We start from the raw sequence: 138,782 nt of genomic DNA, 5'->3' as shown, positions 1-138,782 counted from the left end.
TGACCAATTGTTGGGAAAGTTCTGGTTACAATTGGAAAAATAAAATTGAAACCAAGAGAGGATTGTCCAACTCAGCTGGAAAACAAGGGAGAAACAAAAGCCGAGGTTAGTGTGGTCAAAAGTTTCAAGGATGATAAGGGATAGTGTACCACAGTCACAGTGAATGTCATTTATTTGGACAGGGTATTATTGCTGTGGTGGGGTGGATACCTAAATAAAAACAAAACAACTTTTCCCACATGTTGACATAAAATTAAAATGTAGGTAAATAATTTGAATTTACTAGGAAATCTGTTATGTTGCTGCTCATTGTGGGAGGATATACACTGGGATTTCTCCTTGAATTACCCAAGGTTCCAGGATTAACTGGGACACATTTTATGGGAATTGTAAACAGCAGTGATGATTTGCTAATTTCATGCTCATCCTTGCCGTTTCCAGGATTTCCTTTCACAAATTACATAGAATTGCAATATACAGCACAAACAGACATTTGGTGCAACCAATTCATGCCAGTGGTTTATGTTCCTTATGAACCTCCATTATTTTTTCCCTCTTATGGACTTATCTAGCTTCCCATCAAATGCATCTATACAGTTCTGCTTAACTACTCCCTCTGGTAGAGAGTTCCACATTCTCACCACTCTAGGTAAAGAAATTTCTTCTGAATTCCCCAGTTAATTTCTTGGTGACTATCTCATACTGATAGCATGTCATTTTCTCTTACCCACAAGTGGAAACCTTCTTTATGTGTCTACTCTATCAAGACCACTGTTAGGTCACCCCTCAGCCATCTCTTTTTAAGAGAAAAACTAACGCAGCCTGTTATCGTTTCCTGATGGGTATAACTTTGCAGACTGGTATCATCCTTGTAAGTATTCCCATGCCTCTATATCATTGTTATAAATGACGGATCAGTATTGAGGCCATTGTTGGAAAGAGGCATGAGAATTTGCAAGCAGATTTTAGGGACCTAAACTAGAAATTAATAAGCAGGACCTCAAAGGTTGTAATCTCAGGGGGTGAGAATAGCTAAATTGCTCTTGCAGAGAACCAATATGGGCTCCACAAGCCAAATGGCCTCTTTCAGTGCTGTAACCACCCTATGATTCTGTAAGACAAACAATACAGCCACCTCTTCCATGCAACTAATGGAAATAGGCTTTTGGACTTTTAAAGAAAAGGCATTAGGGATAGGCCAGAAAAAGTACCCCCGCCATACTAACCTGCTTCAGCCTCCTACAGGAATTTGTCTTTGGACTACTACTGGCAAGACACAATTGACACAAAATGCTAATGAGGCCTGAAACTCGAGGTTCTCAAACTTGATTGGTTAAATGACCCCTTTTCAAATGGGTTGGTAATCGCAGACCTCCCATCTAAACTATAATCCTATGTGATATTTGTTATCCAAGAGTGCTGCATGTAAGGAGTGCACTAACAATGCTTTTAAGAAATTTTTTGTGCTGTTCTCTGTGCTCCTCTGTGTGTGCTCGCCTCCTGGGTGAGACAGCCAACCCACACTGTGCTACACATGTGGCCATCACAATCCGTTCTGGTCTCCCTACTTGTACTTGCACATTCAATTGCAGACTCCCTGGAAAGTCTTTATGGAGCCCAATTTGAGAACCCACTGCTCTCTAGCCCATTGGCTTCATTTCCAACTTTCTCAATAACATTACTGTGGACATCCAGCAAATTAGGTGCTTCGCACCAGGAAGGGAGAGAGGATCAACAGGCAAATCTTAAGAATTATCTAGCAGTCAACAAGAGAACAGAACCAGCCAAAACCAAGGATGAAAACTGCAGAAGACCCAATGGGATTGCAAAGCAGAGAGCTAGGATCATCACTTGCCCAGTTTCAAGTAGTGTTGTGTAGGAATTTCCAATGTAAACCAGGCCTCTAATTTAGGTTTGGAAGTTTCAATGGAACATTTCATGGATCCTTCTGCTAACCTATATCAATTCCATTTTCAGTCACTAAATATTGCCGACTAAAATAAAACATACAAAATGGTCAATACTTAATGAATTCTTCTTTGAGAAAGCAGTACAATACAACAATTTACATTCTTATTGCACCTTTAATGGTTTATTATGTCCCAGGTGGTACAGAGAAGCATTACCAAACACAATTTGACACAGCCACCATAAGCATTTTAGGACAGATAACCAAAAACTTGATCAAAGAGGCAGGTGTTCAGGAGCATCTTAAAGGAAAAGAGGGGGGGGGCACAGAAGTTTAGCGGGGGATGGGTGCTTAGAGGCCACACACCTTAAAGCATAGCACCAATAGTGAAGCGATTAAAATAGAGGACGTGCAAGGGTCTAAAAGTAGAATTTAGTTGCAAACAGCACCAACAGGAAGTCCACAAAGTGCAACCAACTCTGGGGCTTAAAGTTGCCCAGAGCGGAACATGAAAGAAATACTTGGATATCTGAGGAACTTTCTTTTGAACTTTGTGTTTTGATCATTCTGATTTAAAGAATTTTATTACATTCATGAAGAGCCTTAACCAATTAGGGAAACAACAAAAACAACATGAAAATAGGATAAAAATAAAAATGGGAGGCAGCCCTGTTTTGTTCATGCCACCTGGTAGCGGGAAACCTACATCTGCAGTGTGACTGAACAATAGGATTATCCTAACGTAAAATGGCGACTTGCTTTTCTATTTCTATTATAAATACTGGCATAAAAAAGGTTACAGAGAAATTGCAATGAATTAGAAGCAAGACTGAGGCCAGGATTTATGGCCCCATTGCGGGCGGGACCTACCGCGGGCAAGGCGGCACCCAGCTAGATGTCCACTGACGTGCGGCGGGACTGGAAGATCGCAGTGGTGGGCAGGTGTGGAAAATCCTGCCCTGGATCTGGACAGGAAATACAGACCATACATGAGAAACATTTAATATATTAACATTTAGTATATAATTGGTGCAAAAACCGAGATGATTTAATCATGTATCACAGATTAAGTAAAGCAATTAAGAGACTTCCAACTTGCTACACCAGTGCTTCTCAAACTTTTCCCTAATGTGGCCCAGTTTTTTTGCCTCAGACTTTTTGTGACTCTAGAGTGTTAAATGCAGGATGAAGGGGCCTGGGGGAGGGTTGTGTGGTAGTGGTGGGGGGTGGGGGGGTGTTGGTGCGGGGGTGGGTAGTTTCACATGTGTTCAGGATCTAGATAGGATTCTTTGGGACTTGTCCATTCTCCAAGGTAAACTGAGACTGTAATTTGTTAAAACCATTATTCTTTCTTTACAGCTATTATGTACATATTGTAACTCTGCATGAGGTTAGAACTTCTCCCTCCAGATCTCTGTTACTCAATCATGTGATGTTACATCAACATCATGTGCTTCTGATGTTAATGTGGGAGTGTAGGGAAGGCGCAACCCACAGTTTGGGAACCCCAATGAATGGCAGCATGGAGTCCATGCTGATTCTCTGAACAATAAACTCAGGTGTGTCCGGCTGATGCTTTGTGCCCAACATTGCTCATTGAATGTGTACTGACTTGATGGATCAGACAGGTTTTAACAAAAAACAGATAAACTTTATTACAGAGAGCTTCTCAGATACTACATGTTCAATCAGGACTCTTGTCAGGAAGCTCCACCACCCGAATTACCCACGCTAAGGCCTCATTGGTCAGAGCCTCCAAGAACATCATATGACCCTTCATAGACAGCAGGAAAAGCAATACCTTCAGTACTACATTTCCTCCCCCTTTAGTCTTTTACAGTTTCTATTTACAGAGAACATTTGAATATCCAACAACATATACATATATACAACTTCAGGTGATGAAAGATTAATTTTCCAAGATGTTTTTCTTATTCGGTTAGAGCGCCATAGCTCTACCATTTGAGGCTCCTCCACAGGATCGACATGATCAGGAATTGCAACATGAGATACATCATTAGAAAGTGGCAGTTCTGTGCTAGGCAACTCTACAGAGACATCGGGCATGTCTATTCTATGTCAATCTGTCACCTCAGGGATTGATGGTTCAACGTTAATCACCAGTAGAATAGTTGGTTGTTGGAATGTCTCTCTATCACGAATATGGTCCACATGTTTCCATTTGGGAGGATTAGGGACTAGTCTCTGAGATAATGGTTCCAGGAACCCAACAGGGTCCACTTCTGAAATTCGGCATGAATACTTTGCCTTTGTGCAAGCTTTGCTATGAATATTGTGATTTAATTTTTAATTACTCTGATTCATCTTTGCCTTTCCCTCTAAGTTTGGAAACACCGGATTTAAACTTGTACATAGGCGGCATTTCATCAATAATTCAGATGGTGTTGTAGTTAAATGTGGCGTTGTATGATAACTGAGAAGAAAGCGGGAAAGTTGAGTTTCTGGAGTACCTTCTGATAACCTCTGTTGGCGATTTGACACATCCATCCATTTAGAATGTGCATCTATGATCAACAAAAACATGGTACCTAAGAATGGTCCTACATAATCAATGTATAACCCAGGGTTGACCAGGCCAGTCCCACAGATGCAATGGAGCTGAAACAGGCAACTTCAGTTGTTACTGACAATGGAGACAGTGCTTTACCATAATTTCAATGTCACTGTCAATGCCTGGCCACCAGACATAGCTTTGTGCATGCACTTTGACTTTTGTTATGCCTGGATGTGCACTGTGAAGAACTGTCAAGAGTGGCCCTCTTCCTCGCAAAGGATGACAATTCTTGATCCCCACAACAAAATTCCACCTTGATATTTTAACTCTGCTTTATGGACATGGAATGGTCTCATCTCTTCAGACACTGGTGAATTTGACCACCTTTGCAAAACGAGGTCTCTAATTTTCGACAAACTTGGATCTCTGTCCAGTTTCTAATTTGCCTCATGCACACAGGTGAAGAATCCAAGAAATTCAGTACTGGCACAACTTGTAGCACTGGAGCATGTACAATGCTATCTGGTAACGAAAGACGACTGAGTGCATCCGCATTTGCAATATGTAAGCCAGGACGGTACATAAAGGTATACTCATACGCAGATAATATCAAAGCCTATCATTGTATTCTTGCAGTTGATGGAATGGCCTTATCCTCACCGAATAAACCCATAAAAGGTTTATGATATGTTTGCAGCATCCAATGTTTGTCATTCTAGCTCCTCAAGCTCTAGTGTTGGGTTAGCCTTTTCTAATCTGATTCTTGTCTTTACTTTTTCTGTTTGCCACAGTGTTTTGCTTTGTCCTTCATTTTGATTTCACAGTCGGCCAATTTCCTCTCTGGTGAAATCTTAACTTGGTTTAGTTCAGTAGTTGAGCTACCCTTGGCTTCATTATCCACTCACATCTTGGAAAGTTCTACGACTTTTCCTTCTAATGTCTCTTTTGTTTCATTCAGCGGATTCTTCAACTCTTCAGTCTCTTTCTTGTATCTCTTGGCTTCCTTCTGGAATATTGAACATTGTTGAGTCTTCTCTGCCAACTGTTTCATTTAGGTATTTAAATGTGTGCTCTCCCACCACTGTGGTTGAGGCTTCCGTAACCACCTCCATTACTAGTGGCTTCCCATTAACTTGGATCGTGACAGTGACAGGTTCGGTTTTTACAGCTGTGATGTTATACAGGGAATAAATGTCAGTATTGGCAGCTTCAAGTTCTCTATTTTTCAATTCAATGATGTTGGTTTGCTGCTTTGTGGGCTGTTTGACTTCCCCCTGCATTGCTTTGACCTTTCTTATGGTAGTAATGACATTCTGTCTCATTGAATCTGGAGGTGCCCGGTCCGTTGTCACCCCCACATCTGTAACCGATTAACAACAGAGTAGCTGCTGAAGTGTTTCTACAAGGCCTTTTCATATTTCTAGTGGCAGACATTTTCTCTTGCTTCGCTGCTGTGTCTCTTGTTTTCGTGCCACGTCCGACAGTAGGTTCATGCCCCACATGAAGAACAGCGCATTGTTGTATGTGCTGCAAAAGCTGCGAGTCTCTCACGGCACCTTCCATGGTGAGAGATATTTCCGGGGTGCGCTTCAAATCAACGTTGACCTCCATGAGTAAACGGCGCTGAGAGGCATCATCCTGAACTCCAGAAACTAACCAGTCCTGCAGCATATCATTTAGTGTGTCCCCGAAGTCGCAGTGTTCTGTCAACTGTCTCAGCTTCACTACGTAGGTTGCGGTGAATTCTCCTGGGCCCTAACTCCGGAATTAAACTTAAACCGCTGCATTATTACGATGATTTCGGCTGGAAATGTTTTTTCATGAGGTCCGCTAATTAATTAAAGGACTTAGATTTAGACGGGCGAGTGGGGGGATTCAAACATGGAATTCCAGAAAAATTGGGAACAGATTTGGGAAGCAACAACATGTTCAAGGACTTTGAAGAGGAAAGAGATAGGACAGAAGTTTGGGGGGAGATGGTGGCTTGGTGGTAATGGTGCTGGACTAGTAACCTAGAGACCAGGTAATTCTTTGGGGACATGGGTTCAAATAAATCCCACCATGGCAGCTGGTGAAATTTGAATTCAGTCAATACATCTGGAAAATAAAGTTAGTCTCAGTAATGGTGACTATAAAACCCCATCTGGTTCACTAATGTCCTTTAGGGAAGAGAAATCTGCCATCCTTACCTGGCCTGGCCTACATGTGACTCCAGACCCACAGCAATGTGGTTGACTCCTAACTGCCCTCTGAAATGCCCTGGCAAGCCACTTAGTTTAAGGGCAATGAGGGATGGACAACAATGCTGGCGATGTCCACATCCCATGAAAGAATAAAAAAAAGTTTGCAAGGTCAGTGGGGTCAAGTGTTGGACTTTTGAGGAGTGATGTGGGCAGATTTAAAGGAGAGAGGGACAAAACCTGAAGAATGAGGACTGTTAACAATATTGGCTAACATGGGACCAAGGTGAGGAAGTTGGGTGATCAGCAGTTTAGTGGGAATAGGTTCAAGGGAGTGGGAGGTGGGCCTCATGGGCGAGATGGGCTTGAAGAGGGCATGAGGGGAGATAGGAGAGAAACTGGATAAAGATGTGAGTTCAGGGCTGGAGCAGGAGGAGCATCAGAGGATTTGGCCAGGTCGAATAGGGAAAGGGAGGGTCATAGCAGAGGCAGTTGATAGGATTGTCTTGATCTTTTTGACAAAAAAGTCCATGAGCTCCTTACACATTTTGTTGAAGGTAAGGTACTAGGTATCTGACTGAAAGAAACAATGAAGGCATTGGGAATTAAATGCCAGATGATGCTAGCTTGTCTTCAATCGAACAAATTTAGAAAATCAACTGAAAAATCAATATTGCCTCAAGGACAAAGATGGAGACAAATGCCTTTTATTATTAATCAGGTCTTAGCAACACGTTTTGTGGCTTTTGCTATATAGCACTGTTGGTTTGTCTTATCTTGGCAGATCCCTGCATTAGTTTTTAGACATTACAGATATAGTGTTTAGTTTAGCCACCACTTCTTGCCAGTCATGGTAGCCTCCTGTTCTTGGCGGAGAGAGCCCTTAAGTACCAATCAGTTCAAGACTCCTTGCAATTTCCCATTGCACCAGTGGGTTAATTTTCACCTACTATCAAAATTGGGATTTGTGGGTGCAGTGCTCTCCGAGTTACCCTTTGAATCCACTTTGGAATCATAGCCCCCTTAACTTCAGGTGGAGTGGCAAATGAGTCAGATTACCAGTCTGCTCGTAATTATTTACCCTGGAATCCAAACTTCCAACTCAGGTCGGGCAAGATCTGGGTAGTGTAGCATGCTCCTGGGGTCTACAGTCAAGGGAAGCTTAGCTGCAGTTAAATAAACCACTGTTACTTTTTATGGCACTCGTTCCCTTACTGATTAAAAATCTGTCTATCTCAGCCTTGAATATATTTAACGACCCAGCCTCTACAGCCCTCTGCGATAAAGAATTCCACAGATTGACTACCCTCTGAGAGAAGAAATCCCTCCTCATCTCTGTCTTAAATGGGTGACTCCTTACTCTGAGATTATGCCCTCCAGTCCTAGGCTCTCCCACAAGGGGAAATAACCTCTCAGCATCTACCCTGTCAAGCCTCCTAAGAATCTTATATGTTTCAATAAGGTCGCCTCTCATTCTTCTAAACTCCAATGAGTACAGGCCCAACCGACTCAACCTCGCCTCATAAGAAAATCCCTCCATACCTGGGATCAACCTAGTGAACCTTCTCTGGACTGTCTTCAATGCCAGTATATCTTTCCTTAGATAAGGGAACCAAAACTGTTTACAGTATTCTAGATGTGGTCTAACTAGTGCCTTGTATAGTTTTAGCAAGACTTCCCTATATTTATACTCCATTCCCTTTGAAATAAAGGCCAACATTCCATTTGCCTTCTCTGTTACCTGCTGAACTTGTATGTTGGCTTTTTGTGATTCATGCAGCAGGACTCCCAAATCCCTTTGTACTGCAGCCTTCTGCAGTCTTTCTCCATTTAAATAATATTCAGCTCCTCTATTCTTCCTGCCAAAGTGCATAACCTCACATATTCCCACCTTATATTCCCTCTGCCAAGCTTTTTGCCCACTCACTTAACTTGTCTATACCCCTCTGTAGACTCCTTGTATCATCCTCTCCACTTGCCTTTCCACCTATTTTTGTATCATCCGCAAACTTGGTGATAGTACATTCATTTCCCTCATCTAAGTCATTAACATATATTGTAAATAAATGCACTGATCATTGTGGCACTCCACTAGCTATAGGTTGCCAACCCAAAAATGCCCCCCTTATCCCAACTCTCTGTCTTCTTCTGGTTAGCCAATCCTCCATCCATGCTAATATACTACCCCCAACTCAATGGGCTCATCTTATTAAATAGCCCTATGTGCGGTACCTTATTGAACGCCTTTTGGAAATCCAAATATATTACGTCTGATGGTTCCCCTTTATCTATCCTGCTTGTTACCTCCTCAAAGAATTCTAATAAATTTGTTAGGCATGATTTCCCCTTCATGAAGCCAAGCTGAGTCTGCTTGATTAGATTATACATTTCTAAATGTTCTACTATTACATCATTTAGAATAGATTATCTGTTGATTACCACGTACCGCCCTCCCTCAGCTGATGAATCAATGCTCCTCCATGTTGAACACCACTTAGAGGAAGCACTGAGGGTGGCGAGGGTGCAGAATGTACTCTGGGTGGGGGACTTCAATTTCCATCACCAAGAGTGGCTCGGTAGCACCACTACTGACCGAGCTGGCCAAGTCTTAAAGAACATAGCTGCTAGACTAGGTCTGTGGCAGGTGGTAAGGAAACCAACAAGAGGGAAAAACATACTTGACCTCATCCTCACCAACCTACCTGCTGCAGGTGCATCTGTCCATGACAGTATCGGTAGGAGTGACCACCGCACAGTTGTTGTGGAGACGAAGTCCTGCCTTCACATTGAGGATACCCTCCATCGTGCTGTGTGCCACTACCACCGTGCTAAATGGGATAGATTTCGAACAGATCTAGCAACTCAAAACTAGGCATCCATGAGGTGTTCTGGGCCATCAGCAGCAGCAGAATTGTACTCAAACACAATCTGTAACCTCATGGCCCGGAATATCCCCCACTCTACCATTACCATCAAGCCAGGGGATCAACCCTGGTTCAATGAAGAGTGCAGGAGGGCATGCCAGGAGCAGCACCAGGCATACTTAAAAATGAAGTGTCAACCTGGTGAAGCTATAACACAGGACTACTAGCAAGTGATAGACAGAGCAAAGTGATCCCACAACCAACAGATCAGATCTAAGCCCTGCAGTCCTGCCACATCCAGTCGTGAATGATGGTGGATAATTAAACAACTCACTGGAGGAAGAGGCTCCACAAATATCCCTGTTTTTAATGATGGGGGAGCCCAGCACATCAGTGCAAAAGATAAGGCTGAAGCATTTGTTACAATCTTCAGCCAGAAGTGCTGAGTGGATGATCCATCTTGGCCTCCTCTGGAGGTTCCCAGCATCACAGATATCACAGATGCCAGTCTTCAGCCAATTCTATTCATTCTATGTGATATCAAGAAATGGCTGTAGGCACTGGATACTGCAAAGGCTACGGGCTCTGACAATATTCCAGCAATAATACTGAAGACTTGTGCTCCAGAACTTGCTACCCTCCTAGCCAAGCTGTTCCAATACACCTACAACACTGGCATCTACCCAGTGGAAAATTGCCCAGGTATGCCCTGTACACAAAAAGCAGGACAAATCCAACCCGGCTAATTACTGCCCCATCAGTTTACTTTCCATCATCAGTAAAGTATTGGAAGGGGTCATCAACAGTTTGCTGAGCAATAACCTGCTCACTGACAACAAGTCTGGGTTCTGCCATGGCCACTCAGCTCCTGACCTCATTACAGCCTTGGTTCAAACATGGACAAAAGAGCTGAAATCCTAAGGTGAGGTGAGAGTGACTGCCCTTGACATCAAGGCAGCATTTGACCAAGTGTGACATCAAGGAGCTCTTGCAGATCTGGAGTCAATGGGAATCAGGGGGAAAACTCTCCGCTGGTTGGAGTCATACCTAGCACAAAGGAAGATAGTTGTGGTGGTTGGAGATCAGTCATCTCAGCTCCAGGACATCACTGCAGGAGTTCCTCAGAGTAGTGTCCTCAGCCCAACCATCTTCAGCTGCTTCATCAATGATCTTGCTTCCATCATAAGGTCAGAAGTGGGGATGTTCGCTGATGATTGCACAATGTTCAGCACCATTCGCGACTCCTCAGATCCTAAGCAGTCCATGTCCAAATGCAGCAAGACCTGGACAATATCCAGGCTTGGGCTGACAAGTGACAAGTAATATTCGCACCACACAAGTGTCAGGCAATGACCATCTCCAACAAGAGAGAATCCAACCATCACCCCTTGATGTTCAATGGCATTACCATCACTGAATACCCCACTATCAACATCCTGGGCGTTGCCATTGACCAGAAACTGAAGTGGACTAGCCATATAAATACTGTGGCTACAAGAGCAGGTCAGAGGCTAGGAATCATGCAATGAGTAACTCACCTCCTGACTCCCCAAAGCCTGTCCATCGCTTACAAGGCACAAGTCAGGAGTGTGATGGAATACTCTCCACTTGCCCGGATGAGTGCAGCTCTCACAACACTCAAGAAGCTTGGCACCATTCAGGGCAAAGCAGCCCACTTGATTGGCATCACATCCACAAACATTCACTCCCTCCACCACCGACGCACAGTAGCAGCAGTGTGTACCATCTACAAAGTGCACTGCAGGAATTCACCAAGGCTTCTTAAACAGCACCTTGCAAATCCATGACTGCTACAATCTAGAAGGACAAGGGCATTAGATAGATGGGAACACCACCACCTGGAAGTTCCCCTCCAATATCACTTACCATCCTGATTTGGAAATATATCGCTGTTCCTTCACTGTTGCTGGATCAAAATCCTGGAACTCGCTTCCTAACAGCACTTTTACCTACACTACATGGACTGCAGCAGTTTAAGAAGGCAGCTCACCACCACCTTCTCAAGGGCAACTGGGATGCCCTCGCCAGTGAAGCTCACAGCTCGTGAATGAATAAAAAAAAATAGACTCCAACATTTCCCCAAAGCTAATTGGCTTTTAGTTATCTGTTTTTTGTCTCCCTCCCTTTTTTAATATGGATGTTACATTGGCTGTTCTCCAAGCCTCTGGGACTTTTCCAGAATCTAAGGATTCATGGAAGATTACTATCAGTGTATCTGCTTTCTCTGCAGTTACTTCCTTTAATACCCTAGGATGTAACCCATCAGGTCCAGGGGACTTATTGGCCTTTAGCCCCATTAGTTTCCCTAGTACTTTTTCTCTAGTGATAATTGTTGATTTATTTCCTTCCCCCACCGTTTTTGCCCCATGATTATTTAGTATTTTTGGTATGCTATTAGTTCCTTCTTACTGTGAAGACTGAAGCAAAGAATTTATTTAACTCCTCTGCCATTTCCTGGTTTTCCATAATTATTTCCCCAGCCTCACTCTCTAAGAGGCCAATGCTCACTTTGGCCTCTCTCTTCCTTTTCATATATTTGAAGAAGCTCTTACAGTCCATTTTTCTCTTACTTGCTGGTTTACACTCAAAGTTTATTTTCTCCTTTTTTTTGGGTCATCTTTTCCAATCCTCTGGTTTACCACTAATCTTTGCCACATTGTATGTTTTTTCTTTGATACTGTCCTTAACTTCCTTAGTTAACAATGGTTGGTTTATCCCCTTCATTGAATCCTTCCTTCTCACTGGGAACCTCAACCTTTGTTGAGAGTCATGGACTATTTTCTTAAACGTCTGCCATTGTTCATCAACCGTCTTTTCTGCTAAACTCCTTTCCCAATCCACTCCAGCCAACTCTGCTCTCATTCCTTTGTAAATACCCTTATTTAAGTTTAGCACAGTCGTTTCCGACCCAAGTTTCTCACTCTCAAACTGAATGCTAAACTCTACCATATTATGGTCATTTTTTCCCCAGGGGATCCTTTACTGTGAGATTTATTAAACCTGCCTCATTACACATTACCAGATCCAAAATAGCCTGATCCCTGGTTGGATTCACAACATATTGTTCTAAGAAACTGTCCCAAATGCATTCTATGAACTCTTACTCATGTCTACCTCTGCCAGTTTGCTCTTCCCAATCTACATGAAGATTAAAGTCACCCATGATTAAAATATTGCCTTTTTTACATGCCCTCATTATCTCTGTCCTACAGTATAGCTGTTAGGGGGCCTATACACTACACCTACCAGTGTCTTCTTCCCCTTGTTATTTCTTACCTCCACCCATATGGATTCTATATCTTCCAATCCAAGATCATTTCTTGCTATCGTATTTATTCCATCTTGTACTAACAAAGCTACCCCACCACTCTTTCCTTCCTGCCTGTTTTTTCGAAAATTCACATACCCCTGAATATTTAGTTCCTAGCTTTGATCTCCTTGTAACTACGCCTCCATAATGGCTATAAGATCATACCCATTAACCTCTATTTGTGCTGTTAATTCATTTATTTTGTTCTGAATACTACGTGTGTTTAAGTCAAGAGCCAATTAGTTTTGCCTTTTTACCATTTTTTCCCCTTTTGACCCTTTTTGCTGCTCTTTTTTATGTTTGTACACTCTGTCCCTTCCTGTCACTCTCTGGGTATCATTACCTAAGTAGCTGCACTGCAAGGCTGCCATATCCTTTTGCTTTGTCAGCCTATGTATCCCCTCTCCCTCACACTATTTAGTTTAAAACCCTCTCTACAGCCCTAGTTATTCGGTTCGCCAGTTCACTGGTCCCAGCACAGTTCAAGTGAAGCCCGTCCCACCGGAACAGCTCCCTTCTACCCCAGTACTGGTGTCAGTGCCCCATGAACTGAAACCCATTCCTCCCACACCATTCTTTGAGCCACGCATTTAACTCCTCGACTTTATTTACCCTTTAAGGGTTTAAAGGTCCAGCCAAGTTTAAAGATTTTTGAGAAGCCAGGGAGAAGGTAAGTGTATATAAGGTTAGTGGGTAGGATTTGGAGGGGCTGGGTCGGGTCAGGCCTAGGGTTGGCGGGTCGGGTGGGTGGTGATGGTCAGGCCTGGCCGGGAGGGGGTGGGGGTGGTGTCAGAAGTCAGGTTGGTGGTGGGGATGGAGTCAGAAGAGGGTACTGGGGAGTCCTGTGGGAGGTCGGGGGGGAGGTCTGGGGGTGGTAGTGAGGGGGTTGGGGGTGTCGCATGGGTGGGTAGTTGGTGGGGTAATGGGGGCAGGGGAATCCCATGGGGGGGGTTGAGGAAGTAGGGGGAATCCCTTGGAGGGAAATAGTCAGTGGGGGGTGGGGGTAATGGGGAACCTGGGGGAGGTTAGTTGGGGTGGGTCAGTACTATAGTAACCCAGAAGCTAGAAGTGGTTTTAATTCTTCTAACTGTTTCTGGTAACTATCCCTGTAAGTCAGCCAGAACCATCCAAAGATTACGATTTAAATCACATTTTCAGATGGTTCCCAGTGCAGGGCAATTACCCATCGGAAGTTTGAACTTCCTGGGCAATTGCTGAGTAAACTTTACCTGGGAACCTCTGGGGGTGGTTCCCCAGTGGATCTTTGGGATATTCCAAAGATACACTGCCTTGGAGCTCAGGAGTTATGGCCCATGGAATCATATAGCGCTGAAGGAGCTCTTTGGCCCATCATGTGCCAGATCTTTTGAAGAGCAACCTAGTTCATTCTAATCCCCCGCTCTCCCCTTTTCCCTGCAATTTTTCTCCTTCAATTATTTATCCAACTAACTTTTAAATGTTACAACTGAATCTGCAAAACACCAAAAACACAACATTCCAAATTACAGGACAAATATGCTGTAACCATTTTATGATTCCTAACCATTTGTTGCGTAAACAGATTTTTCTCCATGTTGCCCCTGATTCTTTTCCCTTAAACCTGTACCTTCTGGTTACTGACTCTTCACTCATTGGAGACAGTTTCTTTTTACTCCATCCATACCCTTCATGATTTTAAATGCCTCTATCATTTATTTCTCTTCCCCATGTAAAGCCTTTGATAAGGCTGTTAAATGCTTCAATATTATTTCTGCCTCTCTGAGAAAATTTTTTCCCCTCTCATGTGGTCACACCTTTACGTGGCTACATTTCTTTTCACTTGAAGCAGCAGTCCTTGATCCTAAACAAAAACAGAATTACCTGGAAAAACTCAGCAGGTCTGGCAGCATCGGCAGAGAAGAAAAGAGTTGACGTTTCAAGTCCTCATGACCCTTCAATCCTAGTTCATCAAGTATTCAGCCCTCTGCAGACCAGTGGCGTGAATACTCGAGGACTGTAGGCTGACTCCAGTGAATCAGCTGTGGTCTGTGGGCTACTCCAACAGCGCAGTTTGAAGAATCATCTCTTATATTGCCTTCCAAAGATGCATAGTTTGCCAATTTTGCCAAAATGACAGCTTGAGGCAGAAGTAATCCGGGGTCACTATCATACAGTTATACCATAACGCTGCAAATTTCAAGAGTGTTAATTAATGAAGAGAAGTTATAAGGAAAATTGGGGGAAGATACTGCTTAAGAACGTGCCAGATTATGGTTCACAAGCGTGCACCTTTTGAATGGTGATTCACTGATATTAGATACTGGGTGGGGGGGGGGGGTGGGGGGGAAATCTTTCAACTGCTGACCACTGTTACAACCAAGTGAGGAGGAATAAGCTGGCTCCCCTCTTTTCCAACCTCCTCGGATGGTCGCCACAAAGGTTCATTTAAAATTCTTTCCCCGTAGGTACCTTTTCCCAATCCAAATGTATTTACTTTTTATAAGCAGCCAGTTTAACTGGGCTTTCTTGAGTCAGTATCAGTCCTTGGTTTGTCCGTAAGGTGTAGCTGGTGGTGCGTTGCGGCTGTTAAGTTGGGTGATTTTGGTAGAGCTGGTAGTCTGTTGCTGGTTTGTTCCCAGAGTGAGAGGTGAGCTGGTTGCCTCTGCAGGGGTAACTGAGGAGGCTGTCCTGTTTCTTTCTGCTGGCTGCCTGCCAGACAACTTGCCTCCAGCAAGAGGGAGAGAGAGAGAGAGAGAGAGGCCCTATTGTTGTTCTTCTTGCTTCTGTCACTGTCACTCACTGGTCTCCGGTCAGTTTTTAACCCATTTTCTCTGTGTATTATGGGAATGGGAGAGTGGGAAATAGGCAGGACTTGCATTCACAGCCCGTTTTACTTTTAATTCAGAGCTTTTTTACGCATTCTGAGATATAAATCAACAGTAGATGGGTTTTTGGATTTTCTGATGATATGTAGGAAACAGTTTCCATAGTCTTCACAGACACAGGAGATTAAAATCCAGCCTTTTGAATTTTCCATACCTTTCTTTCAAGTGTCTCTGTTTGAACTGGGCCTTGACACCTCTTCAGGTGTGAAATTCCATGTCCTCAAGACTGGTCTGTCAGTATAATCCACATAGGAATTTTCCGGAAAGAGGTCACTTTACAGTAGCAGCCATCTTTTGAAGTCTTTACTTGTATTTCTTTCCTTAAAAAGTTCAAGATGCCCATAGGCAGTTGGGAAAGCTGTAGTTTCTTAATTGTGACACCACCTTCTCACTTGAAAAACAGAAGACTGGAAATTGAAAGTCTGTTGGGTATCTTTTACAGGGTTACCAACCGTCCCATAATTTTGTCCATGGTTCCATATTGCCCCATATTGTTTCTTTCTGGGATGGCATCTGTCCAGTATTTCCAAAGCTATGATTTTTGCCAGAGCCCTGGGAGTCTCATCTTGCAGCTCTCTGTGCCCCCTTGCTATTTGCACCATTGGCCACAAGGTGGCTTTGGAGCCCCTGGAGAAGCAGATGAACCTGAAGATTGCAGGATTGAATTCTTAGGCTTCTTGTTAACCAACCTCTGCCTCCCATCCCACCCCCACCAACCTCACATTCACCAGCGTCCCTGAGTCTCCACCCTCGCCCTCCCCCACTGCTCTCCCAGTCGTCACCAACTTCCACCACACCCCCAACACCGCTCTGAAGGTCAACGTGTCCCTTATTTTATTTCATAAAAGTTGGTCACCTTAGTCTTTTGCACCCATTTGATTGACTGAATCAACTTTTAACTGGGATTTTATGCCTTGGGTAAATGAGTTCGTTGGCCAACTGAACTCTAACTGCACGCTCATCAATTGCTGCTTGCAATCAATAATGGGGAGAGACTGATGTAAGAATAAACAGTGATGGTTATTGAGACATAGGGCAGAGCACCAGATCATACGTACTCACTCAGAAACCTCCAGAACTAGATTTACAATTTCCAGTTGCCCGCGCTTTACAGTGATTTGTCGGTGCTGTCACCCGATCAGTACACTTGCATTCTCTTAAAGGGACAGGGTACCTCACTTTACAACATTCCTCCCCCTCTACTTAAAAGTACAGCTAACAAGCTTAAAATACATTTAACTATTTACACAATAAAAACAGAATTACCTGGAAAAATTCTGTTTTTGTTTTGGATTTCCAGCATCCGCAGTTTTTTTGTTTTTATATTTACACAATAACTATTTACAAGTTTGTCAGGAGGCCTTCTTTGGCAGGTTGAGTGTCTTAGCCCAATAACCTTGGCTAGTGTTTCCAAGACCTCCTTTTCAGGGGACAGTTGTCAATTAGGTTCCTCAGTGGAAATTGGCAGGTTTGTCCCCCTAACCCCCTGGGGTCCCACAGGCCCCACCGGTGCTTCCAAATTGTGTGACCTGTCCTCTACATGCAGCACAAACTTAAACGTAGACAAAGACTGCATTTCTTCTTGTGGGACTGGCATTCTTTTGTGGAGTTGATCCATGTGTGGTCTAATTATTTGGCTGTTTACCGATATATTATAGGAGAGGGGTCCAGTTACTACACTCACCACGCTGAACAGCCAATAGGGCCCATCTCCAAAGTTCTTCGTGAGGATCTCATCTCCCATCGAGAAAGTTATTTCGCGACAATGACCATCATACCTGGTCTTCTGCACCTATTGGCTTTTCTCCACCTTCCCCTCTAAATTTGGTCAGATAAGGGTCAGGCGGGAGTGGAGACAGCTCTTCATTAATAGTTCTGCAGGGGCAATGTCAATCGTCGTGTGTGGCACGGTCTGGTATGCGAACAAGAACTGGGAAAATCTCGTGCTGATGGAATCCCCTTCCATCCTTTCCATCCCAGATTTAAAGGTTTGGACTGCCCGCTCAGCCATGTCATTCAATGCTGGGGTGGTAGGGTGAGGTTTTGATATGGGTAATGCTGTTAAGGGTCGTGAACCTGTGGAATGTCCCACTGGTAAAACTGGTCCCGTTGGCGGACATGAGAACCTCCAGCAACCCATGCACTGCAAAACTCTGCTGCAAACGGTCTATGGTGGCAGCCAACATGGGCGACCAGACTTCATAGATGTCCATTCATCTGGAGTGGCGGTCAATCAGTAAAAGGAACGTTGTGCCAAAGAAGGGTCCCACATAACTGACATGGAGGCACACCCATGGCCGCCCCAGCCATTCCCATGGGTGCAATGGAGCTAAGGGCAGTGGGGGGGAGCTTTTGCGCCTGCTGGCATTGCGGACAGCTTTGGACCAAAGTTTCCATTTCCAAGGTCCAAATAGTTGCATGTGAGCATCATCATTCTGCTAATGCCTGGGTGAGCGCTATGTAGCTCGGCTAATAACAGTCTTCTCCCCCTCGGGGGCATGATAACCCTTGCTCCTCAGAGTAATATGCCATCCTGGCAGGAGAGTTTATATTTGCAATCAGACTAGGGTCTCATCTCCTCGGAGTTAGGTCCACCTGACCAACCATTCAAGACCTGCTCCCGGATGTTAGACAATAGTGGGTCCCGGCTTGCCCACTCACGGATTTGTCTGGTCTGAACAGGGGAGGAATCCAGGAAATTTAGCACTAAGACTAGTTCCTGGGGAATCGGGACCTCCCCATTATTAGCTGGCAGGGAAAGGCTGCTTAGTGCATCGGCATGTGTGATTTGAGTTCCTGAACAGTAAACAAAAGCGTAAGCGTAATATTAGTGCCCATCTCTGGATGCCAGCTGATGCGATAGGTGGTATTGCTTTATCTTCTCCAAATAATCCCAGTGGGGGCTTGTAGTTGGTTATAATATAGAAATGGTGAACATGGAGATATTGATGAAACCTCCGGACGCTGCACACAATAGATAAGCCCTCCTTTTCAACCTGGGAATATCGTCACTCTGCAACACTGAGCGTGTGCGATGTGTAACCAATGGGTCATTCGGAGACATCCGCCATCCAATGTGAAAGGACAGCCCCTATTCCATTAGGGGATGTGTCACATGTTAAAATTAATTCCTTCTTTGGGTCAAAGTGGACCAACAAGGCCAATGATCTTAACAATTGCTTCACTTTCAGGAAGGTATCCTGGTGCGGGGCTTGCCAAGTCCATTTCTTGTTCTTCTTAAGCAGGCCATACAATGGGGCCAGCGCAGCCGAGAGGTTTGAGAGGAATCGGCCATAGCAGTTTACCATGCCTAAGAAGGCCTTAAGCTCTGTGGGGCAGATGCTTCGTGAATGGCCTGGACTTTTTCTTCCACAGGATGCAGGCCCTGCGCATCAACCTTGTGGACCAAGTAAACTACCTCCTTAGCTTGGAACAGACACTTCTCTCATTTTAAGCGTACCCCCGCTTGTGAGAAGCATTTGAGCACCTCTTCTAGATTTGCTAAGTGTTCATCGTTGGTCAGTCCAGTGACGAATATGTCATCCAAGTAAACAATAACATGGGGCAATCCTTGGTGCAAGTTTTCCATCGTTCTTTGGAAAATAGCACATGTCGAGGAGACCCCAAAGGGTAGATGTGTGTATTGATACAATCCTCGTTGCGTATTAATGGTGACAAATTCCCTAGAGTCCTTTTCCAACTCTACCCGCTGGTAGGCATGGCTCATGTCTAATTTCAAATATGTGGTGCCCCCTGCCAACTTCGGATACAATTCCTCAAACTTGGGTATCGGGTGTCTATCAAGTTTGGCCACCTTATTGACAGTTTATAGTCACCATGTAAACACAAGCTTTGGTCCGACTTCAGTACAGGTACGACAGGTGCCACCCGCCCAGAAAATTGCACTGGTTGTAGGATGCCCGATTTTTCCAGTCTGTTCAGTTCAGTTCCAACTTTGTCCTGTAGAGCTTAAGGGACAGGCCTGGCTCTTATAAATCTGGGGATTGCGTTTGGGTCTACATGGCAACGAGGATAAAGAACAAATGAAAATAAATTTTAAGATGGGTGAGCGAAGCATTGGAAAGGGCATCTGTACAAATCTTGTAAAATAGGCAGCAGCTGGCAAATGGAGCAGAAAGCAGTGCTGCAGTTTAAAATAAAAAAACTCTGAAGAATCACAATCACAGAGATCCTGCCAAAACCCGAAAAGAGCACGAAACCCAACAGAGAAAAGCCAACAGTTGCAGAGACAGTTAAAAAAAATTGTGACTGCTCTTAAAGCGGCAATACATTTAAAAAGGTAAATACATGAAAAATGGCTATGGACAGAAAAGTATAAGAGACCCCAGAGCGAGGGTGACTCTGTGGTACGCCAAGCACCTAAATTCATCATTATCTGGAAAGCTTATCGAAGTGCAGTCCCCTTGCAGTCATTCATGCTGCCGCAGTTCGGACGTGTCGATCCATTCAACCCCATTTCAGATGGCTGGTCTCAGTGTATCGAATGTCTAGCGTTCTTTGTTACCACTAACGACATTGCTGTGGGGGGGGGGGGGGAAGAAGCGGGCGGTTCCTTTGCGGGAGCAAAGCGTATGGGCTGATCTGCAGCCTTACATCACCTAGTGCCCCAGACTTAAAGACTTTCGATGAGTTAATAAAAATTGTACAGAGCCACTTGAGACCAAAGTCCTCAGTTACTAAGCAGTTCAAGTTAATTCAAGAAACAGGCTTGCAGAGGAGACAATAGCTGACTATGTGGCCATTTTAAAGGCATTAACTGAGCATTGTGAATTCCTTAGTGATGTATTGAGAGACCAGCTGATATGCGGCATTGGGGATGATACTATCCAAAGGCATTTGCTAGCTGAACTTGGTCTAGACTTCAGTAAGGCATTAGAATTAGCTACCGCGAAGGAGAGTGCTGTTAGAAATTCCAACGTTATAAGAGTCACAAAATGGTGCCATCCATTTGGTTGAGTGGGAAAATCCAGCAACAAAAGGCGCGAAAACTTCAGACTTCACGGAAAGGCGGGAAACTCTCTCCATCACCAGGCCATTGAAAAACAATGGCACTGCAGTGAAAACCCACAAAATGAATGAGAGAAATACATCCTGGCCTCCAGTGAGCGAACAACTCAAACAAATCGAGTGTTTTTTTCTGTCACCGCTATGGCCACATATGGCGGCACTGCAGAGAAAGGCTAAAACAACACAATGAAGGCAGAAGGAAAAATCCTGAAATATGTCTCACGGAAGAGCCAAAAGAAATAGAATCAGACATCCATTTGTTATATAACCTCAATGTGGGTTGAACCGAGCCAATCCAAGTAGTCATTACAGTTAACAGACAACCCATTAAAATGAAGTTGATATGGGAGCATCGATGTCCGTTATTGGAGACCATACATTTAGATATCTGAGTAAAGGATCCCATCCTCGTCGCCACTTTTAGGTCTTGGGAAAATGAGTTTGTTGGCCAACCGAACTCTTCCTATATTTTCCTCAATTGCTGCTTGTAATCAATAATGGGGAGAGACTGAGGTAAGAATAAACAGTGATGGTTTACTGAAGCATACGGCAGAGCACCAGATCGTACGTGCTCACTCAGAAACCTCCAGAACTAGACTTACAGTTCCCCATTGCCTGTGCTGTACAGTGTTTCATCAGTTCTGTCACCTGATCATTACACTTGCGTTCTCCTAAAGGGACAGGGTACCTCACTTTACCACACTGGGCACAGCATTCTCACCCAAACCAGGTGAGAGGCTCTTTAACTGTGCAAATTGGGATCCTGAGCCCGTTTGCAATTTTCAAAGGGGATAGGACGAACGTGCATTTCTCCAACCATTGAAAGGCTTAACTTCCTGTCCTTAAAAGGATCACTGCAGGCCTCTCCCAAAAGGCAAGCTTAAGATTTTTCTGGGGCCGGGAGGTGCAGGTGTGCTGCCGTGGGCTCCACAAGATTCTTTCAACCTACTGCTGCCCACTTGTTCTCATCAGCACTCTCCCCATCCTTCCCACAGCATCAACTCCCAGCCTCAACATGCCTTGCTTTCCAGATGGTTGGGCGCCACACCTGACCAGGTTTTTCACCTCGGAAGACCAGCAAGCTATTTGGTGCCTGCAACTCACTGCCACTGACAAAAATTTAATGATGCCCGCAATCTGAAAGTGGTTCAGTAGGTTGGCTGAGGGGTGGCAGGAAATACCAAAATCACACCCATTCCATGTGTAAATCAATAAAAAACCTCCCCCTCAGATTACCAGCTGGTCACATGCAGAGCTCAGCTATCAAGTGGGACCCTATTCCACTCGAGGGCATTGCAGTTCTGCTCTGAATGGTGGGTTTGTAGGATTGCTGCAATTTACAAATGTGTGCTGAAGTGACCTTTCCTGCAGCTCACTTTCAGTTATAGATGATAATAGGTGAATGAATGCAAGCTTTGCAGCCAGGGCATATTAAAGGGAGGCCTTATTTTTTCCACAGGGGCCATCAATGCAAGTGGTGGATTGACCTTTCTGAAACTTAGTGCAACAGCCTGCGTATTGAGTTGACTGACAGCAACTGTGTCACGCGATGTTCCTCTGCATTAATCGTGGGCTTCAACCCCAAGATACACAATCATTCTTGAGCAAGTGAGTTTCTTTGGGCTGGTTTTTCCCACACACTTTGAATTGATAGAATTCATTGCTTGCACCAGTTGGACAAAAATAGAATGACTTGCATTATACCATCAGAGGGGAGGTGGTGGTGGTGGTGGTGTTGTCGCTGGACTGGTAATCCAGGGACCCAGGGTAATGCTCTGGGGGCCTGGGTTCGAATCCCACCACGGCAGATGGTGGATTTGAATTCAATAAAAATCTGGAATTGAAAGTCTGATGATGACCATGAAACCATTGTCGACTGTTGTAAAAACCCATCTGGTTCACTAATGTCCTTTTGGGAAGGAAATCTGCTGTCTTTACCTGGTCTGACCTACATGTGACTCCAGACCCACAGCAATGCGGTTGACTCTTAAATGCCCTCTTAAGATGGGCAACAAATGTTGTGTTATAAACACCCCACATCCCATGAATGAATTAAAAAAAAAACAGGGCACTCCAAAGCATTTTACATGAAGTATAATGAAAAAACGAGATTAAGGGCTAGGGTCCATAAATTGTGGGGATAATCTTAACATAACTTGCCTGGGGGGGATGCTGACAGGATCAGGTCAGTCACCTGCTGGATTTAATTTCTTTGAACATCTGCAGTCTGTATGGCAAAGGTGCTTTAGCGATGATGTTAGATAGTGAATTCAACAATTGGTTGAGGATGGACCGTACTAGATATAGTATATATACTAATCAGGCAAATAGCTATGGCTAGCATGTTGTTGAGCTTTATGAGTATTATTGCAACTGCACCCATCCAAGTGAGTGAAAAATATTGTATCACACTCCTGACTTGAATTTTGAGTGGTCAAGAAATGCGCACCTTGTGCAGAGTACCCAACCTCTCACCTTAACTAGTAGCCAAGGTGTTGATCCAGTCAAACTCCTGGTAACCTCAATGATGGTTGGTGGTTGTATGTTGTAAATGTTAGCTGCCACTTTTAGATGCTGCCGGACCTGCTGAGTTTTTCCAGGTAATTCTGTTTTTGTTTCACTTTTAGGCTCATGCCTGGATGGTTTCAAGGTTCTGATATCAGCCGACATGAGTTCCTTCATTATGGAGGTTATTGATGAAGTAGCGAAAGACAGTTAGGCCAATGACACTTCTTTGATAAACTCCTGCAGTAGTGTCCTGAGGCTTCGTGACCAACCTAACTGTTCTCGAATCATTTGAGTTTGATTAGTAGTTGCTTATTTCCTTGCACAAGCTTTTAATCTAGATAACACTAAGAGATTGAAAGCACCTTGCCTGCTATCCCATTCAATTTGAAAAGCCTTTGTTTCAAAATACAAGAGAGTTTGATTATTAAACCTTGACTCTCCAGGGCTTTCAAGATCTGAGAAACCAAGGGTATCAATTATGGTTTATTTTTTCCAGTACATCCATAACACAAACTATTCATTCCAAATCACCTCCCTCTAATCACTTGACTGATTTACTATATCTTCTCATGTAAGTTTAATGAGATAAGTTCTCCACTGGTTTAAGGCCTGGCCTCACAAAGTAGCTGCAACATAAATACTGCAATGTGTATATTTTTTTCTATATATTTAAGAAACATATGTCTATCCGACCTAGTATGCCTATTGTTACACTAGTGACCATTTTCGACTGCATCCTGCTGATTTTCTTTCCTTTAATTTAAATGGAACTAAAACTGAGCAGGCTGTGTTACAGGTTCATGATTCTTCCCATCCAGCTTTCCTCTCAGCTCTACACAGGTGGTAATTTGTGCCCAGTTAGTACAAACCGATCAAATCCTCTTCCATGTGTCCTGGACCAAGTTCTGCAGTGACGACAGGAATTCTAGCTCAGGCCTTCACCATTGAGAGCTTCAATTATATTTACTTTCCATAATGCTCCCTGGAATGCTAACACCACTTGTGCTGTGTAGCTGTGCTCAGAAAATCATGGAACTTAGTTGGCTGCCCAACTCTCAACTACATATCTTATTTTTAGCTCAGGAAAAATATACATTTTTATGTTTAATGAACAGTCATACCATACACATGTCTGTGCATGACAGTATTCATGGAAAATCAGGAGGCTGAATGCTGAGCACAACCTGGTTCCATAGGTTCTTTCCGTTGACACGTTGCAGTGCAAATGATACAAAACTTGGAAATGTACTGAACAGTGCGAAGGTAGTAACAGGCTTCAGGAGAATCTAGACAGTCTGGTGGAGTGGACAAACACATGGCAAATGAAATTAAATGAAGAGAGGTGTGAAGTTATGCATTTTGATAGGGAGAATGAAGAAAGGCAATATGAATTAAATGGTACAATTTTAAAGGAGGTGCAGAAGTAGAGACCTGGGGTTGTACACACTCGAACCTTTGAAAATGGCAGGACAAGTTGAAAAGATTTGAAAAAAGCATATGGGATGCCTGGTTTTAGAAACAGAGTAATCAAGCACAAAACCAAGAAAGTGATGATCTATGAAAATCCAGATGCGTTCCAGCTGGAATATTGTGACCAATTCTGCACATCATGCTTTAGTAAAGATGTCAAGTCCTTAGTGAGGATGCAGAGGAGATTTAAAATCAGAAGATCATAAGAAATGGGAGCAGTAGGCCATTCGGCCCCTCAAGCCTGCTCCTCCATTCAATAAGATCATGGCTGATCTGATTGTGGCATCAACTCCACTTTCCTGTTGCTCCCCCTAACCTTTGACTCCCTGGTAGATCGAAAATCTATCTGCTTCAGCCTTGAATATGTTCAATGACACAGCCTCCATTGCTCTGGGGAAGAGAATTCCAAAGACTAACAAACCTCTGAGAGAAAAAATTTCTCTTCACTCTGTCTTAAGTGGGGGGCCCCTTATTTTAAAACTGTGCCCCACTAGTTCTAGATTCCCCTATGAGGGAAAATGTCCTCTCAGTATTTACTAGGATGCTATAGGGATGTAACACTTCAGTTATCTGGAGAGACTAGAGAAGTTGGCATTGTTATTCTGAGAGCAGAGAAAGTTAAGGAGAGATTCAACACAGGTGTTCAAAATCATGAAGGGTTTTGATTGAGTAAATAGAGACTATTTTCACTGACAGAAATGTTCATAATGTTCATAACCAGAGGACAGAGATTCATGGTAATTGGCAAAAGAAGCAGAGAATAGATGAGGAGAAATATTTTTAGTCGTTATGATCTGGCACTTTTCTTGATTTGTTCATGGGATGTGGGCGTCACCGGCTAGGCCATAAAATGTTTGGTGTGGGCAGTCAGGCGGAAGCAGGCAGACTAATTTTTAAAGAAAGTTCTTAAAAAGGTGGGAAGGAAGGGGTGTCCGATCATCGACAGCTGCCCTTTGCCAATAGCGGGGTGCACCTCCACCTAAGATAGAGCCCCCCATTCCTTCATACCTGCCCACAGCCTTAAAGCCACCCCCTCCCCTGACCTATCCAAACCCTCCCTGCCGAAGACCCTGGATGTCCCTGCTCCGGGGATCCATGGGCCTTCTTCCTTCCTCTCCAGCAATTGCATTGGCGGGCAGCTCCAGATGGCGGGACTTCCTCCCCAGTGAGGGCCGAAAGTCCCACTTGGCCCTCCTTTAGCCACACCACAGCGCTTTTGGCTGCAAGCTGTCTGCTCCACACCCCCCGCCCCCATATCATTCAGCCCTACAATTCTATGCTTCAGACAGAATCTCTCAATATCAGTTCTATTCTGAGATTATCAGAAACATCGTGCAGCATATTCATTCCAAATCACCTCAGTAACCTGTAATCTGTGCCATTACAGGATATTTTCATTTGCTAAAACTTAGCAATGCAGTACATTCATTATTGTATCCTTTATATCCGCACCTATAGAAACTAGGAGCAGGAGTAGGCCATTCGGCCCTTCGAGACTGCTCCGCCATTCAATGTGATCTTGGCTGGTCCTCTATCTCAACGCCATATTCCTGCTTTCTCTCCATACCTCTTGATGCTCCTAATATCCTAATATTTATCAATTTCTTTCTTGAATATACTCAGTGACCTGGCCTCCACAGCCTTCTGTGGTAGAGAATTCCACAGGTTGACTACCCTCTGAGCAAAGAAATCTTTCCTCATCCCAGTCCTAAATGACCTGCCCCGTGTCCTGAGACTGTGGCTCCTGGTTCTAGACTCCACAGCCAGGGGAAACATCACATTTCCCAATTTAGTCTGTCTGGCCCTTTTAGAATTTTATATGTTTCAATCAGATTTCCTCTCATTCTTCTAAATTCTAGTGAATACAGGCCCAGTCGAACCAATCCCTCCTCATACGACAGTCCTGCCATCCCCAGTGTCAGCCTGGTCAACCTTCGCTGCAATCCCTCTAAGGCAAGTATATCCTTTCTTAGGTAGGGAGACCAAAACTGTATGCAATACTCTAGGTGAGGTCTCACCAAGGCCCTGTATAGCTGCAGTAAAACATCCCTATTTCTGAACTCAAATCCACTTGAAATGAAGACTAACATACCATTTGCCTTCCCAATTGCTTGCTGCATCTGACTGTTTACTTTCACTGACTGGTGTACAAGGACACCCAGATCCCTTTGTACATCCACATTTCCCAATATATCACTATTTAAATAATACTCTGCCTTTTCGTTTTTCTGACGCGTATACCTGCACATTTATCCAGGATTTACTGCATCAGCCATGTGTTTGCCCACACTCACAACTTGTTTAAATTGCCCTGAAGCCTCTTTGCATCCTCCTCACAACTCACAACCCTGCCCAGTTTTGTGTCATCAGCAAACTTGGAAATATTGCATTTGGTTCCCTCATCCAAGTCATTTATATATATCGTAAATAGCTGGGGCCCAAGCACTGATCCCTGTGGTATCCCATTAGTCACCACCTGCCACCTGGAAAAAGACCCATTTATTCCCACTCTCTGTTTCTGGTCTGTCAACCAATTCTCAATCCATGCCAATATATTACCCTCAATCCCATGTGCTTTAATTTTGCCCACTAGCCTCTTATGTGGGACCTTATCAAAAGTCTTCTTGAAATCCAAATACACCACATCCACTGGTTCTCCCTTATCTATTCTATTTGTTACATCCTCAAAAAACTCCAGTAGATTAGTTAAGCATGATTTCCCTTTAATAAACCCGAGCTGAATTTGTCTCATCACGTTAATGCTTTCCAAGTGTTCTGTTACCACATCTTTTATAACAGACTGTAGCATTTTCCCCACTACTAATGTTAGGCCAACTGGTCTGTAATTCTCTGTTTTTTCTCTCCCTACTTTTTTAAGTAATGGGGATACATTTGCAACCCTTCAATCTGTAGGAACTGCTCTAGCGTCTATAGAATTTTGGAAGTTGACCACCAATGCATCCAATATTTCCAGGGCCACTTCCTTTACATGGTGCATTTTAAAACAACAGAATATTGTGGAAAATCCAAGTAGTGGAGACAGGAAGTACCATCTGAAATCTTTATTATATTCTGTTTTGGCAATCATATAACTCATACTGCTTCCTCTGTTAATTTCATCTAAGTGTATCCTTTTCATCAGCCACACAAGCAGCTTATGACCCACAATGGATTCATTAATAAAGCTATTTGATACGTTTCTACTGCTTCTTTGCAGCTCACTGCCCTATATTTTGCTAAGTACACCCTCCATCTGTAGACTCATAAGCAGCTTCTAGGTCAGATTATTTTCATGGTTGCAGGATAAATAATGCTAGACACCCTATCCCTCCTCTGTTTTTGATGAAAAGGAGGAACTTGCATTTATATCCTGTCACAACAATGTGTCATGTGCAATAGGGAACATTAATCATTAGTTTCATCTGATGGTGTAATACCTTGGATTGTTTTTAAAAGAGAAGAAAAAGAGCTAGAACTACAAAGATATTGGGCCGTAACTTCCAACTAGTGTCAGAAAGAGATGGCCCCCCCACAAAAATTAGAAGAAATAAATACCTACTTACCTGCCCTTGAAAATTACGCTGACATTTCCATTCGCCGGACCTACTTGGGGTCTGTGTTGAAAGACTCCTCACAGGCCCTAGCGAAGTGTAGCTCCAGCGAATACAAGAAAGCAACGCTCCCTTTTTTATAGCACTTGCTGCTGTAAAGCAGGTAAGTTTAAAGGGCCAGGGAAATTGATAGGCCAGGGAGAAGGTAAGTGTCTGAGGTAAGTGAATAGGATTTGGGAGTTCAGAGGGCAGGAGAGGTGGGTGGGGTCAAAGGTCCAGGGGTGCGAATGGGGTGGGTAGGAGGGGTGAGGGTGTCTGAGGTCCAGGGGATCGGAGGTCAGTGGTGGTGGGGATGGGAGGTCGGGTGGATAGGGTTCATAGGTCCGGGGGATGAGGGGTTGGACAGGTTGGGGGTGGAGGACGGTGGAGAGTCTGAGGCTGGGGGGTGAGGGCTGTTGGAGGGATGGGGGTGTCTGAGGTCAGGGGGTGGGGGAGCAGAGGTTGGGAGGAATCGGATGTCGGGGAGACTTGGGGTGGGGAGGTTAAGACCATAAGATGTGGGAGCAGAAGTAGCCATTTGACCCATCGAGTCTGCTCCACCATTCAATGAGATCATGGTTGATCTGATAATCCTCAACTCCACTTTCTTGCCTTTTCCCCATCACCCTTGATTCCCTTAATGATTAAAAATCTGTCTATCTCAGCTTTGAATATACTTAACAACCCAGCCTCCACAGGCCTCTGCGGTAAAGAATTCCACAGATTCACTACCCTCTGAGAGAAGAAATTCCTCCTCATCTCTGTTTTAAATGGGCAACCCCTTACTCTGAGATTATGCCCTCTGGTCCTAGACTCTCCCACAAGGGAAAACAACCTCTCAGCATCTACCCTGTCAAGCCCCCTAAGAAACTTATATGTTTCTCTCATTCTTTTGAACTCCAATGAGTACAGGCCCAATCTACTCAACCTCTCCTCATAAGAAAATACCTCCATACCTGGGATCAACCTAGTGAACCTTCTCTGGACTGCCTCCAATGCCAGTAACTTTCCTTAGATAAAGGGACCAAAATTGTTCATAGTATTTTAGGTCGAATTAGTACCTTGTTTAGTTTAGCAAGACTTCCCTATTTTTATACTCCAGTCCCTTTGAAATAAAGGCCAACATTCCATTTGCCTTCTCTGTTAACTGTTGAACTTGTATGTTAGCTTTTTGTGATTCATGCACAAGGATTCCCAAATCCCTCTGTGCTGCAGCTTTCTGCAGTCTCTCTCCATTTAAATAATATTCAGCTCCTCTATTCTTCCTGCCAAAGTGCATAACTTCACATTTTCCCACCTTATATTCCATCTGCCAAGTTTTTGCGCACTCATTTAACCTGTCTATATCCCTCTGTAGGCTCCTTGTGGGTCATCCTCACCATTTGCCTTCCCACCTATTTTTGTGTCATTCACAAACTTGGCGAAAGTACATTCACTTCCCTCATCTAAGTCATTGATCTATATTGTAAATAATTGAAGCCCCAGCACTGACCCCTGTGGCACTCCACTAGTTACAGGTTGCCATCCCAAAAATGCCCTCCTTATCCCAACTCTGTCTTCCATTAGTTAGCCAATCCTCTATCCATGCTAGTATACTAGCCCCACACCATGGACTCATCTTATTAAGCAGCCTTATGTGTGGTAACTTATTGAATGCCTTTTGGAAACCCAAATATATTACAGCTACTGGTTCCCCTTTATCTATCCTGCTTGTTACCTCCTCAAAGAATTCTAATAAATTTGTTAGGCATGATTTCCCATTCATGAAGCCATGCTGACTCTGCTTGATTAGATTATATATTTCTAAACGCTCTGCTATTACATCCTTTATGATGGACTCCAACATTTTCCCAATGACAGATATTAAGCTAGCTGGCATATAGTTACCTGTTTTTTGTCTCCCTCCCTTTTTGAATAAGGATGTTACATTGGCCATTCTCCAATCCTCTGGGACTTTTCCAGAATCTAAGGATTCTTGGAAGATTACTACCAGTGCATCCACTATCTCTGTAGCTACTTCCTTTTGCGGGGTGGGTGTGTTGGAGTTTGAGTGGTGGGGAATTTGGAAGGGTGGGGGGGTCGGAGGTCAGGGGGTTGCAATTCGGGTGTTGGGGGATGGGAGGCTGGGGTGGCTGGGGAAGTGTGGGCTTGGAGGGGTAGGTAATGTCAGAGGTTGGGTTGTGAGGTTTGGGGGGTTGGAAGTTGGTGGGGATGGAGGTTGGAGGCTGGGGGCGTCAGAGGTCATAAGGTGGGAGGTCAGGAGGTGGGGGTTTCAAGGTGGGGATGTGGGGGGAATCCCATGGGGTATGTGGGGACTGGGGTGTGGGGAGAGTCATGTGGGGTTGGTCTGGGTCTTTACAATAGTTACCCAGAAGTTAGAAGAAGTTTTAGTTCTTCTAACTTTTTCAGTGCAGGGCACTTGCCCAGAGGAAGTGTGCACTTCTGGGCAATTGCCGTGCAAACCTTTACCTGGGAACTTCTGAGAGGGATTCCCTAGCACATCTTTGGGGTACCCCTCAAATCCAATGCTGAGGAGCTCGGAGGTTACAGCCCACTGTGTTTTAAAGTTGTTGCAGAAGTCAACTGACTTCTAAATTGGCCAGTTCTAGTAGCCTCTGAAAGCGGATTACGCATGTCTAGGCAGTTCCTTGATGGACTCACACCTGCCATTGTCTGAACTCTCTGCAAAAATAAGGAAAATTGGCCTCTAGACTTCATGACTCCAGAAACTGCCAAAAACAAAGACTAATGAAACTCATTATGAAAGAAGGGTGCTAAGAACCCGATATCTGTTTTGATGGCATCTAGATAGCTTTGAGAATGGGAGTTCAAAGCTCCTTCGTTAATATGGAGTGCCCTCCATTGTGTTCCAATGGCCGGCTGTCGCATGACCAGAACCCCATTGGTGAAAAGCTAGGATTATAAGCTTGTCTGTTTGTTATAGCAGAAGGCACCTGTAACAGCAAGAAGACGACCGCAGCATGTAACATCACCTCATTCTCCTTCTGCTATTCTCAAGTTTGGGACCCTATCTCTGTTAAATTTTGGAATCCATCACAGAAATAGAAAATTTTAAGCAAAAGGAACTTCAAGTGTCATAGCATCCACTTTGGAAAAAGACAGATTATAGCTTAAAAGAGACTGTCTCAGAAAAACAACCAGCTCACATTGGCTGCAGCACCCCTGGAATTTCAAGACCACCAAAGGGAAATTCGGAACATTTTTTTTTTATGGACTTTAACTATTATCAATTCCAGCTCCTCCACCCTGTAACTTGTTCTGTTTTGCACACTGGTGTGTGTATGTGTGTTGTGGGATTTGAGTCATGTTTTCACCTTTTGATAAGTTATATACTTTTACCTGAGTGAGTTTTTAACAATAATACTAAATCCTTACTTGTTAACTCAAGAGATTTGGCTGGCTTATTTTTTCATACAGCTTTACATATGGTCAGTACCTACTGAGTTGAAAAAGGTCACAACTTTTCCCTAAGGTGAAATCTTCTCATTGGGCTTGTTACATGTTGGCTAAAAAAGTTTTCTTGAATGCAGTTCAAGAATTTTGTGTCTTCTGTGCACTTCACACTGTTCGCATCCCAATTGATATTAGGGTAGCTGAAGCCCCCAACTATTACCGCTCTATTGTTTTTGCACTCAGAAATTTGCCTACATATTTGCTCTTCTAACTCCATTCAACTATTTGGATATCTATTGTGCGCTCCTAGCTGTGTGGCTGCCCCTTTTTTTATTTCTGAGCTCAACCCAAAGGCCTCATTTAATGCTTCATTGAGTATATCATCCCTCCTCACAGCTGTAATTGATTCTTTAACCAATAATGCTACCCACAGCTTTATTATCCCCCTCTCTATCCTGCCTGAAAATGCTATATCCATTTTTTTTCCCCTCTTAAAGACTAGTTTCCGTTCTGGCGATGATATCACGCTGCAATGTGTCTATCTGTGCCCTCAGCTCATCAGCTTTATTTGCTATACTCCTTGCAGTTACAAATACATCTTTTAACACTGCCAAATTCCTGCGCTGTACACTTTTTATCCTGTGCTTCTCCTGTCTTTCAGAGTCACTCATTAATTCTCCATTTCCCGTTCCCTGCTCTGAATTTGCCCTCAGGTCCCCATCCCCTGCCAATCTAGTTTAAAACCCCCCAACAGCACAGGCAAATCTCTCTGTGAGGATATTCGCTCCAGTTCTGTTCAGATGTAAACCGTCCAGCTTGTACAGGTTCCACCTTCCCCAGAACTGGTTCCAATGCCTCAGAAATCTAATGCCCTCCCTCCTACATCAGCTTTCTTTTTTTTTATTCATTCATGGGATTTGGGCTTCGCTGGCTGAGCCAGAATTTATTGCCCATCACTAGTTGCCCTTGAGAAGGTGCTGAGGAGCTGCCTTCCTGAACTGCTGCAGTTCATGTGGTGTAGGTACACCCACAGTGCTGTTAGGGAGGATGTTGCAGGATTTTGACCTAGCGACAGTGAAGGAACAGCAATATATTTCCAAGTCAGGATGGTGAATGGCTTGGAGGGGAACTTCCAGGTGATGGTGTTTCCATCTATCTGCTTCCCTTGTCTGTCTAGATGGTAGTGGTCGTGGGTTTGGAATGTGCTGTCTAAGGAGCCTTGGTGAATTCCTGCTGTGCATCTTGTTAATGGTACACACTGCTGCTACTGTGTGTCAATGTTGGAGGGAATGAATATTTGTGGATGTGATGCCAATCAAATGGGCTGCTTTGTCCTGGATGGTATCAAGCCTCTTGAGTGTTGTAGGAGTTGTACTTATCCAGGCAAGTGGGGGGTATTCCATCACACTCCTGACTTGTGCTTGTAGATGGTAGACAGGTTTTGGGGAATCAGGAGGTGAGTTACTCGCTGCACAATTCCTAGCCTCTGACCTGCTCTTGTAGCCACAGTATTTATATGGCTAGTCCAGTTCAGTTTCTGGTCAATGTAACCCCCAGGATGTTGATGGTGGGGAATTCAGTGATGGTAATGTCATTGTAGGTCAAGGGGAGATGTTTGGGTTCTCTCTTGTTGGAGATGGTCATTGCCTGGTACTTTTGTGGCACGAATGTTACTTGCCACATATCAACCCAAGCCTGGAATGGTACAGGTCTTGCTGCATTTGGAAATGGACTGCTTCAGTATCTGAGGAGTCGCGAATGGTGCGGAACATTGTGCAATCATCAGCGAACATCTCCACTTCTGACCTTATGATGGAAGGAAGGTCATTGATGAAGCAGCTGTAGATGGTTGGGCCTAGGACACTACCCTGAGGAACTCCTGCAGTGATGTCCTGGAACTGAGATGATTGACCTCCAACAACCACAACCATCTTCCTTTGTGCTATGTATAACTCCAACCAGCAGTGAGTTATCCCCCAATTCCCATTGACTCCAGTTTTGCTAGGGCTCCTTGATGGCACACTCAGTCAAATGCAGCCTTGATGTCAAGGGCAGTCATTCTTTCTTCTCCTCGGGAGTTCAGCTCTTTGGTCCATGTTTGAACCAAGGCCGTAATGAGGTCAGGAGCTGAGTGGCCCTGGTGGAACCCAAACTGGGCGTCAGTGAGCAGGTTATTGATAAGAAAGTACTGCTTGATCGTACTGTTGATGACCCCTTCCATTACTTTACTGATGATCGAGAGAAGACTGATGGGGTTGTAATTGGCCGGGTTGGATTTGTCCTGTTTTTTGTGTACAGGACATACCTGGACAATTTTCCACATAGCTGGGTAGATGCCAGTGTTGTAGCTGTACTGGAACAGCTTGGCTAGGGGCGCAGCAAGTTCTGGAACACAAGTCTTCAGTAGTATTGTTGGAATATTGTCAGGGCTCATAGCCTTTTCACTATCCAGTACCTTCAGCAATCTCTTGATGTCACGTGGAGTGAATCGAAATGGCTGAAGACTGGCATCTGTGATGTTGGGGACCTCTGGAGGAGGCTGAAGTGGATCAGCCTTACCTTTTGCACTGATGTTCTGAGCCCCCCATCATAGAGGATGGGGATATTTGTGGAACCTCCTCCTCTAGTTATTTAATTGTCCACCACCATTCACAACTGGATATGGCAGGACTGCAGAGCTTTAATGTGATCCATTGGTTATGGGATTGCTTAGCTATGTTTATCACTTGCTGCTTTTGCTGTTTGGCACACAAGTAGTCTTGTGTTGTAGCTTCACCAGGTTGACACCTTATTTTTAGATTTGCCTGGTGCTGCTCCTGTCAAGCCCTCCTGCACTCTTTATTGAACCTGGGCTGATCCCCTGGCCTGATGGTAATAGTAGAGTGGGGGATATGCTGGGCCATGAGGTTACAGATTGTGTTTGAATTCAATTCAGCTGCTGCTGATAGCCCACAGTGCCTCATCAATGCCCAGTCTTGAGTTGCTAGATCTGTTCGAAACCTATCCCATTTACGGTAGTGCCACACAACACAATGGAGGGTATCCTCAATGTGAAGACGGGACTTCATCTCCGCAATGACTGTGTGGTGGTCACTCCTATCAATACTGTCGTGGACAGGTTGGTGAGGATGAAATCAAGTATGTCTTTCCCCCTTGTTGGTCCCCTCGCCACTTGCTGCAGGCCCAGTCTAGCAGCTATGTCATTTAGGACTCGACCAGCTCCAATCAGCATTGGTGCTACCGAGCCACTTGGTGATGGACATTTAAGTCCCTCACCCAGAGTACAGTCTGTGCTCTTGCCACCCTCAGTGCTTCCTCCAAGTGGTGTTCAACATGAAGAAGCACTGATTCATCAGCTGAGGGTGGATGGTATATAGTAATCAGCAGGAGGTTTCCTTGCCCATGTTTGACCTGCTGCCATGAGACTTCATGGGGTCTGGAGTCAATGTTGAGGACTCCCAGAGCAACTCACTCCCGACTGTATACCACTGTGCTGCCACTTCTGTTGGGTCTGTCCTGCCCATGGGACAGGACATACCTAGGGATGGTGATGGTGGTGTCTGGGACATTATCTGTAAGGTATGATTCCATGTCAGGCTGTTGCTTGACTAGTCTGTGAGAGAGCTCTCCCAACTTTGGCACTAGCCCCCAGATGTTAGTAAGGGGGAATTTGCAGGGTTGATTGGGCCGTTGTTGTTGTTTCGATGCCTCGGTCAATGCCGGGTGGTCCATCCAGTTTCATTCCTTTTTTGAGGTTTTGTAACAGTTTGATACAGCTGAGTGGCTTGCTAAGCCATTTCAGAGGGCACTTAAGAATCAACCACATTACTGTGGGTCTGGAGTCACATGTAGACCAGACCAGGTAAGGATGGAAAATTTCCTTCCCTAAAGGACATTAGTGAACCAGATGGGTTTTTACAACAATCGACAATGGGTTCATGGTCATCATTAGACTTTTTATTCTAGAATTTTATTGAATTCAAACTCTACCATCTGCCGTGGCAGGATTTGAACTCAGGTCCTCAGAGCATTACCCTGGTTCTCTGGATTATTAGTTCAGCGACAATACCACTATACCACTGCCTTTCCTGTAGCCAGCCATGTGTTTAATTGCTCAATTCTCCTATTTCTATATTCACTAACACGTGGGACTGGAAGCAAACCTGAGATTACTATTTTAGAGGTGCTGCTTTTCGATATCCTTCCTAGCTCCCTAAAATCTGCTTTCAGTACCTCATCCCCTTTCCTACCTAAGCCATTGGTACCAATGTGGATCACGACCTCTGGCTGATCACTCTCCTGGAGAAGAATGTCCTGCAGCTGCTCTGTGACATCCTCGACCCTGGCACCCAAGAGGCAAAATACCTTCCTCTCTGTTCCCCTAACAAATCCCCTATCGCTACTGCTGTTCCATAGAAACATCAAAAATAGGAGCAGGAGTAGGCCTTTCGGCCCTTCGACTCAATATGATTATTGCTGATCCTCTATCTCAACGCCATGCTCCTTGACACTTGTAGTGTCTAGAAGTTTATTTATTTCCTTCTTAAATTCGGTGACTTAGCCTCTGCAGCCTTCTGTGGTAGAGAATTCCACAGGTTCACCTGGGTGAAGAAATTTCTCCTCATCTCAGACCTAAATGGTCTACCCTGTATCCTGAGACTGTGATCCCTTGATCTAGACCGCAACCCCCCGCCAAAGGAAGCATCATCCCTGCTACCAGTCTGCGCAGCCCTGTCAGAATTTTATATATTTCAATGAGATCCTCTCTCGTTCTTCTAAACTCCAGTGAATACAGGCCCAGTCAACCCAATTTTTCCTCATCAATCCTGCCATCACAGGAATCAGTCCAGTTAAACTTCCCTGCAGTCCCTCTATGGCAAGTATGTCCTTTCTTAGCTAAGGAGACCAAAACTGCACACAATACTCCAGGTGTGGTCTCAGCAAGGCCCTGTGTAGCTGCAGTAAGACATCCTTGCTCCTTTCTTCTTCCTTCCCTCCTGTACAGCACAGCCACCCATGACGCCACAAACTTGGCTCTGACCGCATTCCTCCACCAGTATCCAAAGCAGAAAACCAATTGGCAAGCAGGACCCCAGGGGACTCCTGCACTATATGCTTAGTTGTCTTGGACTGCCTAGCAGTCACCCATTCCCTTTCTGCCTCCAGACTCCTAAGCTGTGATGTGACCACTTCTCTAAACATGCTATCCATGTAGCTCTCAGCCTTGTGGATGCGCCACAGTGATTCCAGCCACTGCTTGAGCACCAAAACCTGGAGCTTAAGTTTCTGGTGACACTTCCTGCACATGTAGAGGTCTAGGACACCAGTAGCATCCATGACTTCCCATTTATTACTGGACACACATTCCACATGACCAAGCTGTCTTGCCATGGCTTCAATTTACCTCCCTTATGTTAACTTTATGTTACTTTGTTTTACTAGTTTTACCAACTTTATGTTGCCTGGCCTTGAATTAACTTTACTTTCCTTTTGCTGGTATTGCTTACTTAAATCCAAGTAGCTACTCTATTAAAAAAGAATACATTTTTCAAATTTGCAGGTACTTGAAGATCCTCCCTAACTACAGTTTCTCACCAACTAAGGAACTTACATTTCTCCTGTGATGCTACTCTTGAATTTTTTCAAACTCAGCCCTCTTGTGCAGCTTTTCAACTCCTGGTCTCCTGGAGGCTGAGAAAGAGAGAGAAAGAAGAAGAGAAGAGCAAGAAGAGGGCACCTTCCTCCCCTCCTCACTGAACTCACATACTCACCAAACTCGCAGTAATTCCACCCTGTATCAATTGCACTCCCTATATGTGGTTTCAGTCCCAGACCAATGTGATTGTCTCTTAACTACCCTCTGAGGAAGGAATCAAGGGTACAGGAGGTTTGTCTATTGAAAGAGGTGAACTCGATGAGGAAGGAAGGAGTTGGGAGGAGGGGGTGGGCTACAGTGTAAATTAAGGAATAAGTGAGGTACAGTGAGAGCTGGAAGTTGGCCACTGATGGGGAAGGATGAAGCCAAAGCAGCCACATTGATGGTCTTGGTTCTCTATATCTACGTTAATCATAATAAGCAAACAAGTGATAGATGTCTACATTCTACAAGTATGCAATCCTTTGGCTTTGGCTTGGACACCCTTGGATTGATCTGCTAATGTGCAATGAGACAGGATTAATTAATGACTTCATAGCGAAGGCGCCCCTAGGTAGCAGTGATCATAATATGATTGAATTTAACATTCAGAGAGGAGTGGATCTAAGACTAGTGTTTTAAACTTAAATGAGGGCAATTATGAGGGCATAAAGACAGAGCTGGCTAAAGTAAGCTGGGAAAATAGGTTAAGGGATAGGTCAGTAGAGATGCAGTGGCAGACATTTAAGGAGAGATTTCAGAATACTCAGAAACAATACATTCCAGTGAGAAAGAAAGAGTCCAAGGGAAGGATGCAACACTGTAGCTATTTAAGGAAGTTAAAGATAGTATCAAATTGAAAGAAGAAGTGTTTATTTCCAAAAAGATGAATGGCAGGTTAGGAGATTGGACAGAATTTAAAGAACAGCAAGGAATGACTAAAAGATTACTCAGGAGGGAAAAATTAGAATACAAGGGAAAGCTAGCTAGAAACATAAGAACAGATAGTAATAGGTATTTACAAAGGAAAATAGTAAGTAAAGTGAGCACTGGTCCTCTACAGAGTGAGTCTGGGGAATTAATAATGGAAAATGAGGAAATGGCAGATGAATTGAACAAATATTTCACATCTGTCTTCAATGTAGAGGATACAAGTAACATCCCAGAAAAAAATGTGAATCAGGAGGTGAAAGAGAGGGAGGAGCTTAAAACAATTACAATCACACAGGAAAGGGTACTAAGAAAATTATTAGAACTAAAAACTGACAAATCCCCATCCTAGAGTCTAAAAAGAAGTGGCTGTGGAGATAGTAGATGCACGGGTTTCAATTTTCCAAAATTCCCTAGATTCTGGAATGATCCAGTCAGATCGGAAAATAGTGAATGTGACTTCTCTATTCAAGAAAGGAGAGAGACAGAGAGCAGGAAACTACCAACCACTTATCTTAACATCTGTCATATTCTGCTGGAATCCATTATTAAGGAAGCTATAACAGGGCACTTAGTCTCATGAATCTATTAATGTATATAAATTTACTGCAAGATATTTTTCTTTTAAAATAGAGGTTTAGTCTGTCGGTGTGTCCTAATTGGATTAAAGCCAGCTACTCTGGGTGCTTTGATATGTATTAGTTTTGAGATGTAAACAGAGGTAGAGTGCATTTGCATTTTTTGAACAGTGTTCAAGAAGTGGGGTGAATTCTGGCATCTAGCTAGCAGAGACCAAGCAACATGTATATATTACAATAAAATTGGTATTGTGAAAGGGGTTTTATTATTAGAGAGGTGGAGTTCAAAGCGGCTGGTGATCCAATGAGAATTTACATTCAATGGGCTGTGCTAGGTATGGAGCAGAGGCAATGTGAGATCAAAAGCAGCTATAAGCCTCCAACTGTCTCCACAGGAATCAAAGTGAAACGAACCTTACTTTGAATTTGTAAGGTGAAAATGCTTTGCCTGGTGTTTGGTTGAGTCAATGGGTTGCTGTTGCCTTAATGGAGATTAGTTTGGTAATTTGTTAAAAGTTTTGATTGTGGTAATTTGTAGCCATGTGTATATATGAAACTTGTGTAAATTAATAAAATGTTTCATTTAAGCTTAATATAAAACCTCTCAAGAACTGATGATATGATTCCTGAACCTAGAGTTGCATCTCAAACGTAATACTATAGGTAATGACAGTTGTTTAAAGTTTCCCTCTGGGATTTAAAAAAAAATAACTCAGCTTTACCAACTGCTCGGTCATAACACTTAGAATCAGCCAGTGTCAACATAATTTTGTGAAAGGGAAATCATGTTTGACTAATTTCTTGGAGTCCTTTGAGGAAGTAACAAGAAATGTGGATAAAGGGGAACCTGTGAATGTGATGTACTTGGATTTCCAGCAGGCATTTGACAAGGTGTCACATCAAAGGATACTATGCAAAATAAGTGCTCATGGTTTAGGGAGTAACATATTAGCATGGATGGAGGATTGGTTAGACAACAGGAAACAGAGAATAGTCATAAATGGGTCATTTTCTTGTTGGCAAGATGTGATGAGTGGAGTGCCGCAGGGATCAGTGTTGGGGCCTCAACTATTTACAACTCACATTAATGACTTGAATGAAGGGAACAAATGTATGTTTGCTAAATTTGCTGATGACAGAAAAATATGTAGGAAAATAAGTTGGAAGACATAAGGAGCCTCCAAAGTGACATAGATAGGTTAAGTAAGTGGGCAAAAATTTGGCAGATAGAATATAATGAAGGAAAATGTGAACTTGTCCACTTTGGAAGGAAAAATAGAAAAGCAGCATATTACTTAAATGGAGAGAGATTGCAGAACTCTAAGGTACAGAAGGATCTGGGTGTCCTGGTACATGAATCACAAAAAGTTAGTATGCAAGTGATTAAGAAGGCAGATGGAATGTTGTTGTTTATTGCAAGAGGAATGGAATATAAAATTCGGGGAGTTTTGCTATGGTTGTACAGGGCATTGGTGTGACCACATATGGACTACTAAGAAAGGATATAAATGCATTAGAAATAGTTCAGAGATGTTCACTCAACTGATGCCTGGGATGGGGTCGTTATGTTACGAGGAAAGGTTGGACAGGCTGCATCTGTATCCATTGGAGTTTAGAAGATTGAGAGGTGATCTTATTGAAACATGTAAAATCCTGAGAGGATTTGACAGGGTGGATGCTGAAAGGATGTTTCCCCTTGTTGAGGAGGCTAGAATTAGGGGACACAGTTTAAAATAAAGGGTCTCCAATTTAAGATGGAGATGAGAAGATTTTTTTTTCTCTCAGAGGGTTGTGAGTCTTTGGAACTCTCCTCCCCGGATAGTGGTGAAGGCCGGGCCATTGGATATTTTTAAGGCAGAGGTGGATTGATTCTTGACTAACAAGGGAGTCAAAGGTTATTGAGGGTAGGCAGAATGTGGAGTTGAAGGCACAATCAGATCAACCACGATCTTATTGAATGTTGAATGTGGAGCAGGCTCGGGGGGCCAGTTGGCCTCCTCCTGCTCTTAATTTGTATGTTCATATGTATGTTGATCACTGGTCTCTTTAGTCTAAGCCTCCCACAGGCCACCAGGATGTCCTAACTTTTATTTTCACTAACAAACAGACTATGTCGCCTGACAGACTCTCACCATGTTTGTTTCCGACTGAAACTAGGCTTATTTCTTATCTATATTTCTCAAGGTTTTCTTCTTCGGTATCAGGCAAGCTTAACTCCTCCCTTCCAGTATTTCTCCATCATCCCTAAGGTATCATACCATTTGTTAATTATGTTAGAGTATCAAAATCATATGTAACAAAGTCCTGTTGTAATCTGATCTATTCTATTATTCAGTCAAGATTTAGGTTACTTCATGATGAACCATAGACTGTTGTATCATCTGCTTTTTCCACCTCCTCAATTGATATCCTTGCTTTTCTTTTTCTAATGTTATCTGTTCCAGATGGTTACAGTTCCTTGTCTCAAGGTCTCTCTCCTGTCTGTTTTCTCACAGAATTCATTGTTGTACTTTCAAGCTAAGAAAGGCTTCTGTGAAGAGGGGTTGTCATTGAGAAAAAGAGTTTGGCATTGACTCAAAGGTAAATCTGAAATTATATCAGGATTTGGCAATGAAAATGGAGTCATGATATACAGCCAAACCAGATGGCCATGTGCTTAAACATTCAAATACTTCAAGATATAAATAGTAAAAGGGTAGTCAAGGAAAGGGTGGAGTTGATTAGAAAGCAAAGAGATCTTCTTGTGAAGACAGTTGGCATGCCTGAGGTACTAAATGAGTACCTTGCATCTGTTTTCACTAAAGAGGATACAGCCAATGTTATAGTAAAGGAGGGGATAGTAGAGAAATTTGATAGCATCATAAGAGAGAAAGAGGAGATACTGAAAAGTTTGGCAACACTCGAAAGTAGTAAAGTCACTCTGTCTATGTGCCTGGATGCATCTTGTATTGCTGAGGGAAGAAAGGATGTAGGTACCAGAGGTTCTGGCCACAATCTTACAATCCTCCTTGGGTATGGAATTGGTTCCAGAGGACTGGAGGATCTCAAATGTTACACCCCTGTTCAAAAAAGGGGAGAGGCATAAATTCATAACTAGACGTCAGTTGGCCTAAGGTGAATAATGGGAAAACTTTTTGAGACAAAATTTATTGTCACTTGGAAAATATGGATTAATAAATAACCAACATGATTTAGTAAAGGAAAATGGAATTTGATTAACTTTATTAAGTTCTTAGATAATGAATGGGTGGACTATATGGCAGATGAAGTTCAATGTAGCAGCAGTGTGTACCATCTACAAGATGCACTGCAGAAACTCACCAAGGCTCCTTTGACAGCATCTTCCAAACCCATGACTACTACCACCTGGAAGGACAAGGGCAGCAGACACACAGGAACACCACCACCTGCAAGTTCCCCTCCAAGCCACAAGCCATCCTGACTTGGAAATATATTACCGTTCTTTCATTGTCGCTGGGTCAAAATCCTGGAATTCCCTCCCCAACAGCACTGGATACACCACATGAACTGCAACAGTTTGAGAAGGCAGCTCACCATCACCTTCTCAAAGGCAATTAGGGATGGGCAATAAATGCTGGCCTAGCCAGTGATGCCCACATCCCGTGAACGAATAAAAAAATGTTGATGTAAACTAAATGGTATAATTTTAAAGGAGGTGCAGGGACTGACAATTCTGGAAGTGTATCTACATAAATCTTTAAAGGTGGCAGGACACATTGAAAAGACCTTAAAAAGCATATTGGATCCTTGGCTTTATAAACAGAGGCATCGAGTATAAAAGCAAAGACATTGTGTTAAACTTGTATAAAACACTGGAGTATTGTGTTCACTTCTGAGCATTATGCTCTAGGATAGATGCCATGACTTTAGTGAGGGTATAGAGGAGATTTACTAGAAAGATACCAGGGATGTGGCACTTCAGTTACATGGAGAGACTAGCGAAGCTGGGATTGTTCTTTCTTGTGAAGAGAAGGTGAAAGAGAGATTTGATACAGTTGTTCAAAATCATGAGGAGTTTTGATAGAGTAAATAAGAAGAAACTATTTCCAGTGACAGATAGGTTAGTCTTAGAGAACACAAATTCCTTTGCAGAAGAACCAGAGGCATGATGAGAATTGTTTTTAATGCAATAAGTTATGATCTGGAATGCATAATTGAAAGAGTGATGGAAGCAGATTCAACAATAACTTTCCAAAGGGAACTAGATAATACTTGAAGGGGAAACATTTGAAGAGCAATGGGGAAATGGCAGCGGAATGGGATTCATTGAAAAGCTCTTTCAAAGAGCTGGGTCAGGCATGAGAGGTTCCCTTCTGTGTTGTATCATTTTATGATCCTGTGAAAGATACTGAGGTTGGAATTATAATGGACCTTGGTGGGACAGGGAGCATCAAAGATAGAAGCAAGGGAACCATTGAACATGGGTGATATCATTGGCATGTGGAGAGCTAGAGAAAGGGAAAAACATACATTGATATTGAACATGCTGTCTCCGTAGTATGTCCTAACACCGTTTTACAATCAATTCATTATTTATGAAGTGTAGTTACTCTTAAATAGGCAAACATGCCAGCACAATTTGTACATGCAATATCTCACAAGCAGCACAGGAGTAGAATGACCTTATTATTTGTTATTAATTGATGAAAGGAACTAGTCTCATTTCACTTAGAGTTCCATATCCCATCAGTCTAGTTTTGATTTATATCCTGGTCTGAGAGGTTAAAGGATAGCAGGTTAAAGCACTGCATTACCCAATCCCCAGGACCCAGGTCACATTTGACTGAATGTGGCATCAAGGAGCCCTAGCAAAACTGGAGTCAATGGGAATCAGGGGGAAAACTCTCCACTGGTTAGAGTCATACCTAGCACAAAGGAAGATGGTTGTGGTTGTTGGAGGTCAATCATTTCAACTCCAGGACATCACTGCAGGAGCTCCTCAGGGTAGTGTCCTCAGCCCAATTATCTTCAGCTGCTTCATAAATGACCTTCCTTCCATCATAAGGTCAGAAGTGGAGATGTTCGCTGATGATTGCACTTTTGCGACTCCTCAGATAGTGAAGCAGTCCATGTCCAAATGCAGCAAATGGACAATTTCCGAGAACCTGAACCATTGACCTGGACAAGTGGCAAGTAACTTTCGCGCCACACAAGTGCCAGGCAATGACCATCTCCAACAAGAGAGAGTCTAATCATTGCCCCTTGATGTTCAATGGCATTACCATCACTGAATCCCCCACTATCAACATCCTGGGGGTTACCATTGACCAGGTACTGAACTGGACTAACTATATAAATGCTATGGCTACAAGAGCAGGTCAGAGGCTAGGAATCCTGTGATGAGTAAATCATCTCCTGACTCCCCAAAGCCTGTCCACCATCTACAAGGCATAAGTCAGGAGTGTGATGGAATACTCCCCACTTACTTGGATAGGTACAGCTCCCACAACACTCAAGATGCTTGACACCATCCAGGACAAAGCAGCCCACTTGATTGACACCACATCCACAAACATTCACTCCCTCCACCACCAATGCACTGTAGCAGCAGTGTGTACCATTTACAAGATGCACTGCAGGAACTCACCAAGGCCCCTTAGCACCTTCCAAACCCACGACCACTGCCATCTAGACAGACAAGGCCAGCAGATGGCCTAGAACACCGCCACCTGGAAGTTTCCCTCCAAGTCACTCACCATCCTGACTTAGAAATATATTGCCGCTCCTTCACTGTCGCTGGGCCAAGATCCTGGAACTCCCTAACAGCCCTGTGGGTGCATCTCCACCACATGGGTTGCAGCAGTTCAAGAAGGCAGCTCACCAACACCTTTTCAAGAGTAGGGATGGGCAATAAATGCTGGCCCAGCCAGCAAAGCCCACATCCCATGAATGAATTAAAAAAAGGGGACCTAGAGAGGAATCATGCAGCATCCACCAGTATGCTCTCTTTGCTTCAGGACCTTAATGATATTAATGAAACAAGCTTTTATTCTATCTTGCACACATCAGTTTGAGTGGACCATGTGTATATCCTAGAATGGTTACAGCACAGAAGGAGGCCATTTGGCCCATTATGTCTGCGCCAGCTCTATTCAAGAACAATTTACTTGTCATTTCCCCATAACTCTGCAGATTTGCCCTTTTCAGATAATGGGCCAAATCTGTTTTGAATGCCATGATTAAATCTGCCTCCACCACTCTCAGAAAGGTTACCTATAGTGATTTTATTTTATCCTGATGGCATTAGGTTAGCTCAGTATTACTCAACTAATTCACTCACAGTCCCCAGGGTGGTTTAGTTTCTGTCAGGTACAGTGCTTGGTTAATCCAGTAGTGCAGGGGAGAACTGGCAAAATCCTTCCTTGGGTTAAAATGGGGGGAGAGAGGCAACTGAAGCGGGCAAGCTCGACACAGAAAAGACAACAGTTCTACCGCAATCCAGTTGCTCAGACGAGTGAACAGTCTAAGCACACCTGGTTAACCACATCTTTCTTTCAGTGACATGTCCATTATTCTGAATAAATCAAGTTACATTCCCTCAATTTACCCCTGTCTTTACATCTGCTTTAAGATTTACATTTATATAGCGCCTCACACGACTTTAGGCTGTCCGAATGCGCTTTACAGGTGCAGTTTGTCATTTTACTTTGCATTTTGTCCACATTGTACTTGTGTCGTCATTGTCGCTATTGTGTAACATAGGAAATTGCAAAATGGAGCGAAATACATAGATACAAATCAGAGACAAAAAATCTGCGGTCAGTTTGAAAACAGGATGCTAGAGGCAAACTTCCACCTTAAAACAAATCAAAAATAAAGGCCCAATTAGAAACATGTTGCAAACCTTTTTTTTTAATAATCAGAGGAGGGAGTTTCCTTTAACAGCTACTGAAACTACACAACAGAAACTGACGTCTCCGGAAGTGAATTGTTATCGGGGACAGAATAGCGAGAGAGAGAGTGAATTGGGAGCAGGGCTCCGCCTGCTTCTGCTTGTTGTATGTGGACGGGGGTTCTGGTGTTTGGCTGCTGATCTCGGGTGCTGCCGCTTTGTCTTATTTTGCTTGTGTTGCTGGACTGGCCTCTTGGCATATTTCTCCCCTACCCACACACAAACACAAAAAAACTCCCCTGCTCCTATTTAACCTCCTCCCCAGGCCATGATCGGCAGGGGGCAATCGGACATCCAAATTCTCCAGCTGGCCCGTCCCTGAGGTTCCCCTGGCTTCGAGCTATCTCTCTGGCTCGGTGGATCCCAGTGCTGTCGGTCGTGTGAAGGTTTCGCCTCTTGCCGAGATGTCCCTGCCCTGTTGTGTATCGCAGGTAAGGTCCTAGCTGCTGCTTTCCATGTCTCACCCATCGGAACAAGCCGGACGCACGAATCTCGGGCTTTCCACCGATCTGGGAGGGCTGAGTTTGGTTTATTATAGGAATATTAATCTACGCCGAGCGATCTATTGCTGCTGATGTTTGAGTCATTTAACCCCGAGTCTCGCAGAACATATCAGCGATTGCTGACCCTCTGTAGTCCGGGTAATATCACCAGAGTGGACGTGGTTGGAGGTTGTTCTAGAGGCGAGAGAGTTCATCAGACGGATCAGTGTGTATCTCTGGAACTATCTTACAACATTTCAGCTCTGGCTATCACCCGAGTGTCTTCACTGAACAGCATTTAGGTCGTTCTGTATCGGTACATGAAACTGTAATAGGGAAAAACGGTTATTACAAGCCGTACAGTTAATACAGGCCTGAACTTGTTCAAAGTTGTGTTCTCATTCTCTCGGAGGTAACCCCGAGGATGACTCATGCAGACAGTCAGGATTCATCTTACTATGTTTCACTTTTTCAAAACTTGGGTGTTGTGGTTGGTTTAGTCGGACCGGCTGTGCTGCTTCTAAAAATTATAATAATTTTTCAGTTTTGTAAATGCCGACAGCGTTACAAATCTAACCAGCAATTCGAAAATATTCCGAACCGACTTGTCCGTACCTGCAGCTAAGGAATAAATAGCTCGAGTAAAATAGCACACGTCTGAACGTTGACAAATTAAAACATGTGTTAGAAATGGCTGATTCAGCTATATCCAGATACTGAGGGAGGTGGAGATCTTGGCATAGCTTTTCCTCTGGACTCAAAAGCCTCATTTAACAATTTTTAAAATTCGTTCGTGGGATGTGGCCGTCGCAGGCCAGGCCAGCATTTATTGCCCGTCCCTAATTGCCCTGGAGACGATAGTAGTGAGCTGCCCTGAATCGCTGCACTCGGTGTGGTGCCGGTGATACCCACTGTACTTGATCAGTCGGGAGCTCCAGGTTTTTATATTAGCAACTCACAGATGTTGGTTTTCCCATGCACCTGCTCTTCTTGTCCTACTCGGCATTAGAGATCATGAGCATTTTTGGGGCCCTGGACAACACCAGCCTTCCCTCACCGCTTTTAACCATTAAAATACACGTGTGTAGTAAAATGGATGAAGAAATGAGTACATTGTATTTTAATAAAGTAAACCACACTGCTGTATACTTCACTCAAATACAACATCTGTGTAGGTCTCCTGGGCACATGCCCTATGTGCTAATCTGCCTCTGGCTGGAGTAATATTTGAAAGTGAGGAAGATACATGGCTATGAGGAAAGTTTGGGAATGGAGCTAGTTTTTTATTCATTGATGGGATGTGGGCATCGCTGGCTAGGCCAGCATTTATTGCCCACCCCTAACTGCGCTTGAGATGATGTTGGTGAGCTGCCTTCTTGAACCGCTGCAGTTCATGTGGTGTAGGTGCACCCACAGTGCTGTTAGGAAGGGAGTTCCAGGATTTTGACGCAGCGACAGTGAAGGAATGGCAATATATTTCCAAGTCAGGATGGTGAGTAACTTGGAGGTGAACTTGCAGGTCACCATGTGTCTGCTACCCTCGTCCTTCTAGATGGTAGAGGTTGTGGAAGGTGCTGTTGAAAGAGCCTTGGTGAGTTGCTGCAGTGCATCTTGTAGATGGTACACACTGCTGCTGCTATTCATCAGCGGTGGAGGGCATGAATGTTGAAGGTGGTGGATGTAGTGCCAATTAAATGGGCTACTTTGTCCTGGATGGTGTTGAGCTTGAGTGTTGTTGGAGCTGCACTCATCCAGGCAAGTGGGGAGTATTCCATCACACTCCTGACTTTTGCCTTGTAGATGGTGGACAGGCTTTGGGGAATCAGGAGGTGAGTTATTCTCCCCAGAACTCCCAGTCTCTGACCTGCTCTTGTAGCCACAGTATGGCTAGCCCAGTTCAGTTTCTGGTGAATGGTAACCCCCAGGATGTTAATAGTGGGGGATTCAATGATGGTAATGTCATTGAATGTGAAAGGGAGATGGTTGTGTGGCACAAATGTTACTTGCCACTTATCAGCTCAAGCCTGAATATTAACCAGGTCTTACTACATATGGACATGGATTGCTTCAGTTTCTCAGGAGTTGAGAATGGAACTGAACATTGTGCAATCATTAGTGAACATCGCCAATTCTGACCTTACGATGGAAGGAAGGTCACTGATGAAATAGCTGAAGGTGTTTGGGCCTAGGACACTACCATGAGGAACTCCTGCAGTGATGTCCTGGGACTGAGATGATTGACCTCCAACAACCACGAAACATACGAAATAGGTGCAGAAGTAGGCCATTCAGCCCCTCAAGCCTGCTCCACCATTCAATAAGATCATGGCTTATGATCAAGGTTTCAGCCTTGTCTTTTGCACTGATGTGCTGGGCTCCCCATCATAGAGGATGAGAATATTTGTGGAGCCCCCTCCTCTAGTTAGTTGTTTAATTGTCTGCAACCATTCACGACTAAAGATGACAGGACTGCAGAGCTTAAGTCTGATCTGTTGTTTGTGGAATTGCTTATCTCTGTCTATCATTTGCTGCTTCTACTGTCTGGCATGCAAGTGGTCCTGTGATGTAGCTTCACCAGGTTGACACCTCATTTTTAGGTGTGCCTGGTGTTCCCTCTGGCATGCCCTCTTGCACTCTTCATTGAGCCAGGGTTTGTCTCCCAGCCTGATGGTAATGGTAGAGTGGGGGATATGCCAGGCCATCAGGCTACTGATTGTGGTTGTGTATAATGCTGCTGCTGAAGGCCCACAGCACAGTTGTATGTTGAGTTGCTAGATCTGTTTGAAATCCAGTGTGGTGGTAGTGCCACACAACACAATGGAGGGTATCCTCAATGTGAAGACGGGATTTCATGGATAGATGCATCTATGACAGAGAACAAGATCAACTAGGTTTTTCCCTCCCTTTGATTCCCTCATATTTTTTCAGACCCAGCCCAGCAGCTATGTCCTTTAGGACTTGGACAGCTCGGTGTGTGGTGGTGCTACCAAGCCACTCTCGGTGATGAATATTGAACTCCCCCACCATCAGTGCTTCTTCCAAGTGGTATTCAACTTGGTGGAGCACTGATTCATCAGCTTGGGGTGGGCAGGAGGTGGTAATCAGCACCTTGCCCATGTTTGACCTGATGCATGAGACTTCATGGATCCGGAATCAATTCTGACTGCATACCACTGTGCTGCCACCTCTGTGGGCCTGCCCTGCCAGTGGGACAGGACATACCCAGGGATGGTGGTGTCTGGGACATTGTCAGTAAGGTATGATCCGGTGAGTATGACTGTCAGGCTGCTGCTTGGCTAGTCTGTGGGATAGCTCTGCAAATTTTGGCACAAGCCCTCAGATGTTAGTAAGGAAGACTTTGCAGGATCGACAGTGCTGGGTATTGTTGTTTTGGGTGCCTAGTTTGATGCCAGGTGGTCCGTCCATTTTTATTCCTTATCAATTTTTCATTGACTTTGGATTGCTGTAGCCAAGAACACAGCCAAGAGGGGTTGAATTGTCTCCTTTTGTGCTGTAAACCTCTCTCGTTCTTTGGGAGCTCACCAGAATTTTTGAAATGATCCCAACCCAAGGAAGTTGGCTGGGTTCAGTGCTCTAGCCATATACTAGGCAGGTGCCCTGGCCTTTTGAAGTTTTGTCACCATGAGGGGGCAGGGAGGAAAAGCACTCCTACCCATCTCTCATCTTTCAGACATTTTTGTAATTTTCAAAGAGAACACTGTTAATGAGGATTTCATTATAGAGTTATGATGCAACATGTCAGTTGTTTTTAAATGTCTGTGTGGGGAATGCTGTAAGCTTTAACTCTCCCTTGGGGATCTGTCGCAAATGTTGGTACCACTGAGGACTCCCTCCACATTTCCAAAAGACCATGCTGGCTACCCAAAGGATAATAGTAAAACATGTTCTGCAATGGTAATATACAGATACAAATAACCTGTTACTAAGTTAATAAATAAACAAATCCAATGATTGAAGAAATACAATTACTTGCAGATAAGATACGAATGAACAATGATCTATCTCACTGGAATAAGCTCAAGGAGCTGAATGACATTCTCCTGTTTCCATGTTATTGATTTCCACTCCCCTGCCCCATCGTTGAAAATCTGTGATCTAAGTGTCTTCTACTTTTGAGAACACCTTGCTGAGGTGACCGAAGATGATGTAACCAACCAGCCACTTCTTCCCACTCACTCAATTTTCCTTTCTATATCTCTTTTGAAAACATAAACTCATTTTGGGCGCTTGTTTCTCAGGGTCTTCAGACAATTCCTCCTGCAATGAATGATGCTTGTACTAGAGTGAGAAATTGAGAATTAGCCATTTGAACCTTTCTATAATTTCATCCTTCAGATCAGCCTCTACAATTCCCTGGGACATCGCAGGCTATTTAATTAATGGTTGAAGACCTTTGGCTAGCCAGATGTTGCCTGGTTTTAATAAATAGTGCAAGCACATTGGAGATCAGTTTGCTTGTGGTAGGCCATTCAGCCCCTCAAGTCCATCATCTCTCAGCTGGAGTAATGAGGAGATTTACCAGAATAATGTGGTTGACTCTTAAATGCCCTCTGAATAAGGACAATTAGGGGGAATTAGCGATGGGCAATAAATGCTGGTCTAGCCAGTGACGCCTGGATCCCATGAATGAATGAAAGGAATACCAGGGATGAGGGGTTTCAGTTAAGTGGAGAAAATGGAAAAGTTGAGATTGCTCTTAGACTAGAGAAGGTTAAAGTGAGATTTGGCAGAGGTGCTCAAAATTATGAGAGGTTATGATAAGTAGATGGGGAGAAACTGGCAGATGTACTAGTAATGAGATGACAAAGATTTAATATAATTGTAGCAAAAGAACCAGAGAAATGAGCAGAATTTTTCTTTTTTTGATTGAGCTGTTATGATCTGGAATGCTCTGCCTGAACAGTGGTGAATGCAGCATTGCTAAAATAACATTCAAAACTGAATTGTGTGTATGTGTACTTGAAAAAGAAATATTTGCAGAGCTATGGGGAAAGAGTGGGAAACTTATTGGTCAGTGCTTTCAAAAAGTAGGCACAGGTATGATGGACCCAATGACCTCTTTCTGTGCTTGTCAATTTGATATTAATTTGCCGCTGATTGATGACAATGAGTCTGACTGTTGAGTAACCTAAAGAACCCATGAAGTACTTCCTGTTTCCACACAAAGCTAGACAGAAGAAATTACAAACAGTTGATTTTTACTTTTCAAAGGAGATAAGGAAGTGTGTTTAAAAGTGAGGCGACATGTAGTGTTATCATCCATGGTGCCATGTTATTTCAAAGCAATGGAGAAGGACAATGTGATTTTCATTTATATTAAAAAAAAATGTAATTTGCAAGTGACTAATATATTATAGGAAGCCTGTGTGCAGCCAAAACAAAAACAAAATGAGGAAAAGCAGAAGAACCATAAGCGGCGGTTGTTCCAACAAGTGAATTCTCATGAGGCAAAAACTTCTGAAAGTTAAGAGAAATGAATGAAATTATGTGGAGTGCTTTTTTGGTAGTCCCAGTCTGTTTCCACCCTCCACCAATATATTAATATATGCTGCTCATTAAAATCAAAGCGCTACAACTGAGTGTGGAAGGAAACATATGGGGGTAGGTAAATGGTCAAAGCACTACATCCTTTGCCAAATCTGTGCTATCTGTCAGACACAACTTGCCCTCCCAATTCCTGTCCATGGTGTGTTTTGAAGTACAGTATTTCCTTGGCCCATCCAAGAGTGAAGGAAGTTTCCAGGCGGTTACTGTAGCAGCTGCTTTTCCAGTCAACGTGCACATTGCTCTGCTTCCTGAAGCTTGAAACTCTTAAGTTTAAACCATGCTAATGCACTGACCACTTTACTCCCCGTGGCTTGTACTAAGGACAGCGGGCAGTGATGCTTTGTTAAAAAAGAAATATGTTTTTCGTGAGATCATCCACTGCCTGGTGCATTCAATTGGGTGCAAAGAGTAGTTGCATCTGGTGCAGTAACTGTTTACTGTCAGCATCCACTGGTTTAATTCTGCTCATTTTACTGGTTGAACTTCCATGGCTCTTAGAAGTCATAATTAACAAACAAAAGTGAAAACCCATTGGGTTATCTCAAAGATTAAAGAGTGAATCATGTAGTGAATATAACTCCCATGAGGGCTACGTTATCCTGAATACACAGGGAATTGAATGCTATTCATTTATTATTAAGTACCTGTGGCAATAATGTTCAGTGAAAAGTAAGGCAATAAGTGTCCAACAAATGAAAAGACGGTAATTTAATCCAAAGTTGTATTGGTTAGTCTTTCTTTTGTCTCAATTTCTTGAATCTTAATGTATATCAGTGGAAACATGAGATTGAATAAGAATCATAAACTTATGACTAATTTATCTTTTAGCTTTTTAAGGCAAAATATAGATTATTTTTTAATTAATTGATTTAATTAACTCATTTTATACATTAGCTGAGGTAGGCACAAAGTTAGCCTGTCTCCTGTTGAAACCCTCCCCCATGCCTTTGTCATCCTGGACTTGACTATTACAGTGCAGTCCTGACTGGCCACCCACATTCTAACCTCTGTAAACTTCACACCATCTCAACCTCAACTGCCTGTGCCCTACCTTGCACTAAGTTCTGCTCCCCTGTCACCTCTGTGACTGCTGACCTACTTTGGTTCCTGGTTAAGCAACGTGTTGACTTTAAAATTCTCATCTGTTTTCGTGTACCTCCATGGCTTTGCCTCTCTCTTTTTGTAATCTCTCCAGCCCCACAACTCTGAGTTATCTACATTCCTCTAACTCTGGCTTCTTGAGCATTCCCAATTTTAATCATTCTGTTGTGGTGGCTGTGCCCTCAGCTGCCAAGGCACTAAACTCTGGAGTTTCTTATCTAAACCTTTGTACCTGTCTACCTCTTTCCTCCTTTAAGACGCTCCTGAAAATCTACCACTTTGACCAAGCTTTTGATTGTTTGCTCTAATACCTCCTTATGTGGCTTTTTAAAAAATTCATTCATGGGATGCAGGCTTTGCTGACTAGGCCAACATTTATTGCCCATCCCTTAATTGCCCTTGAGAAGGTGGTGGTGAGCTGCCTTCTTGAACAGCTGCAGTCCATGTAGTGTAGGTACACCCACAGTGCCATTAGGAAAGGAGTTCCAGGATTTTGACCCAGCGACAGTGAAGGAACGGTGATATATTTCCAAGTCAGGATAGTGAGTGACTCAGAGGGGAACTTCCAGGTGGAGGTGTTCCTTGGTGTTATATTTTGCTTTACAACCCTTCTGTGTTTTTATTATTATGTTAAAGGCATAGGAGAAGAGAAAGTGTGCATGAAAGTGAGGAAAAATGCAGTGTTAGTATCTATAATGTTGTGTTATCTTAAAGCAATAGAGAGGGACAATGTGGTTTTCATTTATATTATGGTAAAGGCACTCTATAGATACACGTTGTTTTTGTTGTAATGACCACAGATGAGCAACACGTTGATGTGATGGTGCATGTTGAAGTAATCGAGTTCATATGTAACAAAGGTTTGGATGAGGTTTTCAAAAGCAGACAGGCTGAGGTAGTTGCTGGAGTGAAGGAGATGTTATGTTGGGGGAAGCTGAGTCTTTGTGATGGAAAGGACATGGCATTGGGAAATCAACTCAGGGAGCAACCTTTTTTTTTAGTCCTTAAGTCCCAGGAATTTTAATTAGCTGAGGCCCACCTAACAACAGGTTTTTACAAAGAAAACCAGAAGTTGCAGGAGTTTCTCAGCTGTTTCTTTCAAAGGAGCTTAGAAGGTACCTCTTTGACAGATTTACTGCTTCACTTTGTAATTTAGTTTCTCTCCGCATGCCTAAAGGCTGGCAATGATTACAGTGAATTTCCAAAGACCTAAATCTTGTGTTAAATATTCATCTGAGCAACTGGGAAAATGTATTGTGTTTGGAAGTGATACAGCAGTGTGTTATTTAGATATAGAGACTAGGCAGTTAGCTGCTTCCAGAAGGAATTATTTTAGAGGATTACTATTGTGGGAATTCCCATTTTAAAAAGTGTTTAATTACAATTAATTGCATGAGTATGGTAGGGCAGTACTTATGATGTGGAGCCAGTTATCCAGAGGCCTGGACTAATGATCTGAATACATAAGTTTAACTCCCCTTGAGGCACTTGGGGAGTTTAAGTACATTTATTTAAACCAATTTGGAATCATTAACATTGATCCTGAAAATACCATATTGTTTTAAAATCCCATTTTGTTCACTAATGTCCTTGAGGGAAGGAAATCTGCCACCCTTATCTGGTCTGGCCCATTTGTGACTTCAGATGCACAGCAATGACTTGTAACTGCCCTCTGAAATGACCTAACAAGCCACTGACTTTGTATCAAGCTGCTAGGAAAAATGAGAATAAAACCAGATAAACCATCCGGCATTGACCTAAGCACTGGATGTGACAAAGGCACAGCCAGCCCAGTCAACTCTGCAAACTCCTCCTCAATAAGGATTTGCGAAAGGATCAAGAACAAGAGGGCACAAGAGGTAATTGGCAAAAGAAGTAAAAGGGATATGAGAAAGAACTTTTTCAAGCAGTAGGTGGTTAGGGTCTGGAATGCACTGCCTGATGGTAGAAACAGGTTCAATCGATGCAATCCAAAGGGAATTAGATTGTTCCTTTTCAAATAATACTGTTCAGGGTTATGAGGGCAAAGGCAGGAGAATGGCATAGAAGAATTTCTCATTCAGACAGTTCATGCGGACACACCCAATGGGCCAAATGGACTCCTTCTGTGCTGTAACAATCTGTCAAAATTGGGAGAGCTGTCTCAGACTAGTTGGCAGGCTGACAAAGTCATACAGAACCATACCTTACAGCCAATGCCCCAGACTCATAATTACCATCCCTCGTGTGTCCTGGGCCACCAGCAGGACAGGTGCAACAGAGATCATGGTGCAGTGGTATGCGGTTTGGAGGAATTGACCCGGGGAGCCCTCAACATGGAGTCTAGATTCCGTGAAGTCTCATGGCAGCAGATCAAGCATGGGAAAGGAAACTTGCTGCTATTACCACCTACAACCCTCCTTAATGTGATGAATGAGTGTTCCTCTGTGTTGGACACCACTTGGAAGAAGCTCTGGGAGTAGCAAAGGCACAGAATATACTCTAGGTGGGGAATTTCAAAGTCGAACACCAAAAGGGGCGTGACTGCTGACTGAGCTGGCCTGCACAGGTGGTGAGAGACCTTGTTCTCCCTCACCTGTCTGTCAAAGTTGCATCTTTTTTTCATTCTTTCATGGGATGTGAGTGTTGATGGCAACACCAGCATTTGCTGCCAATCTTAACTGCCCTTGAGAAGAGTCGGCTTCTTGAACCACTGCAGTTCATGTGGTGTAGATGAACCCACAGTGCTGTTAGTGAGGGAGCTACATTATTTTGATCCAGTGACAGTGAAGGAATGGTGATATGTTTCCAAGTCAGAATAGTGTGTGGCTTGGATGGGACCTTGCAAATGATGGTATTCCCATGCATCTGCTGCCCTTGTCCTTCTAGGTGGTAGAGTCTTCACACCTCTCCTCAACATTCAATGGCATTACCATCACCTGAATCCTCCACTATCAACATCCTGGGGGTTATCTTTGACTAGAAACTGAACTGGACTAGCCACATAACTACTGTGACTAGATTGCAGATCAGAGGCTGGAAATCCTGTGGAGAGTAACTCACCTCCTGACACTTCAAAACCTGTGCACCATCTACAAGGCACAAGTCAGGAGTGCGATGGAATACTCTTCACTTCCCTAGATGAGTGTGGCTCCAACAACACTCGAAGCTCAACACCATCCAGGACAAAACAGCAACTTGATTGTTTCTTCATCCACCACCTTTAAACATTCACTCCCTCCACCACTGATGCACAGTTGTAGCATTGTGTACTATCTACAAGATGCACTGCAGCAACTCATGAATGCTCTTTTGACACCTTCCAAACACTGCCTCTACTACCTGGAAGGATAAGGGTAGCAGACACTTGGGAACACCACTAGCTGCAAGTTCCCCTCCGTGTCTTACACCACCCTGACTTGGAAACAATTTGCTGTTCCTTCAGTGCCATTGGATCCATTCAACCCCCTACCTAATAGCACTCGGGAATATCGTCAAATGTGGATTGCAGAAGAAGGAGGTTCACCACAACCTTCTGATGGGCAATAAATGTTGGCCTTGCAAGTGATGCCATGAGTAAGTGAAGTGCTCAGATAATTGTGGTTAAAGACCCAGCCATCCTGATCTCAGGTTCTCCTCAGCCTGTGGCCTGTAGTGTATTACTTGTGAATCTTTTTGTGTAGCGCTCTGCTCTATTGATCAAGGAAATGCTCGCTGTCTTCAGACTCTAGAGTTCAGTTCTTGCTCCTTGATGCACCAAGACTTTCTTCAGTTTACAGCAGACCCTTCAAGCCATTTTTTTCACTAACTCCACTATCACCTCCTGCTGCAGGAATGCCAATGAGACACCACTGCTATCAAAAAGCTATAAAAGTGGAGTCTGTGACTTTTGCATCTGGCTACTGGAAGCATGCAATAAATATCCTGACTCTAGACAGAGGGGTGGCGTTCTGTAGTCATTCAATTGTAAAATCTCAAAAGGATATATTTTACATAATGTTTAGGTACTACTGGGACCTCTGCGCCATCAGTCTTGGTAAATTGTTTCCACGTTTTGTTGGCTTCTATAGGAAAATGCCTGTGCCCTGGGAATGAATGTATTTCTTTTCAATTTCACATGCTAACTCAGTCAACGACTTGGCTTGCATATAAAGTGTGACTGCTTGGACAATGCTGGAGGGTGTTTAACATCTGTGCAGCTCCATAAGGTGTCAACACCTTATATGGGAAAGGGGAGGAAGAAAAATTAACAGAAGCAAGAAAAAAAAGACTTCTACACTGAGTTTTGGAAGCTGAGTTAGAGGCTGTGATTGGAAAGCTATGGAGCTCCCTTACTAAGGTGAGTTTAACTGTCAGATGGCCTTCCTTATTTATGCTCTATTTGTAATCGTAGCTATAAAATGCTGAGTTGTCCTTAGCCATTAAAGTGACAATAAAATAAAAACAAAAAAACTGCGGATGCTGGAAATCCAAAACAAAAACAGAATTACCTGGAAAAACTCAGCAGGTCTGGCAGCATTGGCGGAGAAGAAAAGAGTTGACGTTTCGAGTCCTCATGACCCTTCGACAGAACTTGAGTTCGAGTCCATGACGTTTCGAGTCCTCATGACCCTTCGACAGAACTTGAGTTCGAGTCGAACTCAAGTTCTGTCGAAGGGTCATGAGGACTCGAAACGTCAACTCTTTTCTTCTCCGCCGATGCTGCCAGACCTGCTGAGTTTTTCCAGGTAATTCTGTTTTTGTTAAGTGACAATAAAACCTGTTTAGTAACCATCTGACAAAGAAGCATTAATCTCCATCATTGTGTATTATGACTCAAACCTTTATACTAAAACTACATACTTACAAAACCTAAGAAGTGTGCCTGAAAAGATAAGGTTTATTCTCAATTCAATCTCTCAATACAATGTCTCTGAATTCAAGTGATCTGATACTTAGGACTAAATTCCCACATTCCTATTATTAATTCAAATTAATTTGTCAGTAGTAGATCCGAATGGGAATTCAGAAGAAAATTCTTTCCTCAAAGTGTTAGAATGTGGAACTTGATGGAGCAGTTGAGGCAAATATCATAGATATCTTTAAAAGGGTGGTGGAAGCAGATTCAATCATAACTTTCAAAATGGAATTGCAGAACTATGGAGAAAGAGAGTGGGAGACTAATTTGATGGGCCAAACGGCTGCCTTCTGTGCTCAATGACTCTATGATAATAAGGGGAAGCCAAGTAAATAAGCAGGGGAAGAAGGAATAGAAGGAAATGCTGATAGGGTTAGATGGAGTACAGTAGGGTGGCAGGAGACTCCTGTGGAACATTAACACTGGCTTAGCCCAGTTGGGCTGAATGTCTGTTTCTGTGCTGTATGTTCTATGCAATTGGAAAATTGAAATAGACAGTATCGAAGGTTTAATTTGCTTCATTTCCATTTTTGTAGGATATTAATTGAAACAAGAAATGTGTCTCATCCAGCTATATTACTGTCACTTCTGCGATCCTTCTTCCTATCAGTTGAACGATCAGATGGGGAATTTTCATCGTCAGCTGTCAGCATTGCCCGATAATCATTTGACAGTGTGTGTTTCTCCAGGGCTGTAGTGGTTGCCCCAGTTTTTTCTTTCTTTTCTCTTCCTCCTTCTCCATCAAAATAGTGCCATGTTAATTCACTATATTCCTATCTCGGACCTGACTGATAACAACCAAACTTCACTTCATTAGAGTTACTGAGGTTGACTATCAATCAAGTCTTGGGTTGCCTAAGTTTCCAGTGACCTGTAAAAGTGCTTCATACATCATTTTGGCTAGGCGTTTTTTTTAAACTGGGATGAAAGTTTTCCCCAAATAACTGATAGGCACAAATTGTGAATTTATCTTGCTCTGTTTCTGATTTTCCTTTATTTAAAAAAGTAATTGGTAAAATTGGGCACAGAAACCACAAGGTGGATCAATATTGTTTCATCTCAGCCTGACCCATGTTGTTTTGGCAGATTGAAGTAAGAAGAGTAATGTGCTTTCGAGAAACATTGGTCCAGAATTTACTGTAACTGGTGATTGAACACTACCTGCTATTTGTTAAGACTTGTTCTCACCTGTTTAATTTCCTTGATGTTTTTGCTCTGAAAATTCTGTAAGTTAGGGATCCAAAAAGTGCAGTGCTCTGTAGAAGACATATGAGACCTGTGTTAACAGGAGAAACAACTTTATATCTTCTTAAACAATCAAATTGAAGAGTTGTTCATGAACTATGAGGTGTAAGTTGGAATATTGAATTCACTGTCAAATCAGGCAGAGAACGTGGTCAAAGGGGTGGGGGGGCGGGGGGGGGGGGGGGAAGAAAGATTGGATTAACAGAGAAAGGAAAAAAGAGGCAGAAAGAAAAAAAATAATAAACACTAATTATTTTGTGAACACCCCAACTACAATTGAGAGCTAAAGGGATAAGACTCCACACTTGTAAAAAATAACTTTTGAATTGATTGGCTGTAATTAATATTTATCATGCACTTTGAGTACTTAGACGAAATAGGCAAGCCCTAAATTTTTGTTGCGCTTGGTCTGTATCTGGGCTTTCTGTACAGGAATTTTGCTCTGTTCAGGACAGTTAACTGGGGTGCCATGCAGCATGATGCTACTTTAATATAGCTTATGGTGGAGTGGTGCATCTTGGACAGCAAATTCCAGGTTTACACATTTAACAGTACATCTGCACTCGCGTAACATTGCTGCCTGCTTAGATCACCATTAACCTGACTGTTATTGTAAGAGTAAATTAAAACCTATAATTTAAAATTTAACACCAAAATATGTGTGTATGTTTTGAATTATTTTACTTTTCCCCCTTAGTTTGGATGTTTTATTTGTATAGGAACAGGAGTAGGCCATTTCACCCCTTGAGGATGTTCTGCCATTCAGTTGGATTATGGCTGATCTGTATCTTAACTCCTCTACCTGCATTAAATCCGTAGCCATTATTACCCATGTCTAACAAAAATATCTGACTCAATTTTGAAATTATCAGTTGACCTAACATTAACAGCTTTGTGTGGGGGTAGGAAGAGAGTCCCAGATTTGCACTACTAGATTGAGAATTATCAAAATATTGTTTTTCTCACTGAGCAAGTTTATAGAGTTTTTATCTTATTGCAAATATGACCAATGCATATAGCTTGATGGGCTGAATGGACCTTTTCTGGGCTGTAACCTTTCTACGATTTTATTCTAACCATACATATTCAAAAATTTGAACGGTGTCTCCTACAACCAGTTTTAAAACTTAAACATATCCAATCATAACCATGGAAACACAAATCAAGGGCCTACCAACTGAGTTCATATCCTGGCATGTTAAACCAGTAGAAGATTTTTAATTATTAGCATACTTGCTCTTTTTGATCAAAACCTGTGACATCACCCCACCTGGAGATTGAAGAGTTTTTGATTATTTGGCCTAGGGTGGATTTTCAGTGAAGGCTAATGCCAACTTGCACCCAAAACTATGCCAAGACCAGCCTTTGGGTGTGCACATAGAATTGTACACTCCGCTTGGTCCCTTCACTCGGCCTTCTCCTGCACATTGTATCTCACTTAGGATGGCAGCGTCAAAGTGCCTGAGTTCCCGAGCTATGATGGCGATGCGGCGCTCAGGTCTGTCAATGTTGGGGTTATCCATGAGGGTCCAGATGTTCCAGGTCTCGAACTTCATTTTGATGAATGAAGATGCCTGTGTGTTTTTTTTTAACATTGGGTGGTCGTTGCGTTCTAACTACCACATGGTCTCGGCAGAGTGGGGCCTTAATTGGCTCAATGGCGAGGTGGGGTTCCAAAATGAATGGAGGCCAGGCACAGTCTATGCATGATCATATGCAGGCGTGTATATAACCTGTGGCCAGGAATAGACTGAAGCTGAAAACTCAGTCGAACCAATAGACAAACACAGACTCAGCAGGAGACTGAAGCCTCGATCACTTGCAGTGGTGTGGAAAGGGCACTAGGCTGACCCGAGATACATTAAATGTTGCAAAGGGTCAGCAAGAGAGAGAGAGAAAAAGGGCCTTTCAGAAGAAGAACAAAGCCTCGACGAGGTGGGTTTCACCATCAAAAATGAGCTTGTCTGGTGCTTCAGTGACTCTCCTTGTGGGATAAGCAAGTGCCTCATGACTGCCTGGCTCACACTAATGAGGAATAAGCATGCCACTACCATCAGCACGCACAATCTTACGCTTGGGGCAACAGACGACACCAAGGAGGGATTCTACACTGATCTTCAGCAATCTCCAGCCTGAGACCCAGTAGGTGATAACTTGATCCTCCTTGGAGATTTAAACGCCAGAGTTGGGAAGGCGCAAACTCTGGATGGGTGCAATTGAAGGAAGGAGTAGGGAAAGGAAACTCCAATGGAATTCTCCACCTGATGAAATGTCTAGGACATGACCATGTCATAACCAACACCCCATTTCACCAGCGAGACCAGCACAAGCCTTCGTAGCAACACGCACGGTCCAAGCTTTGGCACTTACTCCACTACTTCTTCATCATTCGAGCAAGGGACCGCAGAGATGTTCATATCACCTGTGCCATGACAGGTACTGATGACTGCTGGACTGATCACCGCCTTATCTGATCTACCATCTCCATCAGCCTGGCCCTCAAACAATGGAGGCAACAAAAGCAATGCTGCCAGAAAATTTACTTCGAAGGCCTCAAAGATCCCACCAAGGCTACCCTTCCCATCAGCGCCTCACTGCCAACCTCTCAACCTCCAGCCACCCGGAGCTAGGGTGTGCTCATATTGCCTGGCAATCCTAAAATCCACCATAACAAGAACCTGCGAGGAGGTCCTTGGTCTCTCTACCTGGAAACGACCAAGAGACAGAGGACCTAATTGAGTTTAAGTTCAAAGCTTTCGCCATCTGGAAACTTCTCAACACCTCAAATAGCAGCAGACCTATAGGCATCTGAAGGCAATGGTACAGCTTAAAACCTGTGACATAAAGAACAAATGGTGGGTAGACAGAGTGCGGGAGATCAAACAACTCTTGGGCACTGATCCATACGCAGTTCCTTCACTGCGATCTATCAAGGCGATCTATGGCCCAAGTACTAGGGCCCACCGCGCTGAGAGCCCAGCGTGGAGAGGAGCTGATCAAGGACAGGGAGGTGGCCAGTGTTCACTGGAGAGAATATTTTGAAGAACTATAACGTCCTCAGCTCCATTCCTCAATACCCCATCTGGCTCAGTCTCAGTGTTACTTCAGTCCAGGGTGAAGCTGAAAAAGCTATTCGGCAGCTGATAAACAACAAAGCCTGGAGAGTGGGTGACATCCCTGTCATAATTCTGAAACACGGAGAAGAAACATTCCTGGCTTGGCTGCACAACCTCATGTCCCCTATCTGGGAAAAGGAGTGCCTGGGGACACTGTGATTGTGACTATATTGAAGAAGGAAGACGATCCCAATTACAGTAACTACAGAGGGGACTACCTGCTGTCTGCCACAGGAAAGATCGTTGCAAGGATCCTCTCAATCGCCACCTCTCAGTGGCCAAAAAGCTCCATCCAGAGTTTCTGTGCAGTTTTTCACCCACCAAGAGATACCACAGACATGATCATCACTGTGCGACAAATTCAAGAAAAATGCATGGAGCAACACCAACTGCTATACATAGCCTTTTTCAACCTCACAAAAACCTTTGACTTTTGTCAATCACAAAGGCTTATGAAGTTTACTCGCCAAATTTGATGTCCTCAGAAATCTGTCACTATCCTCCGCCAATTCCATGATAACCTGCAAGCTGTGATTCACATCAATGGCAGCACCACAGGTTGGGGTTAAACAAGACTGTCACACCCAACCCTCTTCTCCATTTTCCTTACTGCAATATGGCACCTCACCTCCAGCAAATTACCCACAGGCATGGAGAACAGATGAGAAACTGTTCAAACACCACCTTCAATTCCAAAACAAAATCACTGCAACTTCAGTCATTGTGCTTCAGTGTGTAAATGATGCTGGTGTGTGCGCTCACTCAGAAACTGAGCACCAAGTCATTGTCTACTCCTCCTCTGAAGCATATGAGAAAATGGACCTTTCACTGCACACCTGGAAAAACCTAAGGCCCTCTCCCAACCAGTTTCCATAGCACAACACATTGCCCTGTCAATTTAGGATCAAGGGTGAGATAGTTCCTGGTAAATGCGGACCATTTTCTGTATCTTGGGAGCTTCCTCTTGATGAAGGCAAACATAGAGAATGAAATTCATCATCTGCAATATGCCAGCACAGCCTTTAGCCAACTGAGGAAAAGAGCATTTGAGGACCACGAGCTCCAACCTGAGACTAAGATCGTGGTTTACCAGGCAGTTGTGATCCCAAATGCTCCTATATGCTTTGGAGACTTGGACAACCTACAGCAAGCACCTCAAGGTACAGGAGAAGTGTCACCAGTGGTGCCTTCGCAAGATCCTCCAAATCTAGTGGCCAGAAAGGTGGCCCAACAGCAGTGTCCTCTCCCAAGACAACACGCCCAGCATCGAGGGGCTAAACGCTAAAATCCAGCACAGCTGTCCCAAGGGACTACCTAAGAAGAAGACATGGAATTGTGAACTTTACATTCTCACGCTTAGCTCTGCCATTAACTTTCCCTGCCCCCTCACAGCAATAGGAAGCCTAGTAGAAAAAAAAGCACTCTATCCTGGGGCATAGTCTATTTTTGAAATATGCCCTATCAGCAAGATGTTTTGTTACTGAGTAACTTGGCTAAAACAGTAAATGTTTCTATGTTGATGAAAGCTAGCGTGACGGCTGACACACCTCATTGCGGTGTTTGAATCAAGTTGTTCAGTTGTAATAAGAAGTAAATAATTCTTTTGATTCTGTAAATAAATTAATCTTCATTTTTTTTCACGTGAATGTCCACTCTAGTGACTAATCAAAGCAGGAAATTTCGTATTTATTCAGCCAAAATACTTCTTTTGAAAAGGATGGAAATGTTTTATGAATCATTGCTTTAATCAAATAAACAGTGAAGTTTAATGTATTTGCAACTAAAGCTTTTTTAATTATTGTTTTAAGTTCCCTGAAACTAGTGCCAGAGGGTTGGTGAGCTCAGTTGGCTAGATGGATAGTGTATGGTGTATAATGATGCCAATCCCAGCACTGGCTGAGGTTGTTCTTGGGGCTACCCCTCCTACCTTGCCCCATAGTGACATTATGGCATAATCCATGATTAGTGAACCTCAGTTGGTGAGGATGCAGTCAGAATTTTGGAGCTAGGTAAGAAATTAGCAAGCAGGACCTCAAAAGTAATAATCTCTGGATTACTCCCGATGCTATGTGCAAGTGAGTATAGAAATAGGAGAATAAAGTTGATAAATGTGGTTTGAGAGATGGTGCAGGAGCAAGGGCTTTAGATTCTTGGGAGATTAGGATCATTTCTGGAGGAGATGGGACCTGTACAGGCTGGTTGGGTTGCACCTAAACAGAGCCAGGGCCAGTTTCCTTGTGGGGTGATTTGCTAGTGCCCCTCTGGAGGTTTTAAACTAACTTGACAGGGGTGTGGGAACCAGGAGGTAATACTAGAGATGGATACCAAGGTGCAAAGAATATTGGGAGAGATGGATAGTACTAGAGTGGGAAATAGTAAGGTACTGGGTGGGTTCAGAGACAGAGGAAAAGTGATAAAGTCTAAATCGGGATTACAGTACATGTATGTGAATACACAGAGTGTGGTAAATAAGACTGTGAGTTGCAGATAGCCATGCAAAAATATGATGTTTTAGCGATACAGAGACCTGGTTCAAAGAAGGGCAAGTCTGTGTATTAAATATTCCAGGATACAAGGTGTTCAGGAAAGATAGGAAAGAAGGAGGGGTGGCAGTATTGATTAAGGAGAACGTTGCAGTGCTGGAGATCAAGGGCACCCTAGACGGATCAACAACAGAATCTGTTTGGCTAAAGTTAAGGAACAAAAAAGGTGCAATTACATTGCTTGGTGTGGTCATAGGCCACCAACTAGTGGGAAAGATGTAGGAGGACAAATTGGCAAGGAAATTAAAGAAGTGAAAGAATAATAGAATAGTGATAATGGAGCACTTTATTACTATCCCAGTCTATATTTGGATAATTAGTGTAAAGGGCAGCTCGAGGCAAGAGTTCCTTGAGTGCGTTCATGAAAATTTTTTACATCATTATGTTTCCAGTCCAACAAGAAAGGAGGCCTAGCTTCTTTGGAATGAGGTAGGCCAAGTGGAGCAAGTCAGTAGGGGAATATTTAGGGGACAGTGATCACTGTAAATTAAGGTTTAGCTTGGCTATGGAAAAGGACGAGGAGCAATCCAGAGTAAGAATAATTAACCAGGGGAAAGGTAACTTCAATGGGGTAAGAATGGATTTGGCCTAGATCAATTGGAATCAAAAATTAGCAGGCAAAACTGTAACTTAACAATGGACTGTCTATAGAAGAGAGAATTCAAGTACAGTCGAGGTTCCACAAAGGGGAAAAGGTAGGGCAGACAAATCCAGAGCTCCCTGGATGACTAAAGAGATTAGAGATTAAGATGAAGCCGAAGAAGTGTGCCTGGGATAGATGTTAGGTGAATAATACAATGGAGGGCTAGGTTGAAAAAAGGTTTAGAGCGGAAGTGAAAAAGCAAATAAGAGAAGCAAAGAGAGAGTATGAGAAGAGACTGACAGCTAACATAAAAGAGAATCCAAAACTCTTCTATAGGCATATAGATAGTAAAAGATGGTAAGGGGAGGAATGGGGCCAATTAGGGACAAAATGGGGGTTTGCGCATTGGATGCAGGGGGCTGAGGTAGTAAATTAATACTTTACATCAGTTTTTACCAAAAAAAGAGATGCGGCAGGTCATGGTGAAAGAGGAGATAGTTCAGACACTTGAAGGTTTTAAAATTGATGAGGAGGAGATTTGATGGAAGTATTCAAAATCATGAGGGGCTTTGACAGAGTGGATGGGGTGAAACTGTTCTCATTGGTGAAAGGATCAAGAACCAGAGGGCACAGATTTAGGTTAATTGACAGAAGAAGCAATGCGGACATGGGGAAAATCTTTTTCACATGGCAAGTGGTTAGAATCTGGAATGCACTGCCTGAGAGTGTGGTGGAGACGGCTCAATTGAGGCTTTCGAAAGGGAATTGGATCATTATCTGAAAAGGAAAGATTTGCAGGACTACAGAGAAAAGGAAGGAGTAGTACTAGCTGAATTGCTTCTTCAGAGGGGCAGCACAGATGTGATGGGGACATATGGCTCCTCCTGTGCTGTAACCATTCTATGGTTGAGAGCAGAAGAGAAACTGTTGCCAGCCTGTAAGTTTCTTCAGTTGGAAAACTGGAATTGCATGAGGCGGTTGTACTGAGTTTCTGTTACTTTAGTGTAGTCGCTGTGCACATGTTTCCGTGAGCCCACAGATAAACAGGAAAGGGTATTTGTAAAAATGTACCAAACCCTGCCCACGTAAATGTATTTGTGTGAAAGTGCCATTCTCGCTTTAGAAAAATTTGCCGTCCATCAATCAGGAAATGCTGAATAATTTAAATGATAGCTAGCTAGTTTTGTCAGGAAGTATGCACTTAAAGAAAGAAAATTGCATTTAATTTCATGGTTTAGGAACAACAAAGTTGGATGTGTTTTTGCGGTGGCTCTGGTTTTCTATCTGCCTCTTTACTGTTCTGACCCGACTCCACCACTGACCTGTTTTAGCTCTTTTTAATATGTTCTGTACCAGAGCTATTCCAGATTCATGAAGTAGGATGCAGCAGGAAAAAATATTAACGTCAAGTATTAGGGAAAATTGTGTTTAATAAGAGAGCTGGAGTGGGATGCAGTTCATTTTCTGCATTGCACTCCCTCTGGGCAGGGTGACTTCATTTGTGGCTCCCTTCTACTCTATAGATCTTCTGTAAAACTTTCCAGTGGTTTGACTCATAAACAAAACTGTATTTTTCTTATTTTTGGGAGCCAAATTCTGTGGAAAGTTTTACTGTACAGCTGTTGGAGCATAAGGCACTTACTGTGGTGCCGCCCTTCTGTAGGAATGCATGAGTGTGACACAACAGTCGCCCCTTGGGTAGAAAAACGCAAATAGGGTTTCTCTGCCATGTAGTAATGCAAAGCATTTACAGAAGATTTTATTCTTGAAGAAACGGGAAACAACGATTTTTTAAAAAATCATTGAAAGCTGATATTAGTATCCGTTAAGCAGCCAAAGATGTTTAATCAGGCACTGTGTCATGTCAAACTTAACGAATCTGTAACTGAGGTAACCAGGGCAATTTGTTGTGATGGTTCTAAAATGGCAATCAATGCCTTTTGTTCTGGAATGAACTCTGAAATGCTGGGAAAACTTGCCAAAATATCTCTGCCCCTCCCACAGCAAGTTGCTTAGCATTATTGCCTTCACAGTAGGTGTTTAGCATTTGTGAGGGAGCACTATCTTTACTCTGCCTTCTGATTCAATATGAATGTAATTGGCAAAAGATGAGAGAGAAAAAAAGAGAACCTCTGCCTACCTTCCCTCATAGATTATATAAAAGCTCTGAAGAAGAGTCCTATGGACTCGGAACGTTAACTTTGTTTCTCCGTCCACCGACGCTGCCAGACCTGCTGAGTTTTTCCAGCATTTTCTTTTTTTATTTCGGACTTCCAGCATCCATAGTACTTTGCTCTTATATAATTAAAAACTGGGACCTCTTTCTGTCCAGAATATAACCTATTTATAAGTTTTGATGGGCGTAACAGTTATTGTTCGCCTTTAAACACGTAATAATTTGCCACAAGTCTTTTAAAGGCTTTCAGTAACTTTTGAGCCTTCCTCATCTGTGAGAAAGTACAACTTCCAGTTCAGGCAGTGGACAATAGTTAACCCACCTTTTTGGGGAAAAAAATGGCTGCTTTTCTTCCCAACAGAGTAACTGTGGGCAAGAAAACATTAAGGCTTGTGGAGCTGTGTGACCTGCACCGCCTCTTTGGTAATGAAACAAATGCTTCACACTTCCACCAGTTAACAACACTTTGATGATTGACCTGGTCTGACACATTAATGAGTCCTGGACAGGTAGGATCCTCACTGGGCATGTGTTTCCTCCCATTCGGCTCCAGATAATCCTGCAAGCCAACACACCAACGGATCAGTGCTTCCTGCTGGAGACACAGTGAGGGTGAAGCATTTCAGCAGAATTGGCGGAGGTGCCTGTGAAAGTCACAGGTATATGCCCTCTCTTGCAAATTGTTGTTTGTTTTTTTCTCTAACACACACTTTCCTCAGCTATGAGGAGGTTTAATAAAGTTGTTCAAAATGATGAGATGCTTGCATTGAGTAGATGAGGGGAAACTATTTCCATGGCAGGTGCGTCAATAATCAAATGAGACAGATTTAAGATCATTCGCAAAAGAACCAGAGGGAAGATGAATTTTTTTTACAAAACAAGGTATTGTGATTTGGAAAGATGGTGGAAGCAGATTCAATAAATTTCAAAAGTGAATCAGATATACAGTATACTTGAAAAGGAAAAAAAATGTAGTATTACAAGGTAGGAGTCCTAATTGTGTAGCTCTTTCAAAGAGCTGGCATGACATGATGGACCAAATGGCCTCCTTGTGGCTCTATAATTCTAGTAAGCTGCACAGTATGACTGGCTAAATTCACCAGTACTCTTGCACACATACAAAGCTTTCTAAGCTTTGGCTGTTAGTAATCTGTATGTAAACTCTCTGGTTTAAGTTAAGTGTAGTGCGTCCGGGCAAATAGAAATTCTGCCATAGTACAGCAGCTTGGTTTGGAGACTCGTTATTATGGAGATGCATTCAGATGTATGTCAGATTCTTGGTTGACCAAAAGATGGTAGTAACTAGTAAACCAAAGAAAAATTAAACCTGCGCTATTGTATAGTATTGTAAAGATCAGAATAGATCTATTGTTCGCCTTTAAACACGTAATAATTTGCCAACTGTGATTAAATGTATTCCTGGACATTTTATCACATGACTTGCGCTCATGCTCCAGCCAATAGTTGGCCAACACATCAGGGTGTTTGAAAGTCTTCAGGAGTTCTCTTCCTGTATTGGCACATCTGTGGATTTGACAACTCCAAACTGACTTGAATTTAAGACTTTCTCAAAGAAGCAAAAAATATGAAAAGTAGAGGTTTCCCTTGATTAAAGATTTGTTAGACTATTGTTACAGAAATGTGCAGTGAATGCCAGCAGCTTTTACAGTAGACAGTGCTGTGATCTGCAGCCGCCTCATAGAAACTCATTATGAAATGCTACTATTGAGGAAATTAGAAGTTACTAAGATTAACCAAACTCTCTCATTCAGCTCAGTTGCATGAATAAAAAGCCACAGCGTGCACAACTCTGTTGTCATATCCTTATGGCCTCTGTGATTTCATTTCCATTCAAAATAAGACCTGTGAAACCACAATAAGAAACAGAAAACTTCTGACGTGTAGATTAACAGTCATGAAATTAGTTTGTTTGCTGTAGTATTTCAGAACAGTTCACACTCTATAATCTGGAATGTTTTTGAAACATACCTGGATGTGTGGGAGAAGCTATGAGGTGGTAACACTATATATATGAGCTCTATGTGGTCAGCGTCCAGCTGACTCATTGCCAATTCAGATGCATCAGTGATATGACTAAGCCAGTTAACTGGTGTTCACTGCTGTTACCTGAAGTGTTGCCCGCCCATCGTGCTTTCCACAATCACTTGTGGCTTCTGAGATGACAGTCACATGAGGAGTTGTCTTGGGTCCATGCTGTAGGTGTGGGAGGGTTGGGGGTGGAGAGGAAAGTCTTTGTTTTTAAGCAAATTATCCTTTGTGAGTGAGCTTAGGCACTTCCCTTTAGTTCTTGGAATGTGGGCAGTGTTGACCAGTTTGCATTTATGGCCATTCCTTACTCTGAGAGAGAGTGGCAGTGAGCCTTCTCTTTCAACCCCTACTCCCGCGTTGGTGTTAGGTACAGGAATTCCAGTATTTTGACCCAGTGATGATGGAACAGCAATATCCAAGCCAGGATGGTGTGTGACTTTGGAACAGTAGTCTAGTGCTTGTGGTTGTGCATTCAAATTCCATGATGGCAAGTTGTGAAAATGAAGTAAATTTGTAAACTGGTATTAGAAAATAACAGGGATAGCTACTGTGGTTCACTGTAGTCCTACAATGAAGGAGGCACCAGGTCTGGCCTACATTTGACTCCAATCTCACGCTATGATTGATTAACAATGGCCTTAAGGCAACTAGGGATGGACCATAAATATTGCCTGCCAGCATTGCTCACAAACCAAGGACAAAAGGGAAGCAAAGGTTACTGGGGGTAGATGGGAATGTGGAATTTGAAACACAAACAAATCAGCCAAGGTCTTAATGAATGGTGGAGCAGGCTCGAGGGGCTGAATGGCCTACTTCTGTACCTATTTCATATTTTCGTACAAAAAACCCCTTCGTAATAGTGCTCCCATGACAGTGTTGATTTTGTGTTTCTGATGAAGGAGCCAAAAGGACTGGGAAGTTCTGTTGAAGTGATTTGGTAAGTTGCTTCAGCCTGTGAATGTAGAGTTGCCAAACCTCTAGGATTGGCCTGGAATTGCCAGGACTTTAAAGATCAATCTCCAGAACACAACTCTGTGCAACCCCAGAGAAAAATCATCGGGATATTAAAAAAATTGTGTTTTTGTCATATTCTTTGAACATTCCTCTTTACAAGATTTAAAATATTGAAAATTGGATTGGGTGGGGGGGGGAGGCTGTTTGCCTGACAGTCAAGCATCAACCAATTAGACGACGTAGGAAGACAGTACATTACAAGGATGGATATGTTGGCCAAGTGCAAGTCGTGTGATTAAAACATCCAGGAATACATTTAATCACAGTTGGCAACCCTATATGAATCATGCATTCTGCACAACTGATGGTGGGGCTGACTATGGAGTACAGCAGTAATTGACCAGGTTAGATTTTTTTTCTGTCTTTTATGGAGATGGCATCCTTGGGCAGTTTTTCACATTGATTGATAGACATGAGTGTTGTAGCTGTACTGGAATAACTTTGTTAGGGCTGTGCTTAGCATTGTTGCCCAAGTCTTCATCACTAGAGCTGAAATGTCAGGGCACACAGTAACCTCTTACTGTTCCTTTGAAGGAACCAAATTGATTTGACACTGACATCCTAGATTGTATGGACCTCAGGGTGAGATCAAATAGAGTTGTCCACTTGGCATGTTTTAGCTGAAGATGCTTGATGCTTACCCTTGTCCCCTGCATTCATGTACAGGGTTCTGTCATGATGGAGGGTGGAGATGCAAATAGAGCCATCTGCTGTTGTTGGTTACAAAAACAAAAACAGAATTACCTGGAAAAACTCAGCAGGTCTGGCAGCATCGGCGGAGAAGAAAAGAGTTGACGTTTCGAGTCCTCATGACCCTTCGACAGAACTGTTCTGTCGAAGGGTCATGAGGACTCGAAACGTCAACTCTTTTCTTCTCCGCCGATGCTGCCAGACCTGCTGAGTTTTTCCAGGTAATTCTGTTTTTGTTTTTGTTTTGGATTTCCAGCATCCGCAGTTTTTTTGTTTTTATATATGCTGTTGTTGGTTACCTGGCTGTCCACTACATTCTCAACTGGACATCATAGGACTGTGGAGATTTGCAAAGAACTGTCAGCCACGATTGAGAAAATAATGTCCCTAATGGGTGTACAACATATTGTAACTGAAGCCAAGTATCTTCATAACATTCAATTTTATTTTTTGGTTGGGAGTACATCCCAGTTTAATCTTCTGTGGGGTTTTCTTTTCTGAAAAAAATCCCTTGTTTTTGGGCAATTGCTGAGGTGTCTTGGGAGCACATCTATTTGTGAGTAGGAGTTGGAATTATTTGCTTTTACTGACACTTGCTGAAACAAAGGGACCCTACAATGAATCAGAGCAGAGACGGGAAGTCGATTTGTGTGTATTTTCCCGGAGTGGAAATATTATTTACATTTGCGGACTGATACAGTTCTGTGAAATATTAGTAATGTAATTATTGATGTCTATCAATATTGGTTTAATTAGTGGAATAGAATTAGTGATAACTTTGTAATCTATATTAATCTCTCATGATGCCTGAAAGTCACAAATCAAAAGCAGTTGGAGTTTTTTTTCCCAATTAGTTAATTAATAACAAAACATCCATTGATTATGCAATTGTGACTCGGTCAGAAGCAAGCTTTGATTTAACTAAGTGAAGGCACACACACAAAGGCTGTGCTATGTGGATTCTTTCTCACTCCTTTCAGTGAAGTTTTAACATTGTTGTTTTAATGTACAAAGGAAATTTAGTTCAACTAAATGTAAAATTACTGGAACTGTTTTGGGGTTCAGCTGCCGATTGGGTTTGCTATTACAATTAAAGAAAAGAGTGGCTGTGATGGCTCATAAACTTTCTTCACCTACAATGATGAGGTTTAGAGACAGTTTCTCCTCGCATCCAGTCTGGGATCATGAATTAAGTGCGGGCAGGGAGATTTCCGGTGAAGCCTATGTGTGTAAATTGCATGCTTGCTAACACCACCGTCCGTTCTTTACTCACGGGGAGATCTATAACCCGGCAAAGCTGCTGTCACCCTGCTGCTTCCTCCCAAGGCTTTCTGTGTCTAAAACAAAACCACGCCCTTTCTTTGTCTGCTGCCTCGAGTCCGAGTAGCTGCGGTTGCTCAAATTGCCTCTTGTAAAAGTGCAGCGTAACGATATTCGTTTGACAGGGCAGAACTTGAGTATTGTTGAAAAAAGAGACGCCGTGGAAGCTTTTTTCGACAGTTTATCTCTCTATTCTGCAACACATATCGATATTATAATGTGTTTTGTTATCGTGACCTTACTGGTTTATGGCATCATGAATTTTTTTAAGAATTGGGGGAGAAACCAGGTAACTACAGACCCATCAATTTAACATCAATTGTGTGGAAGTTACTGGAACCTGACATCAGAGATCAGAGTAACTGAGCACTTGAATGAATAAGAACTTATCAGAGTCGGCACTGACATTCCAACCCTGACATTGTCATCAAACCTGCTGACAAGGGTGGTGCTGTTGTTGTCTGGCGCACTGACCTCTACCTCGCAGAGGCTGAGCATCAACTCGCAGACACTTCCTCCTACCTCTCCTCCCTGGACCATGACCCCACCACTGAACATCAAGCCATTGTTTCCAGGACTGTTACTGACTTCATCTCCTCTGGAGATCTTCCTTCCACAGCTTCCAACCTGATAGTCTCCCAACCTCGGATGGCCCGCTTCTACCTCCTACCCAAAATCCACAAACAGGACTGTCCAGGCAGACCGATCGTGTCAGCCTGTTCCTGCCCCACGGAACTCATTTCTTGCTATCCTGACTCCCTTCTCTCTCCCCTTGTCCAGTCCCCACCTACATCCGTGATTCCTCTGACACCCTACATCATATCAACAATTTCCAGTTCCCTGGCCCCAACCGCCTCCTCTTCACCATGGAGGTCCAATCCCTCTACACCTCCATCCCCCACCAGGATGGTCTGGGGGCCCTTAGCTTCTTCCTCGAACAGAGGCCCAAACAATCCCCATCCACCACTACTCTTCTCCGTCTGGCTGAACTTGTTCTCACACTGAACAATTTCTTCTTAAACTCCTCACTTCCTCCAAATAAAAGGTGTGGCTATGGGTATCCGCATGGGCCTCAGCTATGCCTGTCTCTTTATGGAGTATGTGGAACATTCCTTGTTCCAGTCCTACTCCGGCTCCCTCCCACAACTCTTTCTCTGGTACATCGATGATTACTTCGGTGCTGCTTCATGCTCTCGTTTGGACCTGGAAAAATTTATTAATTTTGCTTCCAATTTCCACCCCTCCATCATTTTCACATGGTCTATCTCTGACACTTCCCTTCCCTTCCTTGACCTCTCTGTCTCAATTTCTGGTGATAGACTGTCCACCAATATCCATTACAAGCCTCCCGACTCCCACAGGTACCTTGACTACAGCTCCTCACACCCCGCTTCCTGTAAGGACTCCATCCCATTCTCTCAGTTCCTTCACCTCTGTCGCATCTGTTCTGATAATGCCACTTTCAAAAACAGTTCCTCTGACATGTCCTCCTTCTTCCTTAACCGAGGTTTTCCACCCAGGGTGGTTGACAAGTCCCTCAACAGTGTCGGCCCATTTCTCGTGCATCCGCCCTCACACCTTCTTCTCCCTCCTGGAAACATGATAGGGTCCCCCTTGTCCTCACTTATCACCCCACCAGCCTCCGCATTTAAAGGATCAACCTCCGCCATTTCCGCCAACTCCAGAATGATGCCACCACCAAACACATCTTCCCTTCACCTCCACTCCCCCCCCCCTCCCCCCCCCCCCCCCCCCCCCCCCCCCGGCGGCAGTCCACAGGGATCATTCCCTCTGGGACACCCTGGTCCACTCCTCCATCACCCCCTACACCTCAACCCCTTCCCACGGCACCTTCCCATGCAACCGCAGAAGGTGCAACACCTGCCCTTTTACTTCCCCTCTCCTCACCGTCCAAGGGTCCAAACACTCCTTTCAAGTGAAGCAGCATTTCACTTGCACTTCCCTTAACTTAGTCTACTGCATTCGTTGCTCCAGATGCGGTTTCCTCTACATTGGAGAGACTAAACGCAGACTGGGTGACCGCTTTGCAGAACACCTTCGGTCTGTCCACAAGCATTACCCAGACCTCCCTGTTGCTTGCCATTTCAACACTCCACCCTGCTCTCTTGCCCACAGTCCGTCCTTGGCTTGCTGCTTTGTTCCAGTGAAGCTCAACGCAAACTGGGGAAACAGCACCTCATCTTCCGACTAGGCACTTTACAGCCTTCTTGACTGAATATTGAGTTCAACAATTTTAGATCATGAACTCTCTCCTCCATCCCCACCCCTTTCCGATTTTCCCCCTCCTTTTTGTTTTTTCCAATAATTTATATAGATTTTTCTTTTCCCACCTACTTCCATTATTTTTAAGTGTATTTCCATCCATTGTTTTATCTCTACCTTTTAACCTATTTTGATCCCTTCACCCTACCCCACCCCCACTAGGGCTATCTGTACCTTGCTTGTCCTGCTTTCTACCCTTAACTAGCACATTCCTTTGATAATATCACCACCTTCAACACCTCTTTGTCCTTTTGTCTGTGACATCTTTTGGTTATCTCCACCTATAACTGGCCCTCTATCCAGCTCTTCTTGTCCCACCCCCTTAAACCAATTTATATTTCACCTCTTTTCTATTTTTACTTAGTTCTTAACTGTGCTCCTCCCCACAGATGCTGCCAGACCTGCTGAGTTTTTCCAGGTATTTTTGTTTTTGTTTTGGATTTCCAGCATCCGCAGTTTTTTGCTTTTATCGGCACTGATATGTGAAGGTTAGGCTATGATTGACGAGTTGGTTATGTTTGACTAGTTGAATTGTTTTGAGGAGGCCACTGGCATGGTGGGCAGGGGAATGTCTGTGGACTCTGTAACCATTTGATAAGGTTCTGCACAGATTATTTTTCAAACTGGGAGTGAATAATGATGGGGAGGGCAGTTGGTAACCCTGTGAGGAGCTGGTAATTGTTTGAGAGAGTCAGGATAAAGGATTCATTCTCTTAATTGGCAGGATGTGGCAACCTGTGTTCCCTGAGGAGCTGATGTTTCCTGAGGAGCTGTACTGGGGTGTTAGCTTTTCAGGATGTATACCGGTGAACGCTGAAGGAATAGAGAGTTATATTTCTAAGTAGCAGATGACACTAAGATAGGAGGCACAATAAGTCACGTGAATGGGAACAGAAAGATACAAAGGGACAACTAAGTGAGTGGACAAAACTATGCAAGATGAAGCTCAATGTGGGGGAATGTGAGCTGATCCACTTCGGATCTGAGAAAGTCAAATCAACATATTGTCTTAATGGGGAGAGACTGGGTGCTGTGGAGCATTGCTTGGGTTTAAGTATCCATGTACATAAATTACCAAAAACTGGTGCACAAGTACAAGAAGTAATCAAAAAGGCTAATGGAATATTGGCCTTTATCTTGTAGGGATTGAAATTCAAAACCCTAGTCAGACTCCATTTGGAGTAAAAGGGAAAGACATACGTTTATATAGCGCCTATCATGACCAGCAGACATCCCAAAGTACTCTACAGATAAAAAAGCACTTTTGAAGTGAAGTCACTGTAGTAATGTATGAAATGCAGCAGCCAATTGCACAAAGTAAGCTCCCCCAAACAGTGATGTGCTAATGATCAGATAATCTATTTTTTGTGATGCTGATTGAGGGATAAATATTGCCCAGGACACTGGGAAGAACTCTTCTTCGAAATAGTGCCACAGTATCTTTAACATCCGCCCACTGCATTCAGTTTTAGCACTGAACCTCGGGAAAGATATGTTGGCCTTGGAAGCAATACAGTGTCGAATCAACAAAATGATATCAGAGATTAAAAGGTTAATTATGAAGACAGGTTACATGAACATGATGGTTTGTTTTCCCTTGAGTTCAGACAGTTGAAGAGTGATCTAATCAAGACCTTTAATGTTATTGTAAGGATGTGATGGGGTAATACAGATAAACTGTTTTCTTTGGTGGAGGAATCCAGAATAAATGAGCAGAAATGTAAAGCTAGAACTAGGCTATTTAGGAACGAACCAGGAAACACATTTTTTATACACACAGTAGTGGAAATCCGGAACTTGTTCTCCCAAAAGGATGTGGATGCCTGAAATTAATAGGCATTTGTCAGGCAAGAAGTCCAAGGCAAATGGAACAAAGGTGGGTAAATAAATACGAATGAGCCATGATCTAACTGAATGGTAGGTTGGGATCAAGGGGCCTTATGTCCCACTCCTGTACCTACAAGGCAATTTCACCAGACCACGTACACAAATTACTAAAAACTGGTGCATAGGTACAAATGACCACTTGCAGGTGTAATTTCCCATTGCCTTTGGTTGCAGGGTGAACATTGGCATGGTTCAGAAACAAATTCAGCAGGGTGGATCTTTGGGATGCTCTCCCTACACTCTGCCTAGCGTATGAGAGTTGCTATTAGATATTTGACCATCTTGGGGCTTGGAAATCTAGTCGCTGCAAATGAACAAGGGAAAGAAAATGAACCTGAAGAGAATTTATTGCAGCATTTATTATGTCAATCATATTTTAATAAATTACTTTTTCAGCAATAATTGACTGAAATACCTGGATTTAGATATAAACAGTGAGTTCTTGACATGGAAAAAATCTCCGTATTGACAGTCGCCACAAAGAAAGAATTGGTTTAAAGTCATTTTGTTTTCCTGTTTCAAAATTTGAATCATTGCTAACCCATCCACCTTGTCTAACACAACAGTAGAATACAAGATGGAATGGGGGCTAGACCATCATCTGTGATTACCTTGATGGAGCAGGGAGGACATATACAAGCGCTCCTTCCTCCCTATCTCTGTAACCTCTTCCAGTCCTACAACCAACATCAACAATAACTTGCATTTATACAGTACCATTTAATGTAGTGAAATGTTCCAAGACACTTCATTAGAGGGTTATAAAACAAGATTTGACACCGAGCCACATAAAAAGGTATTAGGCTGATAAGCAAAAGCTTGGTCTCTGAAACCCTCCAAGATCTCTGCGTTTCTCTGAGTCTGAAGTCTTGCGCATCCCCAATTTTCAGCCTCCAGCTGCCTAGCTGGAAGCTCTGGAATTCCCTCCCTACACCTGTCCGCCTCTCTACCTCTTTCAAATTCCTTAAAACTTACCTCCTGAATACGCTTTTGGTCATCTGCCCTAATTTCTCCCTATGTGGCTCAATGTCAAATATTATTTGATACAGCTGCTGTGAAGCACCTTGGGACATTTTACCACTTTAAACACACACTGTATAAATGCAAGTTGTTCTTGTGAGAGTTAAATGAGTGTGTTGGAGTCCATTATTGGGTAAATTGTATGTAGGCCATGGAAGGCTCCAGCTAAATGGTTAGTGATTGTTCTGTACTTTCCTATGTTATAAATAAGGATCAATGTTAATCACTATTATGTCATGCCTCCCTCCCCTCATTGTGTTGAGTAATGATGCCTTTACCTAGATAGGCCAGTTTAATTAACTCCCATTGCGTTTTTATCCTCTTCCATTCACTTCTATATAAAAGTCATTAATGTGATATTTATCAGAAGTTCACCAAAACAACCCAGAAAAGACTCCCTTTTTTCCCCATCTTACCCCACAATATATTTAATATGAAAATGTGAGGAAGGCAAGTGGAAACTTACATACAAACTATTGAGGAATCCTTTCCTGCTGTACAGATGCATCAACTCCAAGCCCATTCCTTGGTCACCCCGCCACTCTGGTATGTGACTGGACACTGGCATATTTCAGTGCAGCTTGTGCAAAGGCTGGGAGGGGAAGTGGAAGGTTTAATTAATGCAACCGGATGCTTAAATAAACATCCACATGTACAAGATATTTCAAAGGAAAGAGTGTTTCTTTCATGCACAAATTATTACAAAAACAAATATTTGATGTGAGCATATAATGTGGAGAAAGATGGAAATAAAAGTAACCAGAAATTGAAAATAAATGGTCTCCCCACCCCTTATTGCTGTTCTATGGATGCAAAGCACCAAAAATGTTTTTAATTTGTGGCTTTCTGAAATGTTTTTATTTGTCTCTACTAGTATTAGCTTGTTTATATGTGAAGACTCAGCATGGAACTTTCCAGGTGCTGCACAGCTGAAATGAAGATGTTCATGTGTCCTTCTAGTTCTGCAGGACCATGTACTGGCTATGATCTAAAAATGGCTTGCATTTCATGGCATCAGGTGCCCCATGCCCAGATCTCTACTAATGCTGCTGTGTGATAAGATGTTGGCAGCTAAGCAAGAACAGCCTAATGCGAATCTCTCAGGAGAAGGGAGGCGAGGATTGCACATATCTACGTACTGGGTCTTGGGGTTTTCTGAAATACAAGTACAGGTTTTCCCAACATTAGAGTCTGAAATATGTACAAGCAACTCTTACTATTGTTTCAAAAATTATATAACAGCTGCATGACTTAGAGAGTAATGTGAGAGGAGACAATTGGGCCATAATGGTTTGCAATGCAGTGTCTGTGCAGTTCTGCTAGGTCAATCCAATCCTGGTCCACTGCCTTCTCCCCAATAGCTTTGATTAAATGGCGATAGTTATAATTCTTACTGTCTGTATTTTGATTTTAATTGCATTATATTTTGATGAAGCTTCTATAATTTATAAGTAGTAAGTTTTTTTTTAAACTGTCTCTCCATTTCCTGTTGGAGCTTTGTTTAAGTCCGATTCCCAGCAGTAGGCTATGATTCAGTAAAATGGTTTTGCCAATGTCCCCAGAACACCAAATCATAGCTTTGCTTTGAAGAAATGCTTACTGTGTTATAAAAATGTATCACGTTTCTCATGGTTGTCCCAAAGCGCTTTCTGTATGATTGCCTGCTTTGAGGTGGGATGCTTCTTGTTATGCAAGTAAATGCGGGACTCATTTTGCACACTGCAAGATCCCACAAACACTAATGAGTTTTGAATGACCAATAAGTGGCAGAAGGTGTAGGGGGGGACGTGGGGAAGAACTTTTTTACGCAGAGGGTAGTAGGTGTCTGGAATTCGCTGCCCAAGTTGGTGGTAGAGGCAGAAACTTTAAACTCTTTTCAAAAGTACCTGGATCTGCACCTAAAGTGCTGTAAGCTGCAGGGCTATGGGCTGGGTTAGGAAGGTGGGATTAGAAAGGGCACCTGGGTGTCCTCGGGCTGGCATGGACAAGATGGGCCGAATGGCCCACTTCTGTGCTATAACTTTTCTATGGTTCTATGGATCTGGTTTTTTCCCTGATGTTGGACTGGGGAACAAATATTGGTCAGGAGGCAGAATCCACAGTCACGGACAATTGGGCTTACCAGACAAACTGAACTTAAACTCAGACTCCAAATACAGCATCAGACATTGTTTTCATTTAACATGACCAGCTAAGGTTCACAACTTCTCAGCCTGCTGTACTTTTTGACAGATTTAAATTTATTGGTCTGCAAAAGTGCTCTAGTGTCACAATTTGCAATATTAACTTCAGGCTAGTCTAAGGGGGCATGGGTTCACACCATTAAATAGCAAGGAAGGGACTGATGTCAAGAAGTTCGTGTTCAGATGAAGCATAATCAATACATAACATGTTCTTCTAGATAAGATGTTCCAATTATGAAGTTTATAAATTTGTTATGTTTTGGGATTGTCTGTTTAATTTAAGGAAAAATGGAGCAGTGAAGGGGAGGTCATATGACCTACTCTGAATCCTGTATGATAACAAGTTTGGATGCCGGAGTACAGTGAGGCCCAGGTTGTTTTACTAGGAAGAAGATACTGAAGCAGGAAAAAGATGATGTTCACATCTGTAGACAATGTGAAGAGCATTTGCACTGACTGTTAGTCTCCTAGTCTCACAGGGAGGTGTTAGGAATGTCAATTATAATTCCAAGATAGAATGGAGTTGGGATTTAGAAGATAATTAGCATATCTACTTGGATACAAGGCCCATTTGATTCATCTTGCCTTGGAGATGGGCTTTGAGAAGGGTGCAGACCATAGAAAGTCATTGTAGTATCAGCTTACAGGCCTTTCTTAAGATATCCCTGAACCTCTCAGGTCAATCTGCTAGAACCTGAGAGAGAGGGGTAGACAGCTTGGACTCAGATTGATGAGACCAAGTTCGTGAGGATTTAACCAAGGCTGGAAGGTTCGTCTAGCTTTGGCTAAAGGGAAGAATCTCCAGTGTAACCCTCACTGTGAAAGTTAGTTTGGGGATTTGAAGTTATCTGGCTGGAAAAGGAAAATGGAAGTAAGCCATCGATTGGGAGCCGGGAATAGCTTTGGCCTGGTTCCTGGAGAATGAAGTGTTCACTTAAGGGGCGGAGTAAATTATCACCTGGGGAGGGGGATTTTTGGTTGTTTTAAAAGTTAAATAGGAGATACTTTTCTGAAGTCTAGAGTTTAAGTTGCCTACTACAATAGTGTTTAGCCAATGTTATTTTGAGTTTATTTGTTACAGTAAAATCTTTCAACTTAAAATCCTTGTCGTGTCATCCTATCAGTCAGAAACTGAAAATTCAAATATCCTTTTAAAAGTTATTAGTCTCTACGTGGATCTAACAAAGTGGGGGCTCTTACAGGATTTTGAATCCACAGACTGAGATGAATATACTGGGATTTGCTAGAATTTAAACAAACACAATTTCTTTTGTGGTGACTTTTGCTGCATTTGTTGAAAGGTTAACATAGCTAGGTCTGTTACTGAAGTGTTCCTCGAAAGAGAAGGCATTTGAATGCTTTGCAGCAGTTGACAACGGTTAATTTGAAGGCAATAGCAGAGAAGTTGGAAATAGATTTGAAAGTAGACACCAAAAAGGCAGAAATTGTTGATGCTTTGGCACAACATCTGAACCTTGGGGAAGGAAAAATTCCAGATAAAATGCAGGCTGAGTTAGCCAGGATTCAATTGCAAATGAAACAACTTGAGTTAGAATTCCAAAGGTAAAAGAAAGAAAGGGAAATGAAAAACGTGAACTGGAAATAAAGGAAAAAGAACAAGAGAAAGGAAGTGAGATGTGTAAACTTGAATCAGAATTCCAAGAAGCATGAGCAAAGGAAAGCCTTTAATTACAAAGAGAGAGGGAAGACAGAAAATTTGAATTGGAGCGAAAAAGGTTTTGATTACGTGAACAGGGTAGTGTGGAGACTTGGCAATCAGTCAGCTTTAACTCCTGGTTTTGATTTGGCAAGGAATATTTGCTTAGTACCTAAATTCAGTGAGGTCGGAGTTGAAATGTATTTTGTAACAGTTGATTAAATTGCTACAAATCTACAATGGCCTAGAGAACTTTGGACAATTTTATTACAAAGTGTTTTGGTAGGGAAAATGTTGGAGGTTTTTTTTGACACTTTTTTGGATGAACAGCCCACAGATTATGACCTGAATCTTGTGTTCCAAGGTCGGCCGCATGTCCAACCTGAACACACATAAAATTGTGCGAAAAGACGTTGGGAGTGCATCCCGACTTCATTGTACATGCATGCAATATTGAGGTTGGTGGACGCGCGTGGGAGTTGGAGCAGTGCCTGCCGCCAATTAAAGGGCCAATTTAGGTCATTAAAAAGCCTATTAACTCCAATTTTATGTCGCCCGTGTGATTTTATAGGTGAGCGGAATTAAAATTTTAATCATTTCCTCATCCACAGGTAATATAAAAACCCCCGGAGCAGCAGCACTTTCTCTGTCATTGCCAGTTCTTTGCTGTGTGAGTACAGAGTTATCCAGTTTCTTGGCATCTCGTTTGATTATCAAGCCTGCATTTCAGCATCTCAGGTCCTCATCTTCCCTGGAAGGTTCCCCTAAGTATTGCAGCACAGCGCTCCTTCATTTTCAAGGCACTGCTCCACTGCATCCCATCTTAAGGAGATAGTGCATTGTGCTGGTGGAACCTCCTCTGAAGAGGAAGGGAGGGAGAGGAGGCCAGGTGGGCCCAGGCAGTGTCCCAGGGACAGACCTTTAAGAGGAGGGGCACAGGCTCAGTTGGTGCAGGACCAGCAGGGAGGCCAAGGCAGGAGGGCATGCTGAAGACACCACCACCTGGCATCTAGAATGTCCAGGCAGTGCCCCAACTACCTCCAGATGTCCGAGGTCTGGTGCGGCAGGAGACTCTGCCTCTCTAGAGACACAGAGACAGCAATATGTCATATGATAGGTCCAGAAATCACCTCCAACTGCGTGGACAGATACCCCATGCCGGTGGCTTTGAAGGTCACAGTGGCCCTCAACTTCTCTGCCTCCGCTTCTTTTCAGGGCTCAGTGGGGAATCTGTGCGGCATTTCTCAATCGGCTGCACACAGTTGTGTCAAGCTCATGACTGATGCTATCTTTCAACACACCCGCACGTTCAACCAGTTCTGGATGGACCAGGTGGAGACAGCATGAGGCTTCACTGTGAGGGCTGGGTTCCCCTGCATCCAGGGTGAATTAGATTGCACTCACGTGGCCTTCAGGTGAGCTGGGAACTTTTGTAAACAGAAAGAGGTTCCACTCAACGAATGTTCAGATCGTCTGTGACCACAGGACACAGGTTCCCCAGGTTTGTGCCCGTTACCCTGGGAGCTCACATGACGCTTACATCTTGCAGCTCTCACAGGTACCAAGGCTGCTCGTGGCTCCTGCACAAGTGGATGGATGGCTCCTGGGTGACAGGGGCTATCCCTTGAAGAGGTGGCTGATGACCCCACTCCGTTACCCAAGAACTGAAGCCGAAGAGAGATACGACAGGACTCATACCTCTGCAAGTGTGGTGGTGGAGAGGACCATCAGGCGGCTGAAGATGCGCTTCAGATACCTGGACTGGTCGGGGGAGCAGTGCAGTATCCTTCAGAGTGTCTCTCCCTCACAGTCATCACACGCTGTGCCCTGCACAACCTGGCTCTGGCAAGAGGGGACCCACTGGAGGCTGAGCAAAGTGAGGCAACTCCACAGGCCACGGAAGATGACTCGAGTGATGGCTCAGAGGAAAAGCCTGGGGAGGCGCAGGGTGAGGACCTTGAGGCAGAGGACAGGAATCCGCATGGAGGCAGGGACACCAGGGATGCTTTGCTCCAGTGAACTTTCTGCTAGGCATCCAAGACATCGATGCCTTGTCAAGCCAGTGTCTCCTTTACTAACAATCAATAAATGAGAACCCAACCCAGTATGCCAGCACTGCGCAATGCCATCCTTTTACAAGCATCTGGCACTATTCATACCATCCAGTCAACATAGCCCACTTAAGGCAAATAAATGTTAATGTTACTTCACATGAATAAATAAAGAACAAGAAGTGTCCATCCCTAACACAAGTCAAAATAATTAATGCAAAAAAATGTCACCCATGATACGCCCCTACTGTGCTCAAGGTCCCTTAAACTTATGTCTGCGGATGCTGCATCCTGGTGCACCCCCTCACTGACAGTGATGTTGGAGGCAGCCTGCTGACTCTGGTGGCCCTGATTACCTTGGTGGTCATCCTCTGGCTGCCAGAGCCTGAGTAGGCTCCGCTTGGGAGGGTGCATCCAGCCCATGGCTGGGCACTCCTCAGTCATCACAACAATGTTAGATGCAGCAATCACTGGCAGAAGGGTGGAGGAGCTGGTGCCCTTGCCCAGGGTGCCCTGAGAGGGGCCCCACAGAGACAACAGGCAGCTTGTCTGCAAGTGTGAGGTGCGTTTGCACCTCCCTGCTCGCTATTGATGGATAGGCACCCAGCAGATAGACTAGGTGCCTCATCCACCTCTCATACTGGCAGTGACCACCTGAAGTCATTGCCTGTGTGAGGGCTTGCAGGTCCGTGTGCAACTCCAGGAATCCCTGAGTCTACTCCTGAAGCTGCCTCTCCATGAGAGTCGCCACTCTCTCCATGGAGGAGGCTATGTGCTCAGTGTTAAGAGTCAACGCAGAACTCATGCTCCGCATAGGCTCATCCATGATGGGGACTATGGCATGCAGATCCTCTTGGACTCCACCAGTTCTCCCTGCGCATCCTGCTGGACGTCCAGCATCTGCCACCAGAGGCTCATCATCTGCCTCGGATGCAGCATAGCCCTGGTCTCCAGCTGTGTTCTCACTGTTGGCTCCTTGGGACCTCGCTGCCTCTTGTCAGCTCCTCATGCAAATGTAATGTGACCTCACCACTGTGCATTCCCCGCAGAGCCGAAGAACCAATGCCCACCGATGTGTGAGTATCTATGCTGGTGCTTGGATCAGAGAGACAGTGTGACGCTGGGGTAGGCATGATGTCTTCCTCGGAGCTCAATGAGGGTTCCTCGGGGTCGCAGGTGGCTCCTGCGGATGGCGCATTGGTGGGAGGAAGAAAAAGGTCGGTACATTCAATCATCAGAACCCGCCTAGCATGTATAGTGACTGAGGAGACAGTGGAGTCCTGCTGCATGGTGCCATCTGCATTGGAGCTTCAATGGACTCTCTGGCTATGACAGTTCAGTTTCTGATGAGAGGAGCCCATTATTTTTCCAGTACCCACTGTACACACATCTGTCAACTGCGCTCTTACCTTCATCCGAGGCCCCCAACTCATTGCGACCGGAGGAGCGAGCTGGCCAAGGCATTCCAGCTCCGGTGCATCGCTTTCGTGCTTCATGAGGATGCACAGATTTGGCACTCCTCCACCCGTTCTGTGGCGCTCCACAGAATTATGAGTACTCTTCTCCTGATGGGGAAAAAACAGCCTCATTATTGCCCTGCCTCCCTGAAGGTCCTTTCCTGGTTTCCCCCCGCCCCACTGCCTACCCGGGCATTAGGTGGGCCATGTCACTGTGGCACATCTCACTCTGCAATACACTGAGGCGAGTTGTGCTGACATCCCAGCCTTGGCAGGGCAGGTTTCAGTGCTAGTTGACATACACACTCTTAGACTCCTAATGCTTTGAGCAATGGGCACTGGACTAGTTTTCCACACGGGTCCTTGCCAACTCTGCACTTACCCTTGCTGACTGCAGCAAATCATTGAACCTTCTGCAGCACTGAAGCCGCATGCAGCGCACTATTTCGTGCTCACTGACCTGGGCATTGTCCCCTGTCCAGGCCTCCTTGGTCGGGGGAGTTAGGGGGGTGGTGGGGGACTTAGTGGGGTGCGGCCTTCTCTTGCTGTCCCTGGGCATTAAGATATGCTGGCTGGCACTGACCTCCATGACCAGCACTCCCAGGCACTCATCTGAGAAACAGGGGGCAGGGTGCCCATCTGACTTGCCCTCCCGCCTTCCATGACCACCGGGTGCTGAGGCCATGTCTGGACACCGGGACATTTATTGGATTGCTTCCAGACAGCTCCCTCGGCCTCTCCCAAAACTCTTGGTGGCCTTTAGGGAGCTGCCGGGTCCCCATTGTTCCCACCCCTGCACATGGAAAACACACACTTGGCACCTGTGTTTCACGCTGGGTGGGCCTTAATTGGCCACTCAGCGTGAGATCACGTTGACAAGGCGAACTCGGCCGAGAGTGGGTTTTACATCCGCTTCCAGCCGAGCTGACTTTGGGCGCACCCCCCGAGTCTCTGGGTATGAGTTAGTTGCAGACAAAAGTTTAGAAATCTGAGGAAGAGACACAATCCAACTTTTGTGAAGTTTGCTCGAATAAAAGAAATATTATTTGGTAAATAGTATAGAGCAGGTTGTCCACCATACTGCACCGCCCCCCCCAACAATGGTTTGTATCCAGCCCACCAACCACCGTGATGATCCACTTAAAAAATGGAAGGAACCATGCAATGAGTTACCTTTTTAAGGTTTGAAATTCTTCAAATATTTGTGGATCTTCCCACCAGCTTCTCCTGACTCTGATATTTTAAAATGGAGGGTGGGCACAGGGGCCAGGTCCGTGCTGCTGGGACCAGGTTAGTGAGTGGGATAGGGATTGTGAATAAGGGTGGCACAGTCCAGAAATTGCCATGAAGAAAGCAGTGAGGGGATAGAGAGAGATCAGGAGGGAGAGCGGAGGGGGGGTTGGGGTGGGGGTGGTGGTGGGGAGAGAGAGAGAGAGAGAGAGGGAGGGCAGAGAGAGAGGGAGGGAGGACAGGGAGAGTGAGAGAGGTGGGGGGAGGGAGGGCGGGGAGAGAGGGATAAGACAGGGAGGGGAGGGGTGGAGGGATGGGGTTGGGGGAGAGAGGGGGAGTGGTGTGGGGAGAGACGGGGTGGGGGAGAGGAAGGTGAGAGGGATAAGAGAGAGGGGGTGGGGTGGAGGGAAAGGGGGTGGGGGAGAGAAAGGGGTGAGGGGACAGAGGGACTCGGGGGCAAGAGAGGGGATGGGAGGAGAGAGAGGGGGTGGGAGAGAGAGAGACGTTGGAGGGTGGGGGGGGAGAGAGGGAGGGAGGGGAGAGAGGAAGGAAGGAGGGAGGGAAGAGAGCGGAAGGAGGGAGGGGAGGGAGGAAAGAAGGAGGGAGGGAAGAGAGAGGAAGGAGGGAGAGGAGAGGGAGAGAGGGAGGGAGGGGAGAGAGAGGCAGTGGAGGGAGGGAGAGGAGAGAGAGGCAGAAGAGACAGGAAGGGGCATGAGGAAGTGGGGAGAGTCACCCTCAACTCATATGATATCTTCAGCAACCCCCTGCCTCCCCTTGCAGTCTTGTCCTGTCCTCACCTCACCTCACCCCTTACAGTCTCATCACCACACCCCTACCTTCCAGCTCCCTGGTCTTAGGGTCCTTCCCCCACCCCCATCCCCATCCCCATCCCCATCCCACCGTCTTAAGGCTCGGCCGTCCCTGTCCCTATCCCACCATCTTAAGGCCCGGCCTTCCCCATACCTCTACTTCTACAGTCTTGTCTCGTCTGCACGCTCCTGTTCCCCACAACGCAAAGTGGCTTTAATTTTTCCCCCAGATCTGTTCACCATGCCGGTGAGTGACAAAAAAGACTGAAACGTGGCCCCTCAAGTGAAAAGGCTGGACACATTGGTATAGAGCTGTGAAACTTCAGCAAGATTTTGAAAACATGTTACTGTTTAGAGACATGTTACTGGAAGAATTTAAAAGTCGCATCCCACCTGGACGACTGTAGAACCTTTAAAATAAGAGAGTCTGCTCTAATGGCTGATGGTTTTGAACCATCCCACAAGCACAAAGATGATAGGTCAGGTCATTGAGTGTATTTAAGACCAAGATAGATAGGTTCTTGACTGGTAAAGGGATCAAAGGTTACAGGGAGAAGGTAGGAGAATGTGGTTGAGAAACTTATCAGCCATGATTGAATGGCGGAGCAGACTTGATGGGCCGAATGGCCTTGTTTCTACTCCTATGTCTTATGGTCTTATGATAGCAAACCTTTGTTTGCAAACCCACAGAGAAGCTGGAAGGTAAGAGAAGTGATAGTGAGCAGAACACTAATTACCCTGAAGGGGATAACAGAAATGAAAAGACAGATGCTTCTCAGGCTTGGAAAAAGACAGTGTGGGAGATAAGCTTGGTTTGAGGGGACTGGCGTGTAAATTTTTCCATGAGACAGGGCATGTTAAAGCAGATTGATGGAAATTAAAAGCTAAGAGGTTGTGCATTTTTCCAGAAAGTGTTGTACCAGTGAGTAAAACTTGTGACAAACCGATACACCCCCTGCAACTACATTAGGTGATAAATCAGAACGTCAATGGGCCAGATGGCTGACTTCATCAGAATTGATCTTGTGAAGAACTGATTCAGGCTTGCAACTGATGTAATCAATTTTTCAATAAGTTGTTAAAAACTTTCTTCTTCTTTCTACCCTCAGCTGGCCTGCTGTTGTGGCTCCAACGATTGCTCTCTCTGCTGCAGCTGCTGCCCAAATATTAAAACCTCCACGAGTACCCGGGTCATGTATACTCTCTACCACATTCTGGGAACCATTGTCTGCTTCCTCATGTTGTCGCCTACTGTGGGTGAAGCGTTGAAGACGCATGTAAGTAACCAATCATGCCAGTGTGTCTTTAAGACTAGCTCAGCAATAAATTGCCACTTGCTGTGCTGACGTTTACTGGCACCGTCTGTAACCACATTCACCTCCAATAAATCCTGAATTGCAAGATAGTAGATTTAGCATCAGTTAGAATTATTGTTTTTTATACACACCTCTGTAGATTTGATTTTTTATTTATAAACATACATACTGACTCAGATCGAAAATATGGAAGTTGTACAACTTGAATACAATCTATAGAATCCAAATTGATCACATAATATTTGAAGTGGTTCACTGAAGTCTCAGGACTTATTCCTTCCCTAAAGGATATTAATGAACCAATTTGCTTTTCTAAGGACAATCCAGCAGCTTCATGGCCACTTTCACTAATGCCAGATATTTTTCTCATTTTCTGATATTTTTTTTTATTCTAAACTGAAATCATATTGTCAATCTACCAAGGTGGAATTTGAGCTTGTGTTCCCCAGGTTACTAGTCCAGCGATGCAGCCACTGCACCGCCACACTGTACTCGTGACCACTGTTTTGGATTTTGTTCAATGGAGTTTAAACCTCATTTTAGACTCTTACTGAACTGTGTTTCATTTTAGAAAATCCTGAATTTGTTTACCTACTAACTAGAGTGAGAGAGCATAACATAGCAGTAAAATTTGTGTGTGGAGGGTGTCCTGTTTAATGTTGCTCCCTCAGAGAATTATTATCCTTTATACAAAAGAGAACTTGCACACCTGTTTGGAACCACAAGGCGCTCTCAGTATTCTAAGGGCTAAAAACAAAAAAACTGTGGATGCTGGAAATCCAAAACAAAAACAGAATTACCTGGAAAAACTCAGCAGGTCTGGCAGCATCGGCGGAGAAGAAAAGAGTTGACGTTTCGAGTCCTCATGACCCTCCGACAGAACTTGAGTTCGAGTCCAAGAAAGAGTTGAAATATAAGCTGGTTTAAAGTGTGTGTGTGGGGGGCGGAGAGATAGAGAGACAGAGAGGTGGGGGGGGTGTGGTTGTAGGGACAAACACACTGCTTGTTTGTCCCTACAACCACACCCCCCCCCCACCTCTCTGTCTCTCTATCTCTCCGCCCCCCACACACACACTTTAAACCAGCTTATATTTCAACTCTTTCTTGGACTCGAACTCAAGTTCTGTCGAAGGGTCATGAGGACTCGAAACGTCAACTCTTTTCTTCTCCGCCGATGCTGCCAGACCTGCTGAGTTTTTCCAGGTAATTCTGTTTTTATTCTAAGGGCTATCCCATTCCGAATTGGAAGTGTTCATCTATTGGGAATTCATAGTTTCGGGATGATAAAGGATTAATTATTCAGCGCGGTCTACATTCAACGCAGTCAGTTCAAGACCAAAGTTGCATTAATGCTTCAAAATTCAGTTTGAACCTCCTGCTTCTTTTTTGGAATGTGAGAAGGTAAATGTCTTGAGAACATTACAGAGATTGTAAGCAAGGATTAGCACACTGTCAAATAATGGGTGTGCAAACTGCAGCTCCCCATTTTAAATGAACAATGAAGTTTTAGCATTTGTAGCATTTACTACAGTTTATTGTTTGTTCCCTAGGTGATAGCTTTTTATTAACCCTGGGGAGCAAACATGACAATATTAGCACCCCATCATACTATAACCCTGTTGCATGTTCTTATCATTTGATTCCCTTGTTGGAGCTGTTTATTGTTCCGTGCATATCCTTCAGGTCCTGGCCGTGAGGGTTTGGATGGAATCTTCTCTGGCCATTGACATAGTGCTGTGTGATGGACCAACATGGTGCAGGTGGTGGCACAGTGATATACAGTTGGGAGGGAGTTGCCCTGGGAGTCCTCAGCATTGACTGTGGAAACCACGATGTTTAACACCAACCCCAGCCGTCCCCTCAGCTGATGAACCAGTAATCCTCCATGTTGAACACCAATTGAAAGAAGCAATGAAGGTGGGAAGGAAACAGAATGTACTCTGGGTGAAGGACACCAGTGTCTATTACCAAGATTGGCTTTGTAGCACCACTACGGACCAAGCAGGCTAGACCTGAGTGACATAGCTACTAGACTTGGGCCTACGGCTGGTGACGTGGGAACCAAAAAGAGGGAAAAACATACTTGACATTGTTCTTACCTGTCACAGATGCATTTGTCCATGACCGTATTGGTAGGAGTGACCACCGCACAGTCCTTTTGGAGATGAAGTCCCGTCTTCACATTGAGGATACCCCCCCATCATGTTGTGTGGTACTGTGCTTAAATGGGATAGGTTTGAAACAGATCTGGCAACTCAAAACTGGCACTGTAAGCCATCAGCAGCAGCAGAATTGTACTCAACCACAATCAGTAACCTCAAGGCCTGGCATATCCCCCACTCTACCATTACCACCAAGCCAGGGATCAACCCTGGTTCAATGAAGAGTGCGGGAGGGCATACCAGGAGTAGCACTAGGGATACCTAAAAATATGAGGTGTCAACCTAATGAAGCTACAAAATAGGGCTATTGGCATGCCAAACAGAGGAATCAGCATGTGCTAGCCAGAGTTAAGACAGCCAACAGAGCAGATCTAATCTCTGCAGTCTTGCCACATTCAGTCGTGATTGGTGGTGGGCAATTAAACAACTAACTGGAGGAGGAGGCTCCACAAATATCCCTATCCTCAATGATGGAGGAGCCCAACACATCAGTGCAAAAGATAAGGCTGAAGCATTTACTGTCATCTTCAACCAGAAGTGCCAAGTGTTTGATTCATCTCAGCCTCCTCCAGAGGTCCCCAGCATCACAGATGCTAGCCTTCAGCCAATTCGATTCACTCCATGTGATGTCAAGAAATGGCTGAAGGCACTGGATACTGCAAAGGCTATGGGCCCTGACAATATTCCGGCAACAGTACTGAAGACTTGTGTACCAGAACTAGCCAGGCTCCTAGTCAAGCTGTTCCAGTTAAGCTACAACACTGAAATCTATCCAGCAATAGCCAGAAAATAGCCCAGGTACGTGCTGTCCACTAAAAGCAGGACAATTTCAATATAGCCTAATACTTCCCTATCCGTCTACTCTGAATCATCATCAAAGTGTCCTGATAGTGTCCTGGGTCAACCATCTTCAGCTCCTTCATCAATGACCTTCCTCCCATCATAAGATCAGAACTGGGCATGTTCTCTGGTGATTGCACAATGTTCACCATTCGCAACACCTCAAATACTGAAGCAGTCCATGTCCAAATGCAGCCTGACCTGGGCGATATTCAGGCTTGAGCTGATAAATAAAATTTGCACCACACAATGACCATCTCCAATAAAAGAGAATCTAACCATCTCCCCTTGAATTCAATGGTATCACCATTGCTGAATCCCCTACTATCAACATACTGGGGGTTACCATTGATCAAAGATTGAACTTGACCAGCCATTTAAATTCTGTGACTACAAGAGCAGGTTAGAGGCTGGGAGTCCTGCGATGACTAACTTTATACCTAACACTCCAAAACCTGTCCACTGTCTACATGGCACAAGTCAGGAGTGTGATGGAAAGCACTCAGTTCGCCTGGATGAGTGCAGCTGCAACAACACTCAAGAAGCTCGATACCATCCAGGACAAAGCAGCCCATTTGATTGGCACCCAATCTACCACCTTAAACATTCACCCCCTCCACCACCACTTTGGCAGCAGTATGTACCATCTACAAGTGGCACTGCAGCAATTCATCAAGCCTCCTTTGACAGCACCTTCCAAACCTCTACCCACCTAGAAGGACCAGGGCAACAGACCCATGGGAACACCACGACCTGAAAGTTTCCCTCCAAGCCACACATTACACTAACCTAGAACCCTATTCCCATTCCCTCAAAATCCCAGGACTCTCTTCCTAACTGCACTATGGGCATATCTACAGCGCACGGACTGCACCAAGAAGGCGGCTCACCATCATCCTCTCAAGGGCAATTAGAAATGGGCAATAAATTCTGACTTTGCCAATGACACCCACATTCTCTGAAATAATTTAAAAAGTGAATATATAAGGTGAATTATAGGGGTGGTTGTTCAGATGATGTATTTTGACTCTTTTTCCAGGTTACCTTTTATGGAGAGTTTTGTAAAACTATTCAGGCGGGGGCTGATTGTGAAAGGCTTGTTGGCTACTCTGCAGTTTATAAGGTTTGCTTCGGAATGGCCATATTCTTCTTCATTTTCTTCATCCTGATGATCAATGTGAAAACCAGTAAAGATTGTCGAGCTTACCTCCACAATGGGTAGGTGTCATTTATAACTTCTCCATTTTAGAATAAGGTCTTTGTCGCATAAATTTTGTCCATGACAAAATTGGGTGTTGCAGTCCAGGATAAAATCCATTGAAAACAAGCCAATGTGACTTAAAAGGAATTGGAAACAGAAGGGAAAAGTAACTTAAAGCCAAAAATGTTGAAACAAAACAGAAGGGATTAAGCTTTGTGAGTACTGACAGTAGAAAATAAGATGGCTACTTTTGATGTGAAAACATTTATGCAAGAGGAGGACTTAATGTGGCCAAAATTAGTGTCCTTAAACATAGAACAAGCATGGAAAGATTGGGAACTGAGACAGATTGCAATAGCTAGGGAGAATCTGACTTTACCTAGTGGTAATTTGAATACCCTTAGCCCAGAGGCAAATTTTGATTTCCCAACATATTCCCGATTTGTTTCTAAGTTTGATGAGGAGGATGTGGAAATTTGCTGGACAGCCTTCGAGAAACTTGGCAGCTCAGTTACAATGGCCAACAGAGTTTTGGACACCCCTGATACAATGTCAGCTAGTAGGAATGGCCTTTGAGGTTTATTCCATGCTCTGCCAATTATGCTCTTCTCAATGTCTATGAACTCATACTGGAGACATACCACCAACAATTCCAGGACTGCCGTAAAAAGCCCCCACAGACTTATCCAGAATTTGAGCTAATTAAATGGCTAGCATTTCACTGGTGGGTCTGATCTCTAAAAATTCACAGTACCAGCGAAGGCTTAAGAGAAATAGTATTGCCAGGGAAGTTAAAAACTGTCTCCCATACAGCTTCAAAACTCACATAAAGGAACAAAGGGTTTACAAAGTCAAAGATGTGGCTATCGTGGCTGATGACTACAATTTAACCCACAGACCTCCTAAGCGAAAACAAATTTGAGTCTAGTAACTATTACCAACAAGGGAGAGATAAGGAGGAGACAGATGGAACAGAAATAGACTTAAGAGGAAAGGAGAGTAGGGTAGACAGCACAGATCAATCTCCAACTTTAAAAAGAAAGAACATGGAAAGTAAATCAGCAGGAACACGCTTTGCTTGCTTTCAGTGTGGCAAGCCTGGGAAAGCTGTTGGTTCATCAAGAAAACAATAGGAGGAGCTGCTGTCAGAAATGTGTCTGAAGCTTTGAAATTACTAAGCCTAGATTCAATGGGACAGAAATAGGACAAAATACTAACAAGCCTCCTTTCATAAAGAGGAAATGACTCTTTTTGCATCACAAGCTCCAAGAAAATAAATAACCGTTTTCAGAGCCAAGGAGTGTTTTTAAACATTGCTTATAGCAAAGGTTGCGGTTTTGCCACCCAAAAACAGGACAGATACCACAGTGCTAGTAAAAGGGTTTACTGGCACCTGTTTAAAGGTTCCCCTAATAAAAATTCACCTGCAGAGCAAGTGGGTCATTGGTGTAGTGATGGTCGGAGTTATTCATAAAGGGAATGGACCTGTTGTTGGGAAGTGACTTGGTGGAGCACCGGGTACTATGCCCAGAGGGTCAAATACAGTCCATGGAGACTGGGGAGCCAGAAAACTTCTATTTGGCTGCAGAGAGCTGAAGAAGTCCCTAACATCCTACAGAGGGCAATAGAGCCAGTAAGGATAAGGGACATTGAAGGAAAGCCAGAGGACTTTCCAGAGGCCAGGAGAGGGCTTTCCAAGGTAAAAGGGGTCAGGATAGAGCCCATAAATGCTAAAGAAACCAAAACCAGGCCAGTGGAGTTTAAACAAGCCAAGGCAAGGCCCTATCAAAGTTAAAGGGAATTGCAGGGCCTGAACCAGAGGTCTGGTTAGTAGACACCTATCAGGATTAAATAGAGACAGAGAAGGTTCCCAAACCAGCAGACATTGTGTTTTAAACCTCCAGGGCGAGTGTGTAATAATAAATAACCTTTCTTAAAAAAAAAACTCACAAAAAGTTTGCTACTAGGGTTATTTAAATAGGACAATTGCTCTGAGAATATAAGAACTAGGAGCAGGAGTAGGCAATTCAGCCCCTCGAGCCTGCCCCGCCATTCATTACGATCATGGCTGATCTCATTTCAGCCTCAACTCTAATTTCCCGCCCTCTCCCTATAACCTTTCAACCCGTTACTAATTAACAATCTGTCTATCTCCTCCTTAAATTTATTCAGCGTCCCGGAATCCACTGCACTCTGAGGAAGTGAATTCCACAGATTCACGACCGTTTGAGAAAAGTAATTTCTCCTCATCTCTGATTTAAATCTACCACCCCTTAGCCTAAAACTATGGCCTCTCGTTCTAGAATGCCCCAGAAGGGGAAACATCCGCTCCATGTCTACTTTGTCTATCCCCTTTTACATCTTATACACCTCAATTAGATCTCCTCTCATCCTTCTAAACTCCAGCGAGTATAGGCCTAAACTGCTCAATCTCTCCTCATAAGACAAGCCCCACATCTCTGGAATCAATCTAGTGAACCTCTGAACCGCCTCCAGTGCAATTACATCTTTCCTCAAGTAAGGGGACCAAAACTGTGCACGGTACTCCAGTTGCGGTCTCACCAATGCCTTGTATAGTTGCAACAACACTTCCCTATTTTTATACTCTATTCCTTTAGCAATAAATGCCAAAATTCCATTTGCCTTCCTTTATTACCTGCTGTACCTGCATACTAGCTTTCAGAAATTCATGCATGAGGACACCCAGATCCCTCTGAGGGAAGAAAGCACACACCCTTTACATACAAACCCATTGATCACAGGCAATAAAAAGGAAGACACAAATTTTGCCCATGACACTTTTCTTTGTTGGTGTGTTAATGCCTGTATTTTGTGCCTAGATTCTGGTTTGTGAAGCTTGTGGTATTGGCTGGAATGTGCGCAGGAGCTTTCTTTATACCTGACCAGGACACCTTTCACAAAGGTAAAGCTTTTTAACAATGAAACCAATTGATTGTTTCATATTTTATTTTGGAGACTTCAGCATCATTCCTCTGCCAGATTCTTTCCTAAGTAATATTGTTTGGATATGTTTCTAGTTTATTTCAGTAGTGCACCTTGTAAGTACAGTAAGTTCATTATTCTTAAATGTTTCTGGAAAAACTCAGCAGGTCTGGCAGCATCGGCGGAGAAGAAAAGAGTTGACGTTTCGAGTCCTCATGACCTTTCAACAGAACTGAGTGAATATTAGGAGAGGGTGAAATATAAGCTGGTATAAGGTGGGGGGTGGGAGGGGGGTGGGGGGAGAGAAGTTGGGGGGGTGGTGGTGTATCACTATGAAAGATAAGTCCATCTTTGGAATGAATAACAAGGTTGTTCCTTAGCAAGATTTCCACAGTTGCCCATTCTCATATTTCTGCTGCAGTAGTCATAGATTTAGCTGCAGCATGGGTGTTGGAGCTGCACTCATCCAGGAAAGAGCTATAAAGTCTGCAGGGGCTTTATTTTGGTTTTGACTCCTTTAATTCTCCAATCATATATGTGTTCAGAGGTTCTAGTATACAGTGGTGAGGTGGGGGTGGGGGGGGTGGTGGGTGGTGTGGTGGGTGTGTGGGGTGGAAGGTCATAGGCCAAACTTTGATGCAGCCAAACTGATTCCTACTTAATCTGAATTCCACCAGACATTGCAAGAAATTTATGCAAATCCGGTTTGGGGACAATTTGATTATTAAATGTGAAGATGGACTTTAGTGGTGTCAGGTTATTTGTAGCTTCTTACCAGGATAATGCCTCAAGGCTTTGTGATCTGATGCCTAGTTATCTAGGTAGTGATGGAAGGTTGATGATACCACTTTCTGTAGGCTTTGGCTTTGTTACTGCAGAAGGGGTTGGCCATAGAGCAGTTAAATGTTGACCATTACTGTTTCTCTTTCCTTTGACTTTTTTGTTTTACCTTTTCAGCCTTTTGTTTCAAAATTAATTCTGTAGCCAGTGATGCATAACTTTTAAAACTTTATTTCCCTTTTCGTTCATGGAATGTGGATATCGCTGGCAAGGCCAGCACTTAAACTCATCCCTCACTGACTTGAGTAGGTGGTCATGAGTCAGCTTCTTGAATTGCTGCAGTCTATGTGGTGTAGGGAAATCACGTTTGACAAACCTACTGGAGTTTTTTGAGGATGTAACTAGCAGAATAGATAAGGGAGAACCAGTGGATGTGGTGTATTTGGACATGGGATTGGAGGTAAAATATTGGCACGGACTGAGAATTGATTAGCAGACAGGAAACAGGGAATAGGAATAAATGGGTCTTTTTCGAAGTGGCAGGCGGTGACTAGTGCAGGGATCAGTGTTTGGGCCCCAGCTATTTACAATATATATCAATAATTTGGATGAGGCAAACAAATGTAGCATTTCCAAGTTTGCTGATGGCACGAAACTTGGTGGGATTGTGAATGGTGAGGAGGATGTTAAGCAGCTTCAAGGTGATTTAGATAGGTTTAGATAGAGTGAGTGGTCAAATACATGGCAGATGCAGCATAATGTAAGTAAGTGTGAAGTTATCCACTTCGATAGGAAAAACAGAATGGCAGAGTATTATTTAAATGGTGATAAATTGGGAAATGTTGATGTACAAAGGGACCTGGGTGTCCTTGTATACCAATCACTGAAAGCAAGCATGCAGGTGCAGCAAGCAGTTAAGAAGGCAAATGGTATGTTGGCCTTCATTGCGATAAGGCTTGAGTACAGGAGCAAGGATGTTTTACTTCAGCTGCACGGGGCCTTGGTGAGACCACACCTGGAGTATTGTGTGCAATTTTGGTCTCCTTACCTAAGAAAGGGTGTACTTTCCATAGAAGGAATGCAGCAACGGTTCACTAGACTGACTCCTGGGATGGCAGAGTTATTGTACAAGGAGAGATTGGGCTGACTAAGCCTGTATTCACTAGAGGTTAGAAGAATGAGAGAGGATCTCACTGAAATGTATACAATTGTAACAGGGCTGGACAGACTGAATGTAGGGATGATGTTTCCTCTGGGTGGGGGGGGGGGGTGGTGGGGGCGGTGTGTGTGTGGGGGGGGTGGGGGGGTGTGGGGGCGGAGATGGTCGAGTGGGAAGAGGTCTAGAAAAAGGGGTCACAGTCTCAGGATATGGGGTAGACTGTTTAGGCCTGAGATGAGAAGAAATTTCTTCACTCAGAGGGTGGTGAACCAGTAGAATTCTCTACCACAGAGGGCTGTGGGGACAAGGTCACTGAATATATTTAAGAAGGAAATAAATCTCTGGGCTCTAAGCGTCAAGGGGTATGGGGAGAGCGTGGGAGTATGGTATTGAGACAGAGGATCAGCCATGATCATATGGAATGGCAGAGCAGGTTCGAAGGACTGAATGACCTACTCCTCCTATTTTCTATGTTTCTGTGTACACCCACAGCGCTGTTAGGAAGGAAGTTCCAGGATTTTGACCCAGCGACAGTGAATAAATGGTGATATTGCCCCAAGTCAGGATGGTGAGTGATTTGGGGGGGAACTTGCAGGTGGTGGTGTTCCCATGCATCTGCTGCCCTTGTCCTTCTAGGTGGTAGAAGTCACATGATTGGAAGGTGCTGTCTAAGGAGTCTTGTCAAGTTGCTGCATTTAATATACATGGTGCACACTTCTGCCTCTGTGCACCAATGGTGGAAGGAGTGAATGTTTAAAGTGGTCATTTTGTGCCACTGGTGGAGGAAGTGAATGTTGAATGTGATGCCAATCAAGCGGGCTGCTTTGTCCTGGTTGATGTTGAAGCTCTTGAGTGTTGTGGGAGCCGCACTCATCTAGGCAAGTGGAGTATTCCATCACACTCCTGATTTGAGCCTTGTAGATAGTCAACAGGCTTTGAAGAGTCGGGGGTGAGTTACTCACCACAAAATTCCCACCTGCTCTTGTAGCCCCAGTATTTATATGGCTGATGCTATGGATAGGAGAGGGTTTAATTTAAACAGCCCTGATTTCTCCTCATCAGTAAATAGAAAGGTGTTTTTATATAATGTAAATTATGTGTTTTTATTTTGATTTACCTCTTTATAAGTGGTGGCATATTTTCCCAGCCCCTCAGATTTGCCATGATCCAATTTCTATTTATAACCTCACAGTGAACTCAAGATAGGGTTAGTTTATTTTCACGCTCTCAATCGCGGGTGGAGGATATTGCTATGTAGCCCCCGGTACATTCATACAATAAAGCAGGCATAGTGAAAGAAAGAGGCACAGGACAAAGGCCACTGAGAAAATAAGAATTATTGTTTCAAGTGAGTCCAGAGTTCAGAATGAAAAAGTCCAATGGTGTATTTCTTCTCAGTGGTCGGCAGGCTGAAATTGATGCTGGATAATTCACTTTTCCAGTAGAGGTGACTTTCACAATGAGATTGGCATGCAGAGATGAATTAGCCTTGTAGGCGATGGTACAGAAGTTCCAGTAGAAGCAGTGTAGGTGGGGGCTAGGCATTTAATTGGACCAAACCCTTGTTCTGAGCTGCTGCTTTCTAAATGGAAGATGGCAGTCTGCTTTGCAGCTCCACAAGTCAGGGTAACTGGTTCCCCTAGCTGTGGGTGCAGTGGGGAGGGGGCCATTTGATATGACTTCCACTTCTCTACTTTGGTTTGGACAAAGATGTATGTTCCTAAATCTGGATTCTTGAGATTGGTAATGTTTCAACCATTAAGGATTTCAAAAGAGGTTTCGGGGTCCTTTGTCTTTGCAGACAGGAGACAGGTCATCTCCATTGGCTGGGACAGCCTTAGACATGTAAATGGCCCTTGGATTTGATCTCTGCAGTCACAGGGGTCATTAGCATCCCTTCAGAGATAACAAGGTGGCAACTGTTCTGAATGTCAGGAAGTTCCTTTTGTTTGAGTCATAGCCAGTCATGGCTTTAGTCATTTTAAAGCCTTTGTTCAGTTTTTAAAATTGTATAAATTATTATTAAAATATAGAATGAGATCCTAGGCCCTTGACACTGGTTTGGTTAATTTTCTGGTCAGGGTCACCCCTGCATGTTATGGTGGTGGATTCAGCAATGATAATGCCATTGTCAAGAGGAGATGGTTAGATTCTCTCTTATTGGAGGTAGTCAGTGCATGGCACTTGTGTGGCACAAATGTTACTAAACCATTTATCAGCCCAAGCATGAGTGCTGTGCAGGTCTGGCTGCACGCGGACACAGATTGCTTTAGTACCTGAGGAATTATTAATGGTTTTCAACACTCTGCAATTATCAGTGAACATCGCCAATTCTGACCTAATGATAGAGGTAACATCATTGATGAAGGAGCTGATGATGATTGGGGCTAGGTCACTACCCCGTGAAACTCATGCGGCATTGTCCTGGGGCTGAGATGATTGGTCTTCAACAATTATAATCATCTTCTTTTGTGTTTGGTATGACTCCAATGAGTGGAGAATTTCCCCCTGATTCCCATTGGCTTCAATTTTACTTTGGCTCCTTAATGTCGCACTCAGTCAAATGCAACCTTGATGTCAAGGGCAGTCGGTAGATAGCACTGTTGACAACACCTTCTGTCACTTTGCTGATGATTGAGAAAAGACTGATAGGATTGTAAATTAATTTGTCCAGCTTTTTTGTGGACAGCACATATTTGGGCAATTTTCTGCATTGTTGGATAGATACCAGTGTTATAGCTGTATTGGAACAGCTTGGATAGAGGCACTGCTAGTTCAACACTACAGCCAGGATGTTGTCAGCTGTATCTAGTATGTTCAATTGTTTTTTTGATATGCTTTATGCTTTTCTGAACAATAAATTAATGTTCCCTGCTTTTGAACAATTCTGTAATTCTGTTTTATACTGTTTCATTCAGGAAATTGTGGAATTTTGTGTTGAACAGAAGTTGTCCATCTCTTTGAAGCTGAAAGCTGCTCTATGATATTTACAGAATCATAGAATGGTTACAGCACCGATAGAGGCCATTTAGCCTATCTTGTCTGTGCCGGCCCTCCACAAAAGCAAATTGCCTAGTGCCACTTCCCCACCTTTTTCCCCATAGCTCTACAAATATTTCCTTTTCAGATAATGATCCAATTCTCTTTTGAAAGCTACAGTTGAACCTATCCCCACCACACTCTCTGGCAGTACATTTCAGATCTTAACCATTCACTGAGTAAAAAAGTTTTCCGCCTGTTGCCATTGCTTCTTTTGCCAATGACTTTAAATTGTGCCCTTTAGTTCTTGATCCTTCCACCAATGTGAACACCTCTATCAAATCTCCTCTCATACTTCTGTTCTCCAAGGAGAACAGCCCCAGCTTCTTCAATCAACCTAGGTAACTGAAGTTCTTCATCTCAGCAACCGTTCACGTGAATCCTTTCTGCACACTATAAGGCCTTCACATCCTTCCTGAAGTGTGGTGCCCAGAACTGGATGTAATACTCCAGCTGAAGCTGAAGCAGTACATCTTCCTTGCTTTAGTACTCCACGCCCCTATTTATGAAGCCCCAGGATCCCATATGAATTTTTAAACACACTTTCATCTTGCCCTGCCATCCACAATAATTTGTGCATAAATACTCCCAGGTCCCTCTGTTCCTGCACCCACTTTAGAATTGTATCTTTTATTTTATATTGTCTCTCCAAATACCTCTCAACAAAATGATTCACTTCATGCTCCTTTGCATTAAATTTCATCTGCCACCTGCCTGTGTCCGTTTTAAGGTCAACACCACACTTCTCGTAGTTTGCAATTCTTGTAGGATTTGTGTTATCCACAAATTTTGAAACTGTGCCCTGTACACCAAAGCCTAGGTCATTAATATATATCAGGTAGAGCAGGGGTTCTAACACTGACTGCTGGAGAATTCCACTATTAAATTTCCTCCAGTCCAAAAAAAACAACTGTTAAACACTATTGTTTCCTGTCCCTTGGCCAATTTTGTATCTATGTAACTATTGTCCCTTTTATTCCATGAGCTCTAACTTTGCTCACAAGTATGTTGTGTGGCATTTTATCAGCTGCCTTTTAGAAGTCCACGTACACCAAATCAACTGCATTCCCCTCCTCGCCCTCTCTGTTACTTCATCAGAAGCTTAAGCAAGTTAGTTAAACATGGTTTACCCTTAACAAATGTATGCTGCCTTTCCTTGATGATGGTTAATTTTGTCCTAAATTATCATTTCTAGAAACTTCCCCACAATCAAGGTTAAACCAACTGGCCTATAGTTGCTGGGCTTATCCTTACACCCTTTTTTGAACGAAGTGTATCATTTGCAATCCCTCAGTAGTCTGGTGCCACCACTGTACCAAAGGAAGACTGGAAAATTACAGTCAGTCCCTCTGCAATTTCCACCCTAACTTGCTTCAGTATCCTTGGATGCACCTCATCCGATCCTGTGACATCACCCTCCTCCCAATCAGTTTTAAATCCATCAAGCATCTCAACTGCCTCCTCTTTCACCATGACATGGGCACCATCTTCACTGGTGAAGACAGATGCAAAATATAAATTTAATACCTCATCTATGCCCCCTGACTCTATGTGTAAATCCCCTTTTATGCCCATAATCAGCCCCACTCCTCTTTTTGCCACATTTTTACTCTTTATATGTTTATAGAAGACTTTTGGATTCCCTTTTATGTTAGCTGCCAGGTTTTTTCTCATACTGCCACTTTGCTTCTCTTATTTGTTTTTTCAATTCCCCTTTGAACCTTCTATATTGAGACTGATTTTCAATTGTATTATCTGTCTGACATCTGTCATATGCACCCTTTTTCTGCTTCATCTTACTCTCTGTCTCTTTCATCATACCTTTTCCCCCTTATGGGAATGCACCTTGACTGTAACTGAACAATCTCCTTCTCAATGGCACCCATTGTTCTAGTTACCATTTTAACTGCCATCCCTTGATTTCAATTTTTCTGGGACAGATTCACTCTCACTGCATTAGAGTTTGCCCTTCACCACACCACCCCCCCCCCCCCCAATTAATTATTCTTACTTTGGATCACACCTTGCCTTTCTCCATCGCCAACCTAAACTTTATAATACAATGATCACTGTCCCCTAAATGTTCCCCTACTGACACTTGATCCACTTGGCCTACCTCATTCCATCTACAAGATGCACTGCAGGAGCTCAATGAAGCTCTTTAGGCAGCACCTTCCAAACCCACAACCACTACTATCTAGATGGAAAAGGAAACTACCACCTGGAGATTCCCCTCCAAGCCAATCACCATCCCGACTTGAAAATGTATCGCCGTAGCTTCACTCTTGCTGGGTCAAAACTCTGGAACTCCCTCCCTAACAGCACTGTGGATGTACCTACACCACATGGACTGCAGCGGTTGAAGAAGGCATTTCACCACCCCCTTCTCGAGAGCAGTTAGGGCAATAAATGTTGGCCTAGACAGTGACGCCCACATTCCATGAATGAATTAAAAAAAAAATCCCAAGAATTGGGTCTATCTTCATTGGACTGGGAATATACTGATGTAGAAAATTCTCCTAAACACATCCTAGAAATTCTTGCCCTTCTCTGCCCTTTACGCTACTGCTATCCCAGCCGACATTAGAGTAACTAAAGTCTCCCACTATAACTACTCTATGGTCTGAATATTTTGGATGGCAGAGTTTCCCTTCCTGCCATCTGAAGAGTTGGCAGAGAGCACAACCCCGCCAACTCCGAGTGCCCTGCAGCCATTTCACACTTGAATGAGTGTCAGTTGGCTGCAGGCAGACTTCTGCCCCTCAATTGGCAAGGTAAATTTACAAGGTCCCAGGGCAGGGGGGAGAGGAAAGGGCTGGAGGAGTGGAAAGTGGGCAATTCGGGTGTTGAGGCTAGGGGTGGGAGTGTGGGGGGAGGTGCAGAAGCCTATAATTCTTACCCTTCTCTGTAATTTCCTTGCAATTTTTTTTATTCTTTCATGGGATGTGGTTTAGGCCAGCATTTATTGCCCATCCCTAATTGCCCCTGAGAAGGTGGTGATGAGCTGCCTTCTTGAACCGCTGCAGTCCCTGTAGTGTAGGCACACCCACTGCTGTTAGGGAAGGAGTTCCAGGATTTTGACCTAGTGACAGTGAAGGAATGGCAATATATTTCTAAGTCAGGATGGTGAGTAACTTGGAGGAGAACTTGCAGCTGGTGATGTTCCCATGTGTCTGCTGCCCTTGTCCTTTGAGTTAGCATAGATTGTGGGTTTGGCAGGTGCTGTCTATGGAGCCTTGGTGAGTTGCTGCAGTGTATCTAGTAGATGGTACACAATGCTGCCATTGTGTGTCATGATGGAGGAAGTGAATGTTTAAGGTGGGGGAATGAGGTGCTGATCAAACAGGCTACCTTGTCCTGGATGGTATCAAGGTTCTTGAGAGTTGCTGGAGGCACTCTTATCTAGGTAAGTAGCTAATGCACCTGACTTGTGCCCTGTACATGGAGGACAGACTTTGGGATGACAGGAGGTGAGTTATTTGCTGCAGAACTCCCAGCCTCTGATCTGCTATTGTAGCCACTATTTATATGGCTGGGCCAGTTCAGCTTCTGGCCCAGGATGTTGTTAGGATTTTCAGCACTGGTAATGCCATTGAATGTCAAGGGAGTTGATTAGATTCTCTCTTGTTGGAGATGGTCATTGCCTGGCACTTGTGTGGGTGAATGTTACTTGCCACTTATCAGCCCAAGCCTGGATGTTGCATTTGAACATGGACTGCTTCAGTATCTGAGGAGTGGCGAATGGCATTGAACATTGTGCAATCATTAGCGAACATCCTTATGATGGAGGGACGGTGATTGATGAAACAGGGGGTGATGGTTTGGCCTAGAAAACTACCCGAAGGAACTCCTGCAGTGATGTCCTGGAACTGAGATGATTGGCCTCTAACAAATGCAACCATCTTCCTTTGTGCTAGGTATGACTCCAACCAGCAGAGAGTTTTCCCCCGATTTCCATTGACTTCAGATTTGCTAGGGCTGCTTGATGCCACATTCAGCCAAATGATGCCTCAGTCACTCTCGCCTCACCTCTAACTGTTTCCTCTGCATTTTTCCCACTAGTTGTTGGCCTAAAGAATACACTAAGCAATGTAATGGTTCATGAAGCTGTTTCCGAATTGGAATTCTGTTGGGAATTCAGAATTTGTGGATGGTGAAGGGTTAAACATTCAGTAAGGCCAACATTCCACTACTTAGCTCAGTTTGAACCATCCTTCTGTTGTTTTGGGCCCCGAGATGGAAAATGTTTTGAAAACAATGCTGGAACTGTAAGTGAAGTATAATAAGTGCTGTACTAATGGGTTTGCTAACTGCAGTTCTCTGTAAGTGAGCAGGATAAAGTTAGTGAAGTTAAAGGACTGACTTCCAATGCAGCGTCATCCCAAAGGTTTTATCTTACCAACAGCAGGGTTTTAGGATTGAGCAAGTTTGCACTTATTGAGATTGTTTTGTTTCGCTGGTTCAAATCCAACTGCAGTAGATAGACTACCCACTAGCATTGATGAGAACCTTCTGGAATAATAATCAGGTTAAGGTTTCTGAATGAATGGAAAGCACTTGAAGCAACAAAGGAGCAAGAGCCAGTTGCTTGGGCAGCATCCACCATTTACAGGAGTCTCTTGGTGCTATGCTCTATATTTCAGCTGTGCTGGTGACTTCAGTTCATTGATTCTGAAGGACAGTAAATGCTTTGTATTTACATTTCCATGTGACTATCTGCTAAGTAAAAAAAAATACAGTTGGAACAATGAGAATCTTGTTCTTATCTGTGGATGGTATTTTTTTAAGATCAAGTTTGTTACTTTTTTCCACTGTGAATTTTATTGCGCTGGTGTTTACTTTGTGATTTCAAAGTTGCAGTTAACTCATTTGAAACTTGACATTTTGGATAGCTGTATTGCAGCAATCTGTTCAGTTGCTTTACTGCTGGTCTTACATTGCCTTGATTTTAAACTTCCTTATTTTCAAATCTCTCTATGCTTGTGCTCTCAGCCATGTCTCAATTTTAGTAGACCCGTCTCTGAGCCAGAAGGCTGTGGGTTCAAGTCCCAACTCAGACTCAAGGATGAAAACCTGGACTGTCATTAATATTGAGAGAGCGCCGCCTATCAGAAGTGCAGTCTTTAGGATCGGACATTAAACTGCCTCCTCTATCTGTTGGAAGCAAAAATTGCATGGCCCTATTTCTATAGTGAACAGGGGAGTTATCCAGGGTATCCTGGACAATGAAAGTATTTATTCCTCAGTCAACAATAAAAGAGATTATCTGATCCTTATATTGCTGTGTGTGGGAGCTTGAGTGCAAATTGCTTGCAGCATTTCCTACATTACAACAGTGACTGTGCTTCAAAAGCACTTACTTGACTAGAAAGCATCTTAGCACGTTTTGAGATCTTGAGGCACCATACTCATTTTCTCTTCTACTGCTGTAACCGCATCCAGGCCTAAAACCTTCCCAAATTCCTGGACTCCTCCAATTCTGGTTTTTTGTGCATTTGTGATTTTAATCGCTCCAGTATTGGTGGCTGTGCAGAAGGCAGCAATGTGGTTGATTCTTCAATGCCCATTGAAATGGTCTAGCAAGCCAGTCAGTTGTATCAAACCACTAAAAAGTCAAAAAGGAATGGAACAGGGCGGACCACCAGGCATCGACCTAGGCACTGGGAACAACCCTGTTGACCCTGCAAAATCCTCCTTACTAACATCTTGGGGCTTGTGCCAAAATTGGGAGAGCTGTCTTGCAGACTAGTCAAGCAACAGCCTGACATGGTCATCCTCATGGAATCATACTTTACAGACAATGTCCCAGACACCACCATCACCATCCCTGGGTATGTCCTGTCCCACCAGCAGGGCAAACCCAGCAGAAGTGGCTGCACAGTGGTATGCAGTCGAATGGGAGTTGCTCTGGGAGTCCTCAGCATTGACTCGGGACTCCATGAAGTCTCATAGCATCAGGTCAAACATGGGTAAGGAAACCTCCTGCTGATTACCATGTACTGCTCTCCCTCAGCTGATGAATCAGGGCTCCTCCATGTTGAACTCCACTTAGAGGAAGCACTGAGGATGGCAAGGCACAAAATGTACTCTGGGTGGGAAACTACAATGTTCACCACCAAGAGTGGCTCAGTAGCACCACAAATGACTGAGTTGGGTGAGTCCTGAAGGACATAGTTGCTAGACTGGGCCTGTGGCAGGTGGTGAGGGAACCAACAAGATGCATAAACATACTTGACCTCATCCTCACCAACCTGCCTGCTACAGATGCATCTATCCATGACAGTATTGATAGGAGTGACCAGCGCACAGTCGTTGTGGAGACGAAGTCCCGTCTTCATATTGAGGATACCCTCCATCATGTTGGGTGGCACTGTCACCGTGCCAAATGGGATAGATTTTGATCAGTTCTAGCAACTCAAGACTGGACATCCATGAGACACTGTGGGCCATCAGCAGCAGAATTGTACTCAAACACAATTTGTAACCTCATGGCCCGGCATATCCCCCACTCTACCATTACCATCAAGCCAGGGGATCAACCCTGGTTCAATGAAGAGTGCAGGACGGAGCACCCGGCATTGACCTAGGCACCAAAAACAACCCCGTCGACCCTGCAAAGTCCTCCCTACTAACATCTTGGGGCTTGTGTCAAAATTGGGAGAGCTGTCTCACAGACTAGTCAAGCAACAGCCTGACATGATCATCCTGCAAGGCCAGGAACAGCATCAGGCAGACCGAAAAATGAGGTACCAACACAGGACTACTTCCGTGCCAAACAGCATAAGCAGCTAGTGATAGACGGGGCTAAGCAATTCCACAACAAACAGATTAGATCCAAGCTCTTCAGTCCTGCCACATCCAGTTGTGAATGGACAATTAAACAACTCACTGGAGGAGGAGGCTGCATAAATACCCCCATCTTCAATGATGAGGGAGCCCAGCACAGCAGTGCAAAATACAAGGCTGAAGCATTTGCAATAATCTTTAGCCAGAAGTGCCGAGTGGATGACCCACCTTGGCCTCCCCCAGAGGTCCTTAGCATTACAGATGTGAGTCTTCAGCCAATTTGATTCATTCCATGTGATATCAAGAAATGGCTGAAGGCACTGGATATTGCAAAGGCTTTGGGCCCTGACAACGTTCCGGCAATAGTACTGAAGACTTGTGCTCCACAAATTGCCACGCCCCTAGCCAAGCTGCCCCAGTGCAATGACAGCACTGGCATCTACCCGGCAATGCGGAAAATTGCCCAGTTATGTCCTGCACACAAAAAAAGCAGGACAAACCTAACCCAGTCAATTACGTCCCAATCGATCTACACTCGAGCATCAGTAAAGTGATGGAAGGGGTCATCAACAGTGCTATCAATCTGCACTTGCTTAGCTGACACTCAGTTTGGGTTCTGTCAGTGCCACTCAGCTCCTGACCTCATTACAGCCTTGGTTCAAACATGGACAAAAAAAGTTGAACTCCCAAATTGAGGTGAGAGTGACTGCCCTTGACATCAAGGCAACATTTGACCGAGTGTAGCATCAAGGAGCCCTAGCAAAACTCTCTGGTGGTTGGAGTCATACCTAGCACAAAGGAAGATGGTTGTGGTTGTTGGAGGTCAGTTATTTCAGCTCCAGGACATCACTGCAGGAGTTCCTCAGGGTAGTGTCCTAGGTCCAACCATCATCAGCTGCTTCATAAATGATCTTCCTTCCATCATAAAGTCAGAAGTGGGGATGTTCACTGATGATTGCACAATGTTCAGCACCATTCATGACTCCTCAGATGCTGAAGCTGTCCATGTCCAAATGCAGCAAGACCTGGATAATATCCAAGCTTGGGCTGACAAGTGACAAGTAACGTTGCCTGGCACATGTGTGATGCGAATGACCATTTCCAACAAGAAAGAATCTAACCATCCTTGACATTTAATGGCATTACCATTGCTGAATCTCCCACTATCAACATCCTGGCCGGGGGCGGGTGGGGTGGGGGGGGGTTTACTATTGACCAGAAACTGAACTACCATATAAATACTGTGGCTGCAAGAGAGGTCAGAGGCTAGGAATCCTGTGCGAGTAACTCACCTCCTGATTCCCCAAAGCCTGTCCACCATCTACAAGGCACGTGTTGGATGTGTGATGGAATATTCTGCACTTGCCTGGATGAGTGCAGCTTCAACAACACTCAAGAAGCTTGACACCATCCAGGACCAAGCAGCCCGCTTAATTGGCACCCCATCCACAAACATTCACTCCCTCCACCACTGACGCACGGTAGCAGCAATGTGTACCGTGTACAAGATACACTGCAGCAACTCACCAAGGCTCCATATACAGCACCTTCCAAACCCACAACCTCTACCACATGGAAGGGCAAGGACAGCAGATAGATGGGAACGTCACCACCTGAAAGTTCCCCCTCAAGCCTGTCATCATCCTGACTTGGAAATATATCATTGTTCCTTCACTGTTGCTGGGTTAAAATCCTGGAACTCCCACCCTAACAGCACAGTGGGTGTACCTACACCACATGGATGGCAGCAGTTCCAGAAGGAAGCTCACCACCACCTTCCCAAGGGCAATTCAGGATGGACAGTAAATGCTGGCTTAGCCAGCGAAGCCTCCATCCCATGAATGAATATATTTTTAAAAAAAGCTGCCTAGGACCTAAGCTCTGGAAATCCCTGCCTAAGCCTTCCTACCTCTCTGCCTCTGCCTCTCCTTTAAATCGCTCTTTGAAACCTGGATTTTCTTGTACTACCTGGATCAAGGTCAAATTTTGTTTTATAATATTCCTATGAAGGGCCTTGGGATGTTTTACCACATTAAAGATGCTTTAAAAATGTAATTTGATATTGTCCATTCAAAGAATTAGAATGGAAAAAGATACCTATATAGATTCAGGCATCACAGAGCTTTGAAATAACCATTAACTTTATGAAGTGTTGTCCTTCACTTGGTCAGATTTAATGTAATGCTTTATAAGAATTGTGGGTACATTAGCGGAAGTAATAAGATCTTAAAACCTTGATAGTGCAGATCAGCATGAAGCGAATTTGTTTCACGAATGAATGCAGCTTAAATATGTTCAAAATACTGTAAAGAACTTGCATTTATATGGAGCTTTTCACCGTTTCAGAACACCCCAGAGCACTTCAGTCTATCGATTATGTTTGAAGTGTGGCCATTGCTGTAATGTAGGGAAATACTGCATCCATTCTGTACACAGCAAGATCCCATAAAAAGTAATTGGACCTATGACCAATTAAACCATCTCAGTTGGTTGAGGGATAAATGTTGATCAGACTCCACACCCACCCCCCCCCCCCCCCACTCGCTGCTCTTTGAATACTGTTCCAAGATATTTTACATCCACCTAAGTGAGCAGGCATGACCTCTTCATATTTTAATTATCTTCCGGCTGCAGACTTAGAAATTAGGAACAGGAGTAGGCCACTCGGCTCTTCGAGCCTGCTCTGTCATTCAATATGAATTGAATCTGATTGGTCTGATTGTAACCTCAACTCTACACTCCCATCTACCCCCAATAGCCTCTTACCCCAATGCTTATCAAGAATCTATCTAGCTCTGCCTTAAAAATATATAAAGATCCTGCTTCCACCACCTTTTGAGGAAGTGAGTTCCAAAGATACACGACCCTCTGAGAGGAAAGAATTCTCCTCATCCCTGTCTTAAATGAGCGACCTCTTATTTTTAAACAGTGACCTCTAGTTCTGGATTATCCCACAAGAGGAAGCATCCTCTCCACAGCCACCCTGTCAAGACACCTCAGGATCTTAAAGGTTTCAATCAAGTCACCTCTTAAACTTCTAAGCCCCAGCAGATACAAGGCTAGCTTGACCAACCTCTCCTCATAAGACAACCCTCCCATTCCAGTTGTTAGTTTAGTAAACCTTCTCTGATCTGCTACCAATGCACTTACATCCTTCCTTTAATAAGGAGACCAGTTCTGTACACAGAACTCGAGATGTGGTCTCACTAATGCCCTGTATAACTGAAGCATAACCTCCTTATTTTTGTATACATTTCGCCTCACAATAAACGATAAAATTCTCTTAGCTTTCCTAATTACTTCCTGTACTTGCATAGCAGCCTTTTGCGATTCATAGACATTTTAAAGCTGCCTGGATTTAAGCCGACACTTCATGCAACTGACTTGCAACAGTATTAAATAGCAAACGGTGATTGTTCCCATGGAAATGATCTGATATATACATCAATAAATTTTCGTAACACAGCCAAGTGTTGAAGCACACATTTGAATATATAGAACAGGGAAGACCAAATCATGAAGCCTTAAATTCTAGTGTAACTTTATTGGTTTCTTTTGTACTGAATTGAATTGGAAAATGTAGGTAGTAGACTGGTGTTATAAGAATTGATTTTCCAGGCCCCCACCCCCCCCACAACCCACCGAAGTTCCCGCACTGCTAACTGATTTGGTTTAGGCAGATCATGTGATCTTACAACACCTGATTATTCTTAAAGCTACAGTCCTATGTTTATCCAAACTATAATTACTACAACTGGGATGACTAAGCTTCCTCTATCCTGGAGTGTTTTGTACAGTTTGTTTCCTGCTGTAGTAAAACTGAAGAGAAGAACAGGTCTGCGTTCTAATATGAGGCACACAACTATTTTATTGCCCCAAAGTCTTGGTTTCTTGGAATTGGCTACAATCAGTGAGAGACAATTTGCTCTTCCTAAAAATGAATAAATTAAAGCTGAATGTTACATGGGACCAAATGTTGTTGTCAAAATAATGGTCAGGCTAATGGCACTGTCCATTAATCAATGCATAAATGGTACAGTAACGTCAGGAGTGGAGCTGATGCACGGTTAAATACCAATATCCATAAGTTTCTGTCAAGTTGCACAGCTCCGCTGTTAACTGTGTGCAAAAGTCATCATGTGTGCCTCGCAACAAATGCAACGAATGGTGTGAAGTTCTGCATTTGAACAGCATATATAAAGTAAGTCTGCAATTGAAAGTTAAGTTTTGCCATTCAAAGTCTCCCCTTTTAACCATGTACTAATAGTTAATTACTACCAATCAACCTCTCAGTCCCTGAAAATTAACTATTAAATGTGGAGTTTAATTCCTTGCGGTATTAATTGTTAGATTTGGAGATTTAAAAAAAAATCAAATCTTAAATTTTAGAAACACTTGTTCTTTTTGTCTCTCTCTTCTCCCTGATTTCTCTCTCCTTTATTTCTTGTTCTGTCCCTGATTTGAGACTGAATTCGCCCACTTGAATTTACACTTTCTTCTTCCCATGTCCTTCCTTTTTGTTTCTCACTTCTTTCATCTGATTGGTTAAGGAGGTGTGTAGATGGCTGCCCTGTTTCCCTTGCCGTGCTATTATTAGCTCACACTTCCAGCAACTTCTTATAAAACCTAAACACACACGAGTAAGTCTGACTAATGGCAGGTGCTATTAAAAGCCCTGTTCACTATGATTTTTGGTAAACCATACATATTTGTAAAGAAATAACGCTGCATTTCTGCATAATCTAATCTAGGTTGGACAGTCATGTATGCTAATTATTTGTTTTGCTTTTTTGAGAGCAGCATGGTTGTACATTGGCGCAGCTGGGGCCTTTCTCTTCATCCTGATTCAGCTCATGCTGCTGGTGGAGTTTGCACACAAATGGAACAAAACTTGGTGAGTTACTTCCCTTGAAAAGCTTTTAGAAGTAGGGAGCCCTTTGAAGTTTGAACAGACAAGCGACAAAGTTTTCGGACTGGCGACCAATTGGTTTATCGTTGGGCAGAATAATAATTTATAAGTTTGTGCTTTTGTTCACCCTGGATTGTTTAGAAAGAGTGAGAAAACCTTTTTTCTTTCCGCAGCTTTGGGGGAGGATTTTCCCCTCGTTGGGCGGGTGCAGCCTGGGAGCGGTTGCGAAATGGCCTGCCATCTGCAATCGGGGCCCCGACTGCAATTTCATGCTAGTTGGCCAATTAACGGCCAGCCAGCATGAAACGCACGCTGAGGGCCTCAGCGCTGCAGGGGGAGGAACACGAACGCTGAAGTTTGCGCATGTGCGGGCCAGCGATCATTGCAAGCTCCCTGAAGGCACAGAGCTGCTTCAGGGGGCTAAAGGATTCAAAAATTAAAAACAAAGATTTGAAAAATAAGGGAAACATGTCCCCAAGTGAACAGGGACATGTTAAAATGAGTTTAAAACATCTTTTACTTTTTTTTTATTCACTGTTGGAAACCTCATCCTGCCCTTGGATTAGGTTTCACAAAAAAACGCAAAGGCCGCCAGGCCTATTCGCTTGCCTGCCAACTGTAAGGTTGGACAGGCAGTGAAAAATTCAAATTCATTAATCGATTACTGGGCTTAATAGCCCTCTTAATTGTTGGCGGGCGTGCTGCCAACTCTTCGCGTGCCCACTGACCGAAATATTGCGCGAGTGAGTGATGACATCAGGACACGTGGGCCAGTCGTCGTCACATGCTATTTCACGCTCAGGCGTATTGGGTGCGTGCCCACGTGCCGAGCTGAAAGTTCTGCCCCTGATGTACGTAATATCACATGGTTTGTTTCTGAGACTGGGATCCATTATTGGTTACAGAGCTATGGAGGCTGTTAGCCATTGTCTTGAAACTCCTTTTTGTAGTGCTTTGTGCTCAGAATTTTAACGTCACTGTTCACCTTGTTGTTGACATAATGATCCAGAGTGCATAAAGCAGTTGTGCGCACAATCTTATTCTCAAAACATTACAGTGAAAGCACAACATCATTTTAATTATAAAGGCAAAATACTGCGGATGTGGGAAATCTGAGACAAAGACAAAAAATGCTGGAAAAACTCAGCAGACCTGACAGCATCTGTGGAGAGAAAGACAGAGTTAATGTTTTTATCAACTTCACAAAGCAGATTAACAATCGTTGAATAATTGGCTGTATTGAAGACAAAACTCCCTACAGTTGTGCATATTTTGGGTCGATGATGAGGACAAGTAGCTTCTTCCACTGCTGGTAAACATTTAATCAGCTTATCAAGTTGGATTCATTCTAGATTCCACTATTATTTGTGTTTGGGTGATGTAATGCATAAAAGTAACCTTGCACTTACTTATCCCAAGTGCCACACTAGGAGAGAGTAAGCTATTAATGGAGGGAGATAAGCCAATAAGAAAGCTGCCTGATTTTAGGCAAAGATACTGATCCTCCTCCCCGGTCAGCAGGAAGACCAGTTAGGAACGATCCTTCTTTTCCTTACACCCCATAGGCCAATTGATCATCAAGGACCAGGGATAAATGAGTTGCTTCAGCTTTTAAAACTATTGGCCACAGAACAGTTAAAGGCAAGCCTACCTATTTAATATACCCCTGTTCTCTCCAAGTCCCATCAAAATGTATCTTGGCATCAACATTTTCTTTAGTATAAGTACAATGAATACCTTGGAGTGTCCCATCTATCCTGTAAAGTTGATGTGTGGCTTAGTGCAGTAGTTCCACATGGGCTGGCTTCCAGTGTTGAGCATGATGGCTAAAGGAAGGGGATGCGTAAAGGATACATTTTTCTGCAGGTCTGAAGGAGAAGCTTGAAGTGACATCAAAGCTAGTTTGTGGACTGTTCCTAGTGAATGATTACAGAATGACATTGCCAGAAGTTTATAATCTGTACCGGCTGGCTGTTTCGACCTGATGTGAAGGGGAACGATGGAAAACTGGCAAGGGATATAATTGTGTTTTTAATTTGAATAGAACCAGAGAGATTTATTTTCCTCATATCTTAAGTTACTATGCTCTATTTGGGAAATGTGCCCTGTCAGTACAGCGTTCTAATAAACTTCTAAGGTTCTGGGCACTGTTATCTCATATCTGGTATAACATGTGGACTTTTGCTATCCACTAGCCAAATGACGACTAACCAGTTTCCTGTTCTGTCTGTCTTGCTAATAGGTGGGCTGGAACAGCAAACAATAAATGCTGGTATGCTGCCTTGGCCCTGGTTACACTCATTCTTTACTCGGTCGCTGTTTGCGCTGTTGTTCTAATGGTGATCTTTTACACCGACCCTGATGGATGTACGCTAAACAAGATTTTACTGGGTGTCAATACTGGCCTCTGCTTCGTTGTCTCCATGGTGGCGATTACACCCTGTGTTCAAAAATGTGAGTTCATAAACTTTGAATACTGACTCATGTACCATTAAACTAACACTTTCTCAGTGCTTTTATTTTCATCCCTGTGTTACTGGCTGAACTGCATGAGGAAAGTCACTGAGACCTGATTTGAGATTCACTTGTTTGTCCCTGTTCAAAACAGTTTCAAAGCATTCAAATAATATTTAAAATATCTTGTATTTTGATGCAGTTTAAGTGGTTAATTGTTAGTGCTATCAGCTTTCTACTCTTTATGTGGACATCATGGGCAGAATTCTAACTGCCAAGGGGAAGCGGGTTCTGGTGTGGGTGAGGGAAGGGCGTGTTAAATGACTCAAAAGTGGCCCTGAGTTGGTAACTCGACATGATCCTGCCCACTTTGGATTTGATTTGGCAGGGTTTTCAGGTGAATCAGGAACCCTTGGGCAGCTGTTGGGTATAAGTCATTACAATATGCAAGCAGGGAATTAACTTTGAATTTAACCCAGCATTCTGAGGGACCTAAAAAGGAATTTGCAGATGGAGGAAAGGATCATGGCTGAGGAATCAAATGAACACTTTGCATCTGTCTTAAGAACTGTCTTTGCATCTGTCTTTAGGTATCTATAGATTTAGCTGTTGGGGCGAAAGGGATCAAGGGATATGGGGAGAAAGTGTGAGCAGGCTATTAAGTTGGATGATCAATCACGATCATAATGAATGGCAGAGCAGGCTCGAAGGGCCAAATGGCCTACTCCTACTCCTAATTTTTATGTTTCTATGTTTACCAAGGACGTATATGCTACCCAGGCCATGGTGACTGACGTGGAAACTCTGTCACTAAAAGGGTTAAAAATTGGCAAGGTGGAAGTATTGAATAGACTGTCAGTACTTAAATTTGACAAGGCACCGGGACCGGATCAAAAGCATCCAAGGATGTTGAAGGAAGTAAGAGTAGAATTTGCAGGGGTACTGGCCATAATCTTTCAGTCTTCCCTAGACTCAGGGGTGGTGCCAGAGGACTGGAGAATTGCAAACATTACACCCTTGTTCAAAAAAGGTTGTAAGGATAAACCCAGCAATTACAGACCAGTCAGTTTAACTTTAACAGTGAGCAAGATTTCAGAAACAATTATTCAGGATAGAATTAGTAGTCACATGGAAAAATATGAGTTGATAAGGAAGAGCCAGCATGGGTTTCTAAAGGAGAAATCATGTTTAACTAACTTGCTGGAGTTTTTTGAAGAGGTAACAGAAAAGGTTGATGAGGGTAATGCTGTTGATATGGTGTACATGGATTTTCAAAAGGCATTTGATTGTGTCGCACAACAGACTTGTGAGAAAAGTTATAGCTTATGGAATAAAAGGAACAGTAGCAAAGTGGATACAAAATTGGCTGAAAAATAGGAAGCAGAGAGTAACATTCAATGGATATTTTTCGGGCTGGAAGAAGGTTTGTTGGTGAGTTCCCTATGGGGTCTGTATCAGGACCCTTGCTTTTCCTGATATATATTAATAATCTAGATTTTGGTATGCACAGGACAATTTCAAAGTTTGTGGATGATATAAAGCTTGGGAGTGTTGTAAAGTGCAAGGAGGATGGTGTGTCCTTTCAAAAGGACATAGACAAGTTGGTGGAGTGGGCAGATAGGTGGCAGATGAAGTTCAATGTGGAGAAGTGTGAGGTGGTGCATTTTGGTAGAAAGAACGTGAACAGGCAATATAAAATAAGGGGTGAAATTTTGAAAGGTGTTCAGGAGCAGAAGGACTTTGGTGTATATGTGCATAGATCATTGAAGGTGGCAGGACAGGTGGAGAGAGCAGTTAATAAAGCATATAGTATCCTGGGCTTTATTAATAGGGGCATAAGAGTACAAGAGCAGGGAGGTTATGCTGAATTTATATAAGCCACTCATTAGACCTCAGCTGGAGTATTGTTTACAGTTCTGGGCACCATATTATAGGAGGGATGTGAACAGATTGGAGAGAGTGCAGAAGAGGTTTACAAGAATGGTTCCAGGGATGAGAAACTTCAGCTATGAGGATAGATTGGAGAGATTGGGACTGTTCTCCTTGGAAAGAAGGCAGCTAAGAGGAGATTTGATAGAGATGCTCAAAATCAAGAGGGGGCTGGATAGAGTAGATAGGGAGCAACTGTTCCCTTCGTAAAAGGATCAAGAACGAGAGGGGACAGATTTAAAGTGATTTGCAAAAGAAGCAAATGTGATGTGGGAAAAAGTTTTTTCACGCAATGAATGGTTTGGGTCTGGAATGCACTGCCTGGAAGTGTGATAGAGGCAGTTTCAACTAAGGCATTCAAGAGGGTATTAGATGATTTTTTGAATAGAAACAATGTGTAAGGGTAGGGGGGAAAAAGCAGGGCAATGGCACTAGGTCATAATGCTCATTTGGAGAGCCGGTGCAGACACGATGGGTCGAATGGCCTCCTTCTGTGCTATTAAAATTCTGTGATTCTGAGTTTAATTGTCAGCCCAGGGGTCTCCTGAGCTGTCTGCAACTTGCTGGGGTCAGCAAGGCGAGAATATGGCCGAGCAGTGCTAATTCAGTGAAACCGACAGGCTGAGATGACGTCATCTCCGAGCACGATGATGCCGTCTCTGGCATCTGGTGTTATTGGCCTATGGCAATGACCTTCCTATGACTTGCTACCAGCCTCCCCGCTGCATGCGGGTCTGTTCAGTTGAGATTCGGCCCCATGTATCAATTAGATTGATACCCACTGATGAAACAAACGCACTCTCTGTCTGGATTTTTCTTCTCTCAATCAAGCCTCTATTTTCTCTTTCTTCCCCTCTCTTCCTTTGTTTCTCTTCCCCTAGCTCCACCTTTCTCTTTTTTTTTGGCTCTTCCTCCTTTTTCCTGCTCGTTAGACCTCTGTTTTATTATCATCAGCAATAACGGTGAATGATTTTCGGTTTCTGTACTTGGCCATCTCCAGTTTCAGCCTGACTTTGTTATTTTAGCTAGTGAATGACAGCACTTGTCACCCTTCCTACTGGGTTGTGTTTGGAGGGGGCAGGACAGGGCTTCATGACTTTGTGTAGGGAACAAGTTAAACTTGTCTGGCTGCTGCTTCTGGAGTTGACCTCACCATTCACAGTAGTGGCTGGTACCCGCCTCCCAATTATTTTTACATAACTAAATTTCCATTACTTTCCCAATCCACAATTACCCTGTGACTTGTCTTTCCCACACCAAACAAAGCCATGTGCTCCTAGTGTTTACTTTGTAAAAACCTTTGCATTCATTGCAGTAAGTTACAAGGCTGTGATTACATGATTGGACTGTGACAAAGATGGGCCTGATTTGGTACTTTGTGCTGCACTATCTCATGCAGAAATAACTGATTGTAACTGTTTGGATGCTTAAGAGGAACTATTTTGAGACATTGTGGAAAGGTGATATAATTCCCTAATAGAAAAACAGACCATGAACATCATGTGCACTGCTCAAAAGAAATCCAATCTGACTGGAAATGGAATTAGGTCATGTGAAAGTTAAAATAAAAAACTTTCATTGTCTGAAGGGAAAACCAGCAGATAGAGCCACACAGTTGTGTGTGATTAGCAAGGAGGGTTGGTGAAGATAAGTGTGCACTCTCACCTACATCAGGCATTCTCTTTTTACCAAGGGGTTAGAAATCTTTCTATTAAAACCATGCTTTGTTTCAACACATGTTTGCCTGCTGTCCTTAAGGCACAGTACTTGATGTTCTGCTACCCTTGCCAGAAACTAAACTAATACAGCATCACAGTTGTAAAACCAGGATCCCTTTTGTGTGTCTCGGTTGGGCTTTTGCATCCATGCAGTTGCTGCAGTGATTCTGCATCATGTGTGTGACATGTCAGTCTGAAACTACTGTCAATGTGATGGGTCTTCAGTCCATCTTGTGCATGTTTTCTGTACCAGTCTCAAAGTGAAGCTCATTTTTAACAGTAATGTTTTTACAGGTTTCTGTGTTGTGTTTCTATTTTAAGAATACATTTGAATCTATAACATACTAAACATCTGCTCAAACCAGCCTGAATAACTTTTAAAAATTGGCAATCTTTTCTTTTTGCTATTCCTCTCTACTCAGCTCTCTAAAGAGAATGACTCTTGGCTAGAAAATGGTTCCCAGGTTCCCTGTCTTCTCCTCTCCACTTGACCATTAAATGTGAATGAACTATGACAGTGAATATCAAAAGATTGTTGGATTGTCAAGCTGTTTGACTCTGAACCAATTTGATCTTTACCTGATGTCTCCATTTCACCAAATTTACTGGATAGCAGCATCTGTGGCTCATTTGGGTTAACTTTATCTCTATGTAGTGCAAAGGATCATTGGTGGAATGACCAGAGTGTTGGAGGGGAGAACAGCCTGATGGGAGGAGGGGATGTCCGTGACTTGATAACAAATGTTTAACATTGCAAGTGACTGGCTGGGACTTCTGTTCTTAAACACTTCTCAGTTGAAAAACCAATTGAATGTTTCAATAATTTCTTAATTCTTGAATTTTGTAATGAAACTTATGAGACCCTGAGGGGCCTTGACAGGGTGGAAGTGGAGAGGATATTTCTTCTTGTGGAAAAACCTAGAACCCGGGGATATTGTTTAAAAATAAGGGGTCGCCCATTTAAAACAGAGAGGAGGCAAAATTTTTTCTCTGGGAGGGTCGTGAGTCTTTGGAACTCTCTTCCTGAAAAGGTGGTAGAAGCAGAGTCTGTGAACATTTTTAAGGCAGAGGTGGATAGATTCTTAGTAAGCAAGGAGGTGATAGGTTATCAGGGATAGGTGGGATTTAGATTTCAGGTTACTATAGATCAGCCACAATCTTATTAAATGGCAGAGAAGGCTCAAGGGGCTGAATGGCCTACTCCTGCTCCTTGTTTGTATGTTCATTCCTCATAGGACCCAGTGACAACATAAATCTTATTTTCACTAATATCTCTATGGCAAGGGGTAAAAGTTTCAACTTCAGGCGCAACCAGCAAAACAGGGGCAAATTGCACCCAAAATGACTCCTGTTTTTTGAAAAGATTTTTTTCTCTTTTGCCACACACAAAATCTGCTGTGAACCAGAGTGATCGGGTAACATTTTAAAATGTCTTTTGAAAGGAATATTTTTCTTTTAGAAGCAATGTTGCTTTTGATATATCATTGATATATTTAAGAGTAGTAACTTTACAAAGGGGTTTATCAGACAGAAATACACATTTTTTTATCATTAGTGTCATTCCACCACCTGTGAGTAGCCCAATTTTAAGTGACTTGTTAGGAGCAGGTGGGAGGGAGTGAACTGTCTCCCCTCTATTCAACCTCCTCAGTTGGTTACAACAAAAGGAAAAGTTTCTTTTTCATGAGAATATGCCTTTTCCAAATCGGAATATATTTAGCTATTTAAGCAGTGAGCAATAAAGAGCCAATCAAACAAGGTTTTCTTGAGTCAAAGAAAGAGCAAATGTATTAACCACTAAACCAGAGGGGGAAAAATAAAAACATGACATCAAGCATTCGGCCCTCATGACCATTCAGTCTCACACATGCGCACAAAAGCACGCGCTGACACATGCGCACAAAAACACGCGCTCACACATGCGCACAAAAAGACACGCTCACACATGCGCACAAAAACACACGCTCACTGGCACGCGCACAAAACCACATGCACACAAAAACATACACACTCACTGGCATGCACAAAAACACGTGCACAAGCACATACACAAACCGCACGAGCACACACACAAACCCCACGAGCACACACACAAACCGCACGCCACACAAACCGCACACCAAACACACGTCGCACAAACACAGACACTGCACACACACATTTACAACATGCACACACACAGCCCCCACCCACAACCAAGAGTCCAATAAAAAAACATTAACGAATATAATGGTTAAGTGCCCTTTGATTGCCTTTGAGGCATAGATTTTTAAACCTTGTACCGACTTGGATTAACTAGTTTCGTGGAGGTGGTCAGATGTAGAAGGTGTTGCAGTTATTACAAAATCTCGGTTCACTAGTAGATTTTTAGCAAGGTTGCCTTCTGAACCGGCTAATACTTGTTCCCAGAGTGAGAGAGCTTTCAGCCTGTCTCATCTGCTTTTTTGCAAATCTCTCTGCAGTAACTGCAGCCTGGCCTAATATACTTCACCCACTGGGCAGGATTTTACAGCCCCGTCGACGCAGGGATGGGGTTGTAAAATGCATCAAACCATTCAAAACTCCATTGACTTCATTGGCACCATAAAATGTCACCAGTGTAAAATTTCACCCAGTGTTTGCATTTTAATGTCTCCTTAGCCAGTGACAAGTTTCGATGGGTCTCTGAATTATAGGAAATGTCTTCTCTTCACACTCCCCGGAGGGTGTCTGGTTTGCTTTGCCACCTTCACCTTAGGAGGTGGCCTTGCATTTTAACTAGTTTGTTCTGTCTCATTTCAAATTACAAAATTTTCAGTCACTTGAAAGTTGAAAAGTCATATTTTCAAAAATAAAGGGACATAGCCTCATGACACCTCCACACCACAAGAAAAGGTATATACAAAAAATACAAAGCATCAGAAAGCGCGTTCACTCCCATTCCCTCTCTTAGCCTTGGTCTGGATTGTCCCATCAGTTCTAACTGGGTCTCTTTACATTCTGGACAGGGCGTCCACAGTCACATTTGATTTCCCTGCAATGTGGGTGATATTTAGGTGATCTGGTTGGAGAAACGAACTCCATTCTGATTTTGAATTTCTCTACAAGGTTGGGCAGCTACAGTACTGAAGTTTGGATGTAGAACCCACATGCCCCCAAAGATCTCATGATTTCCTGTTTTATTGCGGGAATGGGAAATTATGCTATTGCTAGTACCTTTGCAGCTCTGGGCAGTACTTGTACATGTACTACCCTCATGTCCTAGGTAGGTCACCTGAGCCTTGGGAACTTGCTTTTTGCAAAATTGACCACGAGGTCAGCTGCATGTAATTTCTGGGAAAGGGCTTCCAGTTGGTCTAAGTGAGTTTCACAGGTGTCACTGTGCATTCAGAGGTTGTCTAGGTACATTTCACAATTGGCTAAACCCACCACTACCTGGTTCATCAGTCTTTGCCTCAGCCACCTTTCAATCTCGGAGTCCAAATGGCATGGCTCGGCACTGGTATGACCCATCCGGAGTTACGATGGCAGAGATTTCCTTCGCATGGGATGTCAAGGGAACCTGCCAGTAACCCCTTCAGTAAATCTACCTTTCTAATGTAGGCTGCATTACCTACCCTATCTATGGAGTCTTTCAGGCTGGGAATCGGGTCATAGCCTGCTCTGGTCACTGCATTAACCTTTCAGTAGTGAATGCAGAGCCTTGCGGAGCCGTCCAGCTTGGGCTCAAGCAGAACTAGGGAGCTCTGTCTACTGCTGTCAGGCTCTATTAGTTGGTGCTCCAGCATGTGGATAATCTCCTTTCAAACCTGGACCAGCTTCTCTGGGCTTAGATGTTAACGATGTTGCCTAATGGGAGGGCCCTCTCCCACATCCACATCATGTAGAGCTAAAGTGGTCTGGTTTGCCTCTGCAGATGTTTTTAAATGCAGTGAGCAGCCTTGTCAGGTCTCCTCGCTGTCCAGCGTTTAGGTGGTGATTATGTGGCAGTTTCACTAGAATTTCTGTGCTTGCTAGCTGGACAGTAGGGGATTCAATGTGGGCCTCACCCACATCTCCTTCCAATTCATCGTCACTATTCTTTTTGTCCCCCAGGTCAGTTGTTATTGGACAGACCATTACCTGCTTGTCCCCTTCTCGGCTATGATATTGTTTAACATGTTGACACAACACGGCCTTTGCTTTTTCCTGTGGTCTGGGGTGCCAATTAGATAGTTTACCTCCAGAGGCTTCTTCATCTCCACAAGCTTCTTTGCTACTTTGTCCAGGCCACTGAACCAAGCCTTTAGAGGTATGCCCAGTATTGGTAGGAGCACTAGCACATATCCTCCTGGCAGAAAGGTTCGGGCCCTGGCACATTTGTCCTGCTTTTTCATTGATGTTTGGGAGATTTTTAAGTTTTCTCGAGCCACATCACAGGGTCTCATGAGTCGGAACACTGTTACGTTTTCTAACATAGCGACTTCCTCCTTCTGTTCTAAAAATCTCTCCTTGATTAGTTTCGGAGGACTTCTCACTTGGTGTCCATAAACTAATTCAAACAGAGTAAAACCTGTGGACTCATTGAGTGAGTCTCTGGTAGTGAACAGAAGAAAACCTAGCCCTTTATACCAGTCATGGGGGTACTCATGGCAGTCTGCCCCGATCATTTTTTTTAGGGTCTGGTGGGTACTGTTCTAGAGTCCCCTGAGACTGTGGGTGATGCGCTGAGGTCTTAAGGTTACCCATGACTTCCTGGAATATTTTGGACCAATCCTAATTTCTCTGCCGTTATTTTATCTGTATGAGTGTCCTCAACTTCCACCTCTCGATGTTTGGCTACCTGTTTTAAAATTTCTGTTTTTCTGGCTTTCGGGTGGAACTTCACCTCTAAGTGCTGAGCAACACCTTTTAATTTTTCCAAAGACAGTGCCCTCAACTTCTCGCAAGTTATCTCATCCTGTACTATGAAAGCACTGATGTCGAATGTAGATATTTTAGCACTTTAGTATCATAGATCTAAGAAAACCTTTTAACAGTTTTAAAATTATTTTTGAAGGAACAATTTACTTTCCCCACTCAAATTTTCTCATCAATTCATGGGAATAAATTTAGGATATGAGCGCCCAATTTTATGACCAGGTGAGAAGGAGTGAACTATCTCCCCTCTTTTCAACTTCCTCAGTTGGTCACAACAAAGGTTTACATTTCTTTTTCATGAGGATATACCTTTCCCAAATCGGAATGTATTTAACTATTTAGGCAGTGAGCAATAAAGAGCCAATCAAACAAGGTTTTCTTGAGTTAAAGGAAGAGCAAATTTATTAACCACGAAACCCAAGTAAAAAATAATAAAAAATGCACCATCAAGCTCTCAGTTCTCATGCAATCATTCAGGGGCCCCCCCTCTCCCCCCTTCCCTGCCCCCCCTCCCCCTCCCCCTGCCCTTCCCCCCCACCCTCTCCCCTCCTCCCCGCCCTCCCCCCTCTCCCCTCTCCACCCCTGCCTTCCCCCCGCCCTCCCTCCCCCTTACCCCTACCCCTCCTCTTACCCCCTACCCCTCCTCTTACCCCCCTACCCCTCCTCTTACCCCCCAATCTCACACATACACACACAGTTATCAGAGATAAGAGAACTTAGAATTCCGATAAAGAACATTTAAAGGGTTCAAAGGGTGCACAGTTAAGCGTCCTTTGATTGAATCCTGTTGGCACTAACCTGAACCACGGTCTAGCCAACTGTGCTAACTGGCTCCCATTCTATTTAATTAAAGGGAGGATATTATTTCCTTGCTCAGTGTATTATTCATTAGCTAAACTTGCAGAATTCTTTTAAATGATTCTCTGTTTGCTTTCTGTCTTAGATCAACCTAACTCAGGCCTCCTACAGTCGGGAGTAATCAGCTGTTATGTGATGTACCTCACTTTTTCTGCACTGGCCAATGCACCTCCAGAATACGGTACATACATATTTTAGAAAAGCATAACAAAAAATTTAAATACATGTTTTTTTGTGATGAATTATTTATTTTACTTTTTAAAATAGAATTATCATGACTCTAAAGATTTAGTAGAACTCTCTGTTTTTAATTGCTCTTCAGTTATGAAGGAGAAAGTGAATACCACAATATGCATTCCTCAGTTATTGGGCAATGGTCTTCAAACAGATGACAAGCTTGTTTCTGTGCTGGGAGCTATTATCATGTATGGCTGCGTGCTTTATGCCTGGTAGGTTAATCTCTTGCTTTGCTGTTCAAGACACAAAAGCCAATATCTGGGTGTAGTAACAGGGATCGAACCTTTAAATTAGCATGGATCTCAAAGAGTATCATTACACAGAATGAGAAAGCCCTGCTAGTCCAATACTCCCTGAACTGCAATCTTGCTTTCAGCACATTCTAATTATAGAATTTCAGTTGCTGAAGTGGAGGCAGCACACTGAAAGCTTGTGTGTGTGTGAGAAATAAATGTGGGCAAGGACTAGTTCTCATTCATCATTTGAAATTAATACAAATGTTGCTATGTAATTTGGAAGCTGTTAAAGTTTGCAATTGTACAGCCCGTCTCAGGTGGAATGCAATGAGTTGTTGTGTGAAGAGAACACTTCCAGATATGGATGCCAACTGCCATTCTAATCACTGAAAGCTGCATTCTGAACACTAATACTCAATCATTTAGAGCTCTGACTCATTTGTTCCTCCCGGATTTTATTTCTTATTTTTATTTTTATTTCAAATGTGAAAATTTAAAAAAAAAAATGAGGTTGGGACGCAGAACCTAAACTGTGAAAGCAGCTATTTAACACTGTTGAATGGTTACAGATTATGGTTTCGTTAATTGTAAAGCCAGAAACTAATTTTTTAATAATGTCCTGTGCAGTGGCATGTGGCAGATTCCTCCAACACAGGACGGAGTGGGGAGGCGGGGTGGGGCGGGTGTAGGGAGAAAGGTTGCTGTTGGCATTTACTGATGCACAAGTGAAGCTGTACTTGTGAGGGGGATGGGGGAGGTTTACGTCCAGTTATGTCTGTAAGATTACTAATAAGCGGCCTTATTAAGCAGAGTCGAGCAGAGTACAGTTTTCAGACTGTAATTCTGACCTGAAGTGGCCTGTCAAGGGCTGCTCTCAAAATACATTCATGGAACTAAAGGACAAGTGGGAACAAAATGACTATGTAGGATGTCGGAAGATGCATCAGATGTACAGCAGCTCCAGGAGGAGGCGGGTTATGTGTGTTAAGCGTTTTAATGATAGTATTTTTTTAAAGTTCTGACAGACAATTGGCCCACAAGGCTTGGGGAAACATTTGGTCTCTGCTGAGATTATCAATGCTGCTACAATCTGGACAATCATGAGAGTGGAGAAGTAAGGCATACTTTGGTGGCGTTGCCATTTTGTGATTAATGGATTCTCAAGTGGTAGAGTGACAGCAGGAGGTCTTCAAGAAACCCCAATCTGATTTAAAATTATTTTTTGCTGTTTCTGTTTTTAGTCTAACCTCTACGACACGTTCAAGCTCAGCAACACTGGGAGTGAGCAAAATCCCACCCTCGGAACCAACTGTGAGTATATATCTGAGTTGCCAAAGTGGACGAAACTGAAGCCTATGCCTGGACCTGAGATTGGTTTCAAGCTGTTGTACTGTCGCTTCTTAAATGTGCCAGTGCTGGTTCACTGACTTTTGTCCCATTCAAATGCTGGCTGAGTGGCATTTTTGTGCAAGGTACCCTGGAGGGGGGTTGGGAGGTATAATTTATTATTAATTCAAGAAAAATATATTGCTCACTTGGATCTTTGAAAGGTCTTAACCAGTGGAACATTTCGTGAGTTTGTGATAAAATATTTTACAAAATGACCTTGATGTTTTAAAAGGAAACATTTCCTTAATTGAAATTATATTTTATTTTATTTACTGAAGTGAGGAGGAAAGCCTTAGATTACAGGACAATATAGATGGGCTGATCAGATGGGCAGAGCAGGTGGCAAATGGAATTTAATCCTGAGAAGTGTGAGGTGCTGCATTTTGGGAGGACTAACACAGACAGGGAATACACAATGAATGATAGGACCCTAGGAAGTACAGAGGATCATAGGAACCTTGATGTACATGTCCATTGATCCCTGAAGGCAGCAGCACTGGTAAGTAAAAACAAAAAACTGCGGATGCTGGAAATCCAAAACAAAAACAGAATTACCTGGAAAAACTCAGCAGATCTGGCAGCATCGGCGGGGAAGAATAAAGTTGACGTTTCGAGTCCTCATGACCCTTCAACAGAACAGTTGAAGGGTCACGAGGACTCGAAACGTCAACTTTATTCTTCTCCACCGATGCTGCCAGACCTGCTGTGTTTTTCCAGGCAATTCTGTTTTTGTTTAGCACAGGTAAATAAGGTGGTTAAGAAGGCATATGGAATACTTGCCTAGTCAAAACATAGAATATAAGAGCAGGGAGGTTACAATGGAGCTGTATAAAAGGCTAGTTAGACCATAGCTGGAGTACTGTGTGCAGTTCTGGTCGCCACACTATAGGAAAGATGTGATTGCGCTGGAGAGGGTGCAGAAGAGATTCACAAGGATGTTGCCTGGGCTCGAGCGTTTCAGCTATGAAGGGAGACTGGATAAGCTAGGGTTGGTTTCCTTAGAGCAGTGAAGGCTGAGGGGGGACTTGATAGAGGTATACAAAATTATGAGGGGCATCGATAGGGTAGAATGGAAGAAACTTTTCCCCTTAGAGGACGTGTAAATAACCAGGGGGTATGGATTAAGATAAGGGGCAGGAGGTTTAGAGGGGATTTGAGGAAAAAACTTTTCACCCAGAGGGTGGTTGGAAGCTGGAAGACACTGCTCGAGCAGGTGGTAGAGGCAGGAACCTTCAGAACATTGGTTGTGCACGGACAGGATGGGCTGTAGGGCCTGTTTCTGTGCTGTATAATTCTGACTCGATGACTCTATAATCACTAGCTGACTGGAAGCTATTAAATAAAGATAAATTAGTGGCTAGTTTTTTAATTAACTTTTAAAAATCTGTGTTGCTTTTGGGAAGGGATTTTCCAGCTTTAAATCCACTTTTAGAAAGTGGGTCCAACAGGGGTTTCATCTAATTTCCTGCCAAATGCATATCATCGAAAATGGATGGGTTCAAGTTTGAGTGATATTGCGGATCTTGGATGCGGCTCTTGTTTGACTTTTCAACCTGATATCCCCTCCCACTATTTGCAGTAAAGGTTATATTTCCAAAGAAATATTCTGAACAAAGTTTATGGCCATAATATAGTGTTTCTGTTTTAGAAGTGTATTAAAAAATGTTGATATTATTTTTCAGTAGTATTTATTGGTCTACTCCCTGAAAAATATTTATACTGGGGTTTGGTGGGTGGAGAATGTTTAATTATATATGTATGCATAGTGTGTTAGTGCAAAATTCCAGTCTATGCAGACATTCAAATAGGCTGAACTGGTGTGAGTTTGCAGCAGCCTGTTAGATCTAGCTGTGCTCTCATACCATGACCAGTGCTTAAGTACTCAGAACTTCTGCATATTTTCACCTATATTTTATGCACTGGAGATCCAATCCACCCACAGCCTGCCTTGCAATGTGCTTTCATTAACGTGTTGAAATAAAAAAATCTTGGCATTGCACTTGCTTGAAAGTAAGCTTGAATAAAGTGTTGAGTAAACTTCTTCAATACACTATGTAATTATTATCATCATTGTCTTCACTTTGGGTGTGGTTGCGGTCTGGTAATTAAACTTCCTATCATTGGTTCTGATTTTCAGCTACCTGACAGAGACTAAACATCCTTAGTTGCTCTTGAGCAACTTTTCTTGAGCTGTTTGCAGTTTGTGAGGTGAAGGTAATCCTACAACGAACATAGAGATTAATGTAAAGAATCAGTCAGGATATACTGTGGTGTGGGAGGATATGGATTTACATGTGTTTGTCCCTAAACAACAAGCTACTCTCTCATCCCCTCCCATTCCAGAATGGGAACATTAAGGATGGGGAGGATGGGCGATGTCTTGGCTGGGGGAATGGTGGTGCAGTGCAGTGTTCTTAAAGCTGCTTACATGTTTTTCTTAGTGGTTACCATAACTGAGTGCCAAGTGGAGGCCTAAGGTTGTGCACCTTGTGTGGAATTCTGACCTGAACAGGAGGATAAATGAAAAGCATCAAAATAAGGAAGAAAGCCCACTTTCTATGTGTCACACAAAATGAAAATTTGAAGTTTAACGTCGGGTTGTCATTTACATTCCTATTTGCACACTTGCTCTGCAAAGGGATAAAGCTGATAGTATTGTTAATCTTTCAACATTAATGGAATGTGTTAGAATGGTACAATGCTGCCCAAAGCCCTGTTCAATATAATAGCAGTGTTTTAAAGTATCACCTCATTATCTTACAGGAAGCTCGCTGCTGCTTCTGCTTTACACCAGATGAAGAAGGTAAGCTCCAACCCTCCACTATTCGAGTTTAGTCACAAATAAACTGGGCGTGAAATTGGGTGTGAGCTGGGGACACAAAACAGGCAGAATCACACCGGTTGTCTGAATATCATGCAGATTATATAGGGGCCAACTAATGCAAAACCAGCTGCTTTGTCTCCCACCTATGTCCAATTTCACTCCCACTGTCTCCAGACCAGCAAATCAGTCATTATTAGTTTGTGTTTATTTCGACATTTAAAGAGCAAGAAAATATTTCATATTAAATACAGCCTTTTCTTAAGGATACATGCAAGTCCTCCTCTCTTTACGGAGACAGTTATAGTTGCGATGAAGACAGACTTCCAAGTTTTGTAAAGCAGTGGAAAGTTATCTGTAATCTGTCAAGACTTGTTTTTATCCAAGGAAAATGTGCAGATTTTATCAGGTTACTGAACAAGGATATCAGATTTTAAAAACACATTTCCAGTGATGTTAGGAGGGCAAAATAGGACTCTTGTCATCCTCATTCATTTAAGTATGTGGATCTAGGCGTTGTTCTACAAAACAACATAACTTATACTTGTGAAATGTTACACTGAGTTAGCAGGAAGACAGCCTCTTCTTTAGTCCATTATTCTTGTTTGTTGTTTCAATTTTGTCATGTCGGCTGCTCCCCAAGCAATGCCAATTTTGAGAGTGTTGCAGGAGCAAGGAGGGGATGTTGTTTAAGATCAGCATTTTTATGTTGGGAAAGTCTGAAGTCATGCCATTCAGGATACTATGGTGGAAAAGTATTCTATCCCATTTTCTGTTGTCAGGGACAGCACTGTGAAACTTAACCAAATGCGAAGCCTTGATGTGCCACATCAGGCTTTTCTACAGAACAAGCCTTCAAATTGAAGCCCTTTTGCTATTGATTATATATTTTTTCAGAAGTAAACCTAGTTGTATTTCAGTGCCAGCTTACAGTAGACACCGCAAACCATGTTTAGCTGCTGATTTCCTTCTGAGACTGGCAGATTATCACTTCTGTTTTTTCTCAGCTGAATTGAAGTTCCTTTGAAATTGAGCAATAATGATCACATTGGGCAGAAATAAGCCAAGAATATATAAAAACTGAAAATAATCTGTTCTTTCTCTGTATTTTTTCAAATGTATTTAACAAAAAGAAAAAAAATGATTGTGTCCTTTTTAAAACTCCTTTTCCTACCTCCCCAAAGCTGATGACACTGGGCCATTTACTACCTTACCCCTTTTTTATTCATTCATCGAATGTGGGCATTGCTGGCTAGGCCAGCACTAATTGTCCATGCCTAACTGCCCTTGATCATTGCCCTATTACCTATATTTCCCAAATGGCACTTGAGCCAGTGCAGCACTTTGCCAATGATAATTTTGAGCCAGTCAAGAGGTAGGGATAATGGTCTGGTGACAATTTTCTCCTCAGTTTTTGATTCAATTTCCCTCTCCAGTCTCTCACCCCAAGATGAGGAAGTGCCTGACTTCCATTTGGCACTTTCCCCTGAGCAACTCCTGCTACCTTCAGTAACCCCAGTGAGTGAAGGATTGCAGCCAGACATCTACCTTGCATCACATTGGAGTTGCCATGTTACCCCATAATCTTTAGTTGTTAGTAGACAGGAGCTTGTACAGGTAGAGCACCTCAAATTCAGCAATCTCGGGACCGAGTCCATGGCAGATTCCAGAACTTGTTGGTTTTCGGATAAAAAAAACAGGAATGTCTTCATTCAAATTGGAACGCCTTAATTCAGTGAATAGGGGATGCAAGAAAACTAACTGATATGATTGCAAAGCACTTTAGAATAATAGCCTGGTGATAATTCACTTTTCATGCATTGGATTTAATAATTCTTTCATGCCTTCCCCCACTTCCCTATATTAGCACAATCTGTTTGAAATGAGAACAGATCAATCAAACTGAAATGATGTTACAAATACCCTGCAATTGTAACTGAAAACTATTTTTTTTTTTAATTCATGCAAGATGGTACAGTATTCTTTAATAACACTCTTTAACCTGACTTGGGCCAGCAGGCAAGAAGGCAAACAGTGCCCATTTGGGAATCAAGTGCAGTGTTTTAATTTAAGCTTGTTTAGATGGCCTTAGTGGCATCAAAACTCGCTACAGTCTTGTGCTGTAGCAAGAACAGGCATATGTCCTGATCCCAAGTACAATACATTGCTAAATATTCTACCTCATTCTTCCTGCAAGAACCTTTTGTTCTTCCTGGGTGAGTTCAACTGTCTCGATCCCACCTGACCTAGTGCACATGTGGCAAAGTTTCACTTGTATGCGGGGGAATGTCAGGCCGGCAAAGCTGATCAGTACTCGGCAAGTCCCCAAACTTTTCTGAGCTGGTTCAGGTGAGGTCAAGGTTCGCTGGGGTGCAAGGGGGGGAAAAGTCCAGTTTTTAGACACCACTGGATTTGAGGAACTCTACCTGTACCACACATCTCAGCCCTTTCTTTTGTGAACACTCTTGCATGGTACCAAGTTTACCCGAGCTGGCTTGTGGGTTGAATATTAACGTGCGATAACGTATGTGCTGGTGGGACTCTCGTCATTTGCTGTGCATAATAAATTTGATAACTCTGTTGACCTGTTGACCTCCATGCACCAGGTAACTATAAAATAGATGGACCTGAAAAAGGAATCCAGAAGGTGATCCACAATGAAAACAATGGCGTCTTGTACAGTTACTCCTTCTTCCACTTTGTCTTTTTTCTTGGTTCCCTGTACGTGATGATGATGTTAACAAACTGGTTTCAGTAAGTAAACTTATGGCAATTTCTGTTTAATTAACTATTGGAAAAATGAAAGGAAATACCTGCATTTAAATTTATATGTCTCAAAGTGCTTTACAGGCAATGAACTACTTTTGAAGTGTAGCCACTGTTTGAATGTAGGAACCACAATGATGATAAATACAAGCACTATTGGATTTCCTGTGGTGCTTGTCATGGATAACACATTTAAAAAAGAACAATTGAGTGTCTAAATAAATTTGTCTCGCTTCAGCTGGCCTATGTGTATAAATAAACCCGCCGATCAATGAAACCACTCCAATTTATATAAGTGGAAAAGAAATAGATGAGCATCAGGAATATTTTGTCTAACTGTATTATGAATCTAAATATATTGGAGCCTGAGAGCACTCTGGTTGCATGTTGTTTATTCTTACAATATTGGTAGCTAGCCAAAAAAAAGGAACTCTGAGGTTTCTGCATGCATTTTCTGACATAAGGGCTTGGGCTGCGGTAAAGAATCACAGATCATGTATGAACAAATTGTTCATCAGGTTGGAGCATATTAGACCATGTAGCAGGGTGAGAATTTGCATTTTCTGGATTATCATTTGTCCAGTATATTAGAAATGTTATTATGTTTATCACATGATGTATTTTTGATAGAATGTGATTTGAAAGGAAAAATGGAAATTGGAGTGAAAGTGTAATAGGATTGATGAATAACAAACAGAATCATGTAACACATGGGAGGCCATTCAGCCCACTGTGTCCATGCTGACTTTCTGAGCTACCAATTAGTTCCACACCCCTGCTCTTTCCAAAAGCCCTGCAGATTTTTTCTTTTATTATCCAATTAAAAATGAGGAAAACAAAGACTTTAATGAGCAAGAAAGAAACTGCCACAATATAGACAACAGTCACAAATTTAATAAAAATGAGAGTTTTTTTAAATTCATTCACGGGATGTGGGCTTCACTGGCTGGACCAGCATTTATTGCTCATCCTTGATGTAACTCACCCTCTGACTCCCCAAAGCCTGTGCACCATCTACAGGGCACAAGTCAGGAGTGTGATGGAATACTTTGCACTTGCCTTGATGAGTGCAGCTCCCACAATACTCAAGAAGCTCGACTATCCAGGATAAAACAGCCCACTTGATAGGCACCCCATCCACAAACATTCACTCCCTCCACCAACAATGCACAGTTGCAGCAGTGTGTACCATTTACAAGATGCACTGCAGCAACTCACCAAGGCTCCTTAGACAGCACCTTCCAAAGCCACAACCGCTATCATTTAAAGGCCAGGGGCAGCAGACACATGGGAACACCACCATCTGGAGTTCTCCTTCAAGCCACTCACTGTCCTGACTTGGAAATATATCACTGTTCCTTAACTGTTGCTGGGTCAAAATCATGGAACTCCCTCCCTAACACCACTCTGGTTGTACCTGCACCACATGGACTGCAGCAGCTCAAGAGGCAGCTCACCATCACCTTCTCAAGGGCAGTTAAGGATGGGCAATAAATGCTGGCCCAGCCAGTGACTCCCACAACCCATGAATGAATTTTTAAAAATCAGATCAACCATTATCTTATTAAATAGTAGAGCAGGCTCAACTGGCCAAATGGACTATTCCTCTTTCTTATGATCTTATGAAAGGGGTTGCAGGGGCAAAGGGACCTAGGGGATATGTAAACACAAATTATCAAAGGTAGTAGGGCAGTTTCTGAGAGGGTTCAAAAAGTGCCTGGGCCTTGGGCTTCATAAATAGGTGAATAGGATACAAAAGCAAGCAAGTTATGATGAACCTGTATTGATTGCTGGTTTGGCCTCAACAGGAGTATTGCATCCAGTTCTGGGCACCAAACTTTAGGCAGGGTGTGAAGGCATTAGATAGGGTTCTGAAAAGGTTCACAAGAATGGTTCCAGCGATAAGGAACTTCAGTTCTGTAGATAAGTTGAAGAAGCTAGGACTGATCGCCTTGGAGAAAACAAAGATGAGAGGAGATTTGATGGAGATATTCAAAATCATGAGGGGTCTGGACAGAGTTGATGCAGAGAAACTTCTTGCATTGGTGGAAGGATTGAGAATTAGAGGGCTCAGATGTAAGGTGATTGGCAAAAGAAGCAATGGCGACATGAGGAAAAGCTTTTTTACAAAGTGAATGGTGAGGATCTGGATGCACTGCTTGTGAGTGTAGTGGAGGGAGATTCAATCATGGCCTTCAAAATTGGATCATTATCCGAAGAGGAAATATTTACAAGGCTAAATTTGCAGAGGAAGAGGTGGGGGAATGGCACTAGATGAATTGCTGATATAGAGACCTGGCACAGACACAGAATGGCCTCCTTTTGTGCTCAAATCATACTATGATTCTATGATACTATGGCCAAGAAGCTGGAGGCATCCCAATTCCAGGCTTTGCCAAAGTCAGTATATAACCTGTTGCTAGTAGAGATATGTAAGTGGCTTCCTGCTTTTTCAGTCACTTGCTCAGAATTACCTTATTGACCTAGTGGAGATTGCAGGTATGAACCCATGCCTTCCTGCTACACCATGCACAACATCCAGCTTGTCATTATTGAGCTAGTGTAAAACCAGCCAGAGTCTGTATTGAAAGCTTCTCCTTTGTGGCTAAGTTGTATAATTTTGTGATGCATGAAATTTTGGGGAAGTAGGGATATTGGTGTTTAATTTTGAACATGACTTGTAAGATTAGATAGCAACTGTTTCAGGCTAATACAGCATGAAAGGAATTAATAAACAGCAGGTGAATGATCTAATGGGACTGCGGTTCAATTTGAAATAACGAGTGCTGATGACCCATTTTTGATCCAGTGGCTTTTACTGTTTGAAAGGCATAAAATATTCACGAGTGTACCATATTGCCTAACAGACAAAAGTAATCAACAGCAAATTTATTTTCTTTCTAACCTTCCTCAAAGATGGTTCTTGTTCTAAAATTAAATTCAACCATGTTTCTCTGTTCACAGGTATGACGAGGTTAACTTAGAAAATTTGTTTGTACCTCGGAACGTATCCACTCTCTGGATTAAGATGGCTTCCTGTTGGCTATGTATCTTGCTGTTTTTATGGACTCTTATTGCTCCCATGTGTTGTCCAAACCGTGAATTTTCAGTGTAATTGTTTATTTAACCTCCCCAGAGCTCCAGTTTCCCACATTCCTCATCCATCTTAACTTATCATGTTAAGTACCTGCCCTGTTGTCTATTGCAACAGTTTGATCCATCTTATTGTATTGTACTCTCACTATGGGCTTCTTTTATATATGGTTATAGATGCCGTCAACAATCTTTTATATGTTTAATGACATTTCTACAAGTTTCTATAGAGATAATATTTCAGGGTAGGGTTAGATACCCTCATCAGTAATTCTTGTGTGTGATTGGGAAACACAATACGATTGATTGGTCCAGCAGTTTAAGTGGCAGGATCAGGGAGATTTGAGGGAAGGGAGGTAGGGGTGGGTGGGTTAGGAACATTACTTGGAAGGGAAGGGGAAGTCTAGAAATTCACAGGAATGATGTTGAATTGTTGGTTTACATTGAGGCTGCATTAGGAAAATCAGCAATTTGAATTTAACAATATCATTCATACATACAGCATAGTACCAGATTATATATAGATAGAAATATTATGTACTTTGACATGCTAAGTAAACTAAAGGTTATCAAGAAGTAATTGGGCCTTAGTAGATCTGGTGACTTACAGTCTAGCAAGTTACCAGTGGATCCTAATTTGTGCCTGACCCAGTCTACACTGGTATCGTAATCTATATATAAATCTGGGTAAGAATGGCTTGTTTTGTCTGCCTTGTCTAATGCATGTAGAGAGATGAGTTTCTGCTCCTGGACAACTTCTAGACTGAAAAGAAAAACTGAAAGCTTCATTGGTTAGTAATAAACAAAAATGTAAAATATCAAATCTTTCTATTAAAATAAAGTAGTTGTAATGCAGTCAGAAGTAAGGTTTAGGGATTTATGCAAATGGAGGTGTGTGGTTACTTGGAATATATATGGGGAAAGTGAGATTGTTATTCAAATAATCAATTTAAATTTTATGTAAGCGTCTCCCCTATTTGAATTTCATTGTCTACCTCTCCACCCACTCACTCACCCACCTCGCATGCTAATTCCTCTGTTAGTTGATTAACAAGAAATGCCACCAGTTTAAGGCAATTGCATCCGAACCGTGTGGTTACGTTACACTCATGCAACACTCGGGACCAAAATATTGTGGCTCGATGTATCACAAACTGCTGAGAGTGAACTGGAAAGAAGATATATGTGGATAAGCTTAAAGGTGCTTGGGTCAAATCAAAAGAATTGCACCTCCTGTGATATGTTAATATATGAAGAAATAGAAAAGAGTTGATTGAATGGAGTGTTTTGATGCGGGTATTCATGTGTATTTATTTAACTTGTAGGTTTTTTTTAAAAATATAGTATTTGATACAAAAATTTCTAGTACTACATAATGTGGATCAAAGTAAATTAGTATTACTAAACAAGTTAGTCCAGAAAACTGTTCACAAGGTCAAATGTGAGGCTGTAAATTAAGTAAACTTATTGGAACAACTCAGTTCATGCTGCCTTTTACCAAATGCTTATCATAGTTTAGCCAACTGTTTCCTTCCATTTTAGCCAAGTGGCAGTTGCATTCACATAAGAATCTATTCTAATTTTTTGTGTGGTTAAACTTGTCGATCTTTAACAGGCCAAACAAAGAAGAGTCTCTGCTGTCCAGCTTAAACCCCATATGGCATAAGCCAGATTGGCATTGACAATGCTTGTACTTGCTGCCTTTCCAAATTGTTGCAGTGAATCCCCCTTTGAATGAATATAGTCGCTGTTAAATGGCGGAGGAAAGCATCAATAACTACTGTTGGTGGTCTTCCTGAATAAACCCAAATGGAGAATTGATAACTTGAAGAAAAATAGGTTTTGAAGAGGGGCTGGAATAGTTCAGTACTTTTTACTTTTTAAAAATCTTTTGAAGTGAAAGACTCTAAAGCAAAGTGAACAGTTCAGAACATGATTGTGCCATTTGTTGACCTGAGGAAGTGAAGGAAAGCTGATTTAATTTTGTGGAATAGCACATGAGGTTGGGACTTTCTGAAACTGCTTCATATGAGAACTTGTACTATGCAGAGCTATATTTCCTGGAACCCATTTTAAACAGAAACCTGCACAATCAATCTATCCAATAGAGGAAGAATATACAGTATCTCACTGGCGCTGACAAGAACTGAAAATGAGCATGTAGTTGATGGCTGGATCCTGCTCTTTCCCCCCAGTCCTGTTGGAGAGTGGGTATTAAAATGTCTTCTGCTGTTCCCAGAATAAAGCTGAGTGGCTTTACTTACCTCAGAATCTCATGCCAGCTTTACAGTAGCATTTATGGCTGGTGGCAAATTGGTTCTCTGCACTCTTTCCTCAATTCCAGCAATAGTACACTTGAAATGAATAAGTTGAATGCAGCTGTTGCTAAAATACACTGACAATCGAGTATCACGTCATTTACCCGCTCAAATGCCCTGTTAATGCAGTAAGCTCTAAGTTGGTGATTTAAGATTTTCTGCTTCATGTATGTTAAGAGTTCAAAACTATATGGCAGATTTGTGAAAGGTGCTGCAACTTTGCTGCTGCATGTGAAATGTTTGAGAGTACATTGACAACAAAGCAGATAGTATTTCTGCATATTGCAGCCTTCCTGCACTGTTCCATGCAGAGATAGCAAAAATATCTGACTCATTCACCTTCTGAGGCACACCAACAGTATATTTCAAGAAGAATTGATTGCATTGAGGTTTGGTTTAGAGGTTGTGCCTATGTGGACATTTTTGTTTCTGTTAATTATGAGGAGGGCGAATGAGTTTGATTCAAAAATGCAATTTAAAGACTTCCTGCTTTAATAGCCCCTGGCTGGGCAAGCAGCTTTTATGTGGTCACAAGTTTATAATTGATTTTTTTTTTGGTACCTGAAATTGTATTCTGGAACGACAAACGTGTATAAAAGCTTTGCTTTAAAACTGGGTGTGTTGAGGTGCAACCTATGTAAGATTACTTGGGTATCACCATTGGCTTCAAGTCACAAGTTAAATGTGTGATTTTGACATTTTTCTCCCCTCATTTGGTACGAATGTTATTGCTATTGGAGTGTGATTTAGAGCAGATGCAGGATTTGTTTCCTGTGAGGTTTTATTTCTATACCGGTGCTAATGATGGGCCTGCCTGTCCAATTGGAGCTTACAAGTCTCACGTGGTGGGATATTTTGCTTCTACCTGTGGCCATATCTCCTTGCCTCAGATTTTCTGCAAGATGCCTCATTTTACAATGGTTCGATGGCACTGTGTCCAAGATTTAAATAACTTCTTACGCATGGACCACGGACTCTTGCCTGAGGCAACAGTATCTCCAAGTATTTGCCTGCATCAAACAAAGACAAAAATCCTGAACCTTAATGTGCAAGTTTTGTTAAGGGCAACTGGTATTTTTTTTTAAAGCTGTGGAAAAAGTTTGTTAATGCATTCAATGTTGTTTTTAGCATGAGTATTTCACATCATTGTAATCTTTTGATATGACTATGTTGTAGCACCTTTTTTGTAATTTGCGCTAGTCATTGTTTTAATATGGATTGCTTATTGTCAGTCATCCTTAAAATTGCCTAAGCTAATTTAAGGTGGAAGTTTTATTTATCCAGTTCCTGATTTGCTGATACTTAAAATGTACTGCCCATCGGGGATGGGGGGGAATTGATTTTCTCAGCCGTGGTTTACAATCTTAAGTAAATTTCACTAAATGCCCTCATTAAATTCTTCAAATTTTTCACACGTTATCTTGGGTGTACAATGTACAGTTAATTTTTTTGTTTAATTTCCAATGTAATATTGCTTTCCTGACTTTCTACCTTACAAGTGCACATTGTTTTTATTAAAATTCCTAATAAATTGGAGTTCATTTTTTTCTGAACTCTTTGAATTGTGTTTAATTAAAATCTACAAAATGTTACACTAAGCTGGTAATGTTTTCCTTGATCTTATTTTAATAAAATTGCATGATTTTGCCGGAAAGAAAAAAATAAACTTGCTTTTATACAGCACATTTCATGACCTCAGGACTTTCCAAAGCACCTTACAAGCGATGAAGTACGTTTAAATGTGCAGTCACCATTGTAGGAAATGTGGCAGCCAATTTGTGTACAGCAAGCTCCCACAAACAGCAATGAAACAAATGACCAGATTCATAGAGGAATAAATGATGGTCAAGACCCTTAATCTACTTCAAATAGTTCCTTGGA

The 138,782-nt window shown here is 43.2% G+C and overlaps 1 protein-coding gene across 1 annotated transcript; it reads left to right on the top strand.

Moving 5' to 3' along the window:
* Positions 1-45,786: 45,786 nt before the first annotated feature.
* On the top strand, positions 45,787-138,493 carry serinc5 (serine incorporator 5). The gene is made up of 12 exons (XM_041186199.1): positions 45,787-46,160; positions 88,179-88,346; positions 92,427-92,605; positions 95,429-95,511; positions 112,096-112,189; positions 114,447-114,658; positions 124,127-124,222; positions 124,364-124,490; positions 125,756-125,825; positions 128,667-128,706; positions 131,331-131,478; positions 134,455-138,493. Exons 1-12 carry the CDS (start codon positions 46,134-46,136, stop codon positions 134,603-134,605), a joined length of 1,395 nt encoding a protein of 464 aa, XP_041042133.1. The 5' UTR covers positions 45,787-46,133; the 3' UTR covers positions 134,606-138,493.
* The last annotated feature ends 289 nt before the right edge of the window (positions 138,494-138,782 follow it).

The sequence above is a fragment of the Carcharodon carcharias genome, chromosome 4 (genome assembly GCF_017639515.1).
Source record: "Carcharodon carcharias isolate sCarCar2 chromosome 4, sCarCar2.pri, whole genome shotgun sequence".
Taxonomy (NCBI): Eukaryota; Metazoa; Chordata; class Chondrichthyes; order Lamniformes; family Lamnidae; genus Carcharodon; species Carcharodon carcharias.
The sequence above is the reverse complement of the archived record's forward strand: the minus strand, read 5'-3'. Positions and strand labels throughout refer to the sequence as shown.

Excerpts from the sequence above, each read along its gene's own strand:
- serinc5 (XM_041186199.1), top strand. The coding sequence starts at position 46,134 with ATGTCCCTGCCCTGTTGTGTATCGCAG. Across the intron at positions 112,190-114,446 it reads CACAAATGGAACAAAACTTG|GTGGGCTGGAACAGCAAACA; the intron begins GTGAGTTACTTC and ends TCTTGCTAATAG. Across the intron at positions 125,826-128,666 it reads TCCCACCCTCGGAACCAACT|GAAGCTCGCTGCTGCTTCTG; the intron begins GTGAGTATATAT and ends ATTATCTTACAG.